This window comes from Saimiri boliviensis, chromosome 4, assembly GCF_048565385.1.
Source record: "Saimiri boliviensis isolate mSaiBol1 chromosome 4, mSaiBol1.pri, whole genome shotgun sequence".
Classification (NCBI taxonomy): domain Eukaryota; kingdom Metazoa; phylum Chordata; class Mammalia; order Primates; family Cebidae; genus Saimiri; species Saimiri boliviensis.
The window spans coordinates 141348073-141490530 of record NC_133452.1 but is presented as its reverse complement, the minus strand read 5'-3'; the positions used below and the strand labels follow the sequence as shown (position 1 = coordinate 141490530).

General features: G+C 45.9%; 4 protein-coding genes and 1 non-coding gene across 11 annotated transcripts; 3 read left to right on the top strand and 2 right to left on the bottom strand.

Moving 5' to 3' along the window:
* Positions 1-10199: 10199 nt before the first annotated feature.
* On the bottom strand, positions 10200-35551 carry NQO2 (N-ribosyldihydronicotinamide:quinone dehydrogenase 2). 2 transcript variants are annotated; one of them, XM_003927396.4, is made up of 7 exons: positions 35311-35550; positions 30887-30984; positions 20455-20619; positions 18238-18368; positions 14424-14537; positions 12989-13090; positions 10200-10482 (listed from the first exon to the last, which is right to left on the bottom strand). In XM_003927396.4, exons 2-7 carry the CDS (start codon positions 30891-30893, stop codon positions 10306-10308), a joined length of 696 nt encoding a protein of 231 aa, XP_003927445.1. In that variant the 5' UTR covers positions 30894-30984; positions 35311-35550; the 3' UTR covers positions 10200-10305. The 2 variants fall into 2 exon arrangements, with proteins under 2 accessions (XP_003927445.1, XP_074254487.1); XM_074398386.1 differs by lacking the exon at positions 30887-30984 and having other exon boundaries at positions 35311-35551.
* A 15162-nt stretch (positions 35552-50713) lies between these two features.
* On the bottom strand, positions 50714-51243 carry LOC120361123 (large ribosomal subunit protein eL21-like). Its single transcript, XM_039462586.2, has one exon. It carries the CDS (start codon positions 51209-51211, stop codon positions 50729-50731), a length of 483 nt encoding a protein of 160 aa, XP_039318520.2. The 5' UTR covers positions 51212-51243; the 3' UTR covers positions 50714-50728.
* A 12125-nt stretch (positions 51244-63368) lies between these two features.
* On the top strand, positions 63369-87007 carry SERPINB6 (serpin family B member 6). 6 transcript variants are annotated; one of them, XM_039462614.2, is made up of 7 exons: positions 63369-63498; positions 75589-75763; positions 79202-79348; positions 80107-80224; positions 81985-82127; positions 86108-86263; positions 86472-87007. In XM_039462614.2, the coding sequence occupies exons 2-7, from the start codon at positions 75599-75601 to the stop codon at positions 86871-86873; spliced, it is 1131 nt and encodes a 376-aa protein (XP_039318548.1). In that variant the 5' UTR covers positions 63369-63498; positions 75589-75598; the 3' UTR covers positions 86874-87007. The 6 variants fall into 6 exon arrangements, with proteins under 6 accessions (XP_039318548.1, XP_039318544.1, XP_039318545.1 ...); XM_039462610.2 differs by having other exon boundaries at positions 63473-63774; XM_039462611.2 differs by having other exon boundaries at positions 63473-63904.
* A 31825-nt stretch (positions 87008-118832) lies between these two features.
* LOC120361171 (U6 spliceosomal RNA) lies at positions 118833-118940 on the top strand. Its single transcript, XR_005577521.2, has one exon. It is a non-coding gene; the product is annotated as a U6 spliceosomal RNA (small nuclear RNA).
* Positions 118941-124370: 5430 nt separating this feature from the next.
* SERPINB9 (serpin family B member 9) lies at positions 124371-141494 on the top strand. Its single transcript, XM_010338094.3, has 7 exons — positions 124371-124493; positions 127287-127464; positions 132629-132766; positions 133587-133704; positions 135383-135525; positions 137146-137301; positions 138968-141494. Exons 2-7 carry the CDS (start codon positions 127297-127299, stop codon positions 139370-139372), a joined length of 1128 nt encoding a protein of 375 aa, XP_010336396.1. The 5' UTR covers positions 124371-124493; positions 127287-127296; the 3' UTR covers positions 139373-141494.
* Positions 141495-142458: the final 964 nt, after the last annotated feature.

Sequence of the window (142458 nt, the reverse complement as noted above, 5' to 3'; positions counted from 1 at the left end):
CTGCCTGGGCCCGGGGGCCTTCTTCCTCAATGCCCCCAGCACCACCCAAAGTCCCCCTCTGTGGAATTGGAGCTATCATCCGAAGCACCATCCATCAAAGGTTTGAATACAATGAGCAGCTGCTCCTGCATTCCTTTTTAACACCAAGGAAAGGCGGAGAGTACTCCCCGCTGCCTCCAGATGGTTGGAGGAGCATATTCCTGCAGATTACCAGACCCCCAAGAGTATGTCAGGATCCAGTTACCGGGACTGACACCCAGTGGGATCCAAACACTCTGGAGGGCATACAGAGGTTAATCCGGCACAGAGAGGCCTCACTGGAAGGATTGAGAAAGGGAGCCCAGAAGGCTACAAACATCAATAAAGTCTCCAGCCTGGGGCCTGGGTGACAGAGCAAGACTCCGTCTCAAAAAAAAAGGAAAAAGAAAATGACTGCAGTCAGGTGTGTGTGATTGGGTCCTATGACCTTTTTTGTAGGCAAACAGGGGCCTTACGGATTTAGAAAGAGCTCTTTGGTTGTGCAGTTAGTCTCAGAGCCTTGCGTGGATGGAGTTTGGTAAGAACAGGAAAGAGACTCATGTTGCTCAACGTGAGAAAGCACCAGGAATTTTGGAGAAGTTCCCGGCAGCTCGGGAGCACAGCTGGTGCTTTGTCCCACGGGTAAGGGAAATAAGTGCAGGTCTATTTCTTTCTCAAGAGGGAAAAAATGAGCCCCAGAAAATGGCAATAACATGGGGGTACAGAAAAAAGCTAGCCCATGAACAGTTCAGCAGTGGGCACCGTGTGGGAACCTCTCCTAAACCGCCCTCCCTCTGACAGATGCATGCTCAGGTGAATTTGTTGGCCCTTAAAGGAAAGTGTTACTACAGCCTGTAATCCTAGCACTTTGAAAGGAGGCCGAGGCGGGAAAATCACCTGAGGTTAGGAGTTCAAGACCAGCCCAGCCAACATGTTGAAATCCTGCCTCTGCTAAAAAATACAAAAATTAGTTCAGTGTGGTGGTGCATGCCTGTAGTCCCAGCTACTCGGGAGGCTGAGGCAGGAGAAACACTTGAACCCAGGAGGCAGAGGTTACAGTGAGCCAAGATCGCCCCACTGTACTCCAGCCTGGGCAACAGCAAGACTCCATCTCAGGCAAGACTCTCAGGCTCAAGGCCATGTGGATTGCACCAGTACAAAGCACTGTGCCAGGACAGTACTGATCGGCTCCTGCAGCTGAGCTATCTGGCAGTAAGGACTTTGAATACAGCTGACCGTTGGTCAGGCAATTCCATGTACAGAAAGGAATACTAGAGAAATACAGAGAAAAAAACCCACCATTTTGCAAATTAAATGTTTTGGAGTCCCTAGGGTTGGCAGGGACCCCAAAGCCCTGCCTCTGATGCAGCCTGCTGAGCAGGGGTGGAGGAGGGGAGCTATGTGACCAAAGCACTGAGACATTGAGGAACATGAGGGATCCGCCCTTTCCGGACATTTCTCCTGGGGCTGGCTGTTCTTCTCCAGTCTCTGGAACCTACAATCCCAGTCAAGTGCCAGGCTGGTTTCTGCAAGCACAGGAGCAGAAGAGAAACCAGTGAAGATTTCACTGGTATCAGGCCAATGATGGCAATGGCCACAGGTCTGGGCAGAGGACAATCCGCCAGGACTGGCAATCCACCAGGCCCCTGTGCTCATTGAAGTCAAGCTTGGGATTCAGCCAGTTAGACGAAAGCAATATCCAGTTTCCCAAGAGGCCCTAAAAGGCATTCGAGTCTGCCTCAAATGCTTAAAAGACTATGGAATTATAGTCCCTTGCCAGTCTCTGGAACACCCCCGTCTTGCCTGTTTCTAAACCAGGGACTGAAGACTAAAGACTACAGGCCAGTGCAGAACTTGCATTTGGTTAATCAGACTACAATGACTTTGCACCCATTTGCACCCAACCTGTACACGCTGTTGGGATCATTGTCAGCGGAGAATAGTTGGGTCACCTGCTTGGACTTAAAGAATGCTTTCTTTAACATTGGACTGGCCTCGGAGGGTCAGAAACTATTTGTGTTCCAATGGGAGAATCCAGAAACAGCCGTGACCACCCAGTACACCTGGACCTGGCTTGCCCAGGGGTTCAAGAACTCTCCCACCATCTTTGCAGAGGCACTAGCCCATGACTTCCAGAAGTTTCCTGCTAAGGACTTAGCTGCTCCAAGATGCTGGTGACCTTTTATTGAAAAGCCCCATGGCAGTTGGGTGCGCTAAAGGAACAGATGCCTTACTTCGGCACCTGGAGGACTGTGGGCATAAAGTATCTAAAAGAAAAGCCCAGATTTGCCAACAGCAAGTAAAATATATGGAGTTCACCATCCAGCAGCGAGAGCGCAGCCTAGGAGCAGAGAGTTAATAAGTCATTTGGAACCTGCCAGAACCCGAGACTAGAAGGCAGGTGAGAGAGTTCCTGGGAGCCGTGGGTTTCTGTAGGTTGTGGATTCCAAACTTCACAGTACTATACAAACGACAAAGTGGGGAGACAAGGAACTCTTTAAATGGGGATCCCAGCAGTGGCAGGCCTATCAGGAACTGAAAGCAAAACTTTTGTCAGCCCTGGCTTTGGGCTGATTTAACAAAGCCCTTCACGTTGTATGTGTCAGAAAGAGAAAAAAACGGCAGCTGGAGTTCTAACATAGTAGGACCTTGGCCCAGGCCTGTAGTTTATCTCTCCAAGCACTGGATGGAGTTTCCAAGGAATGGTCCCCATATTTAAGGGCCCTGGCAGCAACCGCTCTGCTAGTACAAGAGGCTAAGCTAACTGTGGGACAAAACTTAAATATCAAAGCACCCCATGCAGTAGTGACTTTGATGAATACCAGAGGACATCATTGGTTGACAAATGCTAGGTTAACCAAATACCAGAGCCTGCTAAGTGAGAATCCCCACATTACCACGGAGGTCTGCAACACCTTAAACACCGCCACTTTGCTCCTGGTGTCAGAGGGCCCGGTTGAACACAACTGTGTTGAAGTATTGGACTCAGTTTATTCCAGCAGGCCCAATCTTTGGGATCAACTATGGATGGTAGTAGACTAGCAGTTGTATGTGGATGGAAGTAGTTTTGTTAATCCACGAGGAGAAAGGTGTGTAGGCTATGCAGTAGTAACTCTAGACACTGCAATCAAGGCCATGCCACTGCCTCAGGGTACTTTGGCTCAGAAGGCTGAACTTATTGCTCTGACCTAAGCCCTAGAACTGAGTGAAGATAAGACTGTGAACTTTTATACTAATTCCCAGTATGCCTTTCTAACTCTTCAAGTACCTGGGACTCTGTACAAAGAAAAAGGACTGTTAAATTTAGGAGGGAAAGGACTTTCTCCAAGTAGAAGGTGGAGTGGATAAACAGAATTGGGAAAATGTGTCAGGAAACAGAATTACAGTGGGTGCAGGCACTTCCTTGGTGTTATTCAACATTAGATGTACTCCCGATATTCCTCCTATAAAGTTTTATATCATAGGCCCCCTCCCATACTGCAGGCACTCCCAGGAACTGCTCAGGAGTGGGGAAAATTGAGATAGGACAACAGCTACAAGCTCTAGGAAAGATCACTCGGGATATTTGAACCTGGGTAAATGAAAGATGCCTTGTAAGCTTATTCTCCCCAGTTCACCGCTTCTCACCAGGTAATCACGTGTGAATAAAGGACTGGAATGCAGTCCCTCTGAAGCCATGGTGCAAAGGACCCCAGACCATGATCCTGACCACTGCCACAGCAGTAAAGGTAGAGGGAGTCCCAGCCTGGGTCCACCACAACTGCATCAAGCCAGCAGCAGCTGGAACTTGGGAAGCTAGACCAGACCCAGACAACGACTACAAACTCACCTTAAGAAGGACAACAGTCCGGAGGGCTGTGGAAGAAGGAGACTTTTAGCCTGGGAGGAGCCCCCACCTTCTCTAAGACCCCAGGCCAATGAAAGAAGTTCCTTAGAACTTCTGCTGGACTGATGACTTTTGCTTTCTTCCCATGCCCTTGAAATTCAAACATAACCGTGAAATCTCCCGGATGGAGAGAGATGGGCGGCGGGCATGGACTGGAAAGTTCTTGCCCTTAAAACTACACCCCCTTGTGGACCCGGAAAGAGAACACATTCCCTCATTATGGGTCAGGCATTCAGGCAGGGCTCAGCTAGGCAGTTCTCCTGCTCCCAATGGCATCGTCTGAGGTGACTGAGCAGTGATCAGTTGACGGAGGTTAGATGGGCTCAGGGGTCCCAGGGAGAATCTTCCAGCAACATGCAAGTCAAGAGATCACAACTGAGTTCTGTTCCTTTTCTTCAAGCCTACTATATAACTTTATACACTCTCCTATTCCCTGCAAATATTTTCAAGTTTGTCTTTATTAAACACAGTAAGATTTGTTTTATTAAAGAAAAAAAAAAAAAGGACAACAAGCCTTGCTCCAGCCACATCCCAGAAGCTGACTGGTCCACACATGGCCAAAGCATGAGTAATTAATCATGGAACTTATTCTTCTTAATATTTGGACTTATACAGTAGGAACATTAACTGATTTTGGAGAATGCTCTGTGTGTGCACCAGGTTAGTGAGGTAGAACATAAAGTTACTGCCATTCTTTTGTTCTACAATTATTATGAATGTACAGGGACACAGAAGGGAACCTGTTTAGATAACGGTACTCAGTAGAAGGTGTGTAATCCAGGGGACAGACAACCCAACGTCTGCTGTGATCCATCAGAACCCCCTACGCATATGGCTTTTGAAATTAAACTCCTAACAGGGTGATGGAACAGCCCTATTAAGTTAATAGCAAAAACGGAGGAGAAGGGAAGCCCAGAACAGGTCACCCTAAGGTTTGATGCCTGTGCAGCCATCAATGCCTATCACTGCAGTCGGTGGGGTGGGGAGGGGCTGTGACTCCCTTGGATGGGAACAAAGGCATGCGAAAGAGCATATGTACAACTGCCTGAAAGATGGACAGGAAGCTGCTGTGTCATACAGATCATTAAGCCTTCCTTTTTTCCTATTGTCTGCCAAGACAGGTGAGTACTATGGGAGACGAGACCTAGCCTAGAGTCCAGCCCTCGAATTGCTAACAGTTTTGCTTGGAAGGCAGAATTAATGTCCTTAGCATACTCAGGCCGAGGTGACAGCACTGGCACTCTCAGAGCAGTTGGATTTCAGGAACTTCCCATCTTCTCAACCCACATAGGAAGGGACAGTCCCCTCGGTGGGTTAGAGAACTCACCTTCCCACACTTCAGAGTTGCTGGAGGGAAGGTCGAGGACCTCCTACCTCACAGTGCTCTGAGGGCCAGCAAGCCTAGGGACTCCAGCTTGAGGCTCTAAAGGGCTGTGACACAGCCTCTCTGCCTGCCAGCCCCACCCCAGTGCAGCCTGCAGAGGGTAGAGGAGAGGAGCTATGTGGCCAAGGCACTGAGTCATTGAGGAGCACGAAGGACCTGGCCCTTCTGGGCATTTCTCCTGGGGCTGTCTGTCCTTCCCCAGCCTGTGGAATCTACAGTCCCAATCAAGACCCAGGCCAGTTTCTGCAAGCACAGGAGGAGAAGGGAAACCAGTGAAGATTTCATTGCTATGTATCAGGCCAATGATGGCTGCTCAGCGATAGCGCTGCTTTGCTACAAACACATGATTGCGACACTGACAAACTGCCACCAGGAAAAATCCCAAACCCACTGATCCCACAAAGAGGGCAGAAAAGGAAGGCTTCCTGTTGAAGGAGAAATACAAATGTGTATGTGCCGGTTTGCCTCTCGACATTACTGTGGAGGCATTCACATGCCTGTCTATTTGACATTATTAGGAGAGATCCCCCGACAGAAGAACTTAAGGTCAAGCTTTATAAAGATAACCAAGGACATCTTAAAGGAGACAGGCTTTGCAATCATTGGAAGAGGGAAGCTGTGGATCTAGCATTCATGCTTTTGGATGAAGACGACATTAGAAACTGCACATTGCAGGTGGAGGTGGCCAAGTTTCAATGGAATAGGAAATAAGAGGCTTCCGGAAGGAGGTGCAGGAACTACGGGAGGGAGCTGTCTCTACAGCAGAAGCGACCACGCTGCGGACATCCAACGCCACTGGCGAGTTGTCCTCATCAAATACATTGCATTCTGTGGATTTTGTGGATGGCCAGAGAAGACCTTCAAGTAGACTTAAGTTCAGATCAACTCGGAGGCTCCTTCTCTTTGACACTCGGGCTGTAGAAGCAGCTGCCCCTTGTATTCAAACCTTTGATGGACAGTGCTTTGGATGATACGCTTGAGCAGACTCCAAGGCTGAGGGGACAGGCGGCTTCCTTCAGTGTCCCTGAGACCAACACATTTAGTGCTCTGATTCCACAGAGGGGAACTTTGGGTGGTGCTGGGGGCATTGAGAAAGAAGGCCCTTGGGCCCAGGCAGCAGCGCTGCCCTCAGTAGTGATGGTGAGGAGGAGGAGAAGGCGAAAGAGGAGGATACGATGATGAAGATGATATTTAATCCCTTCAACTTGGTTTTAGGGAAGTTCCTTCATCTGCATGTGACCATGTGTCAGGGTAATTGTTAATAGTGTTACACGAACAGGTACACAGTGGTACAATGCCATCAGACTAAAAATTTTTAAAGTTTTACATTTTCATTATAACTGGCAATTAATGATTTTATTTATTTATTTGAGAAGGTTTTATTCAGTCACCGAAGGCTGGAGTCCAGTGGTGTGATTTCAGCTCCCAGCAACCTTCACCTCCCCATCTCAAGGGATTCTTTCACCTTAGCCTCCTGAGTACCTGGGTATGCAAGCGTGCACTGCCACACCTGGCTCATTTTGTGTGTGTGTATTTTTTTAGAGATGGGGTGTCGTCATGTTGCCCAGGCTGGTCTCAAACTCCTGAAGTCAAGCAATCTGACCGCCTTGGCCTCCCAAAGTACTGGGATTACAGGTGAGAGCCAACACACCTCGTTATCTTAAAAAGAGTCTTGCTCTGTCATCCAGGCTGGAATGAAGTGACATAGTCATGGCTTACTGCAGCCTCGAACTCCTGGGCTCAAGTGATCCTCTTGAGCTTCAGCCTCCTTAGTAGTTCAGCCTGCTTCAGCCTCCTGAGTAGCTGGAATTACAGGTGTGTGCCACCATGCCTAGTTAATGTATTTTTTTATTTTTTTGTGGAGATGGGGGTCTCGCTATATTGCCCAGGCTGGTCTTGAACTCCTGGTCTCAAATAGTTGTCCCATCTCAGCCTCCCAAAGTGCTGGGATTACAGGCATGATCCATGGTGCCAGCCAATGATTTTTAAACATTTTAAATAAAGAAATTTTTTAATGTGTCACTTAACAAAAGAGATACATTCTGAGAAATTCATAATTAGGTGATTTCGCACTTACACAAACCTAGATGGTACAGCCTACTACACAGGTTTTATGGTACAGCCTACTGCTCTTGGCTATAACCCATAGAGAGATTGTTGTACTGAATACTGTAGGCAACTGTAACACAATTATAGCTATTTGTGTATCTAAACACAGAATACGTGCGGTAAAAACACAGTATTAGTCCAGATGCAGGGGGCTCATGCCTGTAATCTCAGCACTTGGGGAAGTTGAGGTGGGTGGACTGCTTGAGACCGGGAGTTCAAGACCAGCCTGGGCAACATAATGAGATCCTGTCTCTAAAACAATTAAAATAATCAGCCGGGCGCGGTGGCTCAAGCCTGTAATCCCAGCACTTTGGGAGGCCGAGGTGGGTGGATCACGAGGTCAAGAGATCGAGACCATCGTGGTCAACATGGTGAAATCCCGTCTCTACTAAAAATACAAAAAATTAGCTGGGCATGGTGGCGTGTGCCTGTAATCCCAGCTACTCAGGAGGCTGAGGCAGGAGAATTGCCTGAAGCCAGGAGGCAGAGGTTGCGGTGAGCCGACATCGCGCCATTGCACTCCAGCCTGGGCAACAAGAGCGAAACTCCGTCTCAAAAAAATAAATGAATAAATAAATAATAAATAAATAAATTAATTAAATAATCAGCCAGGTGTGGTGATATGTGCCTGTAGTCCTGGCTACTAGGGAGGCTGAGGCAGGAGGATCACTTGACCCCAGTGAGCTATGATTATGCCACTGCACCCAGCTGGGGCAACAGAGTGAGACCTCATCTATAAAAATAATAAATAAATCTTAATATAAATAATTTTTAGTAAATAAAATAAAATATGGTATTATAATCTTAGGGGACAACTGTCGTCCATGCAGTCCTTTACTGATTGAAACATCATCATGCAACACATAACTATATATGTTCATTGGCTGTCCAACTAAAACTTCATAGTCCTAATGTAAATTTAAAAAAACAAGACAAAGTAGAAAATTAAGAAACAGGTCCAAACATAGCAATAAAACAATAGCTATGAATAGATTAAATTTTCCTATGAAAAAATAGAAACTCTTGGCCGGGTATGGTGGCTCATGCCTGTAATCCCAGCACTTTGGGAGGCTGAGGTGGGCAGATCATGAGGTCAGGAATTCAAGACCAGCCTGGTCATCATGGTGAAACCCCGCCTCTACTAAAAATACAAAAATTAGCCGGTCATGGTGGCAGGTGCCTGCAATCCCAGCTACTTGGGAGGCTCAGGCAGGAGAATTGCTTGAATCTGGGAGGCAGAGGTTACAGTGAGCCAAGATCGTGCCATTGCACTCCAGTCTGAGCAACAAGAGCAAGACTCCATCTCAATAGGGAAAAAAAAAAAGAAAAGAAAAAATAGAAACTCTCATGCTGAGTTATAAAAACTAGCAAATCCAGCTCTACGCTCAGAGAATTATCAGAAAATAAAATTACATGAAGCTTGAATACAGAGAGATGGAACAATACTAGACAAATATTAAAGAAAATCTGGGCCAGGTGTGATGGCTCAGGCCTGTAGTCCCAGCACTTTGGGAGGCTAAGGTTGGGTGGATTACTTGAGACAAGGGGTTTGAGACCAGCCTGGGCAACATGGTGAGACTCTGTCTCTTTAAGAAAGAAACAAAAAGAAGAAAAGAAAAGAAAATCTCAGTGAATGGTGGTCGGAATAGAAATCAACATAACAAGCTTATCATTGAAATATTTGATCTGTCTTTATACAATTATGAAGACACTCATTCATGTACTTCATTAAATATATCTGGTTTGCTAAAAATAGAATTATCCTTCGACCCAGCAATCCCATTACTGAGTATCTAACTAAAGAAGAAAAAAATCATTCTGCCAAAAGATGCCTGCCCTTGTATGTTCGTCACAGCACTATTTACAGTAGCAATGACATGGAATCAACCCAGGTGCTCATCAACAGTAGACTGGATAAAGAAAGGGTACATAAACACCATGGAATACTATGCAGCCATTAAAAAAACCCATGAAATCCTGTCCTTTGCAGCAATGTGGATGCAGCTGGAGGCCATTATCCTAAATGAATTAACACAGAAACAAAACCAAATTCCCCATGTTCTGACATGTAAGTGGGAACTAAACACTGGGCACACAGGAGTAGAAAAGTTCCTCTTCAAAGTTTCCTTTCTTGTTAAAGAATAAATTTACAAATAACTCTTTGTTAAGCTCTATCCTAAATAGCTGTTAGACATGCCATGCTTATAGGCATGTGGTTTATTCTATGTCCTTGTACTTTGACCAAAATATCTGTGCTCACAGGCATGTCCCAGCTTGCAGCCTATGCGCCTTACCTGTTTAAAAAAGTTTTAAGTTATTAGCCAATTAGGTTTTAGTTTAAATTGTGAGGTCTGGCTCCAACCAAGAGATCAGACACAGTAGTAAGGGCAACCCCAAATGCGTAAGGGATGAGTATGTCTGCTTTTCCTTTGTTCATTGTACTCTCATGGCAAGACGGCTATCAAGGGTACCCTTCCTGCAGTGCGGGAAGTAAAAATTGCTTTGCTGAGAGATCTGTTGTCTCAGTGCTAATTTTTCTTTGCGGCACCCAGCATCTGTTTCCAACAGGGGCGTAAAGGTGGGATCAGTAGACACTGGGAATCCCAAAGTGGGAATGAAGAGAGGAAGGGAAGTGTTGAAAAACTATCTACTGGGAACTATACTCACTATTTAGATGATGAGATCAATAGAAGCCCAACCTCCAGCACCACACAGTATACCCCTGAAACAGTAGTGCCCATTTACTCCTTACAGCTAAAATTAACAACAACAACAACAAGCAAAAAGAAAGAAACAAGTATCTCCAGGTAGTTGTGTTGTAATTTTATTTCATGACCACACCATCTTCTCTCTGCCTGCACCTGGGTCTCCTGGTGTGCTGCTTACATGATGTCCACGTGCCACAGAGTTATTGCCCAAAGTACCAGGGGACTGTGCAGGGGATGGGATCCTCCTTCCAGATGGTCTGCAGCCTCTGGGCCCACGCAGCCACCATCCCCTTTCTTTCTTCTTCAGATGCAATTTCAGGAGCAAAATTGATCTGAGGGGCAAGGACTTTAAATCCACAGAAGTGTAATGCGCCATGCTAAAGCCACAAGAGAAGGAAAGAACTCATGAGAAACTTCACCTGTTACATACCATTCGGTTAAATGATTTAAGGGGAGAAATGGTGTGAAACAACCCTTCAAAAAATCATGAAACAACCTTAATGTTACGAGGCAATTGAAAGCTAAACCTCCCTGTAGCTTTAGGATGCAAGCCTTGCATAAGCGTGGTGAAGAACCTGGCGCTCCTGGAATTTCCAAGCTCTATTTTTATAGTTGCAATTAACCTACAATCTTCGCAACTGATTCAGACACCAAACATTATAGTTCTGCTTGACTGGGGAAATTATGGTACGTTCACACTATAGCTTATTCCAGAATGAGGTTATTCCAGCTATAATGTGTACCATGGAAGTTTGTTCAAGATACCTGTTAAATGAAAACAGCAAAAAATTGTAGGCAGTATTTATGTTATGCCGTTTATGCAAAAGAGCAGTAAACATAATAAACCTAATAATAAAAATTACCTACGTGAGAAAATATATGGGCCCTAAGAAAACAAATTGAATTATTTAAAGTGATTCTTTCTGAGGTGCGTGTTTCCAGGGGGAATTAAAGGGACTTTCTCTTTTATATTTTATATGTCTCATTTTTTTTTGCTCTAAAACATACCTCTGCAAACTGAAAAAAATATAATTTTTTTTTCAAAATCAAGAAGAATTTGAACTTGGCTAATGACATGTCAGAGACCGGTTGGCCTGTGAAGAAGCAAGGTCAGGCTTGTAAATGATCATTTCCTTCAGTAGACTATCAGTAATTGATGAGAATCACATACTTTCTCCTTTCAAAGGGGACTACTTTTTTTCCTAGAAATATCACACTCAACCCTCTGAGTTACTTTCTTTAAAACCCACACCCACACCCGGGCCTGCCCTGTCAGGTGGGAAGTGAGAGGCCCACACACCACTTTCTCCTTTTTTTTTTCTCAGACAACATGGCTTTATTTATTTATTTATTTTTAAATTTACTTATTTATTTATTTTTGAGGTGAATTCTCTCTCTGTTGCCCAGGCTCGAGTGTAGTGGCACAATCTCGGCTCACTGCAACCTCTGTCTCTCGGGTTCAAGCGATTCTCCTGCCTCAGCCTCCCCAGTAGCTAGGACTGCAGGCGTGTACCACCACACCAGCTGATCATAGTATTTTTAGGAGAGACAGAGTTTTGCCATGTTGGCCAGGCTGGTCTTGAACTCCTGACCTCAGGTGATCTGCCCACCTCGGCCTCCCAAAGTACTGGGATTACGGGTGTGAGCCACTGCACCTGGCCTCAGACAACATGACTTTATTACTGGAAACTAAGAAAAAATTATGATTAGCAGGAGAAAACAGCAAATGGCCTGGGTAAAAAACCAATATTCAGCAATCAATAGCTTTCACCAATCCAAAGAACTTTTAGAAGACGTAATTGAAGACAAAATCCTATTTATAATCGCAAATAACAACAAAAGCAAGGAATGAACTTAGCCAACGTGCACCGCCTATGGGAAGAAAAAATCTTCGTGTTTTGAAAGGACATAATAGAATTAATTTCTCTGATATATGAAGAGTGCTGACAAATAGAGTATTAAAAAATACCAACAACCCAATAAGACATCGGCAAGGCATGCACACCTAAAGAGAGCTCACGGGAAAGGGGCAATGTGTACATTTTCCCAGCAAGCTCCCTACCCCTCAAGAACGAGCTCTCCTCCTGCCTCGACAATCCCCTCCCCGTTAAACAAACTGGAAGGACAGTTGTCCCTTAGGTTTCTGGATTCCCTGGAGTCCCTGACCTGGAGTCTGCTCCCCACACCCTCCCTCTGCCACCCCTCACCAGGGGTTCCTTTCCCAGACACCCCAGCACATTGGAACTGCTCTGCCCACCACCTTCCCTTTGGCAGACAGCCACTACTCGGCCATCTCTCAGGCCCAGAGGCACTCACGCAGGCAGCAAGGGTTCCCCTGGGGAAGCAGGCCTGGGCAGGGCCTGGGTAATGGGACGTGGGTGTGGACTGGCTCCATAGGCCCCTTGTCTGTGCAAGGGTCGGCATGGCCAGCAGAGGTCAGCATGGGGCCATCAGAATGCAGGGTCTGGGGACCAGTTGCCAGCATCTAAGGGCAGTGCTGCCCTCACCAAGCACTGCCAGAGCCATGTGGGCAGCCTCCACCTGCACCGATCACAACAGGGCCACCTCGGGGCCACTCTGCTGACCAAGAGCAGACATCAGGATAAGCAGGTTTGGCTTGGCTTCCACCCAAACTATATCAAAAGCTGTAATGGGGGCACGTTTTCCCTATTGGTCAAGCTTTTCAAATCTGTCAAGTAAAAAACTGAAAAGAGGCAAAGTGTTATAATTTTCTGTATCCAGGGGAGTCAAAATGGTGTGGGGCATCACGCTTACATCCCATCTCATCTCACCCCTCGGGGAGCTGAGAGCGTGTGTGTGTGCATGTGTTTGTGCATGTGTGCGTGTGCCAACAAGCAAGGGAGCTACTCGCAGCTGGTCTACCTGGAGTGGCCACAGGAAGTATCGAAAATCTCCACTGACTCCTGTCTTCGTGAACATGTCGGCCGTGCCTCCTGTGGTTATGGAAAGGAGCGCTAGTTTACCCTGCAGGGGAGAAAGCAGATGCATTTGTGCGGACTCCAGAAGAGGACAGAAATGCTGGCGTGCCTCCAGCGCACAGGCTCAGCACAGCCAGCAGAGAGCCTGTGTGTGGGCAGCCTCCAGGGGTGGACAAATGTAACACTTCCATCCACAGGTGATGACGACATCCCAACAGGAGGAGACAGTCCAAGTGAATGTCCCATCCACAGGTGACAATGACATCCCAACAGGAGGAGGAGACAAGTGACAGTGCCATCCCAACAGGAGGAGGAGACAATCCAAGTGAATAGAGCATGTAAGCTCTAACATGCCCAGGTTGCTGGCGGAAACCAGGTTTCCATGATGCCATGTGTGACGATATGGCTGAGGTACTGACCGTAGGACAAGGTTCCCAGCACACAGGGCCGCTCAGTAAGTGGTAGGACCATTCATGGTCCAAGACAGATCTTGGTTACTCAGTATGTTTCCCTTACATGCATTTATTTTCTGAGGCTTTTAGAATTTAAAAATCATTCCCTTTTTTTTTTTTTTTTTTTTTTTTTTTTGAGATGGAGTCTCGCTCTGTCGCCTAGGCTGGAGTGCAATGAAGCGATCTTGGTTCACTGCAAACTCCACCTCCCAGGTTCAAGTGAGTCTCCTGCCTCAGCCTCCTAAGTAGCTGGGACTACAGCCGCCTGTCACCACTCCTAGCTGATTTATGTATTTTTAGTCAAGAGGGGGTTTCACCATGTTGGCCAGGCTGGTCTTGAACTCCTGACCTCAAGTGATCCTCCTGCCTCGGCCTCCCAAAGGGCTGGGATGACAGGCATGAGCCACCACGCCCAGCCTTAAAAATCATTCTTTTAGTAAGAAGTTCATAGCTACTGCGTGTTGCACATCTAGCAGGTTCCAAGCCCTCCTCACCCTGCCATGTGGGTGTCGCATGATCTTGTCTCACAGCAGGAACATGATCCTCAGGGGGGTGAACCTGTGCCAGGCCAGGGCTGGACTCTGCACCATGAAAGAGATGCTCTCTCTGGGGCCAGGGCTGGCCACCGAGTTGCCCACGTAAAGTTGCCCAGGTTGCCCGTCACCTGACACCTGGCCCACTCCCTTGTTTGCCATGCATATAATATGCCGAGGATGGGTCTGCAGCCCCACTAGACAAAAAGTTCCATGACCAAAAATGATGCTGTGTTCACCCGTGTGCAGCACATGGTGCTCTGTATATAGTGGGTGCTCTATCAATATTTGCCAAGGAAGAAAAAGCAAACTAGAAATGTAGCTCGATAGAAGACGCATGCCTCCGTCCCCTCACTACAACTATCCACAGTGATCCTTATCGAAGAGCACATACCTGGAGCAAACCGGAATCATAGAATCCTGGGATGTCGAAGGCAAAGCCTTGGCACAGCACCCTATCCATCCAGCCCTTCAGGATGGCCGGCACGCTGAACCAGTACAGCGGAAACTGTGGGCGGCAAGAGCAAACAGAAACTGAGGTTTCCTAGTTTAGTCTATCTGGTGATTTGAAATGAAGCCCACAGCCGTCCTCTTCCCTGGCAGCTGGGCAGGTGAGGCTAACCCATGTGGTCAGCTCTGAAAGGTACAGTATGGACATGAGACAAGAACAGAGTTGACAGTGGTCCTTGTTGCTGTTACAGGTAGCTCTGCATCCCACAGTGACAGCCCCTGATGCTGGCCCTGGACAGGCAGAGAGGGGATAAGGAGCTCTGCGTGACACTGGCTGGGGAGCAGCAATCTGTGACCATGCCAATCAAAAGGAAGGGTGTGGAAAAGCGTGCCCCTTCCCATGTTTGGGGGGTGTTGTTAGCATCTAGGATTCAGACTGAACCAGGTGCTGAGCAGCTATGGATTCTGGCACCAACTAAGGTCATATGTGTGGATTCCGTAGACCAGCAGTAAGACCTCCCTATCCCATAAATGCCCTAACATTACATCCAGTGTTACCACCTGGGACGGGAAATAAACATAGGGAATCATCTGTTAGCAAAGCAGGAAGCCAATGTCTTGTGTACTTTCAATATAAAACAAACTCAGGACTTGGCATTGAAACCCAAGCTCCACAACCTGCCTCTGTGACACTGGCAAGTTACTTGGTCTCCTTGTGCCTCCTTTTCCCGATTCCTCAAATAGGGCTGCTAATAGCTCGCAGCTTACAGCATCCTGGTGAGGACACATCACAGTGCCCAAAGTCAATGCTCGGTGAGTGGCGGGCTCTGATATTAGTAGTATAGTAGTGGGGAATGAAATTTTTATTAATGTTGAATAAAAGAAAACCTTATAATGCAGACCCTATGGACAAAGTATTAGAAAAAAAGGGGAAGGCAGGGAAACGGAGGGAAATGAAGTGAAACCAAAGAAAGGCCATTATAGAAAGGCCAGATCTCAGCCTACCCAACCACCTGGTTATGGGAGTGGAGTGGGTGCTGGGAGGAGAAGTGGGCTCCACATGGCTGGCTGACCCGAGGAAGACAGGAGATGCAGAGGAGAGAGCTGAGCCTGATTCTGCTGGGACCATGCACCCCAGGATACAGGCCCATTGTACTGGCATGGTATTAAGGCATGGATGATAAACCACATGGTCACCTAGTTCTGAAGACTGTGAATCCACCCACCTGTAATTCGGACAAAGAACATCCTGCACATCGGCCACATTAGCAGTGCAAGGTGACTGAGTAAAGAAAGGGCTGGTGGGCCGGTGCGGTGGCTCACGCCTGTAATCCCAGCACTTCCGGAAGCTGAAGCCAGCAGATCACCGGAGGTCGGGAGTTCGAGATCAGCCTGACCAACATGGAGAAACCCTGTCTCTACAAAAATTACACACACACACACACACACACACACACACACACACACACACACAAGTTAGCCAGGCGTGGTAGCACATGCCTGTAATTCCAGCTACTCAGAAGGTTGAGGTAGGACAATGGCTTTGACCCAGTAGGTGGAGGTTGTGGTGAGCCAAGATTGTGCCACTGGACTCCAGCCCGGGTAACAAGAGCAAGACTCTGTTTCAAAAAAAATGAAAGGGCTGGTGTCAGGAAGAGGTGTGCAGAGGCAAGCCTGGGCAGGGATGAGGCAGCTCTCTTCCAGCACATGCAGCTTGCTTTTATGAAGAGTTGGGGAATTCATCATTCTGGACATGTGGTTTTGTCTGGAAAGTGGTCACATGCCCTTCACCCCCTGCCTTGCACTCACACGGTTGGGCTCATGAGAGCAATGCTCTCATTCTCCCACCCACTCCCCATCCTCAAGCAGGGTTGAAAAATAGAAACAATCAGCCAGGCACTGTGGCTCACGCCTATAATCCTAGCACATTGGGAGGCTGAGGTGGGTGGATCCCTGAGGTCAGGAGTTCAAGACCAGCCTGGTCATCATGGTGAAACCCCATCTTTAAAAAAGAAAAGAAAAGAAAAATAGAAACAATCTGGACCAATCAGATCCCTTGTTTGGAAATTCTGGATCCAGGGGGTCCAGTCCCTGACATGCAGTGAGAGAAAACAGAAGCAAGAGGCAGAAAGGAGCAGATGGGAATCCAAGAATAAGATTCTTATTCTTATAAGAATAAGAGCTACAGCTCTGTCCTTGGCATCCAGGAGGCCCAAGTGACCAGAGCCCTTAGAATAGATTCCCCTTGCTTTCTAGTTGGACAGGAATTTCTGGCCACCCAACAATTCCCTCAAAGCTCGTGTGCATACTCTGCTGCCAGGCTTACAGTCACGGCTATGCAGACACATCTTCCTTGCAGTGGTGGGAAGTGGCCTGCTGAGTTAGCACTCCTGGAGGCTGTTTTGCGGGGCCAGTTCTCTCTGCAGTGATCTCATCTCCTTGTGAACCCAAATACAGGCAGGTGACTAGGCAGAAGGTGAAGCAACCACTGAAAGGATGGAACCTAGAGATTTTCCTATTGATGATCAGGATATTTAAGGCAGGATATTTAAGGAGTTGCGTTTGGCCTGATTTACCTTGATAAGCATTTGTGCAGAGAAATGTGGTTCTCAAGCAGCCCCAAAATGTCTCAGGGTCGGAACTGGAAGAGAAGGAACGCAACAAGCCTGGCAGGATTCAGAAGGTTCTTGGACCACTGGGCTAATAGAAAAATTCTTCATTCCTATTTACATGGCGGTCAGGGTTTTGAATGAGTGATATTGGCTGCATGGATGTCTTTACCCAATTAGGTAAAGTGTTTAAAGTAGTGTACAACTAGGTAAAGTGTTCAAAGTAGTGTTGTAACTAGGTGAAGTGTTGTAACTAGGTTACAACATTTGCCCAGTTGAAGAAGAAGACCCAGGCATCTCAGATCAACTTCCCCTTTGACTATCACATTGCATTTCAACAGAAGAAAAGGCTGACTGACTGGCGCCTCCTGTTTCACCTTCCTGGAGGTGGCAGGCTGGGTCTTGGGGAAACTCTCCAGAAGGCACTATTTTTACTTAAAACAAGATCAAACCAGAAACTTATTCACGTGTGAGTCTTAAATCTGTAAGCTGGAACCCTTCCATATGTGATTCCTTAAGCTGTAACCTTTTCACATGTGAGTCCTAGAACTGTGATCCGGAACCCTTTCATATGTGATTCCTGAAACTGTAACCTTTTCACATGTGAGCCCCAAAACCGTAAACCGGAACCCTTTCATATGTGATTCCTGAAGCTGTAAACAGAAAGCTTTTCACGTGTGAGTCCTAAAACTGTAAACCGGAACGCTTTCATATGTGATTCCTGAAACTGTAAACAGAAACCTTTTCACGTGAGTCCTAAAACTGTAAACCGGAACCCTTTCATATGTGATTCCTGAAACTGTAAACCAAGACCTTTTTCATATGTGATTTCTAAAGCTATAAACCTAAGATTCTTCCACGTGTAATATCAAAAGTATAAGCCTATATAAAGGCAAAACCTTCCTTTGTTAGATGAGCCAAATTTGGACGGATAATTTCCTCAGCTCCCGGCTGTAATGATAAACTCTTTCCTCCTGTATTCAGTGTTCAGGAGATCCATTTCCTGCGGCCTTTCCTGCTACACAGTAAGTGTGCAACTGTGCTAAAATTATTAATTCCACTTCTAGAAGCAGCGCAAAACTCAAAGTCCAGAAAGCGTTTGTACATAAGATGAGTCTGATTCAATATATTAATTAGAGAAAAACAAACCTGAAATATCACTAGATCAGCCTCCCGAACCTTTTTCTGCTCCTCAGTGATGTCGCCAAGCAGAGACCTTTTCTTGTAGGCTTCGTACATTTCCACTCCATAACTAAAAACTTCAGGATTAGAAAGTGCACCTGTGGAGGGGAAGAGGCCAAACATTCTCACTCTTAGGTGGACATCTACAGCCCATCCCCACCCTCCCGGTAGCCCTGTGTATACCGGACTCCTCAGAGCAAGTCAAAGACATTTGCTGCAGCCTGACCAGAAGCTGGACCCTGGGTCCAGACTAGGGAAAGAGAAAGAGTCTGGGAGGGCTAATGATTGAGCACTTCCTACCTAGCAGGTGCTGTGCTCCATATATATCAACTTTCTTCATAACAACTGGTGGGACTGGTGTGTTTCTCAATTTACCAGAGAGCAAACTGAGACCTAAGAGAGGGTGGATGTCTTGTTCAACACCAAACAGGTCTAAAAAAATAAACTCTACATTTTAATGTCATGCCCACCCCCACATTTTTGAGTATTTGTGTCTCAATTTACATATTTTATATTGCTTATCACTAGCTCTTAACAGGTCACCATAGTGATTATTGTTTTTGATAGATTTTTCTGTTAGACTTCCTACTAGGATGAGTGGATTGCACGCAGTTACAGCATTAGAGTCTTCTGTGTGCTTACTTTTACCAGTAGTACCACCACCAGACCCATATTATAAGAAATGCTAAAGGGAATTCTTCAATACGAAAGAAAAACACTAACGTGCAAAAAGAAAACATTTGAAGATATAAATGTTTAAAATAGCATTTTTTTTTAACTTTTTTTTTTCTTTTTTTTGAGATGGAGTTTCGCTCTTGTTACCCAGGCTGGAGTACAATGGCGTGATCTCAGCTCACCGCAACCTCTGCCTCCTGGGTTCAGGCAATTCTCCTTCCTCAACCTCCTGAGTAGCTGGGATTACAGGCCCGCACCACCATGCCCAGCTAATTTTTTGTATTTTTAGTAGAGACGGGGTTTCACCATGTTGACCAGGATGGTCTCGATCTCTTGACCTCGTGATCCACCCGCCTCGGTCTCCCAAAGTGCTGGGATTATAGGCGTGAGCCACCGCGCCCGGCCTAAAATAGCATTTTTAAGGAAATTCACTAATCTTTGTTAAATTTATCTGATACATTTCTGAATTGCTTTTCTGTGTCATCTTGAAGATTAGCGAATTTCCTTAAAAATGCCATTTTAAATTCTTAGTCAGAGAGCCCAAACAGAGCCGTCTCACTAGATTCAGTCACTGGATCCTTGCTTTGTCTGTCTGGAGAGGTCACTGTTCCCTGTTTACTGTTGTTTCTTGTGGATGACATCTATTTATTTCAGTCCTTTATGTCTGACTTGTTTTCATTTTCATTACATATATTTGCTTAGAAAGTCTTCGCAATTTTCCCATTAAATTTCTTTTTTTTTTCCCTCTCTACTAAGCCACTGCCTCCTTTTCGGCACTAGATGGTGGCTTATGCCCAGGTTTACCTCAGCTGTGGTAACTAATCAGAGTGCTGCCAGTCCTGAGTATGAGAGGTTCCAAAGGGAATAGCGTGGTAAGTGTGGGAAGGCTGGGTGGCAGTTCATGCCCAGGGGACCTGCTGAATGTACCTCCTGCAGAGCGGTGCTGCTGAACAACCACTCTGGTTTGGCATCTGCTTTAGCTAATTTACAGATCAGAGTTTTCAGGGCTAGGGATGATACTCCCATCTCCCTCCATCATCTCTGGCTGTCGTCAGGTATATTTCTCCCTTTAGGCACTCCTGATGCTTCTCTGGGGTTCAGGCAGGAAAAGGTCTTCTTCCAGTGAACTCAAGAAAATTGGGAAGCGGACGGTCCACATTGATCTATTTTTCCACGGTAGAAACTGTGATTTGGGAGGAAACTTCCCACACAGTTGGTGCTGGGTAGTTTGTGAGGAGATGGGTTGTGGATATGAAAGTGCAATTCTCTTACCATCTGCTTGGAGTTTTTTCACTCATATGTGCTCTTGGGAACTATTTCATCCTCATATTTGACTTCTTGGATATTGCTAGAGATAACCTCAGTGCTATGTATTTGTTTTTGTTTTTTCTGCAGAAGAAAGTGAAGCTAGCTTGCTTCTACCATGCCATTTTGCAGCTGGAAGTCATTTTTTAAAGTAAAAAGCACAAAGATAGTTTTTACAGATAGAGCATTGATCACATGACTCACCAGTGATATCTTTCCTGGTGGCCCTCGGCTCAAAGTTCATGGCGTATAAATCAGACACTGTGACTGTGCAGCCCTGCCTGCTCAGTTCATCTACAGTCACATTCTTCAAGGATCCGTTGAAAGACCTGGGTTCCTGGTGCGCATAGACAATTAGTACCTTCTTCCCTAAATCGGGATAAAAAAACAGTTCCTCTTGAAGAGCAACTTCTCTCAGTCAAATTAAATGAAGACTAAGATGAAAATGGAATGTTTAGGTGCATCACAGTAATTGAAGCTAAGAAATACCAAACTTTCTTTTCTTCCTCTCTCTCTTTTTTTTTTTCTTTTTTGAGACAGTCTCGGTATCGCCCAGACTGGAGTGCAGTGGCACAATCTCAGCTCACTGCAACCTCTGCCTTCTGGGTTCAAGCGATTCGAATGCCTCAGCCTCCTGAGTAGCTAGGACTACAGGTGTGTGCCACCCCGCCCAGCTAATTTTTTGTATTTTTAGTGGAGATGGGGTTTTGCCATGTTGGCCAGGCTGATCTTGAATTCCTGGCCTCAAGTGATCCACCCGCCTTGGCCTCTCAAAGTGCTGGGATTACAGGCATGAGCCAGCATGCTTGGCCAGAAACACCAAACTTTTTAATAGGTGGCAATTTAAAGTAATGGGCATTTAAAAAATCAAGTTATTCATAGCTCAACATCACTTTGGATTACTAACATACAAAAATACAATGGGTCAAATTACGTCTCCTCAAAAATACCACCACTATCTCCTTTAAAAAACAACTTAATTTTGTTATCTCCCATGAGAAGGTTTAGACCAGCTCCTTAACACCAAAATAAAGAACTGCTGGAATTAATCTTCCATGCTAACTCTACGTTTGCAGGCATTAGCTACAGGCACCTTTTGGTGTGGTACAGTTCTGCTTCCATCTCCCCCATGTTCATCAAAATCTGACACTTAAACAAAGCATAAGGAATCAGACCCGCTGGTCTCGAGGGAAGGCAGGGCCACATGGAGCCCACCTTCCTGCGGTGACGCTGATGACGAAGAGGACTCTAGAAAGAATCATGCTGTGACATGGTAATTGCCCCATAAACTGCATACCTCGACTATACCTCGGCTTTCCATCAAAACTGCTCTCTGTAACCCTAATGTGACAGGCAAGCAGTCCAAACCCAAGCCATCTTGGCCCCTGCAACTTGTAATAAGTAACTAAGGTCTGTAACTTCTACCCTACCCAGACAATGTGTAAACTAACACTTATCTTGACTTTGGTGAAACACTTAAGTAACAATCAGAATGTCCAAAGCCCCTTGCCCTCACCCCTGCCCAGGATGTGGTTTACAGGCATATCAAGTCTTGACGCCCTCCTTTCGGGGCCACCGGTCAGAGAGATGTGAGTCCTCCAGGGCCACTGGCAATAAAGACCCTGCAATTTGGCCTAGTCTTTGTCTCGGTGGTGATTTTGCGCTTGCTTGGATACAACATTTGGAGCCCCCAGCAGAAATTTTCCATCATCACTGAGACAAAATCCCTGGGGTCTTGCCCAAGGGGCCACCCTCACCTCGGGGATCTCTAGGGGAGGCGCCCCCTGAGACGTTCCAGGGCCCCAAAGTTCCGGCCCCGTGGCAGAGGAGCAACTACCTGGCCGACATTCACCCAAAATTCCTCAGGATCCCGGGAACCTCTGCAGGTAAGTCAGGTCTGGAAATCGGGGGACCGGTCCATCAGGAGCCTAAGTCAGGAGACTGGACGTGGTCGTTAATCTCTGATTAGGCAAGCCTACCATGAGACGTCACTGGAGGTTCGGGTAATTCAGTTTTTGGTTGTCTTCCGTAACCTCGCTGTGAGTGCATATATGTGTGGTCCCATGGCCAGTGGGCTACGGGACCTGTGAGGGCCTTCACCTGTGGTTCCACAGAGATGTCATAGGGCATAACGGTGATTCATCTCTGCGGTGACCAGGCCCAGGGTTTATACAAGTACACCCTGGCCAAGACACTCTGAAATATCCCTTCAGGGATGTAGCTGGGCAGGCATCAGATTGGTCTCCACTGGGGGACACCCACCCTGTGTCTGTCTAACTCTCACGTGGTCCTGTCTTTACTGTAGATTCTCTAGTTTTCTGAAGTGCTTATTAACTGATCTGTGGTGGTTTAGGCCTGCCTCACTAAGGCCAGATGATGTTCTCAATGGGTTAAATGATCACTGGTTGCAGGGGACTTTCACTGACTTTTGCCCCTAGAAATAACTTTATTCTCTTTCCTCTTCCTCTTTCACAATTAGGCCCCTCCTTTTCTCCTTTAAATGTCTGGGAGGTGATTCTGCCCCTGGCAACTCAGTTGTAGCTTTTTCTGGAATCTTAAAAGTCAGATTCTAAGGAAGACAAGCCAGAACTGTTTGTCCGCCTAGAGCGGAAAAAAAAAAAAAAAAAAAAAAAAAGAAAGAAAGAAAAAGGAAAAAGAGAGAGAGACCACTGTATATTCTGTCAGAAAGTGGTGAAGTATTGTTATGGGTCGTGCTTCTATCCCCACCTGAACTCTCACTTTTGGCGTCACCCCCAGTGTTGAGAGGCTGGCTGCCACCCACCAGTTAATACTGACTAGAAAAGGTTTTGTGATCTCTATAAGCCATGGTGAATTCAAAATTCACACCCGCTTAATTTGCTGGCCCATTTGTTCATTTGTTTTGTCACTTGCCAACCTTCCCTAAGCCCTTGGACTCCAGGGCACATCTAAGGGCAGACCCTCCCAAAGCGGTTTTTATCTCCTAAAAGCTTACCATTCACCACTGTGGTCCCACATGGGTGACATCGACCTGCACCCCTGGCTGCTTCCACCCATCTCTTTGCCTTGCGCCAGGGATAGGCCTATCAAGCTTGTTGCCCCCTCCTTACAAGACCTTGCTGCAGAGGCATACTTAAAACCAGTGCTGGAAAGGCAGGCACGAGGACAACGCTTTCCAGGACTGGAAGTACTATAAAAGCAAACAGGTCCGGATAACAACCAGTAGGCTAAGAAAGAAAAAAAAAAAAAAAAAAACACCAGATGGGATCATTTGGTTCCCCGCCCTGCACCCCACTCCAGGGCATGACGGCCAATTGCAAGGCTGGATTTTCAGGCCAATATGGTGTAAAACTGACCCCGAGAAAACCCCGCACCCTGTGTAAATTGGAGTGGCCATGGTTTGGGGTGGAGTGGCCAGACACCGGGACATAGAATCCCAAGGTAACCCAGGCTGTATGGAATGTGGTGACAGGTTCCCCTGGGCACCCACATCAGTTTCCATACATTGACCAGTGGCTAGGCTTAGTTCAACAGCCCCCTTCTTGGCTTAAACGCTGCATAAAGTATGCTGGGTTACAAGTTATGCTGGCAGGCCCTAAGAAAGCCCCTTCGGCGCCAGCTGTACTCCCTTCCACGGCAGAAGATCAAGAATTACCTCCACCATACTCAAGGCCTCCCGAATCTGGGCCTCAAGCATCCTCCGCCGGAAAGCACCAGTAACCGATTCTTCTCCCTCCTGCACACCCGCAGCAGAGCTCCACACCCACTGGTGGTCCTTCCTCTCTGAGAGGCACCCCCAATGGGAGAAGACAATTGGGGTCACCCATTCTTTGTTCACATCCCCTTCTCGTCAAGTGACTTATATAACTGGAAGGTGATAGAAATTAAAGAGAAGGCCAAAACACCAGGTGCTGGAACAGGCTTTATTAAGAGCAGGGGAAAAGCTGCCAGGCTGCACCCAAAATTGGCACGCAGCACCCGTGGCATAGCAAAAAAAAAAAAAAAAAAAAAAATTTATGGCCTGTAAGTCAGCAAATGCATCTGGTGTGAGGGGGCTGTGCAGGAGGGAAGGGGCTGGGGAACTGCTGAGGTTGATAGTTCCCAGGAGGGAGTCATGCTAGGGAACTGCTGAAATAGTTCCCCGGAGGGGGTCGTGCTGGGGAATGGGAAGAAGGCGAGAGGTGGAGGGTTAGGGACCTGCTCAGATGGGAAGTTCCCCGGGGGCCAGGCATGGTGGCTCACACCTGTAATCCAAGCACTCTGGAGGCCAAGACGGGCAAATCACCTGAGGTCAGGAGTTCAAGACCAGCCTGACCCACATGGTGAAACCCCGTCTTTATAAAAAAAAATTTAAAAATTATTAATTAATTAATTATTTTTTAAAAAAAGAAACTTCCCCGGGAGGGGGTCGTGCTGGGAGGCTGGGGAACTTGAGGTGGCAGCGGGGTTTTAACATGAAGTAAGTTCTGTCAGAAGGCTCAATATCCCCTGTTCTCTGAGAAGCCTCGGGCTTTGACAGGGCTCTTGGAATCTGTACTCCAGACTCATGGCCCCACTTGGGATGCCTGCCAACAATTATTACTGATTCTGTTCACCACAGAGGGAAGCGGCAGAATGAGACAGGAAGCTCTGAAAGCCCTCGTAGGTCTGGGGGAGGGACAGTAGAAGAGACCTGGGACTGAATTGAAGAGGTTTTTCCCTCTACCCGAACCCGACACCTCAGGGGGTCACCAGGCTCTGAACACTTTTCACTGGTACCTTTTAGCAGGGGTTAAGGGGGCTGCTAGGAGGCCCATCAACCTCTCCAAGGTAGGAACAGTGACTCAGGGTCCGCAGGAGTCGCCGGCTGCTTTCCTGGAACGCCTACAAGAGGTGGATCGTACCCGTACTCCTATAGACCCTGAGGCCCCGGAAAATCAAAGGGCCATTAATTTGGCCTTTGTCTCCCAGTCAGCCCCAGATATCAGGAAAAAGTTACAAAAACTAGATGGGGCCAGGTGTGGTGGCTCACTCCTGTAATGCGAGCACTTTGGAGGCCAAGGCAGGTGGATCACCTGAGGTCAAGAGTTCAAGACCAGCCTGACCAACGTGGTGAAACCCCATCTCAAAACGAAACAAAACGAAACAAACAAACAAACAAAAAACACCTAGATGGATTCCAGGGAATGAATTTGACCCAATTGCTGGAAATTGCCCAGACGGTTTTTGATAACAAGGATACTCCTGGAGCTATACAAGACAAAAAAGTTACTAAGGCAGTAAAAGCAGCCCTTCAGGAAACGAGTCATTCCACAAGAGCAGGGGGCCTTGCAAAAGGGCCCCCGGGGCCCCCAGCCCCCATTAGAGAGAAATCAATGTACCTACCGTAAACAAGAGGGACATTGAAAAAATGAGTGCCCAGAGAGAAAAAGACAAGTAACCGCTCAGGAAAAGCCACCGAGGGCTATCCTCAATTTAGAAGGTCAGGATTAACGGTCCGGGCCGGGCCAGGGCTCTTATTTGTTAAGCCCCCAGGAGCCCAGGGTTACTTTAAAGATTGGGGGAAAACCTATCAGTTTTTTAGTAGACAGCAGGGCGGCCCACTCAGTGCTTACTCAGCTTCTGGGACCACTATCCAGTAGGAAAACAGTCATCCAGGGGGCCACAGGAAAGACCACAAGTTCATGGACCACAAATCGAGTTGTTCACTTAGGAAACGGCACCGTTACCCATTCCATCTTAGTTTTTCCAGAATGCCCTTACCCGCTATTAGGGCGGGACCTACTTCACAAACTTGGAGCCACCATCTCCTTCTGCAAAAATCAGGCCTGCCTCCCTATCCCCGCTTTGCCCTCTGTATCAAAAGCACCTCAGCAAAGCCTCATCACCTGTGCTCTGTCAGACAAGTATCTCTTACAGGAAGCATTATCACCAGAGACAAATCAGGCATTAACATCGGACTTCCTCCGCCAATTCTAGGAGAGTGTACCCGGACTGTGGGCTGAGACCAATCCCCCAGGTCTGACAAAAGGTTACTTATCTGGGCTATATCACAGAAAAAGGCACCCGGGCACTGGCGCCCAGCCGTGTCCCTCAGTACTACAGGTACCCACTCCTACCACAAAACGCCAAGTTTGGCAGTTCCTTGGGGCGGGAGGGTACTGTGGGCTATGGATTTTAGGTTTTGCCAAAATAGCGAAGCCTCTGTATGCCTGCACAGGAGGAAATCAACCCCTAATTTAGACAGTAGTAGAACAACAGGCTTTTGATACACTTAAAGCCGGTCTGACCTCGGCCCCAGCCCTGGCCTTGCCAGATATTTCTAAACCCTTCCGGTTGTTTGTACATGAAAAACAAGGAATCGCAAAGGAGATGTTCACCAGACATTTGGACCATGGTCCAGGCCGGTCGCCTACCTATCAAAAAGACTTAATCCTGTAGCTTCTGGGTGGCCAGCCTGCCTTTGGTCCATGGCAGCAATAGCCCTGTTGGTAAAGGAGGTGGACAGACTGACTTTGGGGCAGGAATTAAACCTAGTGGCACCCCATGCAGTAAAATCATTACTCCGAGGGGCTCCAGGAAGGTGGGTGTCTAATGCCCGCATAGTACAGTGTCAGGCTCTACTCTTGGACCAGCCCTGCATCAAGTTCCTGAAGACTACAGTCCTAAATCTGGCCACACTGCTGCCTAATAGTGAGCCAGAAGAACCCATACATAACTGTCAACAAATAATAGATGCCATCCAAACCACTCAACTGGACCTCACCGACTTCCCGTTATGGAACCCGGAAGAGGTACTGTATAAGGATGGCCGCAGTTTTATGCTCAACAGAGTCAGGTATGCGGGGAGCAGCTGTAGTTACCCTAGAGCGGGTCATCTGGGCCCAGGCCCTTCCACATGGGACGTCAGCCCAAAACGCTGAACTTAGAGCCCTGATAAAAGCCTTAAACTGGGCAGAGGGAAAGACTGTCACTATTTATACCGTCAGCTGTGATGCCTTCACTACAGCTTATGTACATGGAGCAATATGCAAAGAAAGAGGACTGCTTACCTCAGAAGGAAAAGCTATAAAAATAAAGAGGAAATTCTAGCCCTGCTGGAGGCTATATGGAAGCCCAAGACTGTGGCATTAGTCCATTGCAAGGGGTACCAAAAGGGAGATTCACCAGAGGCGAGGGGAAACAGGGCTGCTGACTTACAGACCAGGCAGGCAGCCATGGGCCAGTGAAACCACTGACCCTCCTCGTAACCCTGCCCGCCCCAGTTCTGCCCCCCTACTCCCACATACTCAGGTGAGAAGGACTTTGCAAAGGAACAGGGTGCCACACAGGGCTCCGCAGGATGGTGGATACTGCCAGACCAAAGGATCGTGGTCCCTGAGGCTCTAGGACGGGCCCTAGTTAAGGACACACACCAGGCCACTCACTTAGGACAGACCAAACTCACTGAGCTGCTGAAAGCCAAGGACTACATTCCCCATTTACATGAACTTATCAAGGAAATCACTACTCGGTGTGATGTATGTGCCCGAGTAAATCCGGGAGGGAACAGGTCTAGCCAGGTGGGAGTGAGACTCAGAGGGGCTGGCCCTGGGGAGCACTGGGAAGTAGATTTCACTGAAATAAAACCCCCAGCAAATGGCTATAAATACCTCCTGGTGTTTATAGATAACGTTCTCTGGATGGGTCGAAGCCTTCCCCACTAGGTCCGAGACTGCTTTGGTGGTCAGAAAAAAACTATTACAGGACCTTGTTCCTCGGTTCAGCCTCCGTCTAAACGCTGGGGTCAGAAAATGGGCCCGCCTTTACTGCACAAATTTCTCAGGGCCTAACCAAGGCCCTGGGTATATCCTGGAAATTACACTGTGCCTATCGTCCCCAGAGTTCAGGACAGGTCAAAAGAATGAACCGGACCCTAAAAGAAACCCTAACAAAATTTATCCTAGGGACCAGTGAATACTGGGTCAGCTGTTTCCTTTGCCCTCATCTGTGTCCAATGCACCCCCTATCAGAAAGGCATCTCCCCTTTTAAAATCATGTTCAGCAGGCCCCCTCCCTTACTCCCCAGACCTGTGGATACGGTGCATGCTGAAATCCATCACTAGACACTCCTCAAGTCCTTACAGGCGCTCCAGTCTATTCAATCCCAGGTACACCAGCTCATTAAGGATACCCGTCCCACCCCATTGGACCTCACAGACCAGCTGACACAACCCTTCCAGCCCTGAGACTCTGTCCTTGTTAAAAGATTCGCCACCTCCGGCCTCACCCTCCGTTGGAAGGAACCGTACAGGGTTATCCTGACCACACCCACTGCATCCAAGGACTGGACTCATCACATCCACGTCAAGACTGCCCCACTGCAAGGACAATGGAATGTCAAACATTCATCCCCCGATTCACTAAGACTTGTGCACTCTTACCTACTCCACCCTAATCCGTGCTGTAAATCCCTATCGTCATCCCTCTACTGGTTGAATTAGGCATTGCTGGCTCCAATGCAGTTGGAATATCAGCTCTTATAACTGGGGACCAAAATTTTAAAACTCTCTCTCGGCACATAGATACTGATTTAAGCCACCTGGAAAACTCCATTTCCCAACTCACTGATCAGGTTGAGTCTTTGGCTAAAATGGTCCTCCAAAACAGGTGAGGGCTAAATTTGTTATTCTTAAAACAAGGGGGGTTATGTGCCCCCCTTAATGAACAATGTTGCTTCTATGACAATAGGTCATGCCTCATCCTAGAGAGCCTCTCCCTGGTCAGACAAAATCTTGAAACCAGAAAACAACTTCAAGAGGTTTCAGAAAGTTGGTATCAAAAAATGTTTTCCGGCCGGGCGCAGGGGCTCACGCCTGTAATCCCAGCACTTTGGGAGGCCAAGGAGGGTGGATCACAAGGTCAAAAGATCGAGACCATCCTGGTCAACATGGTGAAACCCCGTCTCTACTAAAAATACAAAAATTAGCTGGACATGGTGGCAAGTGCCTGTAGTCCCAGCTACTCGGGAGGCTGAGGCAGGAGAATTGCTTGAACCCAGGAGGCGGAGGTTGCGGTGAGCCGAGATCACGCCATTGCACTCCAGCCTGGGTAACAAGAGCGAAACTCCGTCTCAAAAAAACAAAAAACAAAACAAAACAAAAAAGACCCTGCAATTTGGCCTAGCCTTTGTCTTGGTGATTTTGCGCTCACTCAGTTCAGGGGCACAGGCTGTATCATTCACACCAGGGGCCTCTGGAGCAGCAGTTTCTTCATTGGAAAGAGTTTGCAGGATTATATACTGACTTCCTCTGGGAGGCAGCCTGGTGATATGTTTAATTAAATATACCCTGGTAACCTTTAAGAGGATGTTAAACTCTTGATTTACATTTTTATACTAAGCCCTTAGGGAGAAAATACATATATCAGTTTGAAGCAAAGAGTTTCAGGGCATTGAGCTGAGTACAAAGGTTGAATTTCGTAAATTAGATAAATGGTTAACATTTTAATTTTACTTTCTCAGACTCCTATTTTAATAAAGGCACTCTACTTAGGGGCTTAACATGAGAATAGATACAGATGAGATACCTACACCAATAGTTCTCACCAATAGTTCTCAACACCCTGGAGGCGGTGTTGCCTGCAGGGGACATTTTTCAGTGCCTGGAGACACTTTTGTTTGTCACAGCTGGTGGGGGAGTGGTACTACTGGCATCTTGTGGGCAGAGGCCAGGGATGTTGCTAAACACCCCATAGCACACAGGAGAATCCCCCAAACATAGGATTATCTGGCCCAAATGTCCGTAGTACCAAGGTCGAAAATCCTAATCTACACTATAATGTATAGAATAAGTTCAACCTGTGTATTCTAAAATGAAAGGCTCTCCATGGTATACTGTTAGGTGAAATAAAGAAGTTGCAAAATTGTGTGTTTGTGTATACGTGCATGATAAGCAGTTGCAAAAGTAAAGATAGAATCTTACTGAATTTTTACCCAAGGTACCTCCTGGGGTCATTCACGTGAGCCCCTGCTATGACCCAGGGATCATTTCAGAGCCTGGAAGCAGAATAAAGACAGGATAGGCAAGGCCCCATTTTTGAGGAACTTACATTCTGGAAGGAGTCGAAAGCAACAATAAAACAAGTGAGAAAATAGAAAACAAGTCTCGGCACAGTGGCTCGCCTGTAATTCCAGCACTTTGGGAGGCTGAGGTGGGTGGATCATGAGGTCAAGGTATCGAGACCATCATGGCCAACATGATGAAGGCCCAACCCCATCTCTACTAAAAATACAAAAATTAGCTGAGCATGGTGGCACACACCTTAGTCCCAGCTACTTGGGAGGCTGAGGCAGGAGAATCGCTTGAAGCCAGGAGCTGGAAGTTGCAGTGAACTAAGATTGTGGTATTGCACTCCAGCCTGGTGACGGAATGAAACTCTGTCCAAAAAAAAAAAAAAAAAGAGAGAGAGAGAAAATAAAATAATTCCAGATAGTTTATATATTCCCATGTGGCTTGGATTTTTTATGACAAACAATGCATTCAATTTCTGATTAAGAGTCTAACTCCTACCTGGATGGCCAAGGTGGGAGGGTCACTTGAGCTCAGGAGTTGAGACCAGCCAGGGCAATAAAACAAGACCCCATCTCAAAAAAAAAAAAAAAGACTTATTCCTCCACTCCCTCACAGTGAATCATTACCTGCCATGGGGTAAGAAGATGGATTCTTTCTATCTGATTTGGTGGGTGGCTGGGGCTCTCGGATTTGGTGGGTGGCTCTTGTGGATGAACCCAGCAATCTGGAAGAGAAAACACACCCAGGAGAGGTGGGGAGAGGCACAGGTGAGGTCGGATGCACCACATCTAGGCACGACTGCTGCTTCCTGGCAGACATGCAAACACGTCAAAGAAAGACCTCTCAAGAGAGGCCAGGAGTTGGCCGGGCGCGGTGGCACAAGCCTGTAATCCCAGCACTTTGGGAGGCCAAGGCGGGTGGATCACAAGGTCAAGAGATCGAGACCATCCTGGTCAACATGGTGAAACCCCGTCTCTACTAAAAAAAATATAAAACATTAGCTGGGTATGGTGGCACGTGCCTGTAATCCCAGCTACTCAGGAAGCTGAGGCAGGGGAATTGCCGGAATCCAGGAGGCGGAGGATTCAGTGAGCCGAGATCGAGCCATTGCACTCCAGCCTGGGTAACAAGAGCGAAACTCCATCTCAAAAAAAAAAAAGAGAGGCCAGGAGTCTTCTGGAGGTTTAGACCCCAGAGGACAAGCTGTGCAGAATTTCAAAAACCATACTTTTTTTCTTTTTTTTGAGAGGACTCAGAACCTTCTACCCAGGCAGTCGCACAGCAAAGGACCTAGGAAATGAGCCATGGTAGGAAGCAAGAGGTGAGCCTCTTTGGCCTTCCTGACTTCCCCAAGTTTTCCCCTTCAGATGGAGCAGAAAGCCAGGGGATCAGTGAGCCACCACATGGCTGCTGGGTGCCTGCATGCCTCGGCTGGTGCTGTGGACACTGCTGGGCCAGCACTGGCCATTGTACGCCCTTCCCCTCACCTGAAAATAACAGGAATTGGTTTAGACCTGGGCTCTAATCAGAAGTCTCTGAGATTCTCCAGGGAGGCAGCGGAGGCCAGGGGAGACCCCCCCCCACCCTACCCCACCCCACTCTACCCCTCCCCATCCCCCGTCAGTTTCCTGCTCTGGTCATTGTAGCTTCGGGCCCTGCAGCACATCCCCCACCCCTCTGTGCCTCAGCCTCCTCGTCGTCAACAAAGTCACAGCATGGCCCAGAAGAGTGAGGAAGAGTGAGAAAGAAATGGCTGCAATGTGCAGTGGCTGACACACATGGGGCCCGGGGAAAATGTGAGTTCCCCCAGGGGGGCCTCAAAGGCTCGAGGGAGCACCACGGCCTCACCCCCATCCTGGCCATCTCTGAAATTCTGGTTTCCTTCTGGGAGAGACAAGGTGCCTCCAATACACCCACTCTCCCCACCAGAAAAAAACAGCTCGGATAAAACTCTACAACAAAAAAGCAAACAACTTGATGCAAATATGGGCAGAGGGTTTGCATAGGCCTTTGATGTATGAATGGCCGGTAAGTCACCAAAAGATGCTTAGCATCACTAATCATGAGGGAAATGCAAGTCAAAACCAGGATGAGATCCCATCTCATACCCATTAGAATGGCGACTACTACCAAAAAACCAGAAAGGAACACATGTAGATGATGATGCGGAGAAATTGGAACCCTGGGCACCGCTGGGGGAAGGTCGCATGCTGCAGCTGCTGCACTCCAGCCTGGGTGACAGAGTGAGACTTTGTCTCAAGAAAAAAGAGAAAGAAAAAGAAAAAAAAGCCTGTTTGGTTGAATATTGGCTCAAAAAAAAAAAAAAAGTTGAGTGGTAGTAGATGCAGTCAGAGAGGCGGGAGGGTTCGGACCCCTTCTAGGGTAGGGATGAGGATTTTATTCTAAGCGTGACAGAAAGCACTTGGAGTCTCTTAAGCTAGAGAGTAATTTGGAACGATGGCCAGTTGAGGTGGCTCACACCTGTAATCCCAGCATTTTGGGAGGCTGAGGTGGGGGGAATCACCTAAAGTCAGGAGTTTGAGACCAGCCTGGTCAACATGGTGAAACCCCATCTCTACTAAAAAATACAAAAATTAGCTGGGTATGGTGGCATGTGCCTGTAGTCCCAGCTACTCAGGAAGCTGAGGCAGGAGAAGCCCTTGAACGTGGGAGGTGGAGGCTGTAGTGAACCAAGATTGTGCCATTGCACTCCAGCCTGGGTGACAGAGTAAGACTGTGTCTCAAAAAAAAAAAAAAAAAAAAAATTAGTGATATGAAATGATTTACCAGTGTTAATGATGCCAGTGTTTACAGACCAAGAGAACACCTTATTCTGGTTCCCAGAGTGATTACCCAACAACATGCTGTTTGTATGAAATGTTTCATTTCCACTCCTCTAAGCAGGGCATCCATTCTTCAGTGTCCCCAGGCTCACCATTCCCTTTTGCATTCCTTGGCCCAGTTTACATGTTTACATCATATGTCTGGTGGCATGCAAGTCTCCAACCCCCTAGTGGTTAAGAATAAGAATCTGAGGTCCAAGAGCTGAGCAATTCAGCTCTATGTGAGTGGCTCAGCTCTATTTTTGATACTATCTGAAATAGTGGAGAAAGACTCCAACCCAGACTCTTGACTTGCAGTGTGTCACTGTTCACTTCAACCCAGCCACTTCTCTTGGTACCCCATCCATAGCAGTGACAGTTTTCTCCCTCGTTAGAAACTATGCACCTACCCAGGCCTACAGGAAAAAATAGCCATGTGGTTACTAAAGTAGGTCAAATGGGCCCTGATATTTTTGATGTGTTCATTGATGAAATATCTTTCTTTTGTTTTTAATACAGAGTCTCGCTCTGTCACCCAGGCTGGAGTGCAGTGGTGCAATCTCGGCTTACTGCAACCTCTGCCTCCTGGGTTCCAGTGATTCTCCGGCCTCAGCCTCCCAAGTAGCTGGGACTACAGGCGCCCACCACCACACCGGCTAATTTTTTTGTATTTTTAGTAGAGAAGGGTTTCACCACGGATGGTCTTGATCTCCTGACCTCGTGATCCGCCCACCTTGGCCTCCCAAAGTGCTGGGATTACAGGCTTGGGCCACATTATTTCATCTTAATCGCATGCAGAAGTTATTTTGTAATGTTTTCACTTTATTTCCTGTGCCTCTTTCCATGTGGACAGGCCCCCTGCTGGGCATTCTGATACACACAACATTTCACAATGTATTCAGAGTGTGTATTCATGCTGCAACTACACCAATGCCTGCATACCCTTTGGTTCCCCCTTTCGTATTTCTGGGACCTTAAGTCATTTCCATTTTTTCCCAGAACTATGAACAGCACTGCTAGAAGTGTATATTATTTAATACATATTCCTTTTCATGTATTTCTTTGGCTGAGATCGTTGGAGATTAACAGTCAATCTGATCCTTTTTTTTTTTTTTTTTTTTTTTTGAGATCGAGTTTCGCTCTTGTTACCCAGGCTGGAGTGCAATGGCGTGATCTCGACTCACCGCAACCTCTGCCTCCTGGGTTCAGGCAATTCTCCTGCCTCAGCCTCCTGAGTAGCTGGGATTACAGGCACGCGCCACCATGCCCAGCTAATTTTTTGTATTTTTAGTAGAGACGGGGTTTCACCACGTTGACCAGGATGGTCTTGATCTCTTGACCTTGTGATCCACCCGCCTCGGCCTCCCAAAGTGCTGGGATTACAGGCTTGAGCCACCGCGCCCGGCAATCTGATCTATTTTTTCAGAGATTAAAGGTTAAAGAAGCTGATTTTGGCCAGCCGTCTGTAATCCTAGCACTCTGGGATCATTGGAGAGTAAGTTAATCTGATCTAATTTTTCAGAGGCTAAAGGTTAAAGAAGCTGATTTTGGCCAGCCATCTGTAATCCTAGCACTCCAGGCGGATGGATCACCTGAAGTCAAGAGTTCGAGACAGGCCTGGTCAACATGGTGAAACTCCCGTCTCTACTAAAAACACAAAAATTAGCTGGGCATGGTGGCGGGCGGCTGTAATGTCAGCTACTCGGGAGGAACCCGAGAGGCAGAGGTCTCAATAAGCTGAGACTGCCTCACTGCACTCCAGCCTGGGAGAGGAAAAAGAAAAAAAAGAAAAAAGCTGATTTTTTTTTTTTTTTCAGAGAGACTATAGGTTAGAGAAGCTGATTTTTTTCAGACTGCCACAATGTACTTGACAAAAGCAGCGCAAGCCACTGTGCTCAGCCGCGCCTTCAGGCAGGGGCCTAAACCCCGGTACCCCCTTTTCAGAGTGACCTCGGGCCCGCTGATTCCTACTTGTAATATGACTATGATAGCAGCACCCGCTCCATAGGGTTGAGGCCAGATTCCACCAGACGATTCGACACCGGGGCCGTATGGGCGCGTTCCGTGAAAGCCAAGCACGATCCCATGTTCAGAATGGTCCCTGGTCCGGCCGCGACGACCCGCAGGTCCAGGTAGCCGGCCAGGTGAAATTCCGGAGAGCGCCCTGGATCTCCCGTCCGGGAACTGTCCCTCCCAAGTCCCCCGGTCCCCGACCGGGGATCACTCACCCTCCGACCAGCACACGCCCCAGTAGGAGCCTCAGGATTGGGACCCGCGCCTCCCAAAGGGCCGCTGTCGGAGTTGCGCCGGTTTCCGGCCGCACAGGGCCGCGCACTGTCAGACGCCTGGCGGGCAGGAGCGCTGCGACTGCGCCCTCGGGGACCAGGGGCTAGCGCCGACTCAAGCAGCCCTGGACCTGCCCTGCGCCGCGGAACTGCAGGCCTTTTTCAGCCGCACGCTTGCCATACAGAGGCCCCGCCCGTCCCCGCCCCCGAGCCCCGCCCACACCTTCCTCGGCCAGTGCCTCTCCTCAATCCGTGCCCGCCCACGTCCAGGCCCCGCCTCCACACCGGCGTCCCGCCCCACCCTCGCCTCAGTCCCTAAGCTCCGCCCACTCCTCGCCCCTGAGGTCTGCCCCGGGCCTCGCCCAGCAGTCCGGGGTTGGGGAGGACCCTGCTGGCTTTCGGAGACGTGGAAACTGGACTGATAAAATTCAACAAATTCAGCGCAGGGATGCTGTGCCGAGAGGAGGGACGCCCCTGCCCTTCGCCTCCCCCTCCCTCCCGGCAGGTATTCCAGGTTGTAGAATGAGATCCGTGGTGCAAATGAAAGAATGAGCCACTAATAGAACCATCAGTCTGCTGGGATCTCCGGGGGAGTTACGCTGGTGAGAGAAGCCAGTCCCAAAGGTCACTCACCCACAGAGCCGCTGGTGTACTGGTATTATGCAAGATTCCCCACTAAAGGTCGTGCACGGATGATTCATTCCAAAAGACGGAGGCGAGAAATGTAGCTCATCAGCGGTGCTCAGGAGTTAGGGAGGCGGGTGGATGTGGCTATAAAAGCGCAACCCAGGGGGTGCCTGTGGAGGAAATCTGCGTCCTGAGGAACGCGACACGCTGTTGGGACACCGGACCGTCCTTCGCGAGATGCCACCATCGGGGGAAACCGGATAAAGGGTGCATGGTTCCAAAGAAAATGCTCGATTAAAGGAAAATGGCATAAGGCCAAGGAAATGCCCAGAAAATGGAAAGTCTTGGAACCAGGGCCGCTGGGGGGTTGAGCCGGGCGGTGCTGGTGAAGTTAGGGTGTATTGTCTCTTTTCCCAGCGCTCGCTGGCTTCTGCCACCCCATTTGGCAGCCATCTGCCACTGTGACCTCCCCAAATTCTATACCTTGATTTCTGGTGTCCCAGAAATAGAGACCAGAAACGTTGATGTCCCACTCCAACAATAGAGCAGAAGGAAGGAAGGTTTCCCCTGTGTTCAGAATGTTCCTAACAAAAATAACTGCAACTGTTGATCGTACTTCCTATGAGTCGTTGGGACTTTCTCTCTCAGATATTTATTGGGTCATTCATTCGTTCGCTTTAACTCACAGTGGCCTTCCCCATTCTAAGGTGCAGTGCTGGGATTGGTCTGTGTGTTGATGTTCTTCTTGTCTTCAGAGGTGAGAATGTGGCCTCTCTCTGAGATGCCCTCTTGCCCCTGAACTCCCCAGCGGGGAACAGGCTGCCCATGAGTCCAGATCCTGGGGGCACTTTTCATTTAGGAATGGAACAGCAGAGCCCGGGAGCATTGGCGCCTGGGCGTCCATCGTGCGAGTCTGTGATGCAACGTCACCACCTTGTGGCAGCAACGAGAGATCACAAAGTGGGCTGAGCAAGTTGCTCCGTGCTTGGGGTTGGAAGCTGGGCTGGCCGAGTTCCCTGGGTCTTTTGGATCGTGTAAGTTTTGAATGCTGGTAGATTCCAGGACAGTTCAGTAGGAGCCCATCCTCAAAAGGAAAATATCAGAACTTCCTGCTAATCTGCTAGTGGGGCTGAGCAATTACTGCAAACAAATGAGATGTGACCATAATTGCATTATGAGTTTGAGGAGGAGGTCATGCTATTAAAACGAGATAGTCAACTCCAACGACTAACATAATCTCTGGGGGTTTCCAGATTCTCACTTTTCATTTAATCCCTAGCCTTAGTGAGTAGGAATGTCGGCATTCTGGGCAGGGAGACAGGTGAGGCAGGTACACATTTCCTCTTCTCTCCAATGCCCATATTTCTATTTCTGAATAAAATGGACCATCGTGGAGCTAAGGTAAGGCTAACCAAACTTAGTTAAGCCACTTCCTGAAGAGATCATTGCTTCTGATTTTATTTAATGAGATTTCTTTTCCTTCTGCTACCAGCATCCCCATTCCTTTGGAAAAATGTTTCCTTATAATAACATAAAGGTCTTGAGATTTTTTCGGTTTCGTTTTTGGGTATCAAAATCTTTATAACATGAAATTTGCTATTTTCACCATTTTAAATGTATAATTCAGTGGCATTATACATTATACTTCAGAGTGCTGTGCAACCATTACAGATATTTATTTTCAAAAGGTTTTCATCATCCTAAATAGAAACACTTGGATCGGGCACGATGGCTCATGCCTGTAATCCCAGTACTTTGAGAGGCTGAGGTGAGCAGATCACCTGAGGTCACGAGTTTGAGACCAGCCTGGCCAACATGGCGAAACCCCATCTCTGCTAAAAATACAAAAATTAGCCAGGCGTGATGGCATACACCTGTAATCCCAGCTAATCAGGAGACTGACACAGGAGAATTGCTTGAACCCAGGAGACAGAGGCTTCAGTGAGCTGAGATCGTGCCACTGCACTCAGCCTGGGTGACAGAGCAAGACCCGTCTCAAACAAAAACAAAAACAAATAGAAACACTGCACTCATTGGATAAAAAATTCCCTTTCTCCCCTCCTTCCACTCCCAGTAGCTTCTAATCTACTTTCTGTCTCCATGAATTTGTCTATTTCATGTGTTTCACATAAATGGAATCCTACAAGATATGGCCTTTTCACTCAGTTTCACCTGTAATCCCAGCACTTTGGGAGACCGAGACGGGTGGATCACAAGGTCAGGAGATCGAGACCATCCTGGTCAACATGGTGAAACCCCGTCTCTACTAAAAATACAAAAAATTAGCTGGGCATGGTGACACATGCCAGTAATCCCAGCTACTCAGGAGGCTGAGGCAGGAGAATTGCCTGAACCCAGGAGGCGGAGGTTGCGGTGAGCCGCATTGCACTCCAGCCATTGCACATCGCGCCATTGCACTCCAGCCTGGATAACAAGAATGAGACTCCGTCTCAAAAAAACAAAAACAAAAACAAAAACAAAAAACCTTGTTGCTGAGTTTTATCCATGTTGTAGCATGTATCAAAAGTTCATTCCTTTTCACGGCTGAATAATAGAAAAATGCGTATACTGCTTGGCCAACTTGGTGAAACCCTGTCTCTACTAAAAATACAAAAATTAGTCAGGCATGTTGGCGGATGCCTGTAATCCTAGCTACTCAGGAGGCTGAGGCGGAAGAATCACTTGAACCCAGGAGGTGGAAGTTGCAGTGAGCCGAGATCTTGCCATTGCACTCCAAACTGAGCGACAAGAGCAAGACTTTGTCCCCCCACCAAAACAAGAAAAGTGTGTGTACCAGGCATCGTTTATCCACTTATCTGTTGTTTGACTACCGTGAACAATATTGCAATAATTATTGGTGTACAAGTATCTGTTTCAGTCAATCTCTGTGTTCAATACTTTTGGTTATATGCCTTAGAGTGGAATTGTTGGTATTACGACAATTCTATGGTCATCCTCTGTTTAGCTTTTTGAGGAACAGCCAAACTGATTTCCACAGTGTCTACACCATTTCGCAGTCCCACCAACAATGTACACAGGTTCTAATTCCTCCACATTCTCACAAACATTTGTTATGTTCCTTTTTCTTCCTCTAAATTATAGCCATCTTTGCAAGTGTGAAGTGGTATCTCATCGTGGTTTTGATTTGCAGTTCCCTAATGACTAATGACTTGGAGCATCTTCTCATATGCTTCCTGGCCATTTATATACCTCCTTGCAGAAATGTCTATTCAAGCCCTTTTTTGAGAATTTAATTGGGTTGTTTATTTGTTGTGGAATTGTAGGTTTTTAATATATATTCTGGATACTATCAGATACAGAATTTGCAAATATTTTCTCCCATTCTGTAGGTTGTCTTTCACTTTCTTGAAAATGTCCTTTGATATAAAAATTTCACTTTTTAAAAATTAACTCCAATTTACCTATCTTTTTGTTGTTTCTTCCTGGGCTTTTAGTATCATATCTAAGAACCCCTATTGCCAAACACAAGATCATGAAGACTTACCCTTATGTTTTCCTCTAAGAGTTGTATGATTTTAGTTCTTATAGTTAGGTTGTGAACTTTAGTTCTTATAGTTAGGTTCCTCAAAAAGCTAAACAGAGGATGACCATAGAATTGTCGTAATACCAACAATTCCACTCTAAGGCATATAACCAAAAGTATTGAACACAGAGATTGACTGAAACAGATACTTGTACACCAATAATTATTGCAATATTATTCACAGTAGTCAAACAACAGATAAGTGGATAAACAATGCCTGGTACACACACTTTTTTTTTTTTTGCATGTGGTGTGAAGTAGAGCCCAACTTTGGTCTTGCATGTGGAAATCTGTTTCTCCCACATCATAAATTAAAGAAACTATTATTTCATCATTGAATGGACTTGGCACTCTTGTCAAAAATCCTTTAGCCACAGGTGTATGGATTTATTGAGGAGCCCTTGTACATCTCTGCTAGCTTTTAAGATTCTCCCTTTATCTTATACAGGCATATCTGCCTTATTCTGCTTCACTTTAGAGTACTTCCACAGATATTGCCTTTTTTTTTTTTTTTTTTTTTTTAGCAAATTGCAGGTCTGTGGCAACTCTGTGTCAAGCAAGTCTATCTGTATGTCATCAATATTATTATCGATTATTATATCATGATTCCTCAGAAAGGTTATATCATCTATTGACACCTCTAGCATGGGTTAGTGACACATACAGCAGATACTGACACTCTGTTTGTCACCAAATTGTGTGTGAGTTGATCAAAGCGATCTTTGAGTGAATCTAGTTTCCCCTCTAGTAGGACCTGCCTAGGTAGAGATAAAATATTTTTTCACCACTTACATTAATCTAGATTTAGATATAGTTGCCCTCCTGTATTTGTGTGTTCCATATCCACTGATTCAACCAACCTTCAATGAAATATATTTGGAAAAAAAGCAATACAATTTTTAAAAATCCTACAAATAAAAAATACAGTGTTAACAACTATTTACATATCATTTACATTGTATTAGGTACTATATGTAATCTAGAGATTATTTACAGTATATGGCAGAATGTACAAAGGTTATGTGTCAATATTATGCCATTTTATATCAGGGATTTGAGCATCTGTGGATTTTGATATTGGTGAGGGGTCCTGGTCCCAGTCCTTCATGAATACCCAGGATTGACTGTATATATTTTTGGGTGTTAAACCACCTTGTAGAACTTAAAAAAAAATGTTATCAAGTAAACAATCTTCAGGTGAAATAGTCCATATCAGTACCATCTTTCAAGTGTTAGTTGTTGATCAGCCAGATTACTATTAAGGCTGACATAACTTTGATCAGACCATGTTTCTGAACAATTCATATGCCTAAACTGAACATTAGTTTCTCATTCTCATGCAATGCATAGCCTGTTTTTCTTTGCATATTGTCTAATTTTCCATATGTCCTTGACACTTAATGATTTCAAATTCCTATGACTTTACTAGTGTATAGGAAATGTTTTCAACTGTATAATAGGAGTTGTGAAAATGGAGAGAATGGTAAATCTTAGACTCAAACCCTTATAACATATGGCCTTCTTCTAAGGAGGGCAGGTTCCTGTCTTATTCTGTTTTGTGTTGCTATAAAGGAATACCTAAGGCTGAGTAATTTATAAAGAAAAAAGGTTTATTTGGCTAATGATTCTGAATGGTTGGAAGCTCAAGTTGGGCATCTGCATCTGGCGAGGGTCTCAGCCTGCTTCTACTCATGGTGGAAGGCGAAGGAGAACTGGAGCCTGCAGAGATTACATGGCAAGAGATTTAGCAAGAGACAGAGAAGGGAGGTCCAGGATTGTTTCTAACAATCAACTCTGGAAGAACTCACTCACCCCTGAGGGAGGGCATCCATCTATTCATAAGGATCTGGCCATGCAACCTAAACACCTCCCATTAAGCCCCACTCCAACATTGGTGATCAAATTTCACCAGACTTGGTGGTGCTCACCAAGCTACTCTGAAGCCTGAGGTGGGAGGATCGCTTGAGCCCAGGAGTTCAAACTATAGTGAGCCATGATCACACCACAGCACTCCAGCCTGGGTAACAGAGCAAGGCCCTATCTCTATTAAAAAAAAAAAAAAAAAAAAAAAAAGAAAGAAAGAAAGATGAAACAAATTTCAACTTGAGGTTCGGAAACGATAAACATCTAAATCAGAGTAGTTCCTGACCTGAAGCTATTGTCATATTATTGATGTATATCATTTAGAAAGATGTCATTAACAACCAATATGGCCAGGCGTGGTGGTTCACGCCTGTAATCCAAGCACTTTGGAAGCCAAGGCGGATGGATCACCTGAGGTCGGGAGTTCAAGACCAGCTTGACCAATATGGTGAAACCCTGTCTTTAAAAAAAAACAAAAACAAAAACAAAAACAAAAAACCCCAATATGTGGATCTAGATAACTTGACCCAAAAGTGGCCAAAGCAAGTGCTTTGAAACCAAAGGGGCAAGAAAAAAAAATCAAACTTATTGATTTTCTTAGTGAATAAGTCTTGAATAACGCACTATAGAGATCCTGTCTTATCGATACAGCTAGAGAGAATAAAAAGTTTTATCACAAAACAAAATTTTGTCTTTTTTTTTTTTTTGAGACAGGATGTTGCTCTGTCGGCCAGGCTGGAGTGCAATGGTGCAATCTCGGCTCACCGCAACCTCCACCCTCTAAGTTCAAGCGATTCTCCTCCCTCAGCCTCCCTAGTAGCTGGGACTATAGGCATGCACCACCATGCCTGGCTAATTTTTGTATTTTTAATAGAGACAGGGTTTCACCATATTGGCCAGGCTGGTCTCAAACTCTTGACCTCATGATCTTCCTGCTTCAGCCTCCCAAGGTGTTGGGATTACAGGTGTGAGCCATTGAGCCCAGCCAATTTTGTCTTAATGTGAGTTTTATTTATATTTATCTTTTTTTGTTGTTGTTGTTGTTTTACATTTCAAAAACACTATGTCATTCAATTGAATGACTTATAATTATTGAGTTACCTGGTCATTGTATTGTCATTGTCAGTTATTATATTTCACATGCATTACTTAGTAAAGAAAAATCTTTACCAAGGCCTGCTTTCTCAGGCATATTGATATAATATAAAGTTAACGGTGTAATTGATAAACAAGCAGTTTCTCAAGAATATTGTCTGTTTGTTCAAAAATTACCGCTGTAAAATTAAATCTTTCTTTTATGCTATTTTGAAAATATTTAGGTTGATATAAATGAAAAAACTATGAAACTCAAATGAAGTCTGGAGTTAATAGTAATGTAACAATGTAGGCATCTTAGTTTCCACAAATGTATCAATTTTACTTTAAGATCTTCAAGATGCTGAGCACCCCTACAATGATTAGGAGACACAGGATAGAAATAGTTTATTATTGTCTGTGTACAGTGGCTCACGCTTGTAACCCCAGCACTTTGAGAGGCTGAGAAAGGTGGATCACCTGAGGTCAGGAGTTAGAGACCAGTCTGACCAACATGATGAAACCCCATCTCTACTAGACATACAAAATTAGCTGGAAGTGGTGGCACATGCCTGTAATCCTAGCTACTTGGGAGGCTAAGGCTGGGGAAATGGCTTGACCCCAGGAGCAGAAGGTGCAGTGAACCAGGATCGTGCCATTGCACTCCAGCCTGAGCAACAAGAGGGAAACTCTATCAAAAAAAAAAAAAAAAAAAAGAAAAGAAAAGAAAAGAAAAAAGAAAGAAAGAAAGAAAGAAAAGAAAAGAAAAGAAACAGTTTATTGCTTATAGGTCCTGGGATACATGGCACACTTGGAGGCCAGATTCATGGAAATCAGGGAGTGCAGGAAGAACAAGAGAGGGACTCATGGGCCAACAACTTTATTGGGTCCAGGGTGTTATCCAAACAGGTTTCCCAGGCAGGCATGAGTTCAAGGAGGCCACCCAGAGAATTAATGGTGATCCCTGGGACATATCTGCACATTCTTGGGGTGTGAGGGTCAGTGTGGCCAGTAGGTTGTATACAGCTGTGCCACAGGGAAGTGGTCAACGGGAGGTAGTTGTATGAGGCAGATATCTGCATCCACCATATAAAGGAACTGGGAGAAGATGGAGAACTGACAACTTTGTCCACGGTGATTGAGCCTTGATTTTGGTACAGGAAAGTCCAATGAATATTCAAAATGGATGTGAAGGCAACCAAACATTGTAAGAATTCACAACACCACCATGGTAGTTTGTTACCATTAGGGGAAACTGCGTTAGGGGCATATGGTAACTACCTGTATTATCCAGCTTCTCTGTGAATCTGAAGTTATTCCAAAGTTAAAAAAAAAAGGTATTAAAATAACATTTTAAATAAAAGTTTAGTGACACCAAAATCCCTGCTTTAAAGTATCTTGTGAGCTAGCAGAGTATATTTCTAACTTATATGTTATGTATGCTGTTAACTATGAGAAGATATTCTTAATAATACTAAGATCTCCCCTAAAATCATGTTTTTCTAATTTCTTTTAAAAATACTAAAACAGCCAGGTGTGGTGGCTCGTGCCTGTAATCCGAGCACTTTGGAGGCCAAGACGACTGGATCATCTGAGGTTGGGAGTTCAAGACCAGCCTGACTAACATGGTGAAACCCTGTATAAAATATATATATAAGCCGGGTGCGGTGGCTCAAGCCTGTAATCCCAGCACTTTGGGAGGCTGAGGCGGGTGGATCACAAGGTTGAGAGATCGAGACCATCCTGGTCAACACGGTGAAACCCCGTCTCTACTAAAAATACAAAAATTAGCTGAGCATGGTGGCGCGTGCCTGTAATCCCAGCTACTCAGGAGGCTGAGGCAGGAGAATTGCCTGAACCCAGGAGGCGGAGGTTGCGGTGAGCCGAGATCGCGCCATTGCACTCCAGCCTGGGTAACAAGAGCGAAACTCCGTCTCAAAATAAATAAATAAATAAAAATAAAATATATAAAATATATATATATAATTTAAAAAAATACTAACACAAAACTGCTTATTGGTAATCTCATCAGCTGTTATTCTAATTTTAGACTGGTTGAATTATTCTGAGTTGCTTTTCCAGATTCATCAAATAAAAGAAAGATGGGATCTGACACGAACAGTGTATAAATTAGTACAAGAAAGTCTCTTTTCTGGATCAAATCTTGGTCCTATAGTTTAGAATTTTACGTATTTATGTATTTAATTTATTTTGAGAGAGGGTCTTGCTCTGTTGCCCAGGCTGGAGGGCAGTGGCGCTATATCTCGGCTCGCTGCAACCTCTGCGTCCCTGGTTCAAGTGATTCTGGTGCCTCAGCTTCCTGAATAGCTGGGACTACAGGTGCTTGCCCCACACTCAGCTAAATTTTTTTTTGTGTCTATATTTAGAAGACAGGGTTTCGTTATGTTGGCCAGGTTGGTCTCCAACTCCTCGCCTCAAGTTATCCGCCAGCCTCAGCCTCCCGAAGTGCTGGGGTGGTTAACAGCCACCATGCCCAACCTCATTTAGGATTAAAGAATGGTTCTATGCCTTAGCCAAAGATAGAAAATTGTCATAATTATTTTATTACAATTTATGTAATTATTTTATGTCTTTAAGAAACATTTTGTCTCTGTCACGTCTCACATTATAATGGGGAAAAAATCCCATATGTTTGTGTTCTAACAAATTAAAAGTTGTGTATCATTGTGAAGTCAAAAGAGAAATAAGCAACAAGTGAATTGGGATCATGGAAACCAAAAGTAAGCCCAGCACAACACTATCTTGGAGGCTGACCAGTTAGAAGGTCTTAAACATAATATATTTTAAACAAACAATAAAAGAAGAAAAGTAACCTAGAAGCCTCAGATAATTAAGATTCAGTCAGGCAGGCATTCCTTTAAAGAAGAAATAGAAATTCCATTTGACCCAGCAATCCCATTACTGAGTATATACCCAAAGGATTATAAATTGTTCTATTATAAAGACACATGTTCATTGTGGCACAGTTTACAATAGCAAAGACCTGGAACCAACCCAAATGCCCATTGATGATAGACTGGACAAGGAAAATGTGGCACATATACACCATGGAATGCTCTGCAGCCATAAAAAATGATGAGCTCATGTCCTTTGCAGGGACATGGATGAATCTGGAAACCATCATTCTCAGCAAACTGACACAAGAACAGAAAATCAAACATTGCATGTTCTCACTTATAAGCAGGTGTTGAACAATGAGAACACATGGACACGGGGAAGGGAGCACTACACACTGGGATCTGTTGGGGGAGGGCTAGGGGAGAGACAGCACTGAGTGGGGAGGTTGGGGAGAGATAACATGGGAAGAAATGCCAGATATAGGTGACGGGGGGATGGAGGCAGTAAACCACATTGCCATGTATGTACCTATGCAACAATCCTGCATGACCTGCACAAGTACCCCAGAACCTAAAGTACAATTTTTTTTTTTTTTTTTTTTTTTTTTTTTTTTTTTTTTTTGAGACGGAGTTTCACTCTTGTTACCCAGGCTGGAGTGCAATGGCGCGATCTCGGCTCACTGCAACCTCTGCCTCCTGGGTTCAGGCAATTCTCCTGCCTCAGCCTCCTGAGTAGCTGGGATTACAGGCACGAGCCACCATGCCCAGCTAATTTTTTTGTATTTTTAGTAGAGACGGGGTTTCACCATGTTGACCAGGATGGTCTCGATCTCTCAACCTCGTGATCCACCCGCCTCAGCCTCCCAAAGTGCTGGGATTACAGGCTTGAGCCATCGCGCCCGGCCTAAAGTACAGTTTTTTTAAAAAAAGTGTTTACTGAGTACTTTCTCTGTGTCAGTCACTATTTGGGGTATAAAGGACTCACTTCTCAGCAAAAACACACCCTGATCCCCTGGTCTCCTGGAGTCATGGAGCTTACACACTAGTGGGAAAAACAGACTCAAATTGAGGACTAGTGCAAAGAATGACTGCGAAATAAATTGTGGTCATCTTGAACACCTGTGTGTGTGTGTGTGTGTGTGTGTGAAGCTTTTTTAAATAAAGAAGCTTTAAGTGGGGGATCGATTTCTTCCCTCCCCTCTGCGCCCAGCCCAGGCAGCGGTGTGCGCCTAGCTGCCCTGGGCGGAGCCAGCAGCCCACGGTCCGCGCCGCCCTACTCCCTGGTGGCAGTTTCCTCCCTCAACCTGTCTTTTTGAAAGGGTCCCCGTAGATGATAATCATGCTCTGTTAATCTCATTTGTTGTCGGGGAAAAATAAAACTATTTTATTTTTAAATAAATAAAAATGTCAGGAGTCTCGGTGCCTGCTTGTTTTGTTGTTTGTTAGCATAACTTCCTTTACAGATAGTACGGTTTCATTTTTGTAAAAATGCTGCATAAATGTAGCTAAGACTGTTACCCATTGCAGTGCCTGCGTGACTTCGCTGAACCCCCCACCTTGCTTTTGTTGCCCAATGCGATAGCATAGGTGACAGAGCTACATTCCTCCTCAGCTTTAACTCTGCTTATTTTCAGAAAACAGAATGCCTGTGTTCAGAAGTTCCTTCTTAGGAAGAAACCAGCTGAAGCTGGCGAAATCCAAGATGGCACCTCTCAAGAATCTCCAGCTTCATTATCATGCTATTTTCATGCTAAGTGACACTCCCACCAGCGCCATGATAATTGACAGTCACCATGACAACGACTGGAAGAGACCAAGAAGGGACAGAAAAAAAGGGGTTTCTTAATTCCAGGAAAATCTCCGTCCTTTCCCAAGAAAAGCATAAATATTCCCGCATCTGCTCTTAAGGCCCATTCCCCTCATTAAAGAAAGTTACGTCTGCAGCTTCCCAGCTCTCACAAGGTGAGCTGATTTCAGATCTTCCAATTCCATAGCCGTTGAATAAAGCCTGCACTGCTTGACACTCACTTTCGGTTTCGTGGATTGGCCTCGCCACACAGCCGGAAAGAACCCCTTTTGGGATAACCAGGACTCCCGGTAACATTTCCATATATACACATCTTAATGTATGTAAGGACGTCTGGGGGAGAAAGGAGAAGTATAATCCATTCTGTACTTTCTGTAATTCTGGATTGCTTGAGTTCGTTACAAGGACACATATTATATCTGCAACGTTTTTGAACTGTGTATGTATTACAGAACAGCCCTCTGGGCTGACCTTGGATTTAGTGGAGAGGCTTACATTTGTAGAATTAAAAACAGCATCGAAACATTCTGTTGCAAGAAGCCCTGAGAGCCTTCTCGCCCCAGCCCGGTCCCCCGCGGGCCCCAGCCTCACCACACAGAGCCCGACCCTGAGAGCCCCCGTGTCCCAGCCGCGTTCTCCTGGACCCCTCCCAGGCGTGCCGAGCTGGGTCGCGCAAGCGCTCCGCCGCCAGGGAGCAGGGCGGCGCCGACCGTGGGCTGTTTGCTCGGCAGAGGGCACCCAGGCGCACTTGGCTGCAGCGGGCTGTGCGCAGAGGGGCGGGCTCTTGCCAGACAGCAGACGCTTCGTGCCCAGCTGGGAGGAAGGAACGCCCCCGGGAGTGGGCGGCGGCCGAGGGACCCTGGAACCGTCCTCCCTGGCGGAGCCCCCCTCCGCAGCTCCCGCAGTCCCCTCGTCCCGGGAGGACCGGGGATAGGGGTTGGCCCGGAGTCCCCTACTCCACGCAGGAAGTAGCTTCTTGGCAGGACCGGCCGTGCCTGTTGCTTTCAGTAGCCTCGAGCCCCTTTTTTTCTGGGTGTACCTCGGCTCACACACCCGATGCAAGCCCTTCCCGGCTCGTCTCCCCACCCTTCCTGGGATCCGTGCCTTGCTGTCGGTGACTCATCCCACACTGTGCCTTGCGACACACCCCGTCGCTTTCTCTGGCCATCCTGGAGTGCGGCGCTATCTCCCTCGAGCCCTGCCTCCCCTACAGTGCCCTGTGCTGTGGTCGCAGGTTCTTCTCCCTCCAACTCTGGGCTGGGAGGCACGGGGAGAGCTCCCTGGCTCTTGGCCCTTCCCAGGCCACCAGGAGACAGCAGCCTCCGCTTTCACTTCCCCTGGTCATTTCAGACCCATGTATGGAAGATTTTAGCATCTGACTCAGCTTCCGCAACATCTATCCCTCCACTAGCATCCACTCACGCCTTTGCGGCTTTCAGTGTCCTGGAGAGGACTGACCAATCTGACCCATCATCTCCTACCCGGCCCGATTTGAAGGCCACTGCTGCTCAGCCATGGCCACCCACTCCTGCCCCACCTGGAGCCCGAAACTGCTCAGCTCCTTCGCTAAAACTTTCCCCTCTTTTGTTTGTTGTTAGTAACTCTCGTCCAGGCCCGGTGGCTCAGGCCCGTAATCCCGGCACTTTGGGAGGGCAAGGTGGGCAGACAACAAGGTTAGAAGTTCCAGACCAGCCTGACCAACACGGTGAAACCCCCTCTCTACTAAAAATACAAACAGTAGCCAGGCGTGGTGGCATGTGACTGTAATCTCAGCTACTTGAGAGGCTGAGGCAGGAGAATTGCTTGAACCTGGGAGTCAGAGGAGGCAGCGAGCCAAGCCATTGCACTCCAGCCTGGGCAACAGAGTGAGACCCTGTCTCGAAAATAAATAAATAAATAAATAAATAAACAAACAAACAAACAAATATCTCTCTTCCCTGGTTCTTTGCACACCTCTCTGACCTCTCCTTGTCTTTTTCCGGTTCTTTTTTCTCTACTCTCCCTTATGCACTGGCCTTCCTGAGGTCCCCGCTCTTCCTGCAAAACCTCACCACACCCATGACTTCAGCTATCTCACCTCATGTTAACACCTGATGTCTAAACCTCTCTGCCAAGCCCTCCACGCCACGCCAAAAAGGGAATTCATTTTCCCCTCTAAATGTGCTCACTTTCCTGTTTTCCCAGTCTTGTTTACTGTCACAGCCATTCCCCTGCTGGTCCAAGTTAGTGAGAGTCACGCTAGACTCCTCCTTCCTTACCTACCCATCCACGAATCCCCAAGCCCTGTCTATCCTTTTTTTTTTTTTGACAGAGTCTCCCTCTGTCTCCCAGCTGGTGTGTACAATGGCACTATCTTGGCTCACTGCAACCTCTGCCTCCCAGGTTCAAGCAATTCTCCTGCCTCAGCCTCCTGAGTAGTTGGGATTACAGATGGGTGCTACCATGCCTGGCTAATTTTTGTATTTTTAGCAGAGATGGGGTTTCACCATGTTGGTCAGGCTGATCTCGAACTCCTGACCTCGTGATCTGCCGCCTTGGCCTCCCAAAGTGCTGCGATTACAGACGTGAGCCACTGCGCCCATCCATCTATCCTCCTTTTTAAACAGCCCTGCTATCTGTCCCTGTCTTCCCTGAGAGCTCACCCTCGTCCTATTTGTCCACATTGCTGCAGAGTAGTCTTTCCCATACACTAGGGGTTTCCAACTCCCAGGGCACAGACTGAACTTGTTTGTAGCCTGTTAGGAACCAGGCCACACAGCAACAGATGAGCTACTAGTGGGTGAGCTAGTGAAGCTTTATCTGTATTTGCAGCAGCTCCTCATTGCTTGCATTACCGCCAGAGCTCCGCCTCCTATCAGATTAGGCAGCGTTAGATTCTCATGGAGCACAAACCCTATTGTGAACTGCACACTCAAGGGATCTAGGTTGCACACTCCTTATGAGAATCTAATGCCTGATGATCTGTCATTGTCTTCCTCACCCCCATATAGGGACCATATAGTTGCAGGAAAACAAGCTCAGGGCTCCCACTGAAAACAAAGTGCACAATAAATGTAATGTGCTTCAATCATCCCGAAACCACCCTCTCCCGTCCGCGGAAAAATAGTCTTCCACAAAACCCATCCCTGGTGCCAGAAAGGTTGGTACTACTGCCACACATAACTCTGATGATGGGACCACGGAGCTCAGAATCCTGCAGAGACTCTCCACTGCCTATAAGATGAAATAAAACTTAAGGGTGTGACTAACCCGGAAGTGTCCGGTCTAAACTCTCTCATACTTAGTTACATAATAAGCTATATTTTGGCCAATTTCCCAGTGTCCTACGTTGGAATATGCTCCTCCTGTGTGTCACCTAGCCAGCTCATGCTCTTTCTCATTCTCAGCTCCAGTGTTAGGGACTCTGTGACACATTTCTGCATTCTCCCAGTCAGACAGATTGTTTCTGCTTTTTCTTACCCCTTATCCTTTTATCCTTAGCACCATTAGAGCACATATCACATCATATTTCTTTTTTTTTTTTTAAACAGTCCAGGGGTCTTTTTTTTTTTTTTTTTTTTTTTTTTTTTTTTTTTTTTAAAACACCTATTATGCCATGAATTCATAGGGAATAGGTTCCAGCAGCTCAGGCTCCTTCCCATTGGCTCCCACACAGTGCACTTCTCTGGGTGGAGCAGGCTGGCGCTTCAGTTGGACCCAGGTACCTTTCTCTTTGGCTTCTTTCTTTTTCTGATCATTTTCCTTCACATGTTTCAGGAAGCTATCTCGGCTCTTAGAGTGCTTGATGTGCTCAATACGCACATTAATTCTCTTGGCAAGAATCTTGCCCTTAACTTGTTTGTTTACAACAATGCCAACAGCATGCTGGGTAACATTGTAGAGCCTTCCAATTTTGCCATGATAACATTTGTGGGACATTTCTTTTTGAATGGTACCCATTCCCTTGATGTCTACAATATCACCTTTCTTATAGATTCGTATATACGTGGCCAAAGGAATAACTCCATGTTTTCTAAAAGACCTAGAGAACATGTATCGAGTGCCTCTCCTCTTTCCCTTTGTGTTCGTCATTTTGGCGAATTACTGGAAGATGGCGGTTCCGGCCGAAAGGATCATATTTCATTTGTTTGCACACGTGTCTTTATCTTGAGCCCAGGGACCGTGTCACCTGTCTTCATGTCACCAGTCCCTAGTGTAGCTCCCAGCCCATAGTGAGTGCACAATAAAAGTTTGTGGAATGAGGCTGGGCACAGTGCCTCACTCCTGTAATCCCTGCACTTGGGGAGGCCGAGGCAGGTGGATCACGAGGTCAGGAGTTCTAGACTAGCCTGACCAACATGGGGAAACTCTGCCTCTACTAAAAGTACAAAAATTAGCCAGGCGTAGTGGCACGCACCTGTAATCCCATCTACTCAGGAGGCTGAGGCAGGAGAATCGCTTGAACCCAGGAGGTTGCAGTGAGCCAAGATTGCGCCACTGCACTCCAGCCTGGGAGACAGAGCGAGACTGTGGAGACTTTCTTATTTTAAGAAATAACTCACTAACTGTTGTGTAACTGTGGTGTGACTAATTAACAATTAGTCACAATTGTTAATTAGTCACATCACAGTTAGTGAGTCATTGTTACTTCATCAAGGTTGGAGATTTCATATAATAAAGTTATTAAAGCTGATAAGCAAAGATCAACTTACCGGAAGAACGGCACTGTCAGTGATCTAAAGAACTGCGCCCTCAGGTTGCTAGGATAACAGAATGGATAAGAACTCCCCACTGTTCTTGGGCAGATCTGACATTGCTTTTGGAAATGGTAATAGCCTTGGGAAAGAAAGGGGTATTGAGGGAATGGTTAGGTGGGAGTAGTTAGAGAGGAAGGTTGAGGTTTCCTCAACCTGGCTGCTCTCTCAACCCTGGCTGCTTTGTCCTTGGGGCTCAGTGAACAGATTATTCGTGGTAAGGGGTTGAGGTTCTCAACTTCAGGTGAGCACTGAGAAAGTAAATTGCTTGCCTTTGTTTAAAAATAATGAAAATGGGCCAGGTGTGGTAGCTCACACCTGTAATCCCAGCACTTTAGGAAGCTGAGGTGGTTGGATCACTTGAGGTCAGGAGTTTGAGACCAGCCTGGCCAACACGGTAAAACCCCGTCTCTACTAAAAATATGAAAGTTAGCCAGGTGCCTGTAATCCCAGCTACTTGGGAGGTGGAGGCAGGAGAATCACTTGAACCAGGAGGCAGATGTTACAGTAAGCCGAGATTCCATCACTGCACTCCAGCCTGGGCAACAGCGAGACTGTCTCAAAAACAGACAAACAAAACCAAAAATAATGAAAATGTCTGCCCTTCCTTCACTAAGTAGATATAATGAAAATGCATGTCTTGTGCCCTCTTTTTACTCTGTAATACCCGAACCTATGTTTTGGGATTAAACCCTTTGCCCTTCGTGTGAAAGCCCTGGGGATCTTCAAAGGGATCCCTTCAGGGGGAGCATTAAATTTGCCCAAGGAGGCCTCCTTCTGGGTCTCCAAGGCCGCCTGGCTGCAATGCAGGTCCAATTCCAGCCCGTGTCTCCCAGAGCACTCTTTGTGCCACGGCGACAGGGTGAGAGGAGTGTGTTCACCATGGCACCAGACACACACGGACTGAATGTAGCCTCTCAATTACTGAGTCCTGTTTGCAACCAATTTTTTTTTTTTTGAGACAGAGTCTCACTTTGTTGCCCAGGCTGGAGTGCAGTGGTGTGATCTCGGCTCACTGCAACCTCTGCCTTCCGGGTTCAAGAGACTCTCCTGCCTCAGCCACCCGAGTAGCTGGGATTACAGGCATGTGCCACCATGCTCCACTAATTTTGTATTATTAGAAGAGATGGGCTCCACATTGGTCAGGCTGGTCTTGAACTCCTGACCTCATGTGATCCACCCGCCTCGGCCTCCTGAAGTGCTGGGACTACAGGTGTAAGCCATCATGCTGGGTCAATTTTTGTATTTTTAGTAGAGATGGGGTTTCACAGTATTGGCCAGGCTGATCTCGAACTCCTGACCTTGAGATCCACTCACCTTGGCCTCCCAAAGTGCTGGGATTACAGGCGTGAGTCACTGCGCCCGGCCTACAGTTATTTTTGTTTGCGTGCTTACTTTCTCAGTTTTAGGAGGTTTGTTGTCACCAGAGCTTTGTAGCTGTGGTCAGTACTACTCTGGTGAAGCTCACTAGGTGTCTCTAACTGGGCACCTGAGGAGCAGTATTCCTGAGCTTCTCATGCAAATTGACCCCACTCCCTTCAGCAAAGTCCTGGGAGCTCAAGGGAGGCTGCACAGTCAGCTGCGGTCCATCCCAACTCAATGGGCACCTGCCTACCTGACTCTTTTTTTTTTTTTTTTTTTTTTTTTGAGATGGAGTTTCGCTCTTGTTACCCAGGCTGGAGTGCAATGGCGCGATCTCGGCTCACTGCAACCTCCACCTCCTGGGTTCAGGCAATTCTCCTGCCTCAGCCTCCTGAGTAGCTGGGATTACAGGCACGTGCCACCATGCCCAGCTAATTTTTTGTATTTTTAGTAGAGACGGGGTTTCACCATGTTGACCAGGATGGTCTCGATCTCTCGACCTCGTGATCCACCTGCCTCGGCCTCCCAAAGTGCTGGGATTACAGGCTTGAGCCACCGCGCCCGGAGCCACCTGACTCTTAACTTACATTTTGAAATGTCTCCCAAGTCATTGAGACCAGATAAGAAGATAAGCTTCTTTTGCTATGGAAAAAGAAAGAGAGATAAAGAGAGAAACCTCTGTTGTGTTATTTAGATATTCCTTATGACCAGTGATATTAAAAACACACACACACACACACACACACACAAAACAACTCTGGAACAATACAATTATTTAAATTTAACTCAGATTTTATTTTCATGTTTCTTTATCTGTTTTTGAGACAGAGTCTGTGACACCCAGGCTGGAGTGCAAGGGAGCGATCTCGGCTCACTGCAACCTCTGCTTCCTGGATTAAAGCAATTCTCCTGCCTCAGCCTCTCAAGCAGCTGGGATTACAGGCACCCGCCACCACCCTCAGCTAATTAGTTAATTAATTAATTTTTTTTTTTTGAGATGGAGTCTCAGTCTGTCGCCCAGGCTGGAGTGCAGTTGTGCGATCTTGGCTCACTTCATCCTCTGCCTCCCAGATTCAATTTTCCTGCCTCAACCTCCCAAGTGGCTGGGATTATAGGCATGCACCACCATGCCCAACTAATTTATTTATTTATTTATTTATTTATATTGATTTTTTTTTTAAATGGAGACGAGTTTTCACCATGTTGGTCAGGCTGGTCTCAGACTCCTGACCTCAAGTGATCCACCCACCTCAGCCTCCCAAAGTGCTGGGATTACAGGTGTGAGCCACCGTGCCAGGCCTTAATTCAGATTTTAAATATGAGAGTATCAATTTGTAGGGGCGGAAGAGGTGTGATACCTCTCCTCACACATTGTATGGGTCTCGGCCAAGGCTCCTATCTCAAAAGACATGGTCCCACCTCCAGCTCCAGTACGCCTTCTCATTCTTCCCAGATAAGTTTCTTTCTTTTTTTTTTTGAGACGGAGTTTCACTCTTGTTACCTAGGCTGGAGTGCAATGGCGAAATCTCGGCTCACCGCAACCTCTGCCTCCCAGGCTCAGGCAATTCTCCTGCCTCAGCCTCCTGAGTAGCTGGGATTACAGGCACGTGCCACCATGCCCAGCTAATTTTTTGCATTTTTAGTAGAGACGGGGTTTCACCATGTTGACCAGGATGGTCTCGATCTCTTGACCTTGTGATCCACCCACCTCGGCCTCCCAAAGTGCTGGGATTACAGGTGTGAGCCACCTCGCCCGGCCTAAGTTTCTTGAAAAAGTGTTCTGAGATGACTCTTTCCATGTGTGTCTGGCCTGAATCCAACTGTGTTTTTCTCCATCACACCTACTGTCCCTCCGTAACTAACAACTTGGGAATGAGAAATGCCCTTTTCAGTTCTAACACCAATAAAACAGCTTTTTTTTTTTTTTTTTTTTTTTTTTGAGACAGAGTTTCACTCGTTACCCAGGCTGGAGTGCAATGGCGCGATCTCGGCTCACCGCAACCTCTGCCTCCTGGGTTCAGGCAATTCTCTTGCCTCAGCCTCCTGAGTAGCTGGGATTACAGGCATGCGCCACCATGTCCAGCTAATTTTTTTGTATTTTTAGTAGAGACGGGGTTTCACCATGTTGACCAGGATGGTCTTGATCTCTTGACCTCGTGATCCACCCACCTCGGCCTCCCAAAGTGCTGGGATTACAGGCTTGAGCCACCGCGCCAGGCGCTTTTTTTTTTTTTTTTTTTTTTTAGCCATCAGACACCAAATTCCAGCTAGGCTGTAGTATAGCATCACATGACAGATAGCAGACCCTAAGAGAAATTGAAGTATTTTACCTCAATGTGTATTTATTTGGCATATTTTGAAATGGCCTTGCAAAGCTGTCTCTTGTGGGGAAAATCTACATCCTGTAGAGAATTCCTTCCCTTTTCAGGTCTTTTTCCTGATCCAGAAGAGAATTAACTAAGAGTCTGGCACCTTTTTAAGTCTGATAAGAGACATTTACAATCTATTTTCTCTGAAGCCTGCTACCCGGAGGCTTTATCTGTATAATAAGAACCTTGGTCTCCACAACCCCTTATTGTAACCCAGATACTGCCTTCTATTGATTCCAGGTCTTCAGATAAACTCTTTCAAACCAATTGCAAATCAGAAAATCTTTGAATCTACCTATGACCTGGAGCCTCTCCACCCACTTCAAGTTGTTTCACCTTTCCAAATCAAACCAATGTACATCTTATACGTATTGATTGATGTCTTGTGTCTCCCCAGAATGTATAAAACCAAGCTGTGAGCCGGGCGCGGTGGCTCACGCCTGTAATCCCAGCACTTTGGGAGGCCGAGGCGGGTGGATCACGAGGTCGAGAGATCGAGACCATCCTGGTCAACATGGTGAAACCCCGTCTCTGCTAAAAATACAAAAAATTAGCTGGGCATGGTGGCGTGTGCCTGTAATCCGAGCTACTCAGGAAGCTGAGGCAGGAGAATTGCCTGAACTCAGGAGGCGGAGTTTGCGGTGAGCCGAGATCGCGCCATTGCACTCCAGCCTGGGTAACGAGAGCAAAAACTCCGTCTCAAAAAAAAAAAAAAAAAAAGAAAAGAAAAAAAAAGAATACAAAAAATTAGCTGGGCATGGTGGCGTGTGCCTGTAATCCCAGCTACTCAGGAGGCTAAGGCAGGAGAATTGCCTGAACCCAGGAGGCGGAGGTTGCGGTGAGCCGAGATTGTGCCATTGCACACCAGCCTGGGTAACAAGAGCAAAACTCCATCTCAAAAAAAAAAAAAAAAAAACCAAGCTGTGCCCCAACCACCTTAGCCACATGTTCTCAGGACCTCCTGAGTCTATGTCATGGGCATGTCCTTAATCTTGGTAAAATAAACTTGTAAATTGATTGATACTTGTCTCAGATGTTTTTTGTTGTATACCCCAAAAAGGCTTTGTTTACTTTTATTGTACATGGAGTACTGAAGTCCTTTCAAACCAAAACTGAACTAGCCCCTATCCAGAGAAGTTAAAAAAAATTGCTAAGTAAAAGTCATGTGTTTTTGTTAGCAGCAGGGACCAATTAAGCTGGTGGGAAAGAAAAAGACTTTTCCTGGAGTCGGGTCTTTGTTATGACATCTTATGTTTGAAATAATTACCTGAACATTAAACACCAATGAATCACCGATTCTGTTGAACAACAATTCTGAGTGTGATCCTCTGCAAGTGGACTACGAGACTCCTGCCTTTGGTTCTCTGGTATCCTCTAAAACTGGCATTAACCTCCCCTCCAGCCATCGCCTGGCACTGAGACAGCTTGGAGGCACCCTGAACTCAGTTTTCAAGACAGCTACCTGGGAAATTTCCTGAGTGAAGGCCCAGTCCCTGAAAAGTTCTGAGGGAAACTAAAATGAGACTCAGAAGTCCATTGATTCACCCCCTCTTATCTTTTCTTCCTCACTCTGGGTCCAGAGAACGGGCAAGACTCTCCACCAGGAGTTTAGCCCCAAGTATATATTGCATGAATGCCCAATTTTTTATTGAATGAGAAAGAGAGGAAAGAGAAAAAAATACAGAAAGGCCTGAATGTTACCTTTGGAACTCCAGGCATGAGGCTCTGGAGATGGGTTTTCCAGGGCTCTCTTTTAGAGAATGCCAGCACCCCCTCTCCTTTCCCCTCTGCAAATGGCTAAAAAGAGAGGAAGAAATGGCTTGTACGCGTTTCCAGTGGTGCCACATCAAATGACTTTTTCACGTTTGACTATAGACGACTGTAAACCCAGGCCTTTGTCCCGTGAACATCAGAACCACTCATCAGAGTAGTTCTCCAATTGTGTACTCATCTCATTTATTATTAAAAACCTAGCTACCTTTGGTTTTGATTGTTTTTTCTTTTTTCTTTTTCTTTTTTTTTTTTTGAGACGGAGTTTCGCTCTTGTTACCCAGGCTGGAGTGCAATGGTGCGATCTCGGCTCACCGCAACCTCCGCCTCCTGGGTTCAGGCAATTCTCCTGCCTCAGCCTCCTGAGTAGCTGGGATTACAGGCACGTGCCACCATGCCCAGCTAATTTTTTGTATTTTTAGTAGAGACGGGGTTTCACCATGTTGACCAGGATGGTCTCGATCTCTTAACCTCGTGATCCACCGGCCTCAGCCTCCCAAAGTGCTGGGATTACAGGCTTGAGCCACCGCGCCCGGCTTGTTTTTTCATCATAAGACTGTTAGAATATGATGCAATGAAAATGTGATAAACAGGTATGAAACAACTTTATGCCAGATATGTCTTTCTAGGAGGAGGCTGAGCCCAGAATTATTAAACTACATAATTTGGAAATAGTTCTTCAACCTAATTTAAATCCAGGCAGGATGGTAGAGAATGCCAGACTACAGAACCCCTTCCTAGGTCTCCCTGCCCAGTAAACCTATTTTGAGAAGAAGCAATTGAGGTCAGGAATGCCTTGCCCTTTGGTGAAACCATATGGGCTCACCCTTTCATTTTGTAGATACTAACGACACAAGTGGTTAGGCAATTTGCGCTATTGAAGGTATCAGCCAATGCAATCAAACAAGAGAAAACATTTAGAGAGACGAACATTGGAGAAAGAAGTACAATTATTTCTATTTCTAGGTGATACAGTATAGCTATAGATGACTTAAAAGAATCAATAAAAAATAAAAATAGTAAGAAAATTCAGTAAGGCAGCAGGTTATAAAGTTAATACATAAAAGCAATTGTCTCATCCACAAACAAAAGCTAGTGGAAAATATAAGGTAGAAAGTTGATTACAGACAATATCAACAAAGATATAAAATAACTAGAAATACACTAAACAGGCTGGGCGTGGTGGCTCACACCTGGAATCTCAGCACTTTGGGAGGCTGAGGTGGGTGGATCACAAGGTCAAGAGATTGAGATCATCCTAATCAACATGGTGAAACCCTGTCTCTACTAAAAATACAAAAATTAGCTGGGCATGGTGGCACACACCTGTAGTTCCAGCTACTCGGGAGGCTGAGGCAGGAGAATTGCTTGAACTCAGGAGGCAGAGATTGCAGTGGGCTGAGATCATGCCACTGCACTCCAGACTGGGTGACAAAGTGAGACTCTATCTCAAAAAAATAAAAAATAAAAGAAATAAACTAAACAAGAAATGTGCAAATCTTACATGAAGAAAACTTTAAAGGAAAAAGGAAAAATATTATTTGAATGAATAGAAAGACCCAGCATGTTATTGGCTAGAACAGCTAAATCAAAGTACAAATGTTGGTTTATAACAAAGTAATATGTACATTCAATACGTTTCAAATAAATTACCAACAAGATTTTTTTTTTTTAATTTTAATTTTTATTTTTGAGATGGAGTCTCACTCTGGTGATCCACCCACCTCTGCCTCCCAAAGTGCTGGGATTACAGGTGTGAGCCACTGCACCTGGCCTGTTTGTCTATACTTTAATTTTATTAAAAAACAATTTTTTTTTTTTTTGACACAGGGTCTCACTCTGTCACCCAGGCTGGAGTACAATGGCTCCATCTCAGCTCACTGCAACTTTTGCCTTCTGGATTCAAGCAATTCTCCTACTTCAGACTCCCAAGCAGCTGGAATTAAAGGTGCACACCACCACACCTGGCTAATTTTTGTATTCTTAGTAGACATGAGGTTTCAGCATGATTGCCAGGCTGGTCTTGAACTCCTGACCTCAAGTGATCCACCCTCCTCGGCCTCCCAAAGTGCTAAGACTGCAGGTGTGAGCCACCATGCACCGCCAACAGGATTTTTTTTTTTTTTTTTTTTTTTTTTAGAGCTGGACAAGTTGACTCTTAAGTTTGTATGGGAGAGGCCAGGCGCGGTGACTCACACTTGTAATCCCAGCACTTTGAGAGGCTAAGGAGGGCAGATCATAGTTCATGAGTTCTAGACCAGCTGGCCAATACGGTGAAACCTCATCTCTACTAAAAACACAAAAATTAGCTGGGTATGGTAACATGTGCTGTAATCCCAGCTACTTGGGAGTCTGAGGCAAGAGAATTGCTTGAAACTCAGGAGATGGAGCTTGCAGTAAGCTGAGATTGCACCACTGAGCTCCAGCCTGGGCAACAGAGTGAGACTCCATCTGGGGAAAAAAAAGCTTGTATAGGAGAAAAAGCAGCAAGCATAGGGAGGAAAATTTGAAGCAGAAGAACAGTAAGGAGAATGCACTGTAGAAGATAAATCATATGAGTAAACCTCTATAATTGAAATAATCTGATAAACAGAACCAAATAATACAGAATCAGACCCAAGTATATGTAGCTATTTGATGAATAACATAGGTGGCATGTGAAGACATTAGTGAAAATATGGGTTTTCAATAAACAGAGATGAAAAAAATGAAAGTCACTTGAAAATGAGTTAAAATTGGATCTCTATTTCCCATATACGAGAATAAACTTTAAAGGGATCAACAATCTAAATATAAAAAATAAAACTAAGCCAGGCGCGGTGGCTCACACCTGTAATCCCAGCACTTTGGGAGGCCGAGGCGGGTGGATCATGAGGTCAAGAGATCGAGACCAACCTGGTCAACATGGGGAAACCCCGTCTCTACTAAAAATACGAAAAATCAGCTGGGCATGGTGGCGCGTGCCTGTAATCCCAGCTACTCAGGAGGCTGAGGCAGGAACCAGGAGGCGGAGGTTGCGGTGAGCTGAGATCGCGCAATTGCACTCCAGCCTGGGTAACAAGAGTGAAACTCCGTCTCGAAAAAAATAATAATAATAATAAAATAAAATAAAATAAAACTGTACAGATGCTAGAAGGAAATATTGGTGAACTCTATAATCTAGAGATTCTTCTTTTTTTTTTTCAAGAGATTTCTCTTTGTGAATAGAGATTTAAATTTAAAAATAAATGTATAAAAACAAGCAGAGCCAACACTACCAAGCTGTGTGTTCAAGGACTTTCAGTTCTTGATTGCTGTTTGTGAATAGAGAAAGATTTTCTAACTATGACTCAAAATCCAGAAACAATCTATGTTTTCTAACTATGACTCAAAATTAGAAAGATTTTTCTATGACTCAAAATCCAGAAAATATGACTCAATATTCAGAAACAAAATCCAGAAACAGTCTAAAGATTGCTCCTTGTGAATAGAGAAAATTTTTCTATGACTCAAATCCAGAAACAATAAAAGAAAAATTATTAAAGTTGACTACATTTAAAAAGTGTATTCCAAAATCACCAGAAGCAATGCCAGAAAACAGATGACAAGCTGGGGGGAAATATTTGCAATTTATATCACTAAAGACTAATGAAGCCACAACTGGGGAAGCGCATGTGGTTTGCAAATAGCATCCACTGGGTAGAAGGGTCAGAGATGCTGTGAAACATCTATAAAGCCAGGACAGCCCTTGTAACTAGGAGTTATCCGGCTCATGCAGTCAACAGTGTCCATGTTGAGAAACTCAGCCTTAGGGTAAAGAGGGAGGGAGTGAAATAGCTTGAGTTTTCAAAACTGAACTCATTTAGAACTCCTGGCTAGCATTTTCTCTCATTTATGCCAGATGTTTCTGTTCTCCAAGACTGCTCTGTTTGAGATGGCAGATAGAGTTTTCATACTTATTTGGCTAATCTGTCATACCCTGGGGTCTAATTCCTATGGGCTGGAAAGAAGCAACGTCCTTCAACACACAGCTCAATAGTGTGGGCTCTGCTGATTTTTATACATTTATTTTTAAATTTTAAAGTTTGTTTTCTTTTACTTTTTTTGTATTTTTAGTAGAGACAGGGTTTCACCATGTTGACCAGGATGGTCTCGATCTCTCAACCTTGTGATCCACCCGCCTCGGCCTCCCAAAGTGCTGGGATTACAGGCTTGAGCCACCGCACCCAGCAGTTTTTTTTCTTAGTTTTTAAATTTCATAGGTTTTTTTTAGAACATGTAGTATTTGGTTACATAAGTTCTTTGGTGGTGATTTGTGAGATTTTGGTGCACCCATCACCCGAGCAGTATACAGTGAGCTCAATTTGTAGCCTTTTATCCCTCACCCCTCCTACCCGTTTCCCCCAATTCCCCAAAGTCCACTGTATCATTCTTATGCCTTTGCATCCTCACAGGTTTAGCTCCCAGTCATGAGTGAGAAGTACCATGTTTGCTTTTCCATTCCTGAGTTACTTCACTTAGAACAATGGTCTCCAATCCCAACCAGGTTGGGAATGCCATTAATTCATTCCTTCTCAGGGCTGAGTAGCAATTCCATTCATTGCCTATGTATACCACAGTTTCTTTATCCACTTGTTGACTGATGGGCATTTGGTTTGGTTTCATGTTTTTGCGAGTGCAAATTGTGCTGCTATAAACATGCATGTGCAAATACCTTTTTCATATCATGACTTCTTTTCCTCTGGGTAGATACCCAGTAGTGGGATTGCTGGATCAAACGGTAGATCTACTTTTAGTTCTTTAAGGAATCTTCACACAATTTTCCACAGTGTCGTACTATTTGGCATTCCCATCAGCAGTGTAGAGGTGCTCCCTGTTCATCAAAACCACACCAACATCTATCATTTTTTGATTTTTTTATTATGGCCGCTCTTGCAGGAGTAAGGTGGTATCGCGTTGTGGTTTTGATTTGCATTTCCCTGATCATTAGTGATGTTGAGCATTTTTTCACATGCTTGCTGGCCATTTGTATATTTTCTTTTGAGAATTGTCTATTCATGCCAGAGCAATTTTTGATGGGATTGTTGTTGTTGTTGTTGTTTTCTTATTTGTTTGAGTTTCTTGTAGATTCTGAATATTAGTTCTTTGTCTGGATGTATAGATTGTGAAGATTTTCTCCCACTCTGTGGGTTGTCTGTTTACTCTGCACACTGTTCCTTTGTGCTGCCCAAAGGCTTAAAGTCTGCTTTTTTTCTTTTCTTTTTCTTTTTCTTTCTTTTTTTTTTTTTTTTTTTTTTTTCTTTTTCTGAGACGGACCAGGCTGGAGTGCAGTGGCGCGATCTCGGCTCACTGCAACCTCCGTCTCCTGGGTTCAAGTGATTCTCCTGCCTCAGCCTCCCGAGCAGCTGGGATTACAGGCGTGCGCCACTACATTTGGCTAATTTTTGTATTTTTAGGAGAGACGAGTTTTGTCATGTTGGCCAGGCTGGTCTGGGACTCCTGACTTCAAGTGATCTGCCCGCCTTGGCATCCCAGAGTGCTGGGATTACTGGTGTGAACCACCGCGCCTGGCCCTGACTGGCTTCTTTGCCGCAAGCTGTTTTATCAGGAAAGTCTTTGTGACAGGTCTCTAGACTGCTTTTTTTTTTTTTTTTTTTTTTTCTTGAGATGGAGTCTTGCTCTGTCGCCCAGGCTGGAGAGCAGTGGCGCGATCTCAGCTCTCTGCCACCTCCCGGGTTCAAGCGATTCTCCTGTCAGCCTCCTGAGTAGCTGGGACTACAGGCGCGCGCCACCACGCCCGGCTAACTTTTGTATTTTTAGTAGAGACGGGATTAGTTTGCTCATTTTAAAATGCGTGTTCTGCACTGCCCAGTGAACGCCCATGTACTAGGAGCCGGCTCTTTGCTGGAAACAGGCCAACACTCCGTCTCTCCAGAGGCACCGTAAACACGCTGGTGGCGCCCTGTACTGCGGGCAGGCGGGTGGGGGCGCACTACGGGACCCGCACTTCTCGCCCCGCCTCTCTCGCCGGGCTCGGGGCGGGCGGCGCTGGCTCGCCTCCCGGGACTCCGCCCGCCTCCCCGCGGGTATTTGAGGTCCGGGGCGGCTCCGGCCCCTCTGCCCGCCGCTCCGCTCCCCCACTGGAGTAAGTGTCTGGCTTGGGCACGCTGGCTTGGGCACGCTGGGTTGGATTTGCCGCTCCCACGCCGGGAAAAGTGGGGAGGGGGAGCAGGGGGCGCGCGGGGCCGGGAACGCGCATGGGTCGACTGCGCGCAGGGACGCGGGTGTCCCGAAAGTGGGGCGGGGCGTGGCCGCGCGGGGCTGTGACCCCAGCAGTCCCAGGGGGCGGGGGCCTGGGCGAGCGCCGGGCTTGGATTCCCTTCCGGAGCCCCGCAGCAGCAGAGGACGGCGACGCTGTCCGGTGAGTCGTGCGTGGCGGCGAGCCCGGCAGGTGACGCCGCGGACTCGGTACCCCCGGACCCCGGGCGCCCAGTGCCAGCGCCTACTGAGGCCTCGAGGATGGGGGCGGCGCAGAGCCTCCCGGGCCACAGGTGACCCCTGCCGTCCCTCGGCCTCGGTAACATACCCCGCCCGCCTTGCGACCCAGAGGACGCGTACTCAGTCTTGGGGCGCCGGGCGTTGGGAGCCAGGGAGGGCCGGAGGCGGAGAGAGGCGGCGCGTGGTGCGGTGGTATTTGCCAACGGCGGCAGGTCGGGCCCCCGGGCTGTGCTCACTGACCTGGCCGGGCGGGGCTTGGCCAATTCCGCAGCGCTTTCCAGGTCGCTCAGACCAGTGAAGACAATGTGCGGACCAGCCCATATCTTCTTACTGCTTCGTGTTTTAAACTCCCCCCTACAGGCAAACTATTACAAGCTTTGATGCCTTCAAGGCAAAGAGGGCGTGGGGGAAACTTTAACCACAAATTGGCATTTAAGTTAATTTCTTCTTCTTTTTTGTCTTAAAGCTTGGCTTTGGAAAATTGAGGTACAGAAAATTAATATTCACATGCTGTCAGGAATATTCAGATGGGAGGAGGGCACCTGAGTCCATTTTCTGGGCACGTCTGCTTTCTGGGATGCCCTTGTGCCTAATAGGCCCTGCAGCTGCCTGCGTCTTTCCTGGTGTAGGTCAGGCCTGATGAGATGAGATCTGATGTGCTCAGTGACCTTTTGTTTAAGGCCTTGTGCTGCCGGGGCTGTTGTGTGTGCTGGGATGAACACCAATGACTGCTGTCATCCGCATAGATGGCATGTGTTCTCCTTGCAGGACCCTATCTGAGTAATTGCATCCATTGTGATATGGTGCCACGAAAGAGAAAAGTACTTTGGTCATACTCGACTATGTCAACTAAGTATTTTAAGTTAAGGCCAATTCCAGTACAAGGCATTTTTAGACTCAATAAACTATAATGATGGTATCTGAAGAATTAGTATAGAAAGCAAAATGGAATAAAATGTCATGATGGAAAATGCAAGTGAGGGAATAAGGTCAGAACAGAACTTTTTTTTTCCTCTCTAAGCTTTTATTTATTTTATTTATTTTATTGCATTTTAGGTTTTGGGGTACATGTGAAGAACATGCAAGATTGTTGCATAGGTACACACATGGCAGTGTGATTTGCTGCCTTCCTCCCCATCACCTGTATTTCTCCCCATGCTATCTGTCCCCAACTCCCCAACTACTTTTTAACCTTTTAAACCTACGTTTTAGGTTCAGGATACGTGTCCGGGTTTGTTACATAGGTAAACTCATGTCATGGGGGTTTGTTGTGAAGCTTATTTCGTCACCCAGGTACTCAGCCTAGTACCCAATAGCTATTTTTTCTGTCCCTCTCCCTCCTCCCACCCTCCACGCTCCACCCTCCACCCTCTGGTAGGCCCCAGCACTTTGGGAGCCAAAGTGGGAAGATAGCTTGAGGCCATGTGTTTGGGACCAGCCTGGGCCACAGAGTGAGATCCTGTCTACAAAATATAAAAAATTAACTGGATATGGTGGTATGCACCTGTAAAATCTGAAATGATTTGGTAAGACTTTGCTGTTTTTTTTAAAGCAATGGTCCCCAACCTTTTTGGCACCAGGGAGCAGACTGTTTTGTGGAGGACAATTTTTCCACTGATGGGGTGGAGGGTATGGTTTCAAGATGAAACTGTTCCACCTCAGATCATCAGGCATTAGATTCTCATAACAAGCATGCAACCTAGATCACTCACATGCACAGTTCATGAGAGGGTTCATGCTCCTAGGAGAATCAAATGCTGCCACCAGGAGGTGGAGCTCAGGTGGTAATAATGCCCGCTTACCTGCTGCTTACCTGTTCCTAACAGACCATGGATGGACCTGCTAGGGACCCCTGCATATAAAGCAAGCATGTTTGGAGATAAAGTAAGTAAAGATTCCCACTAGCCAAGTTAGGACAATTAGAGCCAGAAGAAAACCAACGTCAGTTAATTGAAATATGTTGTTTGTAAAAAGCCCAAGCTCGCCGGGTGTGGTAGCTCAAGCCTGTAATCCCAGCACTTTGGGAGGCCGAGGCGGGTGGATCACGAGGTCAAGAGATCGAGACCATCCTGGTCAACAAGGTGAAACTCCGTCTCTACTAAAAATACAAAAAATTAGCTGGGCATGGTGGTGCGTGCCTGTAATCCCAGCTACTCAGGAGGCTGAGACAGGAGAATTGCCTGAACCCAGGAGGCGGAGCTTGCGGTGAGCCAAGATCGCACCATTGCACTCCAGCCTGGGTAACAAGAGCGAAACTCGATCTCAAAAAAAAAAAAAAAAAAAAAGCCCAAGCTCATATGTTCAGATGAGGCAGACAAGATGAGCTTTAAAAAGGTACAAAAGAATTTAGTAATGTTTGCACTGTGTGCTATGATTGCTGTGTAAAAAGTTTAGTTATTGTAGCTTCTTGGGTTAACAAACATAGTAGTTGTACACACCAACTTAAAGACCTAAACATTAAACAAAAGACCAAGTTATACCATACAACACTGATCTATGCAACTCAGAGGAAAATGCAATGTTTCATTTTAAGAAAGGATATCAGGCTGCAGGAAACTGAAATTTGGTGTTTGGTTGAGGCCTTATAAAATCCCAGTGAAGGTGGGATTGAAGCTCAAAGCTGCTCTAACTAGTCAAATATGCTGGGCTTCAAAGAGTGCGTGCCCTGTGCTGAGAACAGCTGTGGTGTACAAAGACCATGAACCGGGGAGCCCCACCTTGTTTTTATTGAAAGAGATTTAAACCCATTACAGGATTTAACCCCATAAGATTAATTTCCCCATAGGAAACTATTAAAATAAGCATTACTATTACCTTAGTAAAGGAATAGGAAAATACAACAAAGATAAAATAAGTTAAATCCGTGATATTAATGAATACCTTTTGCTAGACATAGTACAGTATAGAAATAAGTTTTGTAATCATTGTACTGTTTGAAAGTCTTAGGAGAGGCTAGCTTACTGGATTTGTACATCTTGATTTATTAGATTTATAGAAGTTCAAAAGTTTACTGAGGTTTGTGCAATTTGTAAGTTTGCATACAGCATTAAAAAATCAGACATGGCCAGGCGCAGTGGCTCAAGCCTGTAATCCCAGCACTTTGGGAGGCCGAAGTGGGTGGATCACAAGGTCGAGAGATCGAGACCAACCTGGTCAACATGGTGAAACCCTGTCTCTACTAAAAATACAAAAAATGAGCTGGGCATGGTGGCACGTGCCTATAATCCCAGCTACTCAGGAGGCTGAGGCAGGAGAATTGCCTGAACCCAGGAGGCGGAGGTTGCGGTGAGCCGAGATCGCGCCATTGCACTCCAGCCTAGGTAACAAGAGCGAAACTCCGTCTAAAAAAAAAAAAAAAAAAAAACAGACATATTAAAATATGTCGTTAACACTTAAATAAGAAAAAAATGTCTTTCTCCAGTCAGCAATGTGCTGTATTTGAGAAAAAAATTAGTTTGACCAGCCTGCCAAACTGTAAATTGGCCATTGGAGGGAAACTTGTCCCCTGTCTATGAAAATTTCTCTTTGGCGTGAAAGTCCCCCATGCTCAGCAGCATGGTGACAGACTGTGGGAGAGGAAAATGCAACTGGTATATGATTCCTTGTGTCCAGGCATATGACAAAATTACTGAAAGGGTTTGACCTGTAGACCATTTGGGGAAAATTTGCTACAGGTACATAGAAAACTTAGGAAAGCAGGGAAAGGCACTATTAATATAAGGCAAATCCTCATTAAATGAAAAGGGAAGTGGGTTTCCATCCCACCACCTGGCTTAGCATCAAATGCTATTTAGTGATAATAAAGCAAACCTGTGGATAGGGGCTGGGTCCTCAGCCTCCAGATTGAGAAGGCAATAGATAATTCTAGAATTTGGCCGGGTGCCTGTAGTTCCAGCACTTTAGGAGGCTGATGCTAGAGGATTGCTTGAGGCCAGGAGTTCCAGGCTGCAGTGAGCCATGATCGTGCAACTACATTCCAGCCTGGGCAACAGAGTAAGATTGTTACCCTAATAAAAATAAATAAATATACACAAAATTAAAAATAATAAAATAGGGTCAGGCATGGTGGCTCATGCCTGTAATCCCAGCACTTTGGGAGGCTGAGGCGGGTAGATTGCCTGAGGTCAGGAGTTTGAGACCAGCCTGGCCAACATAATGAAACTCCATCTCTACTAAAAATACAAAAAATCAGCCGATAGTGGTGGCACATGCCTATAATCCCAGCTACTCAGGGATTGGAGGTTAGGAGAATCTCTCTCTTTTTTTTTTTTTTTTTTTTTTTTTATTTTTATTTGAGACGGAGTTTCGCTCTTGTTACCCAGGCTGGAGTGCAATGGCGCGATCTCGGCTCACCGCAACCTCCGCCTCCTGGGCTCAGGCAATTCTCCTGCCTCAGCCTCCTAAGTAGCTGGGATTACAGGCACACACCACCACGCCCAGCTAGTTTTTTTGTATTTTTAGTAGAGACGGGGTTTCACCATGTTGACCAGGATGGTCTCGATCTCTCGACCTCGTGATCCACCCGTCTCGGCCTCCCAAAGTGCTGGGATTACAGGCTTGAGCCACTGCGCCCCGCTAGAATCTCTTGAACCTGGAAGAATCTCTTGAACCCCGGAGATGGAGGTTGCAGTGAGCCGAGATTGCACCATTGCACTCTAGCCTGGGCAACAAGAACAAAATTCCATCTCAATAATAATAATAATAATAATAATAAAATCATTAGGTCAAAAATAGTATGCACATGTTATGTAGAAATATGGCGGTAAATACAAGAAGAAAGAGCAAAGAGTTTGCAAGTGATTGCTTCTGGGGAGTTGGGAGGGCTGGGAAGGAGCTTATTGTCTTTTGTAACATCTCTTTTAGCATTATCTGATTTTTTTTTTTTTTTTTTTTTTTTTTTTGAGACAAAGTCTTACTCTGTTGCCCAGGCTAGAGTACAATGGCATGATCTCAGCTCACTGCAACCTCTGCCTCCCAGGTTCAAGCAATTCTCCGGCCTCAACCTCCCAAGAAGCTGGGATTACAGGCATGTGCCACCACCCCCAGCTAATTTTTTGTATTTTTGGTAGAGATGGGGTTTCACTGTGTTGGCCGGGATAGTCTCGATCTCCTGACCTTGTGATCCACCTGCCTCAGCCTCCCAAAATGCTGGGATTACAGTCGTGAGCCACCGCGCCCTGTCAGCACTACTTGATTTTTAAAATGAATATATATATAGCAATTTCATAAAAAGAGTTAACCAATGCCTTCCATAAATTATATGCTATAGAAATGTGAAAATTCAGAGAAATACAAAAACATAAAAATTACCCTTACTCAGAAACATGTGGCGTCTAGTATTTCTTTCTATTCTGACTATAAATTATGCCTACACTTACCTGTCTTCTTAATTTATATGGGTAAGGTTAAATTGTATTTATAGTTTTATATCTTTTTTTATATAATCTTGTATATTACCATGTCATTACTATGATTTTTATTATTAGCCCCATTTATATCTCATCACAAGTGTGACAGAATGTAACTGGTTCTTTGTTGTTGGGCTTTTTTTTTTTTTTTGAGACGGAGTTTCGCTCTTGTTACCCAGGCTGGAGTGCAATGGCGCAATCTCGGCTCACCACAACCTCCGCTTCCTGGGTTCAGGCAATTCTCCTGCCTCAGCCTCCTGAGTAGCTGGGATTACAGGCATGTGCCACCATGCCCAGCTAATTTTTTGTATTTTTAGTAGAGACGGGGTTTCACCATGTTGACCAGGATGGTCTCGATCTCTCGACCTCGTGATCCACCCGCCTCGGCCTCCCAAAGTGCTGGGATTACAGGCTTGAGCCACCGCGCCCGGCCTTTGTTGTTGGGCTTTTAAGGATGTTTTATTTTTCTGTAGCGTATGAAGTACTTCAATAGTTATTTTCGTGAATAATAGTTTATTATGTACAAAACCTGTGAGTTTTACGTTCAGTGAAATTCCTAGAAGTGGAATTTTTAATTCAGATAGTATGAATGTTTTCATGACATTTTCTTTTCTTCCTTCATTTTATTGTATTTTACTTTTATTTTTTAAATAATTCTAAATTACACTCAAGAAATATTGGTGTGCCAATTTATAGTATTGTTACTGATCATGGGTTCTTAGGCTCGCATGCAATGGAAATTGACAAGAGGCAGAGAAAGTTTCCCAGACAAGGCTTTATTGGGCTTATGCTGGCGCAGGAGGGTGGCAGCACAGGGGCAAGAGTTCCCAGGCTGGCCCTCGGGACAGGTGGTTCCTGGTTTTTAGGGTGACATGAATAGTTATGAGGTGTGTCAGTGGCCTTACACACGCTAGTGGCAGGCACCATGAAACATGTTAGCACAGACGTGTCATGATCTGGGCATGGCAGATGAGCCCTTGGGGAGAGGATTTTAGTAACAGAATGAGGTAAGAGGTCAGGATCATCATTCTCCCGGTCCTGTGTGCATGTGGGCATCAGGGTGAACTCCCTTGGGTAAGATTTGGGGTGGAATGTGGCTTATCTTGTTTTCTTCCCTGGTGTGCATGGTCTCACAGTGGACAGGCGTGATGGCATGGGGTAGGTATGGAAAATACAGAAGTGCATATGGGCCAAGCCCTGTTCCTGGTGTCTCCTTATTACTTGCGTGATATGAGAAGGATTGCCTGTCTTTGTTACTATTGGTGTGAATGGTTTTTGTAATTGCAAAGTTCATGGTTTGAAAAGGTGTCTTTAGTGTACTCCACTGCTTTCTGGGAAGGCTGTGCACCATTGTGATGAAGAAGGTGAATTGCAGAGCCGTGCAGTCCTGGCTTCCAGACCTCACTTTGCCACTTGTAGCCGTGGGTCCTCTGGGACAAGATACAAAGAACTAAGGCCCGATTTCTTTGCTTATAAAACCTGGGTGATCTCAGCAGCTGTCTCATAGGGTAAGGGTCTTTCAGTGTGGACCTAGCATCTAGTATATGTCAAAAAAGTGGTATTTTTTTCTGAAGTTGAAACTTTTAAATGTAGTGATTAGCTATTGTCTTTCTTTTTGGGGGGTAACTCTGTTGTTCATGTCCTTTGCATGTGTTTCTCCTGGGGTCTGTTTTTCCTTTTTTTTTTTTTTTTTTTTTTTTGTAGCACAGTTTACTCCATTATTTTTCAGTTTTAAGAGTATTTTATTGATTCTGGTTGTTTTTCAGGTAGACCATCAAATTGTTTGCTAACTATGCTCATTTTGTCTCCTTTCTGACTGTCTCCTTTCTCATTATGTTTCGTGAGTTGTATTTGCCTTTGCTAGAACTATCAGAACAAAGTTACTCAAGGAGGGGATGACAGATATTTTTATCTTGTTCCTGCTTGGGGAATTAAGGAACTAATGTTTTATCATCAGCTGTGCTGGCAGCTGCTGAAGTAGGCAATTCTTTTTTTTTTTTTTTTTTTTTTTTTGAGACAGAGTCTCTCTCTATCACACAGGCTGGAGTGCAATGGCGTGATCTCAGCTCACTGCAACCTCCGTTTCCTGGGTTCAAGCAATTCTTCTACCTCAGCCTCCGGAGTAGTTGGGATTTCAGGTGCCTGCCACCAAGCCCAGCTAATTTTTGCATTTTTAGTAAAGACAGAGTTTCTTTACATTGGCCAGGTTGGTCTCGAACTCCTGACCTCAGGTGTTCCGTCTGCCTTGGCCTCTCAAAGTACTGGGATTACAGGCGTGGACCGCTGCTCCCAGCCAAAGTAGGTAATTCTTACCTTGTTAAGGAAGCATGGGAAGTATCACTTGCTGTTTGACGTAAGGGTGTTTATCAGGAGTAGGGTATTCAGTTATTTAATGATTAACATAGCTTCTGCTAAGCAAACTAAATCTCTAGGGCATCTTTGATTTATCGTTTCTTTTTTACTCAGCAATTTTTATGTAAGGCATATATATAATTTTACCTTTCACGGCTGTCAGCAGGGTTTTCAGCTAAGAACTGGAATATCATTACTGGCCTCATTGTGGGCTTTGAAAATCAAGCTACATTTTTGCTCTTCTTTCTGCATTTGGTATTAAGAATTGAAGGTTAGAGACGGAAGGGAACCCAGATTATCAGGCACATGCTTTTCCTCATACAGGAAGGAACTGATAGCAGAAGTCAAGTGATTTGCCCAGGGTACCAGAGCCAGGACTGGAAACCCTGTTTCCCTCCCAACTCACGCCATCTCCTCTGAATACCCCGGTTTGGTTTCTCCAGTTCACTATTTCAAATTAAATCCCCTGACACAGTGAAACCCAGGTACACCGACTTCTCTTCTGCCCCAGAGGGTGTACCCTGGGTTGGCCAAACGGGCCCCTCCCAGTGGGTGTGTCTTCAGACAAGGGTGGCTTTGCCTTGTCAAAGTTACTGATATAAAGGTCAGTGCCTAAAACAGATTCTCAGGGACATTGCCAGAGACAGAGTGTTTGATTATTGGCCTTTCTTAAGTTGGCATTTCCATTTGAATTAAGTCTTCAGGCTGGGCGTGGTGGTGCCTGGCTGTAATCTCAGCTCCTTGGGAGGCCGAAGCAGGAAGATCACTTGAGTCCAGGAGTTCGAGAGCAGCCTGAGCAAGATGGCAAGAACCTTGTCTCTGCGGAAAAATAAATAAATAAAAAAGTTTAAAGAGTCCTTCAGCACTTGAGGGGAAAATGTGTGCTGATGGTAGAATAGTCTTGGACGGGGCTGGGGAGGCATGTGGGACTTTTCTCTGGCCAGCTGACCTTATACTTCCCTCTGTTTTTTTCTTTTTTTGAGATGGAGTTTCACTATTGTTACCTAGGCTGGAGTGCAGTGGTGAGATGTCGGCTCACTGCTTCTCTGCCTCCTGGTCTCAAGTTCTGCTGCCTCAGCCTCTTGAGTAGCTGGGACTATAGGCACGTGCCACACCTGACTAATTTTTGTATTTTTTTTTAGTAGAGATGAGGTTTCACCATGTTGGTCAGGCTGGTCTTGAACTCCTGACCTCAGATGATCTGCCCACCTCGGCCTCCCAAAGTGCTAGGATTACAGGTGTGAGCCACTGTGCCCGGGCTACTTCTGTCTTTTTTTTTTTTTTTTTTTTTTTTTTGTTCATGGGAGCCATCTCCACATGGGCTGAGCCTTCTTGGGGACAAAGTCAGAAGTCATGTCCCCAGGCCGGGGAAGACCCCATGTGTCAGGGTGTTTGCTGGCTTTGAGTCCTGACACGCAGGCTTCACAGGCTGTGCTTCTGGCTCGGAGGCACCTCCTCTTTTCTTATTCTTAACCTAGGAGTTTCCCTGTTTTACCAATTGTTTCTCAAGTTGATAAGCAGGCCGCTCTTGTGATCTAGAATCCAAAGAACCAAAAAGAGGCCCAATTTTGCTTCAGTTCCGTGTAATGGCTACTTTTGTTTCTATTGCTGTTCCCAAGGCTCTGCAGAATCTTGAAGTTATTTGTTGTCAAAGACTCCCTTACATCCAGAAGAATTTTAGTAATATGTACATTCTGTTGTCCCTTAATTAGAAATGAGTAATCTTAAAATATGTTTGGAAAGCCTTGGCAAACTGGGAGTGCCCAGGGACCCAAGTGTTCTCCGTAATGAATAAAGACGAATTTGGGCTGGGTGCAGTGGCTTAAGCCTGTAATCCCAGCACTTTGGGAGGCCGAGGCAGGTGGATCACGAGGTCAAGAGATCCAGACCATTCTGGCCAACATGATGAAACCCCATCTGTACTAAAAATACAAAAAAATTAGCTGGGCATGGTGGCGCACGCCTGTAGTCCCAGCTACCCGGGAGGCTGAGGCCGGAGAATTGCTTGAACCTGGGAGGCAGAGGTTGCAGTGAGTCGAGATTGTGCCAGTGCGCTCCAGCCTGGCGCCTGGTGACAAAGCGAGACTGTCTCAAAAAAAAAAAAAAAAAAAAGAATTTGAAAACAAAATATTTAAACAAGGACAGCAAACCAGGTGTATTAGTTATTGTCTTGGTTTTCCGTGGCTGCAGTAATAAATGCCTATGGATTTGTGACTAAACAGCACGTGTTTATTTTTTTATAGTTCTGAGGTTGGAGGTTGAAAATGGGTTCCATGGGGCCAGACTCCTCCGGAGGCTCCTCTTTGCTGTTCCAGCTACTGCAGCTGCAATCCTTGCGTTCTCTGCCTTCATCGTCAAAGCCAGTGGAGGGACATTTTGCTTTATTCTTTGCATTGCTTTTCCTATGAGATCTCCACGGGCCTTCCTCTTAGAAGGATACCTGCGATTGCATGTAGGGTCAACTTGAACAATCCAGGATAATCTCCCATCTTAAGAGCCTGAATTGAATCATGCTGCACCGTTCCTTTTGCCATGTAAGGGAGCATTCGCAGGTCCCAGGGATTAGGACCCCGGTATCTTTGGGGCACTTGTTCAGCCAACCCCAGCTAGGAATGTCAAGGCATGCACGGTGGAGAATGGGTTAATTCAGGATCTCTTCACAGGGCCTTCAGTAGGCGCCTCCTAACCTCTCCCATCTGCTCCAGGAAGTATCTACTCTTGCTTCTCCCCTTCCTTGTTCTGTGGGTTCCCACCTGCTGCTCAAGTGAGTCACTGGCAATGGCTTAGAATCCTGGCATTCTCCGACTAGGCCAGATTCACTGGGTAAACATTTGTGAACTGTGTCAGAGCAGGCAGGCCCTGCATCCCCGCATCCCCTCCTCCCCAGCCTGCTTGCCCGTAGGGCCCTGACCTGCCCCTGTCCTCTCACCTGATTCTGCAGATTCTTCTTCTTGAGCAGTGGCCCAGACAGGGCATCGGCCCTGCGTTTCCAGGGCGGCTGCTTCTTAGTTTCACTTCTGTGAATTTCACCTTCCCTGTAGTGCAGTGGGGTGTTGATGGTCGGTCTCTCTAAGGGCTTGGCGCGCTTTAACGTGATTCTGCGAATCTGGCTGGCCTGAAGACACCCCAGCTCCCCTGCCCCAACTGTCCAGCTGCATTCCTGCTCTGGACCCTGCTGGGGCTGCCACACACCCTGCACCCCAGGACTAGAGAAATGTGTGCAGCCTGACCCTACCCCAGAGCCTGTTTCTAAAGGTGGAGATGGGCACACACCCACAGCCCAGGAGGCAAGGTGGTGTCCTGAGCACTCTGTGAGTTCAGGAGCAGGAAGGCCTGGCTTGTGGTAGCAGGAGGTCCCCAAGCGTGATCTAAGATTGGGGTTTTGCCACCTGCAGGGATTTCATAGAAGGAGATCCGAGGGTCAAAAGGCATTTGAAAGGCTTTCACACATCTTTGTATGTGGCTTGAAGTATCATCTTTTATTTTAAGGCTCTTGCTACCCTGAAATGGGTTCTCTCTCATTATAAAAACATTTGGCCATCTTTTCTTGTGTAACTGTCAATGAATTTATCACCTTGAATATTTTTCAAATTAAAACACAGTACATTTAAGCCCACAAAACACACCAAAGAATACACACGTAGAAGCAAAAGCCAACGCCCCTTCCGTAACTCCACCCCAAGGAAGCGACTCCAGGAAAGGGTGCCTCCTCCCACACTTTCTCCTCTGGCGGGGAATTCGTGCAGGAAGGAGTCATCACAAAGCAGGGCCGCATTATACATAGAACTCTTTTGGTTTCCATACTTAATGTTAGAAACACACAAAATAATTAGGAGAGTCCCAAAAAGACACACCCAGAGTTCTGTGTGTGTCCCTGCTTGCTCACTGACTGAGCCACAGTGTCAGTGGTAAGGAGCATGAAGCGCGGTTGTGTGGAAGCTGTGCTTATGTGACACTGATTTTAAATCTTGTTCCAGGTCTGCCGTCATGGATCTTCTCGCAGAAGCAAATGGCACCTTTGCCTTAAACCTTTTGAAAACGCTGGGTGAAGGTAACTCGAAGAATGTGTTTTTCTCACCCATGAGCATGGCCTCTGCCCTGGCCATGGTCTACATGGGGGCACAGGGAAACACCGCCGCACAGATGGCCCAGGTACGGCTTCAGGACAGCCACAGACGCTATGAACCGCCAAGTGAGCTGGTCCTCCAAATTCCAGATCCCACAGGGATTGCTCTAGATGGATAACTGGGCAGATCGCAGAGTGTGGGTGGAGAGTTGAAGGGAAGGGGACGCCGCCCATGCCGGAGCACCCTGGGACAGCACCCTGACCTGTCGGGCTGGAGAGGCGGCGCTGGGTTCAGAGGAATGAATGACTTCATCACCACAGGGCTTAGCGTGTTTATGAGTTTGCAGATGGTTGTAAAGTCACAAGGTTCAGGTTGAGTCCTGTGATGATCTTTGGGTACTGTCGCCTGCTTTTTCATTGTTGGGAGTCTTCATTTTCTCATTTAGATGTAAAACCTCCTTAGAATGACATCTGTCAGCTGAACATGTTTTCAGTAGTGCTCCAGTTCTTTGTTGTTGCGTAACTGGCACTCCCAGCTTAGCAGCTTCCCTGGTTGTTGAATCTGGGTGGATCGAGGGGTGCTTCTGCTCCACTTGGTGCTGGCTGGGTCCCTTGCGGGGCTGCTTCAGCAGGGTGCTGGGGCGTCTTCCCTGTGGCGTTCTCCACTGGGGCCCTCTACACGCCTCCTTCGCGGGGTACCTGGGCTCCTGTAGGCCAGGCCACTAGGTTCCGAGAGGAAGTACTCCCAGAAGACGGGCTTGAAGCAAGTGCCTGTCAAGCCTCCACGTGTGTCCTAAGCAAGGGTGTGCACACTGGAGACGTGGCTGGGCGGGGCCACCCATGGCTGCTGTGGTCTGCCCTCTGGACTTCGTGGTTCCCTGGAAGTCCGAGAGCCAGGTGTGGGCAGGGTCGGGTTCTCCTGCAGTCTCTCTCCTCGGCTTGTAGACACTGTTTTCTCCCTGTGTCCCCACATGGTCATCATCCCTCTGTGTGTCTGTGTCCTCATCTCTTATTTTTATTTTTATTTTTTGAGATGGAGTCTCACTCTGTTGCCTAGACTGGAGTATAATGGCATGAGCTCGGCTCACTGCAACCTCCACCTTCCGGGTTCAAGCAATTCTCTGCTTCAGCCTACCGAGTAGCTGGGACTACAGGCGCCTGCTACCACACCCTAATTTTTGTATTTTTAGTAGAGACGGGGTTTCACCATGTTGGCCAGGCTGGTCTTGAATTCCTGACCTTATGATCTGCCTGCCTCGGCCTCCCAGAGTGCTGGGATTACAGGCCTGAGTCACCACACCTGGCCTCATCTCCTCCTTTTATTTATTTATTTATTTTAATTTATTTTATTTTATTTTATTTTTTTGAGACAAGTCTTGTTCTGTTGCCAGGCTGGAGTGCAGTGGCGCAATCTCGGTTCACAGCAACCTCTGCCTCTTGGGTTCAAGCTATTCTTTCGCCTCAGCCTCCCCAGTAGCTGGGACCACAGGCACGCGCCATCATGCCCAACTAATTTTTGTATTTTTAGTAGAGACGGGGTTTCACCATGTTGGCCAGGATGGTCTCCATCTCTTGACCTTGTGATCCGCCCGCCTCAGCCTCCTAAAGTGCTGAGATTACAGGCATGAGCCACTGCGCCTGGCCCTCCTCTTTGCATAAGGACACAAGTCCTAATGGATTAAAGCCCAACTTAATGGCCTCATGTTACGTTAATCACCCCCGTACAGGCTGTCTCTCCAAATACAGTTCCATTCTGAGACACTGGAGTTGGGACTTCAGTGTATAAATTTTGGGGGACACATCCAGCCCATCACAGGAGTCATGGGAGACCCGTGGACATCACTGAACAGTGGCAATTCCCAAGCCCAGCCAGGTGCGTGTGGTCCACCCCTCAGCCCTGGGTGAAGGGTGTTCCTTGATGAGCCTTGATGAGCCTGCACTGCAGCTTCCTGGAATTGTCCCTTGTCCGCTGCTGCCCGGGTCATGCTCTGCCTCTGTGTCCCAGCGTCACTCTCAGCAGCTCCTTTCCTGTTCTGTAAGAAATGGCCCATGCTTGCTGTGCTCCCAGCCTACCTCCCGCCTGCAGAACGTGGTGCCCAGAGCCTGCCTGCACTTTGAGCTGTCTCTCCCTTTTAGTCCAAGCTGTTACAAGTGCCTGAAAATCACTGAGGGATTTCTGTCTATCAACTTAAAATCTGCTTCCCTGGACAAAAGCCACCCTCCCCCACTCTCCCCACCACCACCACCTGAGTGCTCTGTGTTGGGCTGAGAGTCAGGGTGCCGTGGGAGAGCCTGCCAGAGAGTAGGGTGCTCCTGAATCTTCTAAGGTTTAACAAGTGGATTTTTGACCTCAGCCTTTAGGCTAGTGTCTGGGATTTGATCTTTGCCCGGAGGCCATTTCTTTTAGAAACTTTTGCTAGCTGGAAAGGCTGGGAAGAAGAAACATTTTTATTCTCCACTCAGCACATACTGGGTTGGAAATAGTTCCTTTAAATTCTGCTTGAAAATGGAACAGTTCCTGCGTCCTGTGTGATATCCTAGGCAGCAAAAAGAAGCCGTGTTCCCCCTGGAGCTCTTAGCCAGATGCAGGAGTTCACGGGGAGAGACACCATCCTCCCTGACACTGCAGGTGACTTTTTGTCCACTTCTTCAGCTTCTATACACACAGCCCCCTTTCTCCATTCCCCAGGAGTCATTTCGTCCTGTCCGTCCAGTGTCTGCCAGCTGCCTGGGGCCAAGGCCAGGGTCACGTGCGTTAGGTTTTGGCCATGGCAGAACTCCACTTCCAGGTGGCTGCATGTGTCATCTGTTGCCACAAAACAAGCCATCCCAAACTTAGTGGCTGGGAATAACAGTGATCGATTATTCCTCAGATTCTGTGGCCTGACCAGGCAGGCCTGGTCCCAGGAAGAAGTGTGGGTCACTCATGCAGCTGTTTCAGTGGACAGCTGGCCTGGAAGGTTCCAGAAGGCCTCTCACACCCGAGGCCTTGATTCTTCACGCAACTCTCCCCACAGGTGGTGGCACTTCCTCCAGGGCTTTCCATGTGGCTTCAGCAGGATAGCTTGGACTTCCTTCCATCATGGTGGCCAGGGTACCAGAGAGTGAACGTGGCAGCTGCCAGGCCTTTTCAAAAGGACCTAGGCCTGGAGCAGCATGCTTCTACTGAATTCTACCTACTGTGTCATTAATTAGAGCCAGTGACAGGGCCAGCCCAGACCCACAGGCAGGGGGGACCCTGCCCTTCTGACATCAGGAGCCGCCTGCATTTACACAGACAGGAGGTCTGGTTTGCACCCTGGTTTGCTGCCAAACTCAGTCTGGGTTTGTGGAGGGCACTGCAGCTCATGCCAGCACTGACAGGGTACAGCGAGGGGCTTTCAAGACCCTTCTGGCCTTTAATTGGATGGATCTTTTAAGCAGCAGTAAGAGTCTGCACGGTTGTTAGGCCGAGTTTGGGGTTGCTCCATCTCCTGAAGTCAGAGCATACAGATGTGATGTGTTTTCATTGTTTTTGATTTCAGGTGCTTTCTTTAAATAAAAGTGGTGGTGGCGGAGACGTCCACCAGGGCTTCCAGTCTCTTCTCACCGAAGTGAACAAGGCTGGCACACAGTACTTGCTTAGGACGGCCAACAGGCTCTTTGGGGAAAAGTCCTGTGACTTCCTCTCAGTAAGTCATACTTGTTACTCACTAAAGAAATGAAGGTGGCCAGGTGGTGGGGGCTGCAGTCCAGCAGGAAGCTTGTGGCTCTGAACGCCATTATGCCATATGTAGGCTTTTGTAATTTGTTTCTTTTCACCTGGCGATACGTTGGATCTACTTTATGCTTTTCTTTCTTTCTTTCTTTCTTTTTTAAAGATAGGGTTTCACCATGATGGCCAGGCTGGTCTTGAACTCCTGACCTCAGGTGATCCACCCACATCAGCCTCTCAAAGTGCTAGGATTACAGGCATGAGCCACCTCGCCCGGCTTACTTTATGCTTTTCAACTGTCTTATCAACATCTTGTCAGGCAGCTCCTTGATGCGTGACTGCTCCCTTAAAGGACCCAGCAGTTGGTGAAGTTTGTTTGATATTCAGAGCCTGATTCAACTTAGTTGTTTTTTTTTTCTTTTTGAGACAGAGTCTCACTCTCACCATGTTGGCCAGGCTGGTCTTGAACTCCTGACCGCATGTGATCCACCCACCTTGGCCTCCCAAAGCGCTGGGATTGCGGGTGTGAACCACAGCACCTGACCTCGACTTAGTTTTTAGGCTAGGAGTAAATACAGCTAAAGCTAGGAAGTTGGATTTTAGGTTAAGTCCTCATATTTATTTGTAAATTACATATGTCGATGATAAAATTATAGATTTTCTGATTTGGTTCAGTGAAGAAATAGGCCGTTGGTGTTCACCATTTTTGTAGCTATGTCCCTCTGTCTATCCTAGTCTTTTAGGGATTCCTGCCAAAAATTCTACCAAGCGGAGATGGAGGAGCTCGACTTTATCAGCGCCGTAGAGAATTCCAGAAAACATATAAACACCTGGGTAGCTGAAAAGACAGAAGGTGAAAAAGTATTGTTGTTCTACTTGTAATAGCATCTTAATCCATTTATTGTCAATTCCTTCACAAAACTGTCAGTTGTAAACAGGAATGACATTTTTTTCTCTAAATAACTGCAAACTTAAAAAATCTGCTTCTGAAATCAGTTGCCATTAATTGATGTTTTGGAAGTGCTCAGTGTGTGCTGGTCTCTCTGGCTTCTCCCTGCGCTCTGCAGTGTACCAGTGATTGATGTCTGTCAGTGTTTGGTACATCTCTTCTGGACCAGTCCACATTTTAATTTTGAGGAGAGGGTTAATGTGAATATAGTCTTTCCTTTCAAAAATAACATAAAAAATTCATAGCATGGATCTCAAGCCGTCTCCCTCTTCAGTAGTTCATGGTCTACGGTTTTCTTTTCTTTTCTTTTCTTTTCTTTTAAGAGACAGGGTCTCACTATGTTGCCCAGGTTAGAGTGCAGTGGCTATTCACAGGCGCGATCCCACTACTGATCAGCACGGGAGTTTTGACCTGCTCCATTTCCGACCTGGGCCAGTTCACCCCTCCTTAGGCAACCTGGTGGTCCCCTGCTCCCAGGAGGTCACCATATTGATGCCGAACTTAGTGTGGACATCCGATCAGCATAGCGCACTACAGCCCAGAACTCCTGGGCTCAAGCGATCCTCCCACCTCAGCCTCCCGAGTAGCTGGGACTAGAGGCACGCGCCACCGCGCCCGGCTGGTCTACGGTTTTCCTGCATTGCTGTGGGGCACTGGGTCATGCCCTGGTCTACCTGCGGTTCTTAATTTTAACTTTTATTTTTCTTAGAGACAGGGTGTCCCTCTGTCACCCAGGCTGGAGTGCAGTGGCAATCACAGCTCACTGCAGCCTCAATTCTTTGGCTCAAGTGGTCCTCCTGATTCAGCCTCCCAAGTAACTGGGACTGCAGGTAGCATCACCATGTCCAGCTAATTTTATTTTATTTCATTTTAATTTTTCACATGAAGTCTTGCTCTGTTGCCAAGGCTGGAGTGCAATGGAGCAATTTCAGCTCACTGCAACCTCTGCCACCTGGGTTCAAGTGATTCTCCTGCCTTAGCCTCATGCGTAGCTGGTATTACAGGCATGGGTCACCACGTCCGGATAATTTTTGTAATTTTAATACAGATGGGGTTTCACCATGTTGGCCAGGCTGGTCTTGAATTCCTGATCTTGTGATCCACACACCTTGGCCTCCTAAAGTGCTGGGATTACAGGTGTGAACCACTGTTCCTGGCCAAGTTTTTTTTTTTTTCTTTTCCTTAGAGACAGGGTCTCACTGTGCTGCCCAGGCTGGTCTCCAACTCCTGGCCTCAAGTGATCCTCACACCTCAGCCTCCCAAAGTGCTGGGATTACAGGTGTGAGCCACTGTGACTGGCCTAACCTGTACTTTAAGCTTGTAAGAACATCTCTTGGCTGCTCCTCTTTTTAACAATCCTTTAAGTTCTGTCTTTAAGTCATAGACCCCCACCACTCCTTCCTATCTCCTGTGTTATGAACTTATCCTGCATAATTAACATGTACTTGTTCACCTACGTTTTATTCAAATGATGATTTTTTCTTACCAGAAGTTTTTGCTGCTTTGCTTAAAGGACACGTATCCCTTTCTGTTGGGGGGACAGTGGAAGTCTCTATCTGTGCACTTGCCTGCTGAAGCGCAAGGCCCCACCAATTCCTGATGTGTCAGGGATCAGCAGCCGCCCCTATCTAACGCGGTCTTTAATCTTTAATTCTTCCTCTCAGGTAAAATTGCCGAGTTGCTCTCTCCGGGCACAGTGGATTCACTGACGAAGCTGGTTCTGGTGAATGCCATCTACTTCAAAGGAAACTGGGATAAACAATTCCGCAAGGAGGACACCAAGGAGAGACCGTTTAAAGTCAGCAAGGCGAGTACGATGCCGGGGCAGAGGGCATCGATTCTCAGGGCAGCGCCTGCGTTCACCGGAGCGCCCGCAGCCGTGGGCGTTTCTGACCCTGCCCCTCCTGCTTCGGGTCGGTCAGGCGATCCCGTGCCCCTGGGCTCCGGGCATCCGCTCTGCCACCTACAGGGCAAGTTTGAAGGTGCAGCCCTCAGGCTCGATCAAGGTGTTACAGTTCAGACTCGAGAGATGGTGTTGCCGTCTTCTAGCGGACATTTCCCCCGTTTCTCTAGCTTCGTTCCCATCAGGACCCACACATTCCTTTACCGCGGCGGGAACCCGGGGCCACGCTTCTCCGCGCCGCCACCGCGCCCCCTGCTGGCTCCGTGACACACAGCAGGGTCGGAACATCGCACCCTGCTGCTGAATTGAGGCTGAGCAGGGAGAGCTGCCTGACGAGTGCCAGGCTTGGAGCTGGTGCTTAGTAAATGCTGAACTAATGAGTGATAGTACTCTCTTGATAGTAAGGATAAGTACGTATTTTTGTTTTAAAACAAGCAAACCAAACATGTAGACACTGAGATTAACCACCTCCAGTTTGGAAGATGTCATCGGCTGATGGCCCTTTATCTTCCTCTCACTGAATCCATGTTATTCTCTCTTGTTTTGTTTATCTTTAACTATGGAGATTTTTGAACATAGGCAAAGTAGACAGAATAGATTAATTCCAGTGTGTTCTTGATTACTGACCGTAAGTTAGATCTTCCAGGCTAACTTGAACCTGAACCTTCAGTGTCTCAGGAAATTTATTTTCATTGTCTATTTCTCCTCACAATTCAAAAAGAATTATTTTCTTTCAAGATTTCTTCTGAAATGAACTATTTTCTCCTGGCAAAATAATTTTTCTCTTTAAAATTTAATCATGAATAAGATGTACAAGACCTTTGTTTGACTACAGATAAACAGGTTCACCAGGGTTTAGCTCATAGGGGCTCATCTGCCCTGCCAGGAGGTCTGAAGGCAGGTGAGACCTGGGCTGGCCTGGTACTGCCAGCCCTGTCATCCTCAGCACATGGCCTTCTTCCTCATGGTCACAGGATGGCTCAGCTAGCCACAGCAGTCCAGGCACCAGGGAGGGGGAGGAACAAGGGGAGGGGAGGGGAGCCTAAACCTTTCCCTGGGTGGTTCTGCCTTTCAGAAGGGGAAAGCTTCCTTCTGTATGGTGTAGGCCAGAACTACATGTCTTGTGGGTTTGGGGAGATGAGGAATCCTGTCATGCTTAGCTCTGCACTGAAGAAGAATGGAGGAAGGGGCTGCAGTATTGAGGGCACCAGCCTGGGGAGGGGGTGTACCTCCAAGGACACAGATTTTGAGTTGATACAGATTCTCATTCTAATTTCATTTCTATATAAAATGGAACTTGTCTACATAATTGTGTATTCAGTGAATCATTCAGTCACCAAGGTTAGATCTTTTTATATTACAAGATTGGAGGCTTGGAGCCTGAAGAGCTGGAGGGAGAAATTACTGAAGGCAGAGGTCAGCAAACTTCACCCTACAGCAAAGCCAGCCCGCCACCTGTTTTTTTTTTTTTTTTTAAAGATTTATTGAAACACAGCCATGCTTATTTACTTACTTATTTCATCCTGTAACAACAGTTGAGTAGCTGTGGCAGAGACTGTATATGTGGCCACAAACCTGAAAACAGTTTCTGTCTGGTCAGTTACGGAAAAAAACATGCCTACTGCTGGCCAAGGAGATCAGTGGGGCAGCCGAGGCCCTGGAGACTGCTCTAGCCAAAGGCTGACGGCCAGCCAAGGCGAGGCTCGACCATACGGAAGCGGAAAGCGGCCGCCCCAGTGTATTTTGTTTATTCCATTTAACGCAGAACAATGTGCTACACTGGAGACTGGGGAGCTGACGGCATCTTTGACTGCCTATTGCAGGGTATTTCCTTAACTCACAGGAGCAGCTCGGAGTCAGGCACTGATGAGGGCTGTTGGATGGGGTGTGGGTCCCATCCTCCAGTCTTTCTCATTGGCTGGCTGGGGTTGCTGGCCAGTGCAGTTTTTGCTGGTAAGATATATAAATGTTGCCTGGGTTCTTCAGAATCCCAGCTCATTCATTCGTTTTGTTTTGTTTTGTTTTGTTTTTTTAAAGTGGGGTTTGACCATGTTGGTCAGGCTGGTCTCGAACTCCCGACCTCAAGTGATCCGCCCACCTTGGCTTCCCAAAGTGCTGGGATTACAGGCATGAGCCACCACGCCTGGCCCTCCGTTTAATTTGTTTAGGCGTTTATTCAGCAGAGATTGACCATGTGCCTTCTTTCTCTTTGTTTGTTTGTTTGTTTGTTTGTTGTTGTTGTTGTTGTTTTGGAGATGGAGTCTTGTGCTATCTCCCAGGCTGGAGTGCAGTGGTGCAGTCTTGGCTCACTGCAACCTCTGCCTCGTGGGTTCAAGCGATTCTCCTACCTAAACCTCCTGAGTAGCTGGGATTACAGGTGCCCACCACCACACCTGGCTAATTTTTGTATTTTTAGTAAAGATGGAGTCTCACCATGTTGGCCAGGTTGGTCTTGAACTTCTGACCTCAGATGATCTGTCTGCCTAGCCTCCCAAAGTGGCGGGATTACAGGCATGAGCCATCGTGCCCAGCCTGACTTGGTGTCTTCTATCTATGAGGCATGGTGCTAGGTATTTTTCAGCTGTGCACAAAACCAGCAAAGCATGCCTGACCTGGTGAAGCTTATATTTTCTTGGGGGAGCGACAGTGAGCATAAATAAGAAAACAGGGCTGTATTGGGCAGTGGTGAATGCTACAGAGGCATACCAAGGCACTCCCTTTGTAACATTGGCTGCTTTCAGAGGACAATTGCAGCTAACCAACCGTAACTCCCTGTAACTCCTCACGTTTAGTCAGGATAGATTTAATATCAGAGGTTCTAAGTCAACATGCTTGCGGATAATTAACATGATTAAAAGAGTGGTTTTACGAATGATAAAAGCTTTAGGGAAGATGCCGTGTTTGGGGTGGGGGTGTCGTGTCAGGTAAGATCTATCAAGGACACCTTCTCTGCCAAGGTGATTTTTGAGCAAAGGCCAAAAAGAGGCAGAGGTTCGCCCTCCAGGTTTTGGGGGATGGGCTTACTGCGTAGAGATGACATGAACCGAGTTTGCTGGCAGTGCAGTGAGGAGGCCCCTGTGACTGTAGCAGCTAAGCAAAGGGAGAGGGAACTGGGGACAAGCTCTTATCACAATTCCAGGTCATTTTAGAAACTTTCGGCTCTGCTCCGAGTAGATGGGGAGCCAGGGAAGGGTGTCAGGCCAAAGAACAATGTGATCTGACTCAGGTGCTACTGTGTCCCTCTGGCCTCTCTGCCAGAAACAATCACAGTCATATTATCGTAGTTATTCCAGGGCTAGGCTGGTAGTAGCAGAGGCAGAAGGAACAGGTCAGATTTTGGTTATATATTTACAAGGTAGAGCCAATACAATTTACCAGTGAGTCAGACACAGGGTGTGAGAGAAAGACAGACATCAAGGGCACTCCAGGGCTTTTGGCCACTGGATGGTGGCGTTGCTCTCAGCTGAGGTGGGCAGAGTTGTAGACAGAGCCGACCTGGAGGACCCATGGAGCTCTACATTACAGGTGGCATCGGAGTTTCTTTTATGTCCAAACATAGGTGTCAAGTGGGCAGTAAAGTACAGGAGTCCCAAGGAAGGGCAGAGATCAGGCTGGAGGTAAATTTGGTATGATACTTTGTTTAAAGCCATGAGACTGACTGAGACCAACAAGAGGAAAGATGCCTCAGGTTTGGGCCCTGGGCACCCCAGTTTCTGGAGGTTGCGGTAATGAAGATGGCAGAGAAGGCACTGCCGGGGGTTCTGGAAGCCACGCAGAAACGTGAGCGGCGTCTCTCCCTGCAGAGAGTGGCCGGCTCTGATGAATTTGTGCCATGTGTCAGTGGGGTCTCGTTTCAACTTCATGTTTATCTGTTTTCTTTGTAGAATGAAAAGAAACCTGTGCAAATGATGTTTAAGAAATCTACTTTCAAGAAGACCTATATAGGAGAAATCTTTACCCAGATCTTGGTGCTTCCCTACGTCGGCCAGGAGCTGAATATGATCATCATGCTTCCGGACGAGACCACCGACTTGAGAACGGTAACCACTGAGCCAAGAGCGAGGTGTGCTAACCAGGGAATCGCTCGGGGGTATCTGCTGTGGCCGCGTTCTAACACAGACCCCTGCGGACCGTGGTCCCGCTGCTGCCGGCGGCTGGCATCACGGCATCACGGCATCGCAGCATCGCATGGGGCCCTGCTGCGCAGCAGCACCCTAGGTCCTAAAGTCTTCCACTGTTTCCCTCTAGGTGGAGAAAGAAATCACTTACGAGAAGTTCGTAGAATGGACGAGGCTGGACATGATGGATGAAGAGGAGGTGGAAGTGTTTCTCCCGCGGTTTAAACTGGAGGAAAGCTACGACATGGAGCGCGTCCTGCGTAACCTGGGCATGACCGACGCCTTCGAGGCGGGCAAGGCAGACTTCTCCGGAATGTCCAAGACAGACCTGTTTCTGTCCAAGGTCGTGCACAAATCCTTTGTGGAGGTCAACGAGGAAGGCACCGAGGCCGCGGCTGCCACAGCTGCCGTCATAATGCTGCGGTGCGCCAGATTCACCCCCCGCTTCTGTGCCGACCACCCCTTCCTTTTCTTCATCCAGCACAGCAAGACCAACGGGATTCTCTTCTGCGGCCGCTTTTCCTCCCCGTGAGGACAGGGCAGTCTTTGTGCACAGCCCCTCTCCTCTCTGTCCTCTGACACTCCACAGTGTGCCTGCAACCCAAGTGGCCTTATCCGTGCAGCGGTGGCAGTTCAGAAATAAAGGGAATAATTGTGTATACCACATTCACTGCGTGTTTGTATGTCTGCATGGAAGATGGTTCCTAGGATCTGAAATTGCTGCTGTCTGTGGGTCTGGGTTATGGTAGGCGGGCCTGCAATGACCTTAGTCACCCCTGCTCGGGGGAGATGTTGCCCACCCCCCACAGCCATGGGGACCCCACGACTTCACTGCAGGTAGACAGCTGCCCTCGCTTGGTGGCAGGACTGTTCCCGGGCGAAAGAAGATAAATGGTGCTTCTCTCTCTCCTCTACTCAGTAGTGGAGTCTCATCCCACTTCTAGGGAGAGAAGGGAGTGGAGTGGGGTGCTACAAGGAGGTGCAGGGAGCTCAGTTCCAAAATGGCCACCAGCTCCCTGGAAGCCTGCATGGAGAGGGGGAGCAGGTGAACCAGATGAGGGTGACAGCAGTCTCCTGCCCCATGGGTGTTTCTGCTTCCCGGGGAACTGGTGGATCACATACCTAATTCACACACATACTGCCCACTTCTGAAAATGTCAAATGCTATTAGTGTTCCATCTATAGTAACAGAGTTTACAGCAACTTCACGAGTCAGCACCAGGTGCCTTTCTGTTTCACTCAAGTGTTAGAGAAAAGACAGCTGAAGTTTCTGGGGCCATTTGTGTTACTTGCTGGAAATGTGATTCCTGCACGCAGCCATGCAGGAACAGATGGACAGGTCAGGCTCAAATGCAGGAGCCGCCAGCGTTCCGGGGAGCCAGGAAGGACGTCTTTGACAGGTAGTGGAGCCTGACCCCTCCTCCTTTACCTGGTGCAAATGTGCCCTCACTCTTCCTGCTCCTCTTTCCGTTAGTATCCAGGCTGGGGTGACAGACGGGAGTCAGGAGCAGGAGGAGACGTGGCAGGGATGAGTGGGACAGCAGCGGCAAGAAGGGCTGAGTCGTGCTGGGTTTGTCCCTCATACTCCCTCCTCTGCACAGCATTTTTTTTTTTTTTTTTTTTTTTGAGACGGAGTTTCGCTCCTGTTACCCAGGCTGGAGTGCAATGGCGCGATCTCGGCTCACCGCAACCTCCGCCTCCTGGGTTCAGGCAATTCTCCTGCCTCAGCCTCCTGAGTAGCTGGGATTACAGGCATGCGCCACCATGCCCAGCTAATTTTTTGTATTTTTAGTAGAGACAGGGTTTCACCATGTTGACCAGGATGGTCTCGATCTCTCGACCTCGTAATCCACCTGCCTCAGCCTCCCAAAGTGCTGGGATTACAGGCTTGAGCCACCGCGCCCGGCCCAGCATTTTTTTTTTTTTTTTTTGAGAGTATCTCTGTGTCACCCAGGCTGTGCAGTGGTATGATCTTGGCTCACTGCAACCTCCATCTCCCGGGTTCAAACAATTCTACCTCAGCCTCCTAAGTAGCTGGGACTACAGGTGCCCACTACCACTCCTGGCTAATTTTTGGTATTTTTAGTAGAGAAGGGGTTTTGCTATGTTGGCCAGGCTGCTCTTGATCTCCTGCCCTCATGATCCTCCCGCCTTGGCCTCCCAAAGTGCTTGAATTTAATTTAAAAATTAAATTTACAGGTGTGAGCCACTGTGGCCAGACCGCTCTTGGTATTTTTTAAAGAATGGGGACAAGAGGGCTTGGAACCAGGGCTCCGAGGGTGGGGCAGGATCCAGTCATGTGATGCTTCGAGCACCACAGAGAGGGCCTCTGCACTGCAGCTGGTAGCCACCACCCTGTGTCCGGTTCCCGGGGAGAGGAACCGGCTCCACATCCTTGCTTGGGGTCTGCTTAGAGGCAGGGATCGGGGCAGGGAGTGGGGTAAATGGAATTGTCTAACCATCCAGGTTTCATGGTATCATTCCCTTTCCTCAGGGTAAGGGCCGTATCAATAGCATGGAAAGATGAACATTCAGGGTCCCATGTGTTACTGACCTTGACAGGGGAAGAAAACAACCGGCACCACGCAACGCACTCTGGGAGGCTCCCAGGTCCCTGCTGAGTTACTGCACCCGGCCAAATTTCCGCTTTCTTAATTAAAACCCAGAACCTCCTAATTTAGCTGTTAAAACACAGCCTCTTGATGGTCAAGGGCAGCTGGGGATTTAGCTCCTTAGGTCCTTCTGTGCTTGTCCCCCAGCCCCTGTGTCTGTGCGCAGGGCAGCAGATGCATGCTCATGAGACTTTGCTAAAAGGTAAGGGGCTGCAAAGGAAGTGAAGGTTGAAAGTTAAGTGCTATGGCTTCTCAGTGAACTTGGAGGCCATTAAAAATACCCTTTTCAGAAATAACACTTCCTTTCCCCCTTGTTCTTAGATGGAACAGATAAGCGCACAGCAGAAATCTGATTAAAGAACAATCTACAATTTTTTCTGAAAACATAGTCAGAACTTGCGGTTTTATTTTTTTCCATATGTGAACCCTATTGTGGGTGAGCGGCACCTATCGGGGCCAGTGGTGCTGGGGGAAAAGAATTTCCCAAGAGAGTTGTAGGTTAAGAAAGGCAGATTTATTAGAGAAAGTAGGATATACATCATAAGGTCGAAATGGGCAGAATCAGCAGGAGAGGAGCTGACTCCAAGGGAACAAAGGCTTGCTGAGGATTTTATAGGATATGGTTCTTGGGCTGATTGATAATGCTAAGGCAGCAGGCAGCTCACTTGCATTCTTCTGTCAGCCGAGGTGTTTGATGATAAAAGCAGGAAGTTTGTGAGTTACGTACATTATTTGCACAGGAGGGCCATATGTCCTGGGCCACAGAGAAAAGCAAACCTATAGCTTATAGCTTATCTACTTTCCTTTGCTTTCCCCAGTCCCGCCAGCCTGATTCCTTTTCCCTCATTAGGACTCCACAAACCCTACATGGCACCTACACAGTCGTTACCACGTATTGAAGGTTTCACTTTCCAATGTTTCAGTTACCCACGGTCCAAAAACGTGTGACTATAGTATTGTGTGTGTGAAAGAGATCATATTTACATAACTTTTTTTTTGGAGACAGAGTTTCGCTCTTGTCCCCCAGGCTGGAGTGCAATGTCGTGGTCTTGGCTCACTGCAACCTCCACCTCCCACGTTCAAGCAATTCTCCTGCCTCGGCCTCCCGAGTAGCTAGGATTACAGGTGTGCACCACCACACTTGGCTAATTTTTAAATTTTTAATAGAGATGGGGTTTTATCATGTTGCCCAGGCTAGTCTCGAACTCCTGATCTTGTAATCCACCTGCCTTGGCCTCCCAAAATGCTGGGATTACAAGTGTGAGCCACTGCACCTGCCCTGTATTTACATAACTTTTATTACAGAATGTTATTGTAAACCAAAAATAAAATTCTAAGCCCACCAACCAAATGGACCCCTCCTCTTGGCCAAGGGAATTCTAAAGTTAAACCTGAAACACAAGTTCAGGCCATGATGTGAAGTAGGGAGGAGGGGGTCAGACATGCCTCAGTTTACCTTCCTCCTTTGATGAGATTCACTCGGGGTGGCTGGCAAAATATTAGGGAAATATTAAAGAAAGTTATAAGATCACAGTCTCAAGCCTTTTGGAAGGCCGAAAGGTTTTAATGGAATGGGCTAAAGGCGGCCAGTTTATTATGTTAGCATAGGGTAAAAGATAGGGACAATAAAGTCTTCCCAGTTAAGTCCGTTTACCCCACATTCCTTTGTCTCCACTCTAATTTGTTTGTTCATGTAAACTTAGTGCTGGATGGTCCTCTCAGGGGGAGATCAAAGGGTAATTACAGGTTAATGGTGTTTACTCTGGACCCTGGAACCTAAAGCTTTTGTCATTCCTAAAACCACTCTTTTGACCATGTTAATTATCCACAAGCATGTTGACTTAGAACCTGTATTATTAAATCTATCCTGAATAAACGTGAGAAGTGACAGGGAGTTATGGTTGGTTAGCCGCAATCGCCCTCTGAAAGCAGCCAGTGACCATCCCTAGCCCACTCAGATTCATGGTATTCTCGTGAGTGTGAGTGTACTCATTCACCTGTCATTGAGTCAGGGTTTGCAGGAGGGACCTCCGTAGGTGGTGACTGACGTCTCACTCCCTTTGGAATTCAGGCACAGCTGACCAGCATTACGTTAAAACAGACCTTAACACTAACAAAACAGCAATAAGCTACTAACATGACAGATAACAGGCCCTGAAAGAAATGGAAGTATTTTGCCCCCAAAATATATTTCTTTGACCTATTTTGAAATGGCCCTGCAAAGCTGCCTCTTATGGGAAAAATCTACATTCTGTAGAGCATCCCTTTCCCTTTCTGGGGTCTTTCTCCTGATCCAAGAGAGTCTGATAAAAGACATTTACAACCAATTCCCTCTGTAGCCTGCTACCTGGAGGCTTCATCTGCAGAATAAGACCCTTGGTCTCCACATCCCTTATCCTAACCTACACACTCCCTTCTATTGATTTCAGATCTTTAGATAAACTTTCAACCAATTTACAGCCAGAAAATCTTAGAATCCACCTAGGACCTGGAAGCCCCCCACACCGCCACCTTGGGCACATGTTCCAGAATCTCCTGGGGCTGGGTCAGGTGCTATGGTCGTTCACATTTGGCTCAGAATAAATCTCTTCAAGTACTTTACAGAGTTTGACCGTATTCAATTTTATTGCATATATTATATTGCATATGAGTTTAACTCATATTTTATTATGAGTTGTTAATCTCTCACTGTGGCTAATTTATAAATTAAACTTTATCATGGATATATATGTATAGGAAAAAATACATATGTATAGGATTCAGTACTGTCCATGGTTTCAGGAATCCACTGGAGATCTTTGAACATGTCCCCTGTAAATAAGGGCGGGGACTGCTGTGTATTTCTATATAATGTGCCGCATATGTAGTGTAGACAAAATGGGGAATCTGAAAATGAAAGGGGGAAAATGAACGTAAGGTTTTATTTACTTTTAGAGATGGGGTCTTATTTTATTGCCCAGGCTGACCTCAAACTCCTGGGATGCAGCAATCTTCCCACCTCGGCATCCCAAGTAGCTAGGACTACTGGCAAGTAGCCACCACACCCAACTTGGGTTTTACTATTATTATTATTTTTATTTTTATTGTAAATCATGTTGACTACAATTAAAAACAACATATTATCGACTTGAAAATGACTAAGAGGTTTGCAGTGGTCTTGTTAACCATGTGTGTCTGCAGCTACCTGGAGGAACTCTGGAGTGGCGACCTTGCAGCCATCTTGGTCCTTCGTACTTTTGAAGTAAAGAATTCAAAGGAGAGACACAGGCAAGGTTTAAAGCACCAGAGAACGTCTATTTTAAGCAATGTGAGAGTTTATTGGAGAAAGTAGATTTGGAATTAGAAGAGGGTCAAACAGGAGACTTGAAAATTCAAGTGCCTCTTCCACTTCTTTGCTTACAGGTTTTTTTCTTTTCTTTTTTTTTTTTTTTTTGAGACGAAGTCTTTCACTGTGACCCAGGCTGGAGTGCAAGGACTTGATCTCAGCTCACTGCAACCTCTGCCTCCTGGGTTCAAGCAATTCTCCTGCCTCAGCCTCCCAAGTAGCTGGGATTACAGGCACCAGCTACCACATCCAGCTAAGTTTTGTATTTTTAGTAGAGACAGGGTTTCACCATGTTGGTCAGGCTGGTCTCAAACTCCTGACCTGTGATCCACCTGTCTCAGCCTCCCAAAGTGTTGGGGTTGCAAGCGTGAGCCACCGTGCCTGATCTGCTTACAGTTTATACCCCTTACTCTTTTCCGGGCTCTCTGTCCCCACTCTTTGTTCTTCCCCGGGGCGGGCTGTCCTTCAATTACCGCCCGGTGGCCTTGGCAGTAGGCGCAGAATGTTCGGGAGGCGGTGTATTTACTGAAGTCATGCGCATGTCCATTAGAGGCAATTCACCCTTACTGGTCGAGCGCCCCTAGAGGAAGGTCATATATCAGGCAAATTTCACACCTTGCTGTTTTACTGCAGATGCTCAAAACCTTATTTGGGACTGTGGCTTGCTAACTCCAGGTGTCTTCTCTCTGTTACAAGGTTCCTGTTATTCACAGGGCCAGTCATGGCCACTTATTACTCTAGAGGGATAGGTTTTTTTTTTGTTGTTGTCTTTGAACAAGATTTTATTAAAGGTTGTTACAGAGCAACATCCAGACTCCAGAATGCAGCTGCCCAGGAGACCCTGTTACGCTGTGGGGACTGGCTGGGGCATGGCAGGCGGCTCTGGCTTCCCACCCTTCTGTTCTGGGATGGGGGTGGTAGGCAGTATCTCATCTTTGGGTTCCACGATGCTCACATGGTCAGGCGGAGGCTTCTTAGGGCCAGTCTTACCAGCTGGGTCCCAGGGCAGCATGATCTTCACCTTGATGCCCAACACACCCTGTCTGAGCAACACATGGCGCACGGCAGTGTTAACGTAGTAGTTAACAGAGTCTCGCTGTGGAGGGATCGTTTTATGCCCTCCTGTCCCCATCACAATGCGAACCAGACAGCTCAGGGCTCCCTTCCTTGTCCTGCTTGTTATTTCAGAGGGACAGATTTATAATTATCTGACCATGGTTTGACAAATGCCCAACATTCTTGGGGGCCCTCGCATGTCCTGCTCACATCTAACCGCCAACTCTGACATTCTCACCACAAAAAAATACATAGATGAGGTAATGCGTATGTGAGTTAGCTGGTTTTAGCCATTCCACCGATATGGAAGTGTGTGCTCCCGTTAAACAATGTGGAGGAGGGAAAGGGCGTGGTTCCTGGCTAGAGCTCTACCCCTGGGCCTGTACCCACAGACCTAGTTAAGGACAGGCATTTTTGTTCTCCTGCCCAGATGCTGCATTTCTCAAGACCACCCTGGCCTGCCACACCCCCACCCTGTGCCTAAAAAACCCCGAGACCCTAGCAGGCGGACACACAGGTGGCCGGACATTGAGAGGAGCACATCTGTAGTGGAACACACAGCGGCTGGACGTGGAGAGGAACGCATCGACAGGCACGGCACGCGGGCAGGCCACCAACCAGCAGAACCACGAAGAGTTTGGCGGAGTCTGGCCGGGGCAGTCAGACGACAGCTGGGTTGCCAGGCTTACCTTGCACTCATTCTCCAAGCCCACATGTGATTCCATTCTTCTGGTACACCAAGGCAAAAGCCCCGGGATACAGAAAGCCCTCTGACCTTTTGATAAGGCAGGGATCTGACTGAGCTGGTTAACACAAGCCGCCTACAGACGGCTAAACTAAAAGGGCACCCTGTAATACACGCCCACTGGGGTTTCAGGAGGTGTAAACAATCACCCCTAGACACTGCCGTGGGGTCAGAGCCTCACAGCCTGCCTGTCTCTATGCTCCCCTAAAGGTTTGATCAGCAGGGCTCTGAAGAAGAGCCACACCCGCTTTGCGCGCCCTTTGAGGGGAACAGGGGAACTTTTCCAATTCACTATTATGTATCCATATAGCAAAACATCACATTGTACACCATGACATATACAATTAAAAGTCTATACAATTTTTACTTGTCAATTTCTTTTTTTTTAAAATTGTACTTTAAGTTCCGGGGTACATGTGCAGATCTTGCAGGATTGTGGCATAGGTGTCAACTTTTTAGAAATTAAAAAAATTGTTAACTGCCAGAGTGATTTTTATTAAAGAAGACCTAAAAATAATTCTTGTCAAATACATTTCTTCAAAAGATTAAACACATCTATTTTTTAAAATCAAAAAGTTTTAAAAAATATATTAATTATTTAAATATTTTAAAAGTATAGAATAATTATTTGCTATGGACTGAATTGTGCCCCCCTCCACAAATTCATATGTTGAAGCTCCAACCTCCATTGTAATCGTGTTTAGAGTTGAGGCCCACAAGGAGGTAATTTAGGTTAAATGAGGTTATAAAGATGGGACCGTAATCTGATAAAATTTGTGGCCTTATAAGAAGAGAAAGAGAGATCTCTATCCATCAAGTGAGAACACAGCAAGAATGTGGCTGAATGAAGCCAGAAAGAGAGCCATCACCAAAAGCCACTGCGCTGGCATCCTGATCTTGGACTTCCCAGCCTCCAAAACTATGAGCAAATAAATTGCTGTGGTTTAAGTTGCCCAGTCTATGGTATTTTGTATGGCAGCCTGAGCGGGCTAAGATATTATTATTGATACACAGTCATAGATTGTAATTCATTTCTTAGCTGAATTTACCTCCATCTAACGTCGCTGATATTTTTCCTCAATAAGATCTTTTTCAATAATATTAAAAAAAAATTTTATAAACTGCACTTCATTGTCAATAAATGTAAAATGACTATCACGGCCAATTGACTCTTGTCTGTTGAACACAGGTCCTGTGTGACCTATGCAGCCATACAGGGCTCCACACTCACAAGGCCACACACTTGGATGGATGTTTGACTGTCATCAGTTTGAAATTCTTTATAATTTTTGAACAGAGGATCCTACATTTTCATTTTGCACTGGGCCCTGCAAATTATGTAGCTGTTCCTGCTGTTAGGCTATGGAATTTTTATAGAGAAAATACTCTTCAGGAGATGAGAGACATGGTATGCTCAGAGCAAATTCTGACAAATGAACTGTCTCAATTCTAATTTTTCTCATATTAAAATGTACAAGTATTTCAGTCTGAATATTTTCAGAGTTACAATCTTTTTTTTTTTTTTTTTTTGGAGACAGAGTCTTGCTCTGTCGCCAGGCTGGAGTGCAGTGGCATGATCTCGGCTCACTGTAACCTCCACCTCCTGGGTTCAAGCAATTTTCCTGCCTCAACCTCCCGAGTAGCTGGGACTACAGGTGCACGCCACCATGCCCAGCTAATTTTTGTATTTTTAGTAAGATGGGGTTTCACCACGTTGGCCAGGCTTATCTCGCTCTCTTGACCTTGTGATCCGCTTGCCTCCACCTCCCAAAGTGCTGGGATTACAGGTTTTGCCTGCATACAATGTATTTCTTTTCCAAATACATTTATCAGACAAAACTTATGAAATGTCTTACTTAGCTGGACGCTAAGTTTCACTGCATTCTGATGTAGTCTATAAATTTATCTAATTAAAAATAGGAAGTTCATCTAAAGAGTCTTCCTCCAAGTCAAGATATGCTGAAATTCAATTACAGAATTTGAGAAAGTTAAGTCCTATACACTATTAAGCTGATGCTGTTTAATTAGTTTCTCTTTTGGTTTTGTAGAACTTTGAATATATTCCTGTTTGCAAACTTTGTTTTCAATAATTTCAAGTAACTAAAAGCTTCCAAAGTTAAATTTTTGGGTGTTTCACTCTGAATATTTTGACTAAATATTTCTAACTGATTTTGAACAAAATGCACCTGAAATTTAGAGAACTCAGTTCAAAGAAGATAAATAGCATTGTAGAATATTTAGGCTGATTGAAAATCGTTCTCCAAAAGAACACATGCAGCTACATTCCAATTGCTCATGGGCAGCAAAGAAGAAAAGCAGGCGTTGCCATCAATACATCATCAATATCATATCATATTTGTATTCATCAGCAGCAGCATCACAGATGTTTTGTAGTTATAATTATGTAAAGACAATTTATAAACTTTGATAACTACAGATGCTATTTTGATAAAAAAAAGAATATTGCACTTGATTAATACAATTCAAAATATATGTTTATCTTAACCAACTCCAAGGTTGTGACTCATCAAGATTTGATTTATATGACTCTATGAAAATTTTCCCTGATACACATTTTAACTAAATTTCTTTTTTTTGAGATGGAGTCTTGCTCTGTTGCCCAGTCTTAACTAAATTTTTAACAGTATTTATTCACAATGCATTACATTGTGAATAATATATATATATATATATATATATATATATATATATTTTTTTTTTTTTAAACAGAGTTTCGCCATTCTGGAGTGCAATGGCACAATCTCGGCTCACCGCAACCTACGCCTCCTGGGTTCAGGCAATTCTCCTTCCTCAGCCTCCTGAGTAGTTGGGATTACAGGTACGTGCCACCATGCCCAGCTAATTTTTTTGTATTTTTAGTAGAGATGGGGTTTCACCATGTTGACCAGGATGGTCTCGATCTCTTGACCTCGTGATCCACCCGCCTCAGCCTCCCAAAGGGCTGGGATTTCAGGTTTAAGCCACCGCGCCAGGCAAAAAAAACATATTTCAAATAAAAAAGCTGTGTAAGTTTTTCATCTAATTCATGCATAGAATTAAAAATAAGCTTTTAGAAGTTCCCTTTCCCACAGGGAAAATATATAATATGTTGTGAATAAATGCTGTTAAAAATTTAGTTAAGCCTGGGCAACAGAGCGAGACTCTATCTCAAAGAAAACTTTAGTTAAAATGTGTATCAGGGAAGATTTTCATAGAGTCATATAAATCAAATTTTGATGAGTCACAACCTTGGAGCTGGTTAAGATGAACACACATTGGCCGGGCGTGGTGGCTCACACCTGTAATCCTAACACTTTGGAAGGCTGAGGTGGGTGGATCACCTGAGGTGAGGAGTTCAAGACCAGCCAGGCCATCATGGTGAAACCCCATCTTAAAAAAATAAAATAAAATAAAAAAATAAAAAGATGAACACACATTTAAACTACATACCTAAACTACACTTTTGCAAGTTTTCAGGACCCTGCCAAATGATGGCTTCTCAAAAGCCACAGCATGAGCCACATTACAACCAAGTGGCTGTCAGGGAAAAGCAGTCCCAAATAATTCTCTCAGTACTAGAGTCCTGAAGGACTTAGCTGTCCCTAGCTGCTTGTGAACAAGGATTAAGTCGTTTTTATCAGTGATTGAGTTCCTTACGTCCTGTCCTTGAAGGGGGAGACTTCTGGAAAGGATCAGATTCACAAGTTGCCTTTCAGATTTAACCATAAAGTGAGCATCCTACACCTGCTGGGTCAGTTACCAATTTATTGTCTCGGCTCTAGAGCCTCCTCTCCTGACACATCTGTACCTCTGGAGCTGGACCCTGCAAACATCACTTCACCAGCTGGTACAATGCTAGGCTTTGTCAATAGAGGGTGCTAGTGAGACACTGTCAGGAAAGCCCAGTAGAAAGACACTGTCCTAGGCTCTGGTCCTCCTGTGACCACTCAGTGCAAGGTCCAGCAGCCCATGTGGACCATCTCTAGCCACATTCTCATGCTTTCTCCACGCAACAGCCATTTCTGAGTCACAACAGCTGCAACCTCAGGCAGCTGCGTCCCTGCCGGCCTTCTGCTTTTGCAGGCTGCTCTGTCCTGCCACACCCTCTGGTAATGGCAGACAGCTCCTTGTGGCCCGCTCTGACCCATGCACTCTGCCAGTGGCAGCTGTGTGTTTCCTGTGACAGTTGCATCGTCTTCAGAAAGATCTGGGTTTCAACCTAAAGTGTGTGTGGGGTGGGGGTGGGGTGAAGGTTTCTTAAGACCAGTCTTTCCTCATCCACCCTGACTGGGTCTATGGATAACAGCTGCTCCCTTTCACATGGTACTTCTGTGCCCCTTTCCCTAACTAACAATTCTTTTTTTTTCTTTTTTAAAGATGGGGTTTCATCATGTTGGTCAGGATGGTCTTGAACTCCCTACCGCAGGTGATCCACCTGCCTTGGCCTCCAAAGCGCTTGGATTACAGGCATGAGCCACCACGCCTAGCCAATTCTTTTTTTTTTTTTTAAAGACGGGGTTTCACCATGTTGGTCAGGCTGCTCTTGAACTCCCGACTTTAGGTGATCCACCCGCCTTGGCCTCCAAAGCGCTTGGATTACAGGCATGAGCCACCATGCTTGGCCAACAATTCTTTATATTAATTCTCTTCTGTTCACATAACTGATGTGGCTCTGTCTCCCGAGTGGATGCTGACAGGTGTAACTCTAGTGGGAGCTCACAGGACAAAGTAAAGGCCTACCAATCCCCCTCCTGTAGCTGTTACTAACAATACTTCATTGAAAATGAAAAGCCTGTGACAAAGGTTAACCCAGGCAGGACACCAAGGCAACAGGTATAATTGAGACTGTCCCAGACAAACCAAGTTGTGTGGTCATCCTACTGACATGCCATATTTCAAAAGGAGATGAGGATTGCATTTCCTGTTTAATTTTTCTGTCTGCATTGCATCCAATCAAATCACCCCAAAAAGGAACGGTTACATTTAGAAGACAAACAGGGCTCCCTTACTGCTACCCAACTCCTTGTCATTTAATACTCTCAGGTAACACCCCTGGAATTAATGGGGTTTCTCATTTTTTCAGCAAGGCACTAAGGAGGCACTAGAGGCAGCTTCCAGGTGGGATTGTATCAGAAACACTTGTTTCCCTCACAAGTCCTTTCAAACAGAAAAATCGGACTAATTAATGTGACGCTTTTCAAATTGAGATCCACTGAGTTCTGCACATTTCTCTTTAATAGCCTGCTTTCATTTGCTAATGATCTTTAAAAAGAGGGTTGCTCAGGCTGGGCACAGTGGCTCAAGCCAGTAATCCCAGCATTTTGGGAGGCTGAGGCTGACAGATTATCTGAGGTCAGGAGTTCAGGACCAGCCTGGCCAACACGGTGAAACCCTGTCTCTACTAAAAATACAAAAAATTAGCTGACTGTGGTAGCACGTGCCTGTAATCCCAGCTACTCAGGAGGCTGAGGCAGGAGAATCTCTTGAACCCAGGAGGCAGAGATTGTAGTGAGCCAAAATCGCGCATTGCACTCTAGCCTGGGCAACAAGAGCGAAACTGCATCTCAAAAAAAAAAAAAAAGAAGAAGAAGAAATTTGGTTAATTTGATATTTACAGTTTTTTTCTTTTTGAATAGCAAGAGTTCCAAATGTAATGATCTGTCTTTGATAAATTGCTGTTAGTAGAATACTTAGCAAATATTTTTGAAAAACTATAATCGATTGACCTTGTAGGTAAAGATGCATCTTATCATGAATAAGGAAGAGTGTGGAGTGATCATTTTAAAACACTCATTTGGAAGTTTTTCTTTCCCTTGTTAAATGATGTTATTGCTACAAAATTATGTTAAAACTTATATACTCATTTTTAACACTTGGAAATGTAGTTTTATAACCTTTAAAAATCTCTCCCAAAGAGAAGAGGTTTGGTTGGTTTCATATAATTAAAAATATAAATATATAATATCTTAAATATTACAATTAGCACATAGATAGACAATCAAACATCAAGGCTTGGTAAGCTTTTTTCAGTGATTTTATCTTATTTAAATCAACCTACATAATTCCAGTGCTGTGTGAGGCTGAGGTGGGAGGATTGCTTGGGTCCAGAAGTTTGAGCTCGACGTGAGCTGTTGGCAGGAAAAAAGGAGCCCCGGAGAGCCAGAGTAACGCCATTTTAAGTTCGACTTCATCCTGAGACTAACAAGGCACATTCCGTTTTAGTCACCACTGACAAGATATTTACACTTAAGAAACAGCTTAAAGATACCTGCAGGAACACAGTGCTACAACAACAGAAAGTCAAGATGTCCCAACGCCCATAGCAATATATGCTTTCAAGATAATCATATTTATGCTTTGATGTACGCACACACTAAAAAAAAACAAGGATAGTTTTCCTTTAATCAACAGAATAATTAATTTTGTCATGCTGTCAGCCTACCCACACATAGACACGGCTTAGCTTACCTTTTACGTAGACAAGACCTGCTTTATAAGAAAGACTTAAAAGATAAGTTTCTCCTCCTACTTTCTGAGGACGCTGTACTCTGTATCTCAGTAGCTTTTTTTTTTTTTTTTTTTTTGAGACGGAGTTTCGCTCTTGTTACTCAGGCTGGAGTGCAATGGTGCGATCTCAGCTCACCGCAACCTCCGCCTCCTGGGTTCAGGCAATTCTCCTGCCTCAGCCTCCTGAGTAGCTGGGATTACAGGCATGCACCACCGTGCCCAGCGAATGTTTTGTATTTTTAGTAGAGACGGGGTTTCACCATGTTGACCAGGATGGTCTCGATCTCTTGACCTCGTGATCCACCCGCCTCGGCCTCCCAAAGTGCTGGGATTACAGGCTTGAGCCACCGCGCCCGGCCTTGAGTAGCTTTCAATAAAATGTCTTCTCACTGTACTCTGAGACTTGCCTTGAATTTCTTCCTGCATGAGATCCAGGAACCCTCTCCTGGGGTCTGAATCAGGACCTATAATCGTGCCACTGCACTCCAGTCTGGACCACAGATCCTACTCTTGGGGCTTTGTGTGTAATTGTGTGTTGTGTATGTGTCCAAGTAAGTGAGTGTCTTTCTTCTTTTTTTCTTTTTTTTTTTGAGATGGAGTCTCAGTTTGTTGCCCAGGCTGGAGTGCAGTGGTGCCATCTCGGCTCACTGCAGCCTCCACCTCCCAGATTCAAGCAATTCTCCTGCCTCAGCCTCCCGAGTAGCTGGGACTACAGGTTAGTAGGTTTCAGGTGATATTCTTCCGTGGTGCTGTTTGGCCCCTAGTGTTCTTTGAAGTCTAAGGAGGTTTTGGCCTTTAAAAATCAAACTGTCAGGCTGGGCTCGGTGGCTCACGCCTGTAATCTCAGCACTTTGGGAGGCTGAGGTGGGTGGATCACAAGATCAAGAGATCGAGACCATCTTGGCCAACATGGTGAAACCCCGTCTCTACTAAAAATACAAAAATTAGCTGGGCATGGTGGTGCGTGTCTGTAATCCCAGCTACTCAGGAGGCTGAGGCAGGAGAATCACTTGAACCCGGGAGGCAGAGGTTGTGTGGTGAGCTGAGATGGTACCACTGCACTCCAGTCTGGCGACAGCATGAACCTCCATCTCAAAAAAAAGTAAATAAATAAATAAAACTGTCATGAAAATTGCTTTAATCAAAATTTTGATTCACAGTCTTTATTGGATCCGGGGAAAAAAAAGTGTAGCCATGGAAACCAGTGAGATTGTATTGCTATCTCATGACTAGTGTTCTGAGGTAAAAGCTATTGGATTGTTGTTTATGTGTGTGTATACATGCCTAGATGTGTTTATGTATGTCCATTTATTATGTTATACATTGTGTCTACCAAATTGGCTTATAAATAAAAGACCACTCATAAATTAAATAAATCCAAAGTATTTTTCTTTTTTTGTTACCCAGGCTGGAGTGCAATGGCGCGATCTCGGCTCACCGCAACCTCCGCCTTCTGGGTTCAGGCAATTCTCCTGCCTCAGCCTCCTGAGTAGCTGGGATTACAGGCACGAGCCACCATGCCCAGCTAATGTTTTGTATTTTTAGTAGAGACGGGGTTTCACCATGTTGACCAGGATGGTCTCGATCTCTTGACCTTGTGATCCACCCGCCTCAGCCTCCCAAAGTGCTGGAATTATAGGCAAGAGCCACCGCGCCCGACCCAAAACATCAAAATTATTTTTTACGCTCATTGGATGTCTGGGACCTTTCCAATTAAGAAAATGTTATGGGGAAACATGTTTCTAAAAATAGTGAAATATAAAGTGCTATTATCTGATAGGCAGCTCAGAACTTCTTGCTTCCTAGGTTTTCACTAAAATGTAAGGTACTGAGGATAAGTATTATAGTTAATATATAATTCTGTATATAAAATGTGCCAAAGAAGACATGTCCTTCCTGAGATAAAGAATAATTTTGTCTAATTTAGAAGTTATCTAAAGGTTAATTCTAATTATGATCTGGAAAAGGTTATTTATGAAAACAGGTAGTAAGGAACCAGTAAGTACCGCAGAGAGGTGGGAAGAGAGTTCTGTATATGAAGACGTATTTTTGTTTCTGTTAACGCTGAAGATTGTGCCATTGAATTAGAACATTTCCAGGGTACTAACTGAAAGGTTTGGCCAGGCGTGGTGGCTCACGCCTGTAATCCAAGCACTTTGGAGGCCAAGGCAGGTGGATCACCTGAGGTCGAGAGCTCAAGACCAGCCTGACCAACATGGTGAAACTCCGTCTTTAAAAAAAAAAAAAAGAAAGAAAGGGTGATGTGCTCATAAAGATTGCTAACCCAATATGAAGCAGAGCAGGAGTTGATTGCATGGACTGAACTAATGGAAGAAATAATTTCTTATGGTCTGGAGAATATTTTTCCTTTTGAGCTATTTATAGCCTTTAACAATTGACTAGACTATATATACTTTTGTAAACAGAAATTAAGGCATATTTCTCTCTCTGCCCAATTTCTCCAGAATTTGTAGTTCATTTATGAATATTCTTAATTCACAGCAATGTATTTGTTTGCGTAACTTCAATATGAATCTGTTTTCTTGTACACCGGGACATGTGGAGGAACTGGCTCTTTTTCCAGTCTTTGACTGAAATGGCCTTGTGAGAGTTTCCAGCCAGCCCAACCTCGGCGAGCCTGTGTGGACAAGGATTCCTGCTGGGCTTTGTGTGGGTAACAAGGCTACCTATGTGGGTCTGAAGGTTCTTTTGCAGGTAGGTTGGTCCTGCTTTTACTTCCTTGGTGGAAGTGAGGCCTCGAGAAAGAAAGATCGTGTTTTGGGAGAAAACTCTGTATTAAATTAACCTTTGATTCCTGGGTGGTCATGGGGTCACCCCTGGTATATAGGTGCCCATGATGCTCCTCCTCAGTGTGAAGGAGCCAGAAAAATCAACAACCAGATTCCCCAGGATTGAGGAATTAATAAATAGAAAAATGGGACTGAAACCAACCCAACAGCCCCACAGGCAGGTTTTTTTTTTTTTTTTTTTTTTTTGTATAAACATGGAAATTGACCTTCTGATCATAAATCTTGAAACTTACATTTTATCCCTGTGACACATTCAGATAAAATTATTTTATCTGAATCCCTTCCTCAGGAAAGGACTCCTAGGCCTCTCAGAAAGTATCAAAGGACTAAAACTCACCAGATCACTGTATGCAGATAAGCTGTCAAGCCTCTCATACATCATGATTGCTTCCTTATCCCTCCCAAGTTCCTGTATTCTATACATAGTACATTTTTTTCCCTCCTATATAAACCCTTAATTTTAGTCAGTTGAGGAGATGGATTTGAGATGGAGCTCCCAACTTCTTGGCTCTAGGAGTTGATTAAAGCTTTCTTTCTTGGCAACACTTGTCTCAGTTATTGGCTTTCTGTGCAGTAAACAGCAGGAACTAGACCCAATCCCTGGTGTTTCAGTAGCAGTAGTGATGGTACTGGTGGTGGCAGGAACCTCCCGAGTGCTGGAGTCTTGAAAGTGTGGGCCCCATGGATGAGCTAGGACTCTAAGTGAGCTTTGGGAAGGGGGAAGCGGACTAATGCCTGAGGCAGGCACAGGGGAGGGGAGGGAGGGCTGCAAGCGGAAGGGTCACAGGGAGGATCTGCTGGAGGTGAGGAGCTGTGGGCAGAGAGGAGCCTTGGGTGGAAGGAGCCACCAGTGTGATGTTGCTGTGGGTGTGGCGGCTGGAGAGTGGCCATAGCAATGGGGACAGCACCCTGCAGGGTTCGCCAGCTGGGAAGTGGGTGAAGAGGATGGGGTCATTGCTCAGACTTGACATGTGGGTCCCAGGTAGCAGGGGCAGTGGGTCTTGTTTCTCTGAGTTGGTGTGGGCCAAGGACTCACCAGATAGGAGAAGGGTGAGAAGGAGAAGGGTGCTCACCGCAGTCTACAGCAACTATCACGTTTGTAAATCAAAAGCACAATTCTAAGCTTCCCAACCATCTGAATGGACCCCTCCTCTTGGCGAGCACATTCCAAAGTTTACCTGAAAAACTAGTTTGGGCCATGATGGGAAGGGAGAGCAGGACGTGCCTCATTATACTCTCCTCCCTTTAGGAATTACTGATAGAACAGATTCTTTAAATCTGATAAGAAACATTTACTTGGCCAGGCATAATGGCTCAACATACACGGATCATTTGAAGTCAGGAGCTCAAGACCAGCCTGGCCAACATGGTGAAACCCCATCTCTACTTAAAAAAAAAAAAAATAGGCCAGGCGCGGTGGCTCAAGCCTGTAATCCCAGCACTTTGGGAGGCCAAGGCAGGTGGATCACGAGGTCAAGAGATCGAGACCATCCTGGCCAACATGGTGAAACCCCGTCTCTACTAAAAATACAAAAAATTAGCTGGGCATGGTGGCGTGTGCCTGTAATCCCAGCTACTCCAGAGGCTGAGGCAGGAGAACTGACTGAACCCAGGAGGCAGAGGTTGCAGTGAGCCGAGATCGCGCCATTGCACTCCAGCCTGGATAACAAAAGCGAAACTCCATTAAAAAAAAAAAAAAAAAATTCACTGGGCATGGTGGCAGGTGCCTGTAATCCCTGCTACTTAGGAGGATGAGGAAGGACAATTGCTTGAACCCAGGAGGTGGAGGTTGCAGTGACAAGATCGTATCACGGCATTCCAGCTGGGGCAACAAAGCAAAACTCCATCTCAAAAACAAACATTTACTTTACTTTAAATAGGATAAAAAATATTTACAATCTATTCTCTCTCAAGCCTGCTACCTGGAAGCTTCACCTGCATGATAAAACCTTGGTCTCCACGATCCCTTATCATAACCCAGATATTCCTTTCTATTTATTCAGAAAGTCTTTGAATCTGCTTATGACCTGAAAGCCTCCAGTTTGAATCATCCCACCTTTCTGAACCAAATTAATGTACATTTTACATATATTGATTGATGTATTATATCTCCCTAAAATGTATAAAATCAAGCTGTGCCTCGACCACCGTGGGCATATGTTCTCAGGATCTCCTGAGGGCTATGTCACGGGCCATGGTCACTCATGTCAGAATAAATGTTCAAATATTTTACAGAGGTTGATTCTCTTTGTTGACATGTTGCTACTGCTTTTTTTTTTTTTTTTTTTTTTTTTTTTGAGAAGGAGTCTTGCTCTGTTGCCCAGGCTGGAGTGCAATGGCACGATCTCAGCTCACTGCAATCTCTGCCTCCGGGTTCAAGCCATTTTTCCTCAGCCACCTGAGTAGCTGGGATTACAGACATGCGCCACCAAGCCCGGCTACTTTTTGTATTTTTAGTAGAGATGGGGTTTCACCATGTTGGCCAGGCTCGTCTCAAACTCCTGACCTCAGGCGATCTGCCCACCTCGGTCTCCCAAAGTGCTGGGATTACAGGCATGACCTTCTGCACTTGGCCTGGTACTACTTTTTTTTTTTTTTTTTTTTTTTTTTTTTTTGTTAAAACCATCTCCCATCATCCTTCTTCGTTGACAGCTCCCCTCAGCTGGAAACACCCCTCCTCCCTGCTGCCCTCACATGGAAGCCAGAAGGCCCTTCCATCCATATCTCACTTCACCAGGGGCTTTCTGCCCTCCCCCAGCCTTCCTCTGGGGCTCCCACACACTCTCTCAGGAACCCAGTCAACTTCAAATGTTAAACATTCCCCTGAATTGGGTGAATTTTTTCTCATGGGTCTCCACTATAACCTCCAACTAATTTCCTCCTCTTACATAGAACTTCCTGGCATGGGAATGCAGATGGCATCCAAGGTCTCTCTCTAGACCTGTCACTCATCCTGAGACCCTACCGTTCCAGGAAAGAGGTCCTGAGTCAAACTCTAACAGAAGGTTCTTGGATCTTGCACAAGCAAGAACTCAGGGTGAGTCCGTAAAGTGAAAGCAAGTTTATTAAGAAAGTAAAGGAATAAAGTGTGGGGAACATTCCCGTGTGAGACCCCCAAAAGGCGTGAGTCTCACTATACGGTGAGTTTGATCCCAAACACAGTTTCCTACTGGAGGCAGTCGAGCTATTGGGAAAAAAGGAACTTAAAGATGGATGATCAGTTTCTAATATTAACCACAATATCGTTTGGGCCTAAAACTATGCAGTGCTGCTAGACCGAGTGACCCCCCTGCCAGCAACCGGTTCCTGCTTTTAACTTTTTTATGACTCTTTCTTTAAGAATAAGCTTTAGGCCGGGCGCGGTGGCTCAAGCCTGTAATCCCAGCACTTTGGGAGGCCGAGGCGGGTGGATCACGAGGTCGAGAGATCGAGACCATCCTGGTCATCATGGTGAAACCCCGTCTCTACTAAAAATACAAAACACTAGCTGGGCGTGGTGGCGCATGCCTGTAATCCCAGCTACTCAGGAGGCTGAGGCAGGAGAATTGCCTGAGCCCAGGAGGCGGAGGTTGCGGTGAGCCGAGATCGCGCCATTGCACTCCAGCCTGGGTAACAAGAGCGAAACTCCGTCTCAAAAAAAAAAAAAAAAAAAAAAAAAAAAAAAAAGAATAAGCTTTAACCTTTTCTTTACTTACCTGACTGCCTTGTACCCTAGATAATAGTTTAACTGTCGGGATATTTGCAAAGCAAATGCCACCATAAGGGATGGTTTTGATTCCTGACTCAGAGACTCCTGAATGGAGGAGTTAAATTAAGTTGAGTCAGGAGCAGACAAAGGAGAATCCGGTTAAAAGATATTCTGATGAGGAAAACCAGAAATACCTGCAGCCAGGAGGAATAATGTCCGGATGCAAACAAGCTTTGTGATGACAGGAAATCCTGTTACAACCACTGATTGCATATCTTATTTCTCTATTGTATAGGCCATGTAAAGTATAGATTTGCATTTCCTCTTGCAACCATTGTGTATCTGATTTCTCTATTGTATAGGCCATGTAAGGTATAGATTTGCATTTCCTCTTGCAATGATGTAAACCAGAGCAAAGAAAGTGTATTTATTCCTGGCCTTTGAAAAACAAAATTTGCTGTTTAGGCACAGCCTATTCAGCCCTCCAGACGCCTCGCTTTCTCTCTGTCTCTTTCATATTTCTCCAAGCGCACGCTCTCTTCCAGGTATTGGGACCCTCCTGAGCAGGTCAAGAGACCCCCGGCAGACGTGCCTACCCGTCCCGGACGATCCCTGACATCTGGTGACCACGAAGGTTGCCGACAATAAAGAATGGTTACTCCATAGACAGAGCAGTTGCAAGGGTTGCTGGATGGCTATTTTTATGATTCTTTCTTGATCATACACTAAACGAGGGGTGGATTATTCACAGGTTTTCTGGGAAAGGGGCAGGGATTTCCTGGAACTGAGGGTTCCTCTTCCTTTTAGACCACATAGGGTAACTTCCAGACACGGGTAAGTTCTTGCCATGGCATTGGCATGCCATGGTGCTGTGGGAGTGTCTTTTAGCATGCGAATGTATTATAATTAGCATATGAGGAGCAGTGAGGAGGACCCAAAGTCATGTTGTCACCATCTTGGATTTGGTGGGTTTTGGCCGGCTTCTTTATTGCATCCTGTTTTTATTTTATGTATTTATTTTTGAAACAGGATCTCACTCTGTTGCTCAGGCTAGGGTGGAGTGACACAATCATGGCTTACTGCATCTTCAACTCTCTGGGCTCAAGTGATCTTCCCACCTTGACCTCTTGAGTGGCTGGGCCTATAGGCGTGTGCCACCACGCCTGGCTAACTTTTTAATTTTTTTTTTTTCTTTTTTTGTAGAGATGGGGTTTTGCTATGTTGCTCAGGCTGGTCTCAAACTCCTGGGCTCAAGGGATCCACCCGCTTTGGTCTCCCAAAGTGCTGGGATTACAGGTGTGAGCCATTGCACTGGGCCCTGCATCCTGTTTAATCAGTGGGTCTTGGTGACTTGTATCCTGTGCTGGTCTTCTGAGAAGGCCTGAATTCCTGGAAATGTAGCCCAGTAGGTCTCAGCCTCATTTTATCCAGCCCTTGGAGCAAATCAAATGGTCCCAACTCCTCTGAAACTACCTATATTTATATTGAATATCCTTGGCTGCCTTTGCTTACAGGTGCAGTTGAGATGTCCTACGTGCCTCCAGTGGAACGCCCCCACTCCCACTGGGCCGCCCTCTGTGTAAATGCAGCTGGAGCCTCAGAGCAGTCCTTGCCTCCACCCACCCCCTGCTAGTCACGGCAGCAGCTCGTGTCCTAATTCTCCAGCTGCATCATGGCAGCTGCAGGTCTATGGCTGTGACCTGCTCACAGCCTCCCTAGCTGCTTGCCACACCAGACCGCCGTCCATACGATTTTCCTAAAACTCCAAAGTAATTGCATCCAACATTTGATTAAAAGCACTCATGACTTTCCAGACGGCAGATGGAGTTCAGATGCCTGAACCTGCCTGCCCTGCCAGGAGGGTTCCTGGGCAGTTTGGGGCTTCCTGTGGGTCTCACCACAGCCCCTCTGACAGGAAACAGCAGACCTTGCCTCCCCAAAGCTGGCTTTTCCTGCTGTTGGTGAACATGAGGCTGGCCTGCAACAGCAAATCCCTCTATGCCCCCTCCCCTCTCGTGTGAGTTCCAGATCAGTTTGTTGCCCCCAAAAAACATGTCAGGGCAGGTCTGCATCAATGGTCTTGGAGTAAACCCATCAGCAAGAGAGTGTGTGGGGAGAGTGGAGTGCAGCTGCCTTGTTTGCTTATGTGTAAAATGGAAACTGTTTGATTCTAATGCATGTATGTATTTATTTTTTAGAGAAAGGGGTCTCATTATACTGCTCAGACTGGCCTTGAACTTCTGGGCTCAAGTGCTCCTCCTGTCTCAGACTCCAGAGTAGCTGAGACTACAGGCTTGCCTTACTGCACCCAGGGAATTCATTTCAGTGGCTGGAAATCAAACCTTTTCCTATTGCAGTGTTCTGATGGTGCTGTAGTGTCGTGGCGAAGGCACCCCCCAGTATTGTTGTGTATGCTGTTGGAATGAATGCCTTCTAGATTTGTTGGGAGAGGTCCATCCATGTCCAAAGTTGCAACTCTCTTACAATCTTTCATCTGCAAATGGGAGTGGAGTACCAAGAAGAACCTGAGTGGGGCAGAGAAGAGAGGCTCGATGATTTAAGGACAATTGATATACTTTAACATTTTGTTCTAGAATCAGTGACCTCTTATGTGTCAGGTATTGTTGTGCAAATATCAGTACGATGGCATTTTCTTGGTTGATATTTTCACTCACTGAAACGTAAAAGAATTCACACAGATTGGGCTGTTTGTTGTTCTATATTTAGACAGTGTCCTTCACACTGTTTTGAAGTGCGAGGCACTCCCTTTTAAAAAAGAATTTTAGGAGGAAGAGAAAACACAACATCTAACAGTGGAGGTGCACTCTTTGAAGTAATTGTTCCCTGTCCCCCAACCCAACCCACTCAGCTCCTTTTTCCTTCCACTGTGCCCCTGAGAGAAGACTCAAAAGACCCCTGCTAAGGCTTAAGGGAGTACAGCTTCACAGCTGCAGTCCGAGGCACCGTGCAGTCCACTGGGAATCGAAGAAGAAAGATCAGGGGGTGATACACGTGTTTATAAAAGTCAGCACATGCATGATGATTCCTATCTCTGCCTGGAGTTTTCAGTAATTCTTGCTTCACGTATTTTCTAATTTTCCAAATGGAAACATATATTTCTCACGTTGCTTAAAAAATGTGAGCAACAGTGTCACTGAAAGTCATAATATAGTTCAGAAAATATTTTTTAAAAAAAATGTGAGCAAAGGTCAGGTGCCGTGGCTCACGCTTGTAATCCCAGCACTTTGGGAGGCTGAGGCAGGTGGATCATGAGGTCAAGAGATCGAGGCCATCCTGGCCAACATGGTGAAACCTCATTGCTACTAAAAATACAAAAATTAGCTGAGCATGGTGGTGCATGCCTGTAATCTCAGCTTCTTGTGAGTCTGATGCAGGAGAATCGCTTGAACTGGGAGGTGGAGGTTGCAGTGAGCTGAGATCATGCCACTGCACTTCAGCCTGGTGACAGAGTGAGACTCTGTCTCAAAAAAAAAAAAAAAAGAAAAGAAAAGAAAAAAAAAAAAAAGTGAGTGAAATAGGCCAGGCATGGTGGCTCACGGATGTAATCCCAGCACTTTGGGAGGCTGAGGCGGGTAGATCATAAGGTTGAGAGATTGAGACCATCCTGGCCAAAATGGTGAAATCTGGTCTCTACTAAAAATATAAAAATTAATCGGGCATGGTGGCATATGCCTGTAGTCCCAGCTACTCAGGAGGCTATGGCAGGAGAATTGCCTGAACCTGGGAGGCAGCAGTTACAGTGAGACAAGATTGTGCCACTGCACTCCAGCCTGGCGACAGAGCAAGACTCTGTCTCAAAAAAAAAAAAATGAGGGTGCAGAGGGGACACAAAATATACATGCATATGAATAAAAGAGGGGATAATATAATAGAGAAAAATTGCTTGCAGGGTTATTGAATTATGGATAATTAGTCTCTTCATTTCCTAAAATGCCCTCAATAGTAATAGCCAAGAGACTTTGAGAAACAGAGGTATATGAATGAATTTTAATATTTTATTGAGTAGTGGCCCAGTCAAAGAGAATCCTATTCTACTATTATTAGGTAAGGCTTAATAGGAAGAAATAATTAGGCCAGGTCAGTGGCTCATGCCTATAATCCCAGCACTTTGGGAGGCTGAGGCAGGTGAATCACTTGAGGTCAGAAGTTCGAGACCAGCCTGGGCATCATGGAGAACCCCATCTCTACTAAAAATACAAAAATTAGCCAGACGTGGTGGTGCACATCTGTGATCCCAGCTACTTGGGAGGCTGGGGCAGGTGGAGAATTGCTTGAACCCGGGAGGCAGAGGTTGCAGTGAGCCAAGATCGTGCCACTGCACTCCAGCCTGGGGGACAGAGCAAGACCTTGTCTAAAAAAAAAAAAAGAAAAAGAAATAATTAATGTTGGACTTATAGAAATTTGCTAAAATTATAATAATCAATAGTAGGCTGTTGGTTACAGCTCTTGATTTAGTAATAAAGCTTCTCTCAGGCACATCTTTTCCTTCTACTTTCCAGAGTACACGTGGGTGATCCAGCTGCTCTCACCTGGAAGCATGCCTCCTGGACCTACCCCAAGAGATGCATGGGCTGACCATCTCCTCCAGTGCAAACCAACACCTCCAACTCAAGTTTCCACGTGGGATTCGGGCTTCATATTTGATGTCTATGCCAAAGCTGACCTGGACAGCTCCCTAGCCCGGTTTCAGCAACTCCGGGGGAAGTGGTATATCACTGTGGACTTTCCCTGATTTAAAGTAACTGTCTCTTCAACATAGCTCATATTTTACATCTCAGGTGGACCTTTCAGATTTGGTGAAATCTGTCCAGCTATTTCACGTGACATGGTGACAGAAATGTAGTTTTTATTTTTATTTTTTGGAAATGTAGATTTGGTTGGGCACGGTGGCTCATGCCTGTAATCTCAGCACTTTAGGAGGCCAAGGCGGGTGGATTATGAGGTCAGAAGTTCAAAACCAGCCTGGACAACATGTCGAAACCCTGTCTCTACTAAAAATACAAAAATTAACTGGGCCTGATGGTGCATGCCTGTAATCCCAGCTACTTGAGAGGCTGAGGCAGGAGAATCACTTGAACCTGGAAGGCTGAGGTTGCAGTGAGCTGAAATCACTCCACGGTACTCCAGCCTGGATGACAGAGTAAGACTGCCTCCAAAAAAAAAAAAAAAAAAGAAAGAAAGAAAGAAAGAAATGTAGTTTTTATTTACAGAGAATTACATTCTTTTTTCACAGAACAGTGTTTATAAATTATGTTAGTGACACCAAATTGAAAAGGAGCTAGCAGCTCAGGGAATGTTATGGAATGACCAAGGCTGCAGGCTCTGGAATCAAACCACAGGTTCCAACCCTGACTACATTGACATCAGCCACCTAGGAGATCTGGAACAAACTCAGTCTCCTCATCTCGGTGGGTACTTATTACAGGGCCGCAGTCTGTGGTGGTGAGGGTTAGCTGAGATGCATGTGAAGAACTTAGGGCAGTGCCTGCTTGCGCTGGGGGTGAGTGCAGCCAGCAGGTCTCTGAGGGTGTCTGTGAGCCCTGCAGTGGTCCAGTTGCTGAGGCCCAGTATTGGCTATTATGTGACTAAACCAGTGTATTCGTTTCTTATTGCTGCAGTCACAAATTACTTCCAACCTCAAATAGCTGACAACTACCCAGCTTTACACCTTACTCTGGAGGTCAGAACTCCAAAATGGGCCAGCCAGGCTGGATCCCCCTCTGCCCCGCTGAGGCTCCAGGGGAGAATCCACTTCCTTGCCTTTTCCAGCTTCTAGAGGCTGCCTGAGTTCCGTGGCTTGTGGCTCCACATTGCTCTGACCTCTGCTTCTGTCTTTCGTCTCCTCTGGCCGTGATCCTCCTCCCTCTCCGATGAGGACCTGTGATCACATTGAGCCCACCCAGATGATATATAATCATGATTTGTGATCCTAATGTCTAAAAATGGAGTCACTTGTGTTAAGTGTGTAAACTAAAAATAAAACTCTAAGCCCTCAGTCATCTGAATGGACCCCTCCTCTCGTGGGAAATGCATTCCAAAGCTAACTTGAAAAACGAATTCAGATCATGATGGCAAGAGGAGCCAAACATGCCTCCCTTTTGGAATTACTAATAGGGCAGACTCTTTATGTCTGATATGAAACATTTACAGTTTATTACTTCTGACACCTGTTGCCTGGAGGCTTCACTTGCATGATAAAACCTTGGTGTTCACAACTCCTTGTTGTAACCCAGACATTCCTTTCTATTAATTCAGAAAATCCTTGAGAATTTCTGGCTGTAGGAACTTAGATGCCTCCTCCCAATGAGACAGCAGCTGCCTGGACCCTCTGTGTGAGAGGAACATCTTCTGTGCTGGCCTTCTGAACCACTGTGGGAGTTTCCATTACCCTCACTACTGCCTTTAGTAGATGTATCATGTTGTTCCTGTCTCTCACAGGAAAAGAAAAAATGAAAAACAAAATTGTATGGTGAATGTTTGCTTGATTAATTGGGTGTGTGTGAATCTCTGGCAAAAAAATAATATTTAAGCATTGCAAATTGGCTACTGGGCCATTGTGAAACATTCTGGCTTTGGTCTAAGTTAGCACACTAGGCCACAAGAACCTGATTACAATAACAATTGAACATCATGCCAGATAACAAGCACATCTCCCATCTCAAGATTCTTAACTAGAGGGATTACATCGGCAAAATCCCTTTTGCCATGTAAGACAGTCACTGATTTTGGAGATTAGGACAAGACATCTTTGGTGGGGTGCATTATTCTGCGGGCCACACCCCACCAGGGGCTGATGACTAAGTGGCCATAAAGGGCTTCGTTGATGTGTTCTAGATCCAGACCTTCCCTGATGGATGAATTCAGGTGCAGATGACCCCTTTTTTTTCCTTTTTTTTTTTTTTTTTTTTAGATAGAGTCTTACCCTGTCATCCCGGCTGCAGTGTAATGGCACTGAGAGGGGAGACCCCCTCGCCTCCTTCAATTTCACCTTCTCCCTCCCCCACTTCCAAATGGGAAGGAGGGTGAAAAAAAAATGAAATAAAATACCGAAGAGCTGGGAAAATGGCTCCCTTTTTAGTTCCCAGCATCTCTGCTATCTGTTAACCTTGAAAGAGTTGCAAATAAGTGTTGTCCCTGCTGGCTGTACCTCAGCACTGGTTCACGCCCCCATGTCTCCACGAACCAGGCTCCTTTCTGGAAACACCTCTGCCAACAAACAGCTTGTTGTTTTTGTCTTGTCTCTGTAAGCCCCCTCTCCTGTTGGTCCCTGCTTATGCTGCCTATGAATTAGCAAATCAATGAAGCAAAAGATTGCTTCATCCAGCAAATGGACAATGACATAGTTCTGCCTCAGCTTCCCCTTTATTTTTGGTAACTCTCTTCCTGATGTCAGTTTCATTATGTCCCTTCTCCTGCACCCAAACCTGTTTCTCTTCCTTAAATCCTATCTTCCAGCGTGCAGTACAAGGCTCAGCCATCGGGGCCCCTCCCTAGTCTCACCTCTGCTGGGCGGGTTTCCTCTCAAGGCCTCTTACATTGGCCCCCTTTCTGAGTCATCCCTGCTACTGCCTGGATTCACAATCCCCCTTTAGCTTCTGCACTACCCATCTTAGCTGTCTGTTAACCACTCTCTCCAAACCCAGCCTGAGCTCTCCCTTTATCTCATAAACCCCTATTACTGACAGAATAGTTTTTGTAAATAAAAAATCTGTTCATTAAACTGAGGTTTTAAATTTGAGTAGCTTTTATTTACTTAAACAGGTACTTACAGTCCGGAAAAACTCCTTCCGTAATGCAAAAATGAGGCCCAAACAAATTCTATCAGGTAGCATGCAGGAGGATGTTATTTGAGATCAGTGAGCTGCATGGGGTGATCCTGGCCACCTGATTGGCTAGATTCCAAGGGTTCTTCTGTAAGATTCAAATACATCCCTGTCATCACTGCTGCTGGGGACTCCCCTGCGGAGGTTGCCTGCCGTGGGCTTAAATCCCACTGGGGCAGATTCTGGGTACTTTGGCTGGATAAGCACCAGTGATCCCAGAAATTGTTTTTGAACATCGGCCTGATCTTTGACTATTGTGACTGGGGAATACTAGGAACGCAGGAGCCCACCTCCTTCTCCCCACTATCTCCTCTTCTGTAGAAGCAAGATCGTTTGAGAACACGAAGACGGACAGAGGATGGGAGCCTAGTGCCAAGCCCATCATAGCTGAAACTGGATGATCATGGAAGGGAGCCAACTCCGGGCTTCAAAGAAATGCATACAGACCTTTCTGTTATGATCTCAACATGTGTTTCAAGGCTCATCTCCTGCGGCTATGCTTGCCTTACCCCCTCCAGACACACATACTTAAGCACCCCCCCAACACACACACACACACACACACACTCTCCAGACCCTTCCCAGTCCATCCTTAGGGACCTTCCTTGGCCCCTGTTCTCTCAAGCCTCCTTGATGATCTGGATCTAAAATGCCATTTCCTGTTTGCTCACTTGCAGGTGTCTATTTCTTGACCATCTAATCCCCACTATGAAGCCTCTCATGCATTCAACAAATACGTTTCAACAAATATAGTTGTCTCTTGGTAACCGATTGATTCCAGGATCCCAGCGAACACGGAGCTCCGTGGATGCTCAAGTCTCTAATATAATATGGTGCAGTGTTTGCAAATAACCTATGCCTACTTAACCTGTGTAACATCCTCTTACATGCTTTAAATCATCTCTAGATTATGTATAATACCTAATACAGTGTGAATGCTGTATAAGTAGCTGTTATACTGTATTGTTTTAAAACGTGTATTTTTTTATTGACGTGTTTTTTGTGTGTTTTTCTGACTATTTTCCATTTGCAGTTGGTTGAATCTGTGGATGCAGAACCTGCAGGTACAAGAGGCCAAATGTACCATGCTGCTAATGCAAAAATTAGTAGGCCGGGCGCAGTGGCCTACATGTGTAATCCCAGCATTTTGGGAGGCCAAGGTGGGTGGATCATGAGGTCGGGAGTTCAAGACCAGCCTGGCCAAGGTGGTGAAACCCTGTCTCTACTAAAAATACAAAAATTAGCTGGGCATGGTGGTGCGTACCTATAATCCCAGCTGCTCAGGAGGCTGAGGCAGAGAATTGCTTGAGGTGGAGGTTGCAGTGAGCCGAGATAACACCATAGCACTCCAGCCTGGCAACGGAGTGAGACTCCATCTCAAAAAAAAAAAAAAAAAAATTAGTAAAGGGGGATTAGGCTGTCCTGAGGCTCACAGTCCAGTGTGAAAGACAAAAGATTTAGCAGAAAGTCCCTATGGAGCTTAAGTGTTGGGCTGGGGCGTTCTGGGGATGTTCAGGGTACCTTGGAAGTATATTGGTGTGCTCATCATCTCTCTCTCAGACTGTGGCCCTCTCAAGTCGGATATTGTGTCTTCAACTTTGTACTAAGTACCCAGCAAGTGCCAAACCAAGCCCATGGCAGGCAGTCAGTTATTTTTTGTTAACTGAATGCATAAGTCTTAAAATGGAGCCTGATTGTGTCAGCATGTATGGTAGGAACATGTTGGGGAGTGTGTGAAATGTTTTCAAAATTGTGAAAACCTTTGCAGAATGAATAGGGCCACACTCCATGTTTTGCCCTTTGCAGGCCCTTAAGGAAATGTGTCAGACACCCACAGGCAGAGCTGGAAAATGTGACCTTTGCTAAAGATGCAGAGTCCAGAGATGCACAATGGCTGAGTCATTGGTGTCACTTTATTTGCAGTGAGCTTGGAGTGAGGAAGGAAGGAGGGCTGGGTGGGTCCTCCCTGTGTCTCACTGAGGCTCAGTGACTGAGGTTTGCCTATGTGTTTGCCAGGTTTTCAGGCCAGCAACACGATTCTGTTATTTCTCTTGGGCTCGTCTGATCATGAAGTAGTGATTTTTGAAAAACCCTTGGACCTGGTGTGAGAATCGCAGACTCCCTTCCTCTGGACAGTGCTGGAAAATCCTGGAAAAATGCTTTCTCTGGGGCCGTGTGTATCTTCTATCTGGGAAAACCTTTAAAAGCAATCTTTAAGGCTGGGCACAGTGGCTCACGCCTGTCATCCCAGCACTTTGGGAGGCCGAGGTAGGTGGATCACGAGGTCAAGACATCGAGACCACCTGGTCAACATGTTGAAACCCCGTCCGTCTCTACTAAAAATACAAAAAATTAGCTGGGCATGGTGGCACACACCTGTAGTCCCAGCTACTCGGGAGGCTGAGGCAGGAGAATTGCCTGAACTCAGGAGGCGGAGGTTGTGTTGAGCCGAGATCGCGCCATTGCACTCCAGCCTGGGTAACAAGATCGAAAAGTCTGTCTCAAAAAAAAGCAATCTTTAAAAGATAAAGATAAAACCTTTAAAAGTTAAAGGTATATTTTTGCGATATGCTATGACTTTCTTAAAGTAATAAAGTGGGAGAGATTTTAAATGGAAAATATACATAATTGCAAAATCTCTTGATTCTTAGCTATTTTTGAACAGATTTCATCCCCCTGTCGTATAGCTTTTAGTCGAGGGAGGAAGAGAAAGGAGAGGAAAAAGTAAAATAACTATTGTTTTCATAGTTCTGTTTTTTTATCCTTTGCCAAATCCATTTTCCATCGTTGGTCATATGATCTGTATTGAAGGGACGTGGAGCCCAGGCCAGCGTTTTTGAGCTATGCCATATACCATGATGGTCCGCAGTTTGTTTGTTTGTTTGTTTGTTTGTTTTGTATATCTATATCTCTATATATTTTTTGGTAAAGATGGGGACTCACAATATTGGCCAGGCTGGCCTCGAACTGCTGACCTCGATCAGCCCGCCTTGGCCTCCCAAAGTGCTGGGATTACAGGCATGAGCCACATCACCCGGTGACTCAGCCACTTCGTTGCAATGACACTGACAATGATGCCCCATTTGTTGTCGTAAAATTCACGGTTATGGCCAGGCGTAGTGGCTCATGCCTGTAATTCCAACGTGGAATTCATGTTTCAACATGGAATTTGGGAGTTCATGACCAGTCTGGCCAACATGGTGAAACCCCGTCTCTCCTAAATATACCAAAATTAGCCCAATGTGGTGATACACGCCTGTTGTCCCCACTACTTGGGAGGCTGAGGCAGGAGAATCATTTGAACCAGGGAGATGGAGGTTGCAGTGAGCTGAGATTGTGCCACTGCACTCCAACCTGGGTGAGAGAATAAGATTCCATCTCAAAAAAAAAAACAAAACAAAATCGTCTCTATACAACTCTAAACACAAGAAAAAGTGAGTTACCAGATGTTAAAGCTTACTTTGAACACATTTTTTTTTTTTACCAGACAGGATCTCAGTTTGTTGCCCAGCCTGGTCTCAAACTCCTGGCCTCAGGTGGTACTTCTACCTTGCCTCCCAAAGGGCTGAGATTACAGGCGTTAGCCACTGCACCCGGCGTCTAAACACTTTTGTATACTCCTTTTGAATGTGATAATGGCATTGGATTTGGCCATCACAGCTTGGATTTGGTCTCCATCAACTTAAAAGCAGCAGATTGCTCAAAGGTATAAAAGTATAACATATGTTTGGTGCAAGCTTTAAAAATGGCTCACATTATACATTTTGTCCAGTTCTCCTCTGTAAGAAAAACAGAGCCATAAAACCAATTATGTGACTGGGTGTCTTTTTAGGATAAAAGTGTCACTCTCTTTGGCTTATAATATCTTTTCTAACCACAACCCTCATCTCAAAGACCTCAATATGTGCTCGCTTCGGCAGCACATATACTAACATTGGAACGATAACAGAGACTATTAGCATGGCCCCTGCGCAAGGATGACATGCAAATTCATGAAGCATTCCATATTTTTGAGTATCACACACTGGGGTCTGTGGGGAAGGATCTAAGGGAGGGACAGTGGGGGGTGGGGAGTTGGGGAGGGATAACATGGGGAGAAATACCAGATATAGGTGATGGGGAGGAAGGCAGCAAACCACATTGCCATGTATGTACCTATGCAACAATCTTGCATGTTCTTCACATGTACCCCAAACCTAAAACGCAATAAAATATATCTATCTCTCTCTATATAAAGACTTCAATATTAGTTGATGCTGCTCTTAACCTAGATAAATAATTTTTTAATTATAAGGTCCATAGGAGTGCTTCTCTAAGCAGCTTCTCAAAAGAGAAAAAAAAAAAAAACAACAGAATTCCTTCCAAAACTAATATAGACGTTAATATAGAATCAATATAGAAATATTTGCTAGCCCATTACCTCTTACTGGTAACGTTTAATCTACTGGAACAATAGTACTTTGTACTCAATACTAAATGCACTAATGAAGATTTTACATGTAGCAGCATAAAGAGACAGAAATACAAACTTTATTATCTGTATGTTAGAGTTTCTTGGAGTTAGAAGTATCTTCTTTTTTTTAAGTAAATAGTACCATTTTTCAGTAATCTGGTGTTAATTTCATGTTTTCATTAGGAGCAAAAGACGGTTCAGATGATGTTTAAGCAAGCGACATTTCAATTAGGGCATGGAGACAGATGCACAGCCAGGTGCTAGGGCTGCCCCGTGCAGGGGAGAGGCTAGCATCGTCATTCTATGTCTCCATGACAACACCCGTCTCAACTGCTGAGCCCTGGGCAGAGAGTCTGTGTGTGGATTCCAGCTTGAGCTCATTTCTCTAAGTTCACCTGACAGCCAGCATCCGAGGAGTTTCCAGTTTAAAATTATAAAAACTCGGGCTGTATGAACACCACTGTGAATTTTTGGTGAGCATGTGTATGCATTTCTGTTGAGTAGGAATGGAATTGCTGATAAGGACAAATTTTAAGGAGGCTAACAACAGAGAGTTCTAAAAATATAAGAACATTATTCTGCATCCTGAAGGAAGGGTTAAGTAAAGGCCCAATAATTACTGAATATGATTCTTGGACGAGAGGGTTGATCAAGTCAATGTTTCTAAACCATGTGCATATGAATTGCTATGGGCTGAACTGTGTTCCCCCAAAATTTCTATGTTGACGTCCTAAGTCCCATGTGAGAATGTGATTGTGTATGGAGATAGGGTATTTCCAGTCAGTATGACTGGTGTCTTTATAAGAAGAGAAAATCTGGACACAGACAGGTACAGAGGGAAAGCCGTGCAAAGACACAGCAAGAAGGTGGCCATCCACAAGGCAGAGAGGGAGGCCTGGCACAGATTCTTCCACACAGCCCTCTGTAGATATCAACCCTGCTGACACCTCCATCTTGGATATCCAGACTCTGGAACTGTGAGAAGTTAAACTACTGTTGTTTGAGTCACCCAGCCTGTGGCCACTTTGATCTTGCAACCCCAGAAAACTGATACACAGATCTCCTGGGATATTGTTAAAATGCAGATTCTGATTCTGTGGGTCTGGGGTGTGCCCTCAGATTTCTGATTACTAACAAGATTCTGCATAATTCAGGTGCTGCCAGTCCATGGACCGTACTTTGGGTAGCAGGAGTCTGGAGTTTAGGTGAGAAATGCCCCCTTAGACTTGCTTTTTTGACTCGGATTGAGCAGCAGCTGCTCCTGGCTCTGTTTTGGAGTCACAGTTCATCACCTGTTACATGAGCCATTAATAACATGGCTCTTTTTAAATATATACCACGCTAGACTAGGTTCTATGTTAGACCATGCTCACCCCCCAACAACAGACTGCAGTGTGTGATGCTCCCCTCCCTGTGTCCGTGTATTCTCATTGTTCAACACCCGCCTATGAGTGAGAACATGTGGTGTTTGATTTTCTGTTCTTGTGTCAGCTTAAGAAACTGCCAGCCGGGCGTGGTGGCTCACGCCTGTAATCCTAGCACTTTGGGAGGCTGAGGTGGGTGGATCACCTGAGGTCGGGAGTTCAAGACCAGCCTGGACATCATGGTGAAACTCCATCTTAAATATAAAAAAAAGAAAAAAAAAAAAAACAAAAAACTGCCAAATTGTCTTTCAAAATGATTTTACACTTTACACTGAACATTCTCAGGAGCGTAAGAATGTTCTAGTCACCAAAACTTGACAGATTTTGTCATTTTTATCAGTGTTGTGGTCATTTTTACTAAAGACGATCAATGTGTAGTGGTTTCTCATGGAGGTTTTAGTTTCCATTTCCATAATGATTAGTGACGTTCCGCATTTTAAAATGTGTTCATTTGCCATCTATGTATGTTTCTGGTGAAATGTCTTTTTAAATTTCTCACTCACATTTTATTTTATTTTGGTTTTGTTTGATTATTGCATTTGAGAGTTCTCATAGATACTAAGTCCTTTATCAGGTATGTTTTTGTAAATACTTTTGCCCAGCTTGCAAGTTGAATTTTCATTTTGATAACAGTGCTTTTCAAAGAGCAGTCATTCTTAATTTTAGTGAAGTTCAAGTTATCAGATCTTTTTGTTTATATATCATGCATTTGTTGTCATATATAACAACTCTTTGTCTAACCCAAGGTCACAACAATTGTCTCCAATCTTTCTTCTAGAAATGTTATAGCATTAGAATTTACATCTACGCCTAGGATCCATTTTGAGTTCATGTTTTTGCATATGTTGAAAAGTGTTAAAAACGCATGCTTTGAATGAAGATATCCCCCAAACAGGTTTGTGTGAGCAACGTGGCTGTTTATTTACCCGGGTGTGCAGGTGGGCTAAGGCCGAAAAGGGCGTTAGCAAAGGGCAGTGGGATAGGAGTTGGTTTTATAGATTTGGGGTGGGCAGTGGAAAGTTACAGAGTAAGATCAGTTACAGTGGCAGGGGTAGGGGCAAGGAGTGTACATTACCATAAGTTCCATTAAAATGGTGGGTGGGATAAGAGTAGTTAAGATGGTAGGGTGGGGTGAGGAGTATTCACATTATCTTAATAACAGTTAAGATGGTGGAATGGGGTAAGGGGAAGCTTATATAGGGAGGAAGCTCCACTAGGCAATCAAGAATAATGGCGACCTCAGGCGGGGTCAGGGATGGGGGGTGATCAGCCGAGGCAGTCAGGACTTTAGACTTCCTGGGTCCGGGCTTGCACATGGAGGCCTGACAAAAAGACCGTCATTTCTCCACTGAATTACATTGGCACCATTGCTGAAAATCAATTATCTTACGCATATGGTCCTATTTCTGAACTCTAGATAATTCCATTGATGTATTTGTCTATTAAAATGCCAGTACCACGCCATTCTGATTACTGTAACTTAATAAGAAGACAAGACTGTTTAAGACACCTATTTCTTCTTGAGTGAGTTTTGGTAGGTTTTGTCTTTCAAGATATTTGTCCATTTTATCTAATTTGTCAAATTTATTGCCATGAAGTTGTTTATAATATCTGTATCTTCTTTCTAATATATATAAAATCTGTAGTGACACCATCTCTCTTATTCCTGATACTGATCATTTGTGTCTTTTCTCTCTCTCCCTTTTTCTCTCTGTCACTCTCTTTCTCTTTTTTTTTTTTGTCCTGATCAGTCTGGCTAGAATTTTATCAATTTAATTTTTTTTTTTTAATAGATTTTTGGCCAGGCTTGGTGGCTGAGGCTGTAATCCCAGCACTTTGGGTGAGTCACCTGTGGTTCAGGAGTTGGAGACCAGCCTGGCCAACATGGTGAAATCCCATCTACTAAAAATACAAAAATTAGCCGGGTGTGGTGGTGCATGCCTGTAGTCCCAGCTACTCCAGAGGCCTAGGCAGGAGTATGGCTGGAACCAGGAGGCGGAGGTTGCAGTGAGCCAAGATCATGCCACTGTACTCCAGCCTGGCGCCTAGTCAAGCGAAACTCTGCCAAAAACAACAAAAAAAGAACTACTGAATTGTGTGCTTTAAAAGGATGAATATTATGGTAGTCAATTGTCTTTTAGTAAAGGTGATATGGGTGTGGTGGCTCATGCCCATAATCTCAGCACTTTGGGAGGCCGAGGCAGGTGGATCATGAGGTCTGTAGTTCAAGACCAGCCTGGCCAACATGGTGAAACCCCAACGGCGTCTCTACTAAACACACAAAAATTAGCCAGGCATGGTGGACTGCCCCTGTAGCCCCAGCTACTTGGGAGGCTGAGGCGGAAGAATCGCTTGAACCAGGAAAAGGAGGTTGCAGTGAGCTGAGATCATGCCACTGCACTCCAGCCTGGTTGACAAAGCAAGACTTCGTCAAACAAACAAACAAAAAACATAAAAAAAGCAAACTAGGCACCTCAGGTGTAAAATTGGAAAAGGTTCTGATTCTCAGGGCCGCGCAAATACAGGATTGGCCCCTACGAGTGTGGCCCTCCTGAAATTTTGTGCCTCAGGCACCTGGCTTGCCTCTCCCTAATTCAGGCCCTCAGGAGAAAGCTCTGCTTCTGGTCAATTTGCAATAGGAGGACGCGCTTCTGGGAGACTCTCCCTGGGAGCCATTTGGTCTGTTCTCTTCCTCTGAATGTCACCGTGTCAACACGAAATGCTTCAAATTGCGCCCAGCCTAGTATGGAGGTGGTGGTGGGGATATCTGATGACATCACAAACTGCCGCATCAACTCCCCCAAGTCTCTGCCTCTGGACCCCTGAGAGGATACAGGAGTGTCCTGAGCCCGTGTGACTCAGTGTCTCTTCCCATCACTTTGCGGGAATGGTGGGGCTGCTTCAACCAACCGCAGTCCAAGCAGCTGTGGCAGGGGAAGGGCTTGGGTACTAGGAGTGAGGACGCCTGCTTCTCTATCTGGACTAGCACCTGTTAGTACTAGTGCCCAGGAGTAGTACTAGTACTAGTACCCAGGACTAGTACTAGTTAGTGGCGGAATCTGGAACAAATGCTTTGGTTAACTGAATCCCTCATATTCCTAAGACAAGAGGCTTGGAAAACAGACCCATGGGGTCTTCCCACTGGAACATGGAGCTTGGCTGTCATCCGACCTTCGCTTCCTGGAAGTAGAAAAGTCCAGGGTTTCAGCCTCTGTCTCCTTCCCTCAGACCCCTTGTTTCTTGGCGCAGAGGCCCTGGGCACTGCAGACTCCCAGCCTACTTCTGTGGGCTGTCAGTTTCAGTACCGGGTCTCGAACCGGCGGTGCAGCTGGGGTGGGCCAGGCCAGGCGAGCGCCTTGGGCACCTGGCTGGCTTCAGGCGGGGGCACGAAGGGGGGTCATGCGCGGACATCGCCCTGGGCGGGGCGGACCAGGCGAATGTGGCCGGCTCTGCCCCTAGCCCTGCTCTCCGCCAACTAGCGCTGCGATCCTGCTAGTCCCGGCAGGCGGAGCCCGAGTCAAGCGGAAAGTGTGGGAGGCGCTTTGATTACCACAATTGGTAATCAAAGGCGGTGCAGGGAGTGGGAACCCGCTGAGCGCAGCAGCAGGGCCTAGTCCTGCGCCTTGGGAATCGGCGTCCAGGCTCGGAGCGCGGCACGGAGAGGACGCAGCGCTGCACGAGGTGGCAGGTGAGGGCGTCCCCGCGCAGGGCCGGGGTGGGAGACGGGAGTGGTGAGCTTCAAGTCCCCCGGCTGCCACCGCGAGATGGGACCCGAGGACAGGAGCGATCTCTCAGCGAAGAGCCCCGGGGAGGCGGTGCCGTCTCGAGGGGGACAGCGACGGTCTCTGGGAGTCCCTTGCAGCGCGCAGCGGGTCTCTGCGTCGGCGGCCCCCAGCCAGCGCGGACGCCGCCTTCCCCTGCAGCCCCCACTTGCCGGCCCTGTTTTTCTCACTGCTCTGCTCTGGGATCCGCAGGATGACGTCTGTCCTGCTGCTTCTCTGTTCTTTAAAGTCAGCAGTCTTGGCCGGGCACGGTGGCTCACGCCTGTAATCCCAGCGCTTAGGGAAGCCAACGCGGTCTGATCCTTTGAGGTCAGGAGTTCGAGACCAGCCTGACAAACGTGGTGAAACCCGGTCTCTACCAAAAAGAAAAAAATTAGCCGGGCGTGGTGGCGCACTCCTGTAATAATGTAAGCTGCAGGCTGAGACAGGAGAATCGCTCGAACTCGGGAGGCGGAGGTTGCAGTAGGCTGAGATTGCGGCCACTGCACTCCAGCCTGGGAGACAGAGCTACACTTCGTCTCAAAACAAAACAAAAAATCCAAAAACACACAAAAGAACAAAGAAGTAAATAAAAAATAATAAAGTTACTAGTCTCCATTTCCAAATCCGAGCACTCTTATCCATCTTAATTCTTTTTAAAAAAATTTTTTTAAATTTTTTTATTTTTTATTTTTATTTTTTAAGACGGGGTTTCACCATGTTGCTCAGGCTGGTCTTGAACTCCTGACCTCAGGTGATCCGCCCACCTTGGCCTCCAAAGTGCTTGGATTACAGGCATGAGCCACCACGCCCGGCCTCCATCCTAATTCTTTAAATAATTCAGCTAAATGGATGGGGTCTTTCCTTCCCCGGAGCACTCCTCCAGGGCCTGAGAATCCAGGCAGCCAGGCGCAGCCCTTTGCCTGCAGGTCTGTGGAGACCGCCAGCAGGTAGATGAGGAATCACCTTTGCGAGGAAGGGTCGTGCTGGGGAGGTCGGCACCAGCGGAGTCAAGGGAGCCTCCTCTAGAGTGGGAATCAGAGCCTCCGAGCCGGGCCGCAGTGTTTGAGGGTGGGTGGAATTAATCCGTGATTGTCATGGCGCCTCCTAAGAGGGACCAACAGTGTCTGCCAAGAGGTGACTTTGGGAAGGGTTAAGGATGGCCACAGATGGAGGCTGTGACATGAGTGAGGCTGGATCAGGGGAAGGGCAGGTGGAAAAGAAACCATTTCGACAAAGTGGCTTTGAGGGGACCCTAAGGGCCCCGGGAGATTTAGGAGGAAGGACGAGAGGATGGAGACACCGCTTGCCTCTGAGGTTGCTGTGTGGCTGTGGCTGAGGGTGGCTGCGGGGAGCAGGTTGTGTTCATTGTCCAAGGCTCTCCAGTGGTTTGGCTGGCGTTTTGGGAATTATGGGTGAGGTGTCCTGGGAGCGGTTCTAGGGAGACCAGAGGCTCGGAGGGGGCCTGGGCACTAGGCCAGGCAGAGGATCTGAAGCAGAGAGAAATGTGGGCGCAGAGGACAGGCCTTGGGGGTGAGTGTGGGGAGGAGGGAGAGATGGGAAGGCGTCAGGGAGGTCTCCCAGCCTCAGCTGGATGGGTGAGGCTCATTTCCAAGGGCATTGGGAACTGCAGCCTGGGGGTGGGGGTTCCTTTGGTTTCAGATCTGTGGCCAAGAGACCCACCCACTCACATTCACACTTTGCCTCCACTGGCTTCACAGGCACCACCTCCTTGTTCTCACTGGTTTGACTTCCTCACCTTGGGCTGCTTCTTGCCTTTCCATTCTGGCGTTCTGCAGGGATTATTCCTTCCTCCCATGCACAATCTACTCTCCTGGCTTTTGCTGGGAATAATGAGAAAAGCTCCCACATGGATGTTTCCGAGTTAGCAAGAACATTAAAAAGAAAATGAAACAAAGCGAAAACAACACACAATTCTTTAAGTCTCACTTTCAGTGTTAAACGGTCACATGATGTCCAGAGGCTGGTGACCGGCAGGAGCCCTGAATGCATTCCTGGGATATCAGAGTGGGCCTGGGCCAGCCTAGGTGGCTGGGAGCAGACCGGCTCCACCCCAGCCGTCCAGGACCCACTCACTTGCCTCCACAGCTCCTTGCCTCACAGCTGTCTCTGTCTCTCTGGATCAGATTCAGCATCTCAGTGTCTTTTGTGTATCAGCTAAAGGACAGGGAGGCCACGGGCTGGCGGCTAATTGAAAATCTCACAAAGACTCTGTACATGCATGCAGGAATAAGAACAGCGTTTTCCTCCTCCTCCCTGGCCCCATTGTCCTCCTGAGATGGGGCCAGGGAGGAGGATCTGGTCCTTACGGAAAGAATTGGAGTTCACTGCTCCCAGCTGTGTGTGCGTGTGTGCGTGAGTGTGTGTGTGTGTGTGTGCGTGTGTGCGCGCGCGCGCCAGAGAGAGAGAGAGAGAGAGAGTGAGAGAGAGAAAGAGAGCACACGCTCCGCTCTGCAGGCGAGCCAGTTCTGTTGCTGTGGCTGGTTTGAGCTGCTGCCATCAACACACTTAGCTAATCACCTTAATATTTGCACTTAGGTTTTGGTCAGAGACTAACAGAAAATAGATTTTTCTCAAAGTTAAAATATGAACTTTGAGATGAAAACAAAAGGTACGATTCCAAAATCACCGCGTAGTAAGTAGGTCAGTAACATTCAGGCAATGTCGAAACTGCATTTCTCTTTACTCTTGGTTTCCAGGGCCTGCATCATGGAAACTTTTTCTAATGCACGTGGCACCTTTGCCATACGCCTGTTAAAGCTACTATGTGAAGATAACCCTTCATGCAACGTGTTTTGTTCCCCTATGAGCGTCTCCTCTGCCCTGGCCATGGTTCTCCTGGGGGCAAAGGGAAACACTGCCACCCAGATGGCCCAGGTAAGCTTTTCCGTCCCCCAGGAGCGGGGACTGGTCTGTGTTCTGTGTTCTGTCACCAGTTTCACACTCACACTCCAAAGCCACTGAGGAAGGAGGGCAGGACTGGGGCCTGAGTATGCACAGGCCACTTCAGGGAGGTGGGGGTCCACTGGGGAAGAAGAGGGACAGGGCAGAGAGGCAGGAACTCTGCTTCACGGAGATTTATTGGGGGGCGGGGCGGAGAGTGTCATCAGTTAATCTTTTGGAAAAGACCATCCATGCTGTCTGGTCCTAACAGAATCTTTGTTTAGAAAATGATACTGAAATTATTTGAAACACCAGTTGCAAAGATCTACCTCTTTTTTGGAGCAAGAGACTTTGTAACTATAAACTTTGATTGGTAAGGAGGGTTAATACCTGTTTCGAGTTGTTTCTGTACCAAGGGCTCAGGGAGGGCAGAAACAGAAATTTGCAAGAAGGATTCCAAGGCCAGTGCTTAGTTACAGCTGCACCCTGTGCGGGGACTGCTCAGCTCAGTCTCAGCAACACACAGAGAACCACTGGAAACGATTCAAGCTCTGTGCTTGTCCCCAGAGGTTTGTGGAGAGGGGAGGAGACACGTACCTGAGATGAAACCGAAAGCTTGTGTCATCCCTGAGCACAGGCCCCTGAACACGCCTTCATTGTAGGAGTGTTTCCCACTGCCCTTAGTTCAATATGACTCTTTTCTTTGATGACGCTTTTCAGTAGTGAATTACTCGTCTTAATCATTTCCCAGCTCACTGTGTGAAGGAAAGAAGGTTTATGTGTAGAGGGTTCCAACCTCAATAATAAGCACACAGAGAGCCTCTCTAAAAGAGATTTATTTATTTGGCCGGGCGCGGTGGCTCAAGCCTGTAATCCCAGCACTTTGGGAGGCCGAGGCGGGTGGATTACGAGGTCAAGAGATCGAGACCATCCTGGTCAACATGGTGAAACCCCATCTCTACTAAAGAAAATACAAAAAATTAGCTGGGCATGGTGGTACGTGCCTGTAGTCCCAGCTACCTGGGCGGCTGAGGCAGGAGAATTGCCTGAACCCAGGAGGCGGAGGTTGTGGTGAGCCGAGATGGCGCCATTGCACTGCAGCCTGAGTAACAAGAGCGAAACTCCGTCTCAAAAAAAAAAAAAAAAAAAAGATTTATTTGCACATAGAGCTTTGTGGTGAAAATGCGCATGGCATAGCAAGCTATGTGCATGTTCAGGGTGGTAAACAAACACTATGGTTTTTAAAGAAAAAAGTAAAAAGGATTACGTAATTCCTTAGAAATAATTATTTCTGGCAAAAAGATCAATAAGGAAGGCGACGCTAGTGAGGTTGGATGGGGAGTTCCTGGGTTGATGTTCCTGGGCACAAGTATTTTTTGTGTAAGGCTGTGATGGCCTTTGTGCAAGGGTGTGGTTTTTACAGAGTCCTCTGTGATAGTTTTGTTACCAAGCATTCAAGCGTGAGAACCTTCCCTTTGTGGCTTTCACTGGCTCTGTCAAGGTTATTTGGGTGTGTTTTTTGCTTTTTTTTTTTTTTTTTTTTTTGTGAGATGTAGTCTTCCCGTATCTCCCAGGCTGGAGTGCAGTGGCACAATCTCAGCTTACTGCAACCTCCGCATCCTGGGTTCAAGCGATGCTCTTTGCCTCAGCCTCCCGAGTAGTGGGATTACAGGCGCCTGCCACCACACCTGGCTAATTTTTTGTTTTTTGTATTTTTAATAGAGACGGGGTTTCACCCTGTTGGCCAGGCTGGTCTCGAACTCCTGATCTTGTGATCTACCTGCTTTGGGCTCCCAAAGTGCTGGGATTACAGGCATGAGCCACTGGGCCTGGCAAGTTTTTTTTTTTTTTAACATTAGTGACTTCATTATGATCCTGAAGTTGCTTATGCTTAAATTTGTATGATCTTCTTCTATGTTTTAGGCTCACTGATAAACTCTTATTGGAAGTTTTTCTTTGAGAGCACCAAAATTGTCTGGTTACCTTCTGCGGTGTGACGCCGGGAGCTCTCCATGGCTCCAGTGTGCAACTGGCTACTCCTGAGCCGCCAACTGTGCTGAGTCCATATTGCTGCCTGTAACATGAAGGGAGGCGTTAATGGCATCAGAAATGTTTTAAATAATGATTTATTTTTTCCTTCATTATATAAGTGGTAAAACTCCACTATAAACATCTTTTTTTTTTTTTTTGAGACGGAGTTTCACTCTTGTTACCCAGGCTGGAGTGCAACAGCACGATCTCGGCTCACTGCAACCTCCGCCTCCTGGGTTCAGGCAGTTTTCCTGCCTCAGCCTCTTGAGTAGCTGGGATTACAGGCACGCGCCACCATGCCCAGCTTATTTTTTGTATTTTTAATAGAGACGGGGTTTCACCATGTTGACCAGGATGGTCTCAATCTCTTGACCTCGTGATCCACCTGCCTTGGCCTCTCAAAGTGCTGGGATTACAGGCGTGAGCCACCGTGCCCGGCCTATAAAAATCTTTAAAAAAGGAAAGTAGACGGGTGAAAAAAAAAATCCCTATGAAATCATCACAAGGAGACAACCACCCTTGATAACATAAGGCATCTTCCTCCAGTCGTATTTCCCCATTTTCACTTGACAAGGTGTACTTTGGCGATTATACAGTATCTTTACTCTTATAAATGTTCTTTCAGTTAATTGAGGAGTCACTGAGAGTCTATGTAAAGCAAGTGCTCAGCATGTGTTGGCTATGGCTAGTCACAGCGGTATCACAGCCGTAGGTGAAATTGGTCTTAGCTTTTGGTCTTGTTCTATTAACAGTGTTTCTTATCGACAGTCTATGAGCTGACTAAAATAAATTTAGTAGCTTCCTCTTTTTTCTCAGTTCTGGAACAGTGTGTATTACACAGGAAATAGAAATTGTTTGAATATTAGAAAAAATCCCTCAAAAGATCATCTAAGCCTTTTTAGAAGTACCTCTCTCTCTCTCTGTCTATTCATTGTCAGCGATAATAGATTCCTTTTTTTTTTTTTTTTGAGACAGAGTCTCTCTTGTCATCCCAGCTGGAGTGCAGTGGCGCTATCTCAGCAAACTGCAAGCTTCACCTCCTGAGTTCAAGTGATTCTCCTGCCTCAGCCTCCCGAGGAGCTGGGATTACAGGCACATGCCACTATGCCTGGCTAATATTCATATTTTTGACTGGCATTTGGTAACATAATTGGTACTTCACTGAAAATAATGAGACATAGTTTTTATTGTTTTAACATTCCCTTTGTATACATTGCTGTAACCTCTTTTTTATATATAACCTTCCTTTGGGGTACTTTTTCTGATTTTTCTTTTTCTTTTCTTTTTTTTTTTTTTTTGAGACGGAGTTTTGCTCTTGTTACCCAGGCTGGAGTGCAATGGCGCGATCTCGGCTCACCGCAACCTCTGCCTCCCGGGTTCGGGCAATTCTCCTGACTCAGCCTCCTGAGTAGCTGGGATTACAGGCACGCACCACCATGCCCAGCTAATTTTTTGTATTTTTGGTAGAGACAGGGTTTCATCATGTTGACCAGGATGGTCTCGATCTCTTGACCTCGTGATCCACCCGCGTCGGCCTCCCAAAGTGCTGGGATTATAGGCTTGAGCCACCACGCCTGGCCCCTGATTTTTCTTATATGTGCTGTGTGGTTGTCTGCTTTGTATGTGAGTATGTGTGTTTTCTTTTAAAGAACCAGCTCTTGGATTCATTGACCATTTTGTGTTTGTCCCAAAATTCCTTAGGAGTTTTTCTGTGTCTTTCCTAACATAATGATTTAAAGTTTTAGCATTTCATTATTTTCTTGGTAATATGAAAAACAATGCTATATTTTAATTTATCTTTGGGCAAACTCTTAGGTCTAATATATATCACCCATATTTTGATTATTTTCTCAATCATGTGTCATATACTTATTTAGAAGAATTTTTTTTGTTTCTTTGTTTTTTGAGGAGTCTTGCTCTGTCGCCCAGGCTGGAGTGCAGTAGTGTGATCTCAGCTTACTGCCAACCTCCGCCTCCCAGGTTCAAGTGATTTTCCTGCCTCAGCCTCCCGGGTAGCTGGGGTTACAGGCAAGCATCACTACACCAGGCTAATTTTCTTATTTTTAGTAGAGATAGGGTTTCACCATGTTGGCTAGGATGATCTTGAACTCCTGATCTCAAGCGATCTGCCCACTTCAGCCTCTGAAAGTGCTGGGATTACAGGTGTCAGCCACCACGCCCAGCACAGGAGACTATTTTAAATATTTGTTTAGAAGATGCCTATTGATTTTTTTTTTTTGAGACATGGTCTGGCTCAAGACTGGAGTACAGCAGCTTGATCATAGCTCACTGCAGCCTCAAAGTCCTGGGCTCCAGCAATCCTCCCACCTCAGCCTTCCAAGTAGCTGGGACCACAGGCACACACCATCGTGCCCAGCTAATTGGAGATGTGATCTTGCAATGTTGCCCAGACTAGTTTCAAACTCCTGGATTCAAGCAATCCTCCTGTCTTGGCCTCCCAAAGTGCTGGGGTTACAGGCATAAGCCACCATGACTGGCCTCAAAGAGGATTTTAATGGTTACTTTGAAGAGTTATTTATTTAGAAAAGTGTTTTTAGTAATATTTTGTGGGCCATTTTCATATTACTGGTATTTTATTTATAATGTTGTTGATTTCTTGTTACTACATTGAGGATAGAGAATATAACCTATATAATTTCTATATTTCAGAATGTATTGAGACTTTGGGACTTTTCTTATGGCCGAATAGGTGTTATATTTTTTGAATTATTTAAGTAATACACACACGTATAGTCTCTATAGTGTCTTATTAATCATATTACTCATTTAATATTCTTATTTCCTTTTGGGGATTCTGATGATTGTATTTCTATTTTTCCTTGCATTTTTTCTGCTTTTAACTTTTTAACTGCATTTTTTTTTCCTACTATAAATTTTAGAGATAATTTTCCCACCACTTAGGGTGCATTTATGTTTTTCTTTGGATACAAGATTTTATCACAACCTCTTTTCTGAACTTTCCTCACCTCGCCATTTTTTCTTTTCCTAATCTTTAAATGAGCGAGGTCCACTCAGGCAGGAGAGCTACATCTTTTACTTGCCTGTTTCCTCTCCCCATCCACCAAAGAGCTAAATTGATCATTTTTAAAATTGTTTTTCACAACAGGCACTTTCTTTACACACAGAGGAAGACATTCATCAGGGTTTCCATTCGCTTCTCACTGAAGTAAACAAGCCTGGCACACAGTACCTGCTGAGAACGGCCAACAGGCTCTTTGGAGAGAAAACCTGTGAATTCCTCTCAGTAAGTTGAATCAGTAGAACAATTAAAGTTGTATTAAGCATACCTGATGACACAGAGTCTGAGAGAAAGGCTCTAGGGAAATTGAGAAACTTACGTTAACCAATTTTTTTTAAATTTTACTATTTTTTTTTCTAAGTTGGGGGTCTCACTATGTTACCCAGGCTGGTCTCGAACTCCTGGTCTCAAGTGATCCTTCTGCCTGTTGGGATTACAGATGTGAGCCACCATGCCCAGTCTAAATTTCTTTATTTTTTTTAAGACCATAATTCTATCATTATACCTTGCATTATTAAAAACTTGACTATTCTCTAGGCCAGGCGCGGTGGCTCAAGCCTGTAATCCCAGCACTTTGGGAGGCCGGGGCGGGTGGATCACGAGGTCAAGAGATCGACACCATCCTGGTCAACATGGTGAAACCCCATCTCTACTAAAAATACAAAACACTAGCTGGGCGTGGTGGCGCATGCCTGTAATCCCAGCTACTCAGGAGGCTGAGGCAGGAGAATTGCTTGAACCCAGGAGGCAGAGGTTGTGGTGAGCCGAGATCGCGCCATTGCACTCCAGCCTGGGTAACAAGAGCGAAACTCCATCTCAAAAAAAAAAAAAACTTGACTATTCTCAAGTTCATTTCTGGTTATTCAGGGTTCAATACATACTTATTTACAAATTCTGATATTTTAACATATCTTAATATGATCGCTTTTAAAGAGTTATGTATATTCTTTTTATCAAAAAAAAAGATAAAATATTTAGAATTTTTGGAAGTTTGCTGACATTTGTATTTAGCAATGCAGCCTCACTGAACTTTTTCTCTCCAAAGACATTTAAGGAATCCTGTCTTAAATTCTACCATGCTGAGCTGAAGGAGCTTTCTTTTATCAAAGCTGCAGAAGAGTCCAGGAAACACATCAACACTTGGGTCTCAGAAAAGACTGAAGGTCAGAATGACAAGTTATTCCACCCTCCTCCCAACCCTCATCCTCCTGCCGCTCTCCTATTCTTCCTTCTCTGCTCCTCTGTCCTCCCTCCTCCTCCTCTCCCTTCTCTTCCTACTTCTCTCTCTCCTCACCCACCTCCACCTCTCTACTCCAGACCCTCTAATTTCATGGGTGTTTCAGATGGTCAGAGTAATGTTGACTGGCAGGGCCTCCTGGCATACTGAATCTTAGTGGACTCACAAAGGTTCTGATCAGACACTCAGGTTTTCAGCAACAGAGATTTCCTTTCATCTCTTCTCCCAGGACCAGAGTAGCTGATACAAATGTCAAAAGAGGGCTGGGCATGGTGGCTCTCACCTGTAATCCTGACACTTTAGGAGGCCGAGGTGAGCATATCACTTGAGGTTAGGAGTTCGAGACCAGCCTGGCCAACATGATAAAAACCCCATCTCTACAAAAATTACATAAATTAGCCGGGTGTGGTGGCCCATGCCTGTAATCCCAGCTACTCGGGAGGCTGAGACACGAGAATTGCTTGAACCTGGGAGGCAGAGGTTGTAGTGAGCTGAGATCACACCACTGCACTCCAGCGTGTCTGGAAAACAAAAAACAAACAAAGAAACCAAAGGTCAAAAGAAACTCAGGCCAGGTTTCCAGTTTAATAACTTACATTAAAATATACTCTCTCTAACTTGTAACATTCACATGTCGGGTGACTCTGTTGTCTGTGTGAGAAGGAGGCTGATGGACACATCTTGCCTGAGTTGTACAACTGCAGACCCTCTCTCAGGGCTGATGAGTTCCACAGACTGATACTACCCTCGATTTGGGGTTGAACCTTATTCATCTTCATTTCAGAGAGGGACATGTTCCAGTCTTGGCCGCTAAGACCAATGATGGGTCTGATGAACCATTCAGACTCCTCTGCACCAATGCTTAGGACCACTAGGAACATTTCCATTCCTGTGAATAAATGAGACGGTAAAGAATTGGAGATGTTCTTCACTTAAAGTCTCAGCAATTGTTTCCCCCATTCCTGCTTGGAATATTTACCACAGATGCCCTCTTGAGGCTGTGAATCAGCAGGGATGCTCTCAGTTCATTGAAGAAGTACCACTTGGTCTCCATGGAAAGAGGGTGATCTTTGCTTGTCTACATTCTCTTTTCCAGGGATGCCTGGTGCTTTGTTTAGCAGATTCAGCAATAGTATCTCTTCCAAAAGCTTCCAGAGACCCCCCCATGTGCCCAGTGCCAGCTCTTCCCCCTTTGAGCCATCCATTCTGGCTGCTTCTGACATGTCCCCTTGTAGTCATAGAATGTTAGAATCGGGTGTGACCACGAAGGGTTGGATCAAACACTCCTTTTAACCACGTGAGACAAACACCCCTGCAGCCTATCACATTTCTTGCCGGTCTTGTTCTCCAACCTGGTGTAATCTTTTTACTTCCTGCCAACCTGTTTTCCGCGAGTGACTTACAAGTCTTTCACTATCTCCTCAACTTGGTGGGTGCTCTCATGAATACCACTCATAGGTGCTGTTGTAATTTTTGTATGTAACAACCCAGACTCAGCAAATCTGAAAACAGAAGTTTGGTTCTCAACTAATAATTCAGGATCACTGAATACATCGGGTTCTTAGAAAAAGCAACTGAACGGAGGTCTCTGCTTTTCTTGAAAGGTAAAATTGAAGAGTTGTTGCCGGTTAGCTCAATTGATGCAGAGACCAGGCTGGTTCTTGTCAACGCCATCTACTTCAAAGGAAAGTGGAAGGAGCGGTTTGAGGAAACATACACAAGGGAAATGCCTTTTAAAATAAACCAGGTAGGGGAAGGCTTTTCAAAATCTCTCTAGTTTGTTGAAGAAGTTGAATGGAAAGATTTAACTTTGTAAAAGTGTAAGTAACATAAGCATAAGCCAGAGAATTTGAAACTTAAAATATTTCTTTTTTTTTTGAGACGGAGTTTCGCTCTTGTCACCCAGGCTGGAGTGCAATGGCGCGATCTCGGCTCACCGCAACCTCCGCCTCCTGGGTTCAGGCAATTCTCCTGCCTCAGCCTCCTGAGTAGCTGGGATTACAGGCACGCACCACCATGCCCAGCTAATTTTTTGTATGTTAGTGTTAAGCTAGTGTGATATATGGGGAGTGAGGAGAATAGGGCAGGATGGAGGGAGAGAATGTGAAAACGTATGTCTTTGATTAGTTATTTTAAAAATTAAAATAAGTTTTATTTGAATTGTTAACTAATTATTATTAATTCAGTATTTACAGCTTTCCAATATTAAAACTTTGTGACAAAGACCTTAGTTTTGACATCGAAGTTAAGGCAGGTGTTAAAATAATTTGCCAAATCCTCCAGCCCCTAAAAACACACCATTGTAATGCAATTAGAAAACCAGAGTAGGTAGCCCTCCTGCATTTTTTGTAAGTTGTACTTTAAATAACTTAAAAAAAATTAGTTGTCTAGTTGCAAAGGGTGGGAGGAGAATTATTCTAACCTTGATTTTAGAACTATTTTAACTTTTATAATAGATGATCTGTATCAATTTTTTTTTTTTTTTTTCTGAGATGGAGTTTCGCTCGTTACCCAGGCTGGAGTGCAATGGTGCGATCTCGGCTCACCGCAACCTCCATCTTCTGGGTTCAGGCAATTCTCCTGCCTCAGCCTCTTGAGTAGCTGGGATTATAGGCACGCGCCACCATGCCCAGCTAATTTTTTGTATTTTTAGTAAAGACGGGGTTTCACCATGTTGACAAGGATGGTGTCGATCTCTTGACCGTGATCCACCCGCCTCGGCCTCCCAAAGTGCTGGGATTACAGGCTTGAGCCACCGCGCCCGGCCTTGTATCAATTTTTTAAAGTAAATTAATAACTGTAATACTTTGCTGAACTTCCATGTACATATGCCTCCTCGGTATTTAAAAAAAATATTTCCTTAGAGTATCAGAATTGAAAAGATTTGGTTAAAATGCATTACCATATATACGTAGGTTGTTATTCTTTCTGAGTGTATTGACTCATACTCCCTGTCATACTGTTGTGAAACTGTAAGTTTCACTCCACTTTATGACATTTTTTCTTATTTGTTGGGTTGCATATATATGAAAAATAATATGCTTTTTTTCTAATTAAATAGAAATAGCTGTATTTAATTTCATTTAGATCTATTTGTTGAGCATAATTTAAATGAGAAAAATCTGACCCCTCCCCCCGGTAAAATGCAGAGTATCATGTTTTATTTTACAGAACAAAACCTTTCCCAGGGTAGTACTGTGTCTGCTTGCAATGATAATAAGAAGGAAATGGTGGACTTTATTTTTTTTTTAGTGTTAATTGGGGCATGAATATGGCGGTTTCCATCACAGGTGCTCAAAACACTCCCGGAGGCAACTGCAGCTCTTTTGAAACGGTTAATTGCTTCTTTCAATAATCGTTCCCCCAGGAGGAGCAAAGGCCAGTGCAGATGATGTATCAGGAGGCCTCCTTTTTGCTCGCCCACGTGGGCGAGGTGGGCGCGCAGCTGCTGGAGCTGCCCTATGCTGGCGAGGAGCTGAGCCTGCTGGTCTTGCTGCCTGACGACGGCGTGGAGCTCAGCACGGTGAGACCCGGGCTGCAGGAAGAACCCTAGGACACTTTTGCGGGCAGAATTCCAGCGCCGCTTCCACCTCTTGTATTTACCTTCCAGGTTGGCGATGCGGCAGAAGCAGCCTGCGGAGCGCACTGCGCAGGCACTTGGCTTTGGGATCAAATTTTTGGTCAAGGCTGACTTTCCCTAGGATTGTCCTCCTGATCTGCAAAATGACACATCCCAGTCCTCTGTTTTTGCATCGCTAGAAGGGGTGGGGGGCGGTTAATATGCGTTTTAAAATAAACCAGGTGGGGGAAGCTTATAAAAATCCTGCTAGTTTGGTGAAAGACACCAGACTTTTAACTCTGTAAAAGCACTGCTTATGGTTAATGCTTGGTAGGCTTATGATGAGGGTAGAATGTGGGTAATTCAGGTAGCAAGCTTAGCGCATTGCCTGGCAAATAGTAAACTCTATACACATGTGATCCTTTATTATAATTATTATTCTTAGCATCATGCTTTTATTGATTTATTTATTTTTGAGACGGAGTTTCGCTCTTGTTACCCAGGCTGGAGTGCAATGGCGCGATCTCGGCTCACCGCAACCTCCGTCTCCTGGGTTCAGGCAATTCTCCTGCCTCAACCTCCTGAATAGCTGGGATTACAGGCACGCGCCACCATGTCCAGCTAATTTTTTGTATTTTTAGTAGAGACGGAGTTTCACCATGTTGACCAGGATGGTGTCAATCTCTTGACCTCGTGATCCACCCGCCTCGGCCTCCCAAAGTGCTGGGATTACAGGCTTGAGCCACCGTGCCCGGCCAGTTTTTGTATTTTTAATAGAGACGGGGTTTCACCATGTTGACCAGGATGGTCTCGGTCTCTTGACCTTGTGATCCACCTGCCTCGGCCTCCCAAAGTGCTGTGATTATAGGCGTGAGCCACCGCACCCGGCCCTCATGCTTTTAAAGGCTAGAATCTGAAATAGAGAATGAAGAAGTCTTTCATCTAACAATGCTGGGAGCAGGGGCATCATAGCTTCCAGGGAGGTGTAAAGTCCAGTGCTCAGAGGGTCGGCCCAGAGACAGCCTCTGATGGCACTTCCAGGCACCTGGCTTCCCTTCAGCATGGATTCCTGGGGTGACAGAGTCAACAATGGCAAATGGCAGGCAGTGGAACCCCATGACTTAAGAGGCCTGTATGTGAGGCAGCCATTGGCTCTCCCTCTGCCCACCTCCCTGACGGTAACCTCTCTGCTCCAGAAACGATGCAGAATCTCACCGAGGGCAGATTCCCCTACTGGGGTGGCTCAAACTGAGCCCTTTCATTCCCAATCCTTTCCTTTACGAGCAATGGTTTGTTGTTTTTAAAAATAAGTGTAGGTTGGGAAAAAAAAATCATAGTCGCCTGGATATTGACACTTGTCACAATACAATTAGTCTTGGGAATTGTTGGGTAAGGAAAGGACAGCCACAGCCTTCCTGCCTCTGGCTGCTTGGTGACTCTCCCCCTTGTCGTGGAAGAGGTACATGGGACGGCGCATGGAGACACAGGACAAGTAGGAGCGCTTACAAGCTTCTGGCAGATCAAGGGGCCGCTGGTCCTATGCAAATAAACAATACCCACGTGCAAAAGGAGGAAGGGGACTGTGAGTGCCTGAAGTCGAAATCTTAAAAGTCTCATTCTGGTCTTTCAGGTGGAAAAAAATCTCACTTTTGAGAAACTCACTGCCTGGACCAAGCCAGACTGTATGAAGAGCACTGAGGTTGAAGTTCTCCTTCCAAAATTTAAACTGCAGGAGGATTATGACATGGAGTCTGTGCTTCCACGTTTGGGAATGGTTGAGGCTTTCCAACAGGGCAAGGCTGACTTGTCGGCAATGTCGTCCGAGAGAGACCTGTGTCTGTCCAAGTTCGTGCACAAGACTTTTGTGGAGGTGAATGAAGAAGGCACGGAGGCAGCCGCAGCCTCGGGCGTGGTGGTGGCAGAGTGCTGCATGGAGTCTGGCCCAAGATTCTGTGCTGACCACCCTTTCCTTTTCTTCATCAGGCACAACAGAGCCAACAACCTTCTGTTCTGCGGCAGGTTCTCATCTCCGTAAAGGGTGCATTGACTGTGCACTCAGCCATTTCCCTCTTGCTGTGTCCCCGGATCCCCCACTCCCCTACAGCTCCAAGAGGATGGGCCTAGAAAGCCAAATGCAAAGATGAGGGCAGATTCCTTACCTGTTTGCCCTCATGATTTGCCAGGACGGGTTCATGATGCCGCACACTCTGCTCTTCTATACTGACCTCTCATTTATGCTACACTTAATCAAAATCTTGGGAAAATCGACCATACTGATTCCCTGTTGCATTAAAATTGCGGTCCAAATCCCATAGGATGGCATGCAGAGTTTTCTAGAATTCCACATGCAGTTCACCCTGGCTACCCTGTGCTTTCTTTCTTTCTTTTTTTTTTTTTTTTTTTGAGACGGAGTTTCGCTCTTGTTACCCAGGCTGGAGTGCAATGGTGCGATCTCGGCTCACCGCAACCTCCGCCTCCTGGGTTCAGGCAATTCTCCTGCCTCAGCCTCCTGAGCAGCTGGGATTACAGGCACGCACCACCATGCCCAGCTAATTTTTTGTATTTTTAGTAGAGATGGGGTTTCACCATGTTGACCAGGATGGTCTCGATCTCTTGACCTCGTGATCCACCCGCCTCGGCCTCCCAAAGTGCTGGGACTACAGGCTTGAGCCACCGCGCCCGGCTCCCTGTGCTTTCTTGATACCTCAAATACATGACCTTAACACGCTGCCTCTGTGGTAATAAATGCTGCTAGATATTGCTATTTTATAGATTTTTCTGGTGCTTAGCCTTTTAAAAAGTTTTTAAAATGCACATTTATATTTTATGTTTATTTTATTTTTGACATTTACCCATCATCAAACATGTACTTGGGGACTGCATTTGGCACTGGGGATGCCAAGGGGACAGAGCCATTCTCTGTTGACACTTGGTCTTCAAATCTGTGCCCAATTTATTTAGCTTTGACAACAACCAGGTTGGACTGTTTAATGATGTCATTCAACTTATCAGGTAATCCTCCAGTAGGGATCACACCTTTCTTTTTTTTTTTTTTTTTTGAGACGGAGTTTCGCTCTTGTTACCCAGGTTGGAGTGCAATGGCGCGATCTCGGCTCACCGCAACCTCCGCCTCCTGGGTTCAGGCAATTCTCCTGCCTCAGCCTCCCGAACAGCTGGGATTACAGGCACACGCCACCATGCCCAGCTGATTTTTTGTATTTTTAGTAGAGACGGGGTTTCACCATGTCGACCAGGATGGTCTCGAACTCTCGACCTCGTGATCCACCCGCCTCGGCCTCCCAAAGTGCTGGGATTACAGGCTTGAGCCACCGTGCCCGGCCCACACCTTTCTTTATGATACCGTGTTTCTCTATCTCTAACAGTAAAAATTCCAGTCAACCCTTAAAGCTCATTTCAAATGTCTTATTTCAGAAATGTTTCCTTTCTCCAGAAGCAGACGTACATATGTGAACTCTCTGCACTTGAAGGGCACCTCCTTTGTGGTAGTTCTTTTATTTTATTAATCTCTGTATTCTTAGATAGTCCTCCAACAAGACCTGAAGTTCACCAAGGGTTGGACCTCTATCTTACGTATCTGGGTGCAGTAATACATAAGTTGATTATATACAAGCTGTGAAACTTATTTTTTTAATGGTAGGATATTACTGGCTTTATTTTTTTTTTTAAAGAATTTTTGTATTGAGGCAAAATTCATATAACATAAAATTAACTATTTTAAAGTGAGAAGTTCAGTGCCACTTAGTATCATTAACAGTGTTGTATAACCATTATATATAGTGCAGTAATAAGGAAGTTGATTACATAGGAGCTGTGAAATTTGTTTTTTTAATGGTTGGATATTACTGGCTTTATTTTTTTTAAAGAATTTTTGTATTGAGGTGAAATTCACATAATATAAAATTAACTGTTTTAAAGTGAGAAGTTCACTGCCACTTGGTATTGTTAACAATGTTGTATAACCACCGCCTTTGTTTAAAGTTCCAGAAAAAATGTTCTGCTCTAAAAGGAAACCCCATCCCATTAAGCAGATACCCTCCATTCCCTCCTCCCTGCAGCCCCCAGCAACCACCCATCAGCTTTCTGTCTCTATGGAGTTATGTATTCTTGATATTTCATATAAATTGAATTGTATGAAACCTTTTGTGTCTGGCTGTTTTCACTTAGTATAAGTTTTTGAGATTCATTTCCATAGTAGCATGTATCAAAACTTCATTTTTATGGCTAAATAATTTTGTATTACGTGTTTATAGCACAATTTATCCACTCATTCATTGATGGACATTGGGTTGTTTCTGCTTTTTAGCTACTCTGAATAGTGTTGCTGTAGATGTTTGTGTACCTGTATTTGTTTGAGTATCTATTTTGCATCCTTTTGGATATTTATCTAGGAGTGGAACTGCTGGGTCGTATGGTAATTCTATGTTTAGCTTTTTTGAGGAACAGACTGTTTTCCACAGTGGTTGAACCATTCTACATTCCCACCAGCAGTGTTAAGTTATGGCCGTCTTAGTGGGTATGAAGTGGTATCTCATTGTGTTTTTTATTTGCATTTCCTATGTTATGAACTAGAAACTAAAGTACAAACAAGATGGGACTCTAGTTCCCTGGGGATTTCCATAAGCAAATATAGGAAGGCAGTTGGCTTTTCACATCTCAGTTCTTTGGAAGGCCCAATAAACTCTACGAACAGGAGTGAGCAATTTTCTCTCATTCTTTTATTGCCTTTTAAATTTTGTTATGAGGTTTCATTAATAAACAGGGTTTTGTTTTCCTCTATAATCAAATCTAGGTTTTCCCTTTGTGATTTCTGACATTCCATTCTTAGAAGTACTTTTCCATTGATGAACTAGTTAAATAAAATAGCTATTTTTTTATTCGAAACTTTTATAATGATTTAACTAATCCACATGGAATTTGATTATGTATTATTGACATGCAGGGGGAAAACATACTTTTATTTATTTATTAATAGCCAATTTCTGGATATTATTTATAAGTCTCTTTTTCCCTACTGTTCATTTCTGATTTTCCATCTTTATTCTTCTAGGTGAATGTTAGAATAGAATAACTTTTTAATACCCAAAGTAATTTTTTTAACTT

What these genes read in the sequence shown, in the direction of transcription:
- NQO2 (XM_003927396.4), bottom strand. An exon ending in ATGATTCCGGTTTGCTCCAG is followed by an intron (nt 13,091 to 14,423) that starts GTATGTGCTCTT and finishes TCTCCCCTGCAG; the next exon opens with GGTAAACTAGCGCTCCTTTC. An exon ending in ACTTCCTGTGGCCACTCCAG is followed by an intron (nt 10,483 to 12,988) that starts GTAGACCAGCTG and finishes TTGTGGCTTTAG; the next exon opens with CATGGCGCATTACACTTCTG.
- SERPINB6 (XM_039462610.2), top strand. Translation starts at nt 63,611, where the DNA reads ATGGGTCGACTGCGCGCAGGGACGCGGGTGTCCCGAAAGTGGGGCGGG. An exon ending in GAGGACGGCGACGCTGTCCG is followed by an intron (nt 63,775 to 75,588) that starts GTGAGTCGTGCG and finishes ATCTTGTTCCAG; the next exon opens with GTCTGCCGTCATGGATCTTC. An exon ending in CCGCCGCACAGATGGCCCAG is followed by an intron (nt 75,764 to 79,201) that starts GTACGGCTTCAG and finishes TTTTGATTTCAG; the next exon opens with GTGCTTTCTTTAAATAAAAG.
- LOC120361123 (XM_039462586.2), bottom strand. Translation starts at nt 51,211, where the DNA reads ATGACGAACACAAAGGGAAAGAGGAGAGGCACTCGATACATGTTCTCT.
- SERPINB9 (XM_010338094.3), top strand. Translation starts at nt 127,297, where the DNA reads ATGGAAACTTTTTCTAATGCACGTGGCACCTTTGCCATACGCCTGTTA. An exon ending in CTGCCACCCAGATGGCCCAG is followed by an intron (nt 127,465 to 132,628) that starts GTAAGCTTTTCC and finishes TTTTCACAACAG; the next exon opens with GCACTTTCTTTACACACAGA. An exon ending in GGTCTCAGAAAAGACTGAAG is followed by an intron (nt 133,705 to 135,382) that starts GTCAGAATGACA and finishes TTTTCTTGAAAG; the next exon opens with GTAAAATTGAAGAGTTGTTG.